This window comes from Anomaloglossus baeobatrachus, chromosome 2 (assembly GCF_048569485.1).
Source record: "Anomaloglossus baeobatrachus isolate aAnoBae1 chromosome 2, aAnoBae1.hap1, whole genome shotgun sequence".
Lineage (NCBI taxonomy): Eukaryota > Metazoa > Chordata > Amphibia > Anura > Aromobatidae > Anomaloglossus > Anomaloglossus baeobatrachus.
Window position 1 is genome coordinate 362135908 of NC_134354.1, and position 144179 is coordinate 362280086.

Below are 144179 nucleotides of genomic sequence, written 5' to 3' on the forward strand. Positions count from 1 at the left end.
CAAGCACATTCAAAAATACGACATAATTAACCGTCCCCAGGATGACACTGGGGTAGGTAGCAAAGTCTTTCCTGATCCCAGCTCTGTTCATCTTGGATTCTTTTAAAAACACAGCAAGCAAGGGTTACTCCAAGCGGAGTCTCCCTTTTTTTCCAAAAATTGTGCCCCACACACACCCACCCATTCAGTGGCAGCACTTGTGCCCTAGTTGTACACTTCACAGCTAGATTTGCATCAAGCACATTAAAAAATACGACATAATTAACCGTCCCCAGGATGACACCGGGGTAGGTAGCAAAGTCTTTCCTGATCCCAGCTCTGTTCATCTTGGCTTCTTTTAAAAACACAGCAAGCAAGGGTTACTCCAAGCGGAGTCTCCCTTTTTTCCAAAAATTGGGCCCCACACACACCCACCCCTTCAGTGGCAGCAGTTGTGCCCCAGTTGTACACTTCACAGCTAGATTTGCATCAAGCACATTCAAAAATACGCCATACTTAACCGTCCCCAGGATGACACCGGGGTAGGTAGCAAAGTCTTTGCTGAACCATGACTTGTTCATCTTGGCTCCTTTTAAAAAACACAGCAAGCAAGGGTTACTCCAAGCGGAGTCTCCCTTTTTTCCAAAAATTGGGCCCCACACACACCCACCCCTTCAGTGGCAGCAGTTGTGCCCCAGTTGTACACTTCACAGCTAGATTTGCATCAAGCACATTCAAAAATACGCCATACTTAACCGTCCCCAGGATGACACCGGGGTAGGTAGCAAAGTCTTTCCTGATCCCAGCTCTGTTCATCTTGGCTTCTTTTAAAAACACAGCAAGCAAGAGTTACTCCAAGCGGAGTCTCCCTTTTTTCCAAAAATTGGGCCCCACACACACCCACCCCTTCAGTGGCAGCAGTTGTGCCCCAGTTGTACACTTCACAGCTAGATTTGCATCAAGCACATTCAAAAATACGCCATACTTAACCGTCCCCAGGATGACACCGGGGTAGGTAGCAAAGTCTTTGCTGAACAATGACTTGTTCATCTTGGCTCCGTTTAAAAAACACAGCAAGCAAGGGTTACTCCAAGCGGAGTCTCCCTTTTTTCCAAAAATTGGGCCCCACACACACCCACCCCTTCAGTGGCAGCAGTTGTGCCCCAGTTGTACACTTCACAGCTAGATTTGCATCAAGCACATTCAAAAATACGCCATAATTAACCGTCCCCAGGATGACACCGGGGTAGGTAGCAAAGTCTTTCCTGATCCCAGCTCTGTTCATCTTGGATTCTTTTAAAAACACAGCAAGCAAGGGTTACTCCAAGCGGAGTCTCCCTTTTTTCCAAAAATTGGGCCCCACACACACCCACCCCTTCAGTGGCAGCAGTTGTGCCCCAGTTGTACACTTCACAGCTAGATTTGCATCAAGCACATTCAAAAATACGCCATAATTAACCGTCCCCAGGATGACACCGGGGTAGGTAGCAAAGTCTTTCCTGATCCCAGCTCTGTTCATCTTGGCTTCTTATAAAAACACAGCAAGCAAGGGTTACTCCAAGCGGAGTCTCCCTTTTTTCCAAAAATTGGGCCCCACACACACCCACCCCTTCAGTGGCAGCAGTTGTGCCCCAGTTGTACACTTCACAGCTAGATTTGCATCAAGCACATTCAAAAATACGCCATACTTAACCGTCCCCAGGATGACACCGGGGTAGGTAGCAAAGTCTTTGCTGAACCATGACTTGTTCATCTTGGCTCCTTTTAAAAAACACAGCAAGCAAGGGTTACTCCAAGCGGAGTCTCCCTTTTTTCCAAAAATTGGGCCCCACACACACCCACCCCTTCAGTGGCAGCAGTTGTGCCCCAGTTGTACACTTCACAGCTAGATTTGCATCAAGCACATTCAAAAATACGACATAATTAACCGTCCCCAGGATGACACCGGGGTAGGTAGCAAAGTCTTTCCTGATCCCAGCTCTGTTCATCTTGGCTTCTTTTAAAAACACAGCAAGCAAGGGTTACTCCAAGCGGAGTCTCCCTTTTTTCCAAAAATTGGGCCCCACACACACCCACCCCTTCAGTGGCAGCAGTTGTGCCCCAGTTGTACACTTCACAGCTAGATTTGCATCGAGCACATTCAAAAATACGCCATAATTAACCGTCCCCAGGATGACACCGGGGTAGGTAGCAAAGTCTTTCCTGATCCCAGCTCTGTTCATCTTGGCTTCTTTTAAAAACACAGCAAGCAAGGGTTACTCCAAGCGGAGTCTCCCATTTTTCCAAAAATTGGGCCACACACACACCCACCCCTTCAGTGGCAGCAGTTGTGCCCCAGTTGTACAATTCACAGCTAGATTTGCATCAAGCACATTCAAAAATACGCCATTCTTATCCGTCCCCAGGATGACACCGGGGTAGGTAGCAAAGTCTTTCCTGATCCCAGCTCTGTTCATCTTGGCTTCTTTTAAAAACACAGCAAGCAAGAGTTACTCCAAGCGGAGTCTCCCTTTTTTCCAAAAATTGGGCCCCACACACACCCACCCCTTCAGTGGCAGCAGTTGTGCCCCAGTTGTACACTTCACAGCTAGATTTGCATCAAGCACATTCAAAAATACGCCATAATTAACCGTCCCCAGGATGACACCGGGGTAGGTAGCAAAGTCTTTCCTGATCCCAGCTCTGTTCATCTTGGCTTCTTTTAAAAACACAGCAAGCAAGGGTTACTCCAAGCGGAGTCTCCCTTTTTTCCAAAAATTGGGCCCCACACACACCCACCCCTTCAGTGGCAGCAGTTGTGCCCCAGTTGTACACTTCACAGCTAGATTTGCATCAAGCACATTCAAAAATACGCCATAATTAACCGTCCCCAGGATGACACCGGGGTAGTTAGCAAAGTCTTTCCTGATCCCAGCTCTGTTCATCTTGGCTTCTTTTAAAAACACAGCAAGCAAGGGTTACTCCAAGTGGAGTCTCCCTTTTTTCCAAAAATAGGGCCCCACACACCCCCACCCCTTCAGTGGCAGCAGTTGTGCCCCAGTTGTACACTTCACAGCTAGATTTGCATCAAGCACATTCCAAATCCACAAGCATTTACTCTCCCGAGGATGACACAGGGGTTGTAAATTCCTTCTGGATCCATGACTTGTTCATTTTGATGAACGTCAGTCTGTCCACATTGTCACTGGACTGACGCGTGCGCTTATCTGTCAGCACACACCCAGCAGCACTGAAGACACGTTCAGAGACAACGCTGGCAGCTGGACACGACAAAATCTCTAAGTTGCGAGCTCTGGCCATTTTTCTAGGTTTGAAGCCCAAAAAAAGCAAGGCTCCAGTTGCACAGTCATGGCATCGATGTTCATTTGGAGATACTCCTGTATCATCCTCTCCAGCCGTTGACTATGTGTCAGACTTGTTGTCTCTGGTGGCCTTGCAAAGGAGGGTCTAAAAAAATTATGAAAAGATTCCATAAAATTGCTGTTACCAGCACCAGATACGGTCCTACTGGTACGTGTAGACTGTTGAAGATGACGAGACCGTCCCATGTTTGTCAAGTTACAACTGGGAAATTCACTCACTGCACCTGCATGGTTGTTTGGTGGAAAAGCGAATCTAAGATCGAGTAACAGCTTCTGCTGATACTCCTGCATACGTGCGTCCCTTTCTATGGCTGGAATTATGTCACAAAATTTGGACTTGTACCGGGGATCTAATAGTGTGGCAAGCCAGTAGTCATCATCACTTCTAATTTTGACAATACGAGGGTCATGTTGGAGGTAGTGCAACAAGAAGGCACTCATGTGTCTTGCGCAGCCATGCGGACCAAGTCCACGCTGTGTTTGTGGCATAGAGGTGCTAACCGTTCTTTCTTCCTCTGACATCTCCCCCCAACCTCTTTCAACTGAAATTTGACCAAGGTCTCCCTCATCTGCTGAGTCTTCCATGTCCATGGACAGTTCGTCCTCCATTTCTTTATGTCCTCCTGCACCTTCCTCAACATCTCGCCTGCTACCATGCGCCCTTGTTGATCCCTGTCCCCCATGCTCCCATGCCTGGCGCCTTGGTGATGATGAACGTCTGGACCTTGGTGATGTTGTTGTGTCTTGCGCATATGAATCCTCCTGTAGTTCATCCACTTCCTGTTGTCCCACCCTCTGACTCCGAATAGTGTTTAGCGTGTGTTCCAGCATGTAAATGACTGGAATCGTCATGCTGATAATGGCATTGTCAGCGCTAAACATATTCGTCGCCATGTCGAAACTGTGCAGAAGGGTGCATAGGTCCTTGATCTGAGACCACTCCATCAGGGTGATCTGCCCCACCTCTGCATCTCGTTGGCCCAGGCTATACGTCATGACGTATTGCACCAGGGCACGGCGGTGCTGCCACAGTCGCTGTAACATGTGGAGAGTTGAATTCCAGCGTGTCGCCACATCGCATTTCAGGCGATGAACCGGCAGGCCGAAAGACTTCTGGAGCGATGCAAGTCGCTCAGCTGCGGCGCTTGAACGGCGGAAGTGAGCAGACAGTTTTCGTGCCCTGTTCAGAAGGCCATCTAGGCCGGGATACTGTGTTAAAAATTGCTGCACGACAAGGTTCAACACGTGAGCCATACAAGGTACGTGTGTCACCTTGCCCAGGCGAAGGGCCGCACCCAGGTTTGCAGCATTGTCGCACACGGCCTTACCAGGCTGCAGGTTGAGTGGAGACAACCATTTATTAAACTCGGACCGCAGAGCTGACCACAACTCCTCAGCTGTGTGACTCTTATTCCCAAGACATGTCAAGCTAAAGACCGCCTGATGCCGTTGCGCTCTGCTGCCAGCATAGTAATGAGGGGTGCATGATTCCTTCTGCGCAGTGAGAACGCTGGTGGCCTGACCAGGCAGGCTTGGGGCGGAGGTGGAGGACCCAGATGAGGTGGATGATGCAGAAGCAGTGGCGGAACTTGGACAGACAGAGGATTGACACACAAGTCGTGGGGACGGCAAGACTTGTGCAGCAGACCCTTCACCATCTATCACCATAGTTACCCAGTGCCCAGTCAGCGACATGTAACGTCCCTGTCCATGCTTACTGGTCCAAGTATCGGTGGTGAAATGCACCCGTTCACACACAGAGTTTCTCAAGGAAGCGGTGATGTTGTGTGCGACATGCTGGTGTAGCGCGGGCACACCTTTCTTAGAGAAGTAGTGGCGACTAGGCATCTGGTACTGGGGCACAGCGACAGACATAAGGTCTCTAAAATCCTGTGTGTCCACTAGGCGGAAAGGCAGCATTTCGGTAGCCAACAGCTTACAGAGGGATAGAGTCAACCTCTTAGCTTTGTCATGGGTCGCAGGAAATGGCCTTTTATTTGTCCACATCTGAGGGACAGAGATCTGGCTGCTGTGTGTAGACGGTGTTGAGTAGGGTGTCCCTGGAAAAATGCAGGTTTGTGAGGAAAGTGCAGGTGGAGACATGATGTTGCCTTCATCCAACGTTGGTGCTATCGATGTCTGAGAGAGCTGTACACACTCACTTGTTTCCCCTTCCAAAACAACTGACGACCTACCAAGCAAACTGCCTGTTGCGGTTACAGTGGTGGAAGTTGTGGGTGGAAAAACAGGTGTGACAGCTGTCCCCACAGTCCTAGAAGATGACGAGCGCGCGGATGCACTGGAAGGGGCAGGCGGTGGATGGTTCGCTCCGCTAGGCCGCATTGCAGCACGGTGAGCTTCCCACCGGGCCATATGATATTTATTCATGTGACGATTCATGGAAGAAGTTGTCAAACTGCTGAGGTTTTGACCTCTACTAAGAGAACCATGACAAATTTTACAGATCACATAATTTGGGCGATCTTTTTGTATGTCAAAAAAGGACCAGGCTAGGCAAGGCTTAGAGGCCATGCGACCTGATGATCCACCCCGAATAATGCTCAGAGGCAGAGTGGTGGCTGAGGATGCAGTTGTAGACGTGCTACCAATACTCCAACTCTGTCCAGGAAGGCGCAAGGTAACCTCGTCATCAGTTGCATCCTCCTCCACCACCTCTGTTGACCTCCTCGAGTGCCTGACTGTGGGTTGACAGTAGGTGGGATCTAGAACTTCATCATCAATTGTTGTGTTTGCACTCCCCTCCCCCTCTGACCGAGCCTCTTCTTGCCCTGACCGAATATTTAAGTTGTCATCCCAATCGGGGATCTGAGTCTCATCTTCATCAGTATGTTCCTCATTGTCTATAACCACAGGTGTTACAGTTTGTGACAAAGGGTCAACATTATGCTCAGAAACTTGGTCCTCACGGCCTGAATCAGAGTCACAAAGGTTCTGTGCATCACTGCAGACCATTTCCTGTTCTGTACTCACTGTAGCTTGGGAGCAGACCTCTGATTCCCAGGCTACAGTGTGACTGAACAGCTCTGCAGACTCAGCCATCTCAGTTCCACCATACTGTGCAGGGCTGATGGAGACTTCAGAGCTGGGAGAAATCAAGTTTGATTGGGATGACAACTCAGAGGACTGGTGTTTTTTGGATGCGGTACTTGAAGTGGCTGAGAGGGCACTTGTTGGACCACTTGAGATCCATTCAAGCATTTTCTTTTTTTGCCCATCATCTACCTTTCTTCCTGTTGTTCGTGTCCGTAAAAAAGGGAGCACATCGGATTGTCCACGGTAAGTAGTAGACATCTTACTTTTGCTGGTAGATGGTCTATCTTCAGCAGATGATAATGGAGCTTTGCCACCTTCCCCACGGACAAACCCTTTTTTTCCTTTTCCACCACGCCTCTTCCGCTTTCCACCAGCATCTGTCATTTTGCCACTCATGTTGATTGCGACAAGATTGTGGACTGAAAATGTGGTAGTAAAAATTGAGAGGTGGTGTAGATTGCAGTGGTGGTCTAGCTTTATTAACAGCAGAATAATAAAGAATAAATATCCCTGACAATGCAACTACGGCCCTTAAACTGGCAGCAAAAATTGCTAGTATAAAGGCTTAGTTATAATGAGTTGGAGTGTGCAATGCAGGCAGACGCGCTCTGCAAATGTCTTTGCACTAGTGGGACTATAGCAAAGTCCAATAGCCACGTATAGGATGCCACTAGGTACACTGAGTGTTTGCTAGTATAATGGCTTAGTTATAAGGAGTTGGCGTGTGCAATGCAGGCAGACGCGCTCTGCAAATGTCTTTGCACTAGTGGGACTATAGCAAAGTCCAATAGCCACGTATAGGATGCCACTAGGTACACTGAGTGTTTGCTAGTATAATGGCTTAGTTATAATGAGTTGGCGTGTGCAATGCAGGCAGACGCGCTCTGCAAATGTCTTTGCACTAGTGGGACTATAGCAAAGTCCAATAGCCACGTTTAGGATGCCACTAGGTACACTGAGTGTTTGCTAGTATAATGGCTTAGTTATAATGAGTTGGAGTGTGCAATGCAGGCAGACGCGCTCTGCAAATGTCTTTGCACTAGTGGGACTATAGCAAAGTCCAATAGCCACGTATAGGATGCCACTAGGTACACTGAGTGTTTGCTAGTATAATGGCTTAGTTATAATGAGTTGGAGTGTGCAATGCAGGCAGACGCGCTCTGCAAATGTCTTTGCACTAGTGGGACTATAGCAAACTCCAATAGCCACGTATAGGATGCCACTAGGTACACTGAGTGTTTGCTAGTATAATGGCTTAGTTATAATGAGTTGGAGTGTGCAATGCAGGCAGACGCGCTCTGCAAATGTCTTTGCACTAGTGGGACTATAGCAAACTCCAATAGCCACGTATAGGATGCCACTAGGTACACTGAGTGTTTGCTAATATAATGGCTTAGTTATAATGAGTTGGAGTGTGCAATGCAGGCAGACGCGCTCTGCAAATGTCTTTGCACTAGTGGGACTATAGCAAAGTCCAATAGCCACGTTTAGGATGCCACTAGGTACACTGGGTGTTTGCTAGTATAATAGCTTAGTTATAATGAGTTGGCGTGTGCAATGCAGGCAGACGCGCTCTGCAAATGCAAATGTCTTTGCAATAGTGAGACTATAGCAAAGTCCAATAGCCACATATAGGATGCCACTAGGTACACTGAGTGTTTGCTAGTATAATGGCTTAGTTATAATGAGTTGGCGTGTGCAATGCAGGCAGACGCGCTCTGCAAATGTCTTTGCACTAGTGGGACTATAGCAAAGTCCAATAGCCACGTATAGGATGCCACTAGGTACACTGAGTGTTTGCTAGTATAATGGCTTAGTTATAATGAGTTGGAGTGTGCAATGCAGGCAGACGCGCTCTGCAAATGTCTTTGCACTAGTGGGACTATAGCAAAGTCCAATAGCCACGTATAGGATGCCACTAGGTACACTGAGTGTTTGCTAGTATAATGGCTTAGTTATAATGAGTTGGAGTGTGCAATGCAGGCAGACGCGCTCTGCAAATGTCTTTGCACTAGTGGGACTATAGCAAAGTCCAATAGCCACGTATAGGATGCCACTAGGTACACTGAGTGTTTGCTAGTATAATGGCTTAGTTATAATGAGTTGGAGTGTGCAATGCAGGCAGACGCGCTCTGCAAATGTCTTTGCACTAGTGGGACTATAGCAAAGTCCAATAGCCACGTATAGGATGCCACTATGTACACTGAGTGTTTGCTAGTATAATGGCTTAGTTATAATGAGTTGGAGTGTGCAATGCAGGCAGAAGCGCTCTGCAAATGTCTTTGCACTAGTGGGACTATAGCAAAGTCCAATAGCCACGTATAGGATGCCACTAGGTACACTGAGTGTTTGCTAGTATAATGGCTTAGTTATAATGAGTTGGCGTGTGCAATGCAGGCAGACGCGCTCTGCAAATGTCTTTGCACTAGTGGGACTATAGCAAAGTCCAATAGCCACGTATAGGATGCCACTAGGTACACTGAGTGTTTGCTAGTATAATGGCTTAGTTATAATGAGTTGGAGTGTGCAATGCAGGCAGACGCGCTCTGCAAATGTCTTTGCACTAGTGGGACTATAGCAAAGTCCAATAGCCACGTATAGGATGCCACTAGGTACACTGAGTGTTTGCTAGTATAATGGCTTAGTTATAATGAGTTGGAGTGTGCAATGCAGGCAGACGCGCTCTGCAAATGTCTTTGCACTAGTGGGACTATAGCAAAGTCCAATAGCCACGTATAGGATGCCACTAGGTACACTGAGTGTTTGATAGTATAATGGCTTAGTTATAATGAGTTGGAGTGTGCAATGCAGGCAGATGCGCTCTGCAAATGTCTTTGCACTAGTGGGACTATAGCAAAGTCCAATAGCCACGTATAGGATGCCACTAGGTACACTGAGTGTTTGCTAGTATAATGGCTTAGTTATAATGAGTTGGAGTGTGCAATGCAGGCAGATGCGCTCTGCAAATGTCTTTGCACTAGTGGGACTATAGCAAAGTCCAATAGCCACGTATAGGATGCCACTAGGTACACTGAGTGTTTGCTAGTATAATGGCTTAGTTATAATGAGTTGGCGTGTGCAATGCAGGCAGACGCGCTCTGCAAATGTTTTTGCACTAGTGGGACTATAGCAAAGTCCAATAGCCACGTATAGGATGCCACTAGGTACACTGAGTGTTTGCTAGTATAATGGCTTAGTTATAATGAGTTGGAGTGTGCAATGCAGGCAGACGCGCTCTGCAAATGTCTTTGCACTAGTGGGACTATAGCAAAGTCCAATAGCCACGTATAGGATGCCACTAGGTACACTGAGTGTTTGCTAGTATAATGGCTTAGTTATAATGAGTTGGCGTGTGCAATGCAGGCAGACGCGCTCTGCAAATGTCTTTGCACTAGTGGGACTATAGCAAAGTCCAATAGCCACGTATAGGATGCCACTAGGTACACTGAGTGTTTGCTAGTATAATGGCTTAGTTATAATGAGTTGGAGTGTGCAATGCAGGCAGACGCGCTCTGCAAATGTCTTTGCACTAGTGGGACTATAGCAAAGTCCAATAGCCACGTATAGGATGCCACTAGGTACACTGAGTGTTTGCTAGTATAATGGCTTAGTTATAATGAGTTGGAGTGTGCAATGCAGGCAGACGCGCTCTGCAAATGTCTTTGCACTAGTGGGACTATAGCAAAGTCCAATAGCCACGTATAGGATGCCACTAGGTACACTGAGTGTTTGCTAGTATAATGGCTTAGTTATAATGAGTTGGAGTGTGCAATGCAGGCAGACGCGCTCTGCAAATGTCTTTGCACTAGTGGGACTATAGCAAAGTCCAATAGCCACGTATAGGATACCACTATGTACACTGAGTGTTTGCTAGTATAATGGCTTAGTTATAATGAGTTGGAGTGTGCAATGCAGGCAGAAGCGCTCTGCAAATGTCTTTGCACTAGTGGGACTATAGCAAAGTCCAATAGCCACGTATAGGATGCCACTAGGTACACTGAGTGTTTGCTAGTATAATGGCTTAGTTATAATGAGTTGGCGTGTGCAATGCAGGCAGACGCGCTCTGCAAATGTCTTTGCACTAGTGGGACTATAGCAAAGTCCAATAGCCACGTATAGGATGCCACTAGGTACACTGAGTGTTTGCTAGTATAATGGCTTAGTTATAATGAGTTGGAGTGTGCAATGCAGGCAGACGCGCTCTGCAAATGTCTTTGCACTAGTGGGACTATAGCAAAGTCCAATAGCCACGTATAGGATGCCACTAGGTACACTGAGTGTTTGCTAGTATAATGGCTTAGTTATAATGAGTTGGAGTGTGCAATGCAGGCAGACGCGCTCTGCAAATGTCTTTGCACTAGTGGGACTATAGCAAAGTCCAATAGCCACGTATAGGATGCCACTAGGTACACTGAGTGTTTGATAGTATAATGGCTTAGTTATAATGAGTTGGAGTGTGCAATGCAGGCAGATGCGCTCTGCAAATGTCTTTGCACTAGTGGGACTATAGCAAAGTCCAATAGCCACGTATAGGATGCCACTAGGTACACTGAGTGTTTGCTAGTATAATGGCTTAGTTATAATGAGTTGGAGTGTGCAATGCAGGCAGATGCGCTCTGCAAATGTCTTTGCACTAGTGGGACTATAGCAAAGTCCAATAGCCACGTATAGGATGCCACTAGGTACACTGAGTGTTTGCTAGTATAATGGCTTAGTTATAATGAGTTGGCGTGTGCAATGCAGGCAGACGCGCTCTGCAAATGTCTTTGCACTAGTGGGACTATAGCAAAGTCCAATAGCCACGTATAGGATGCCACTAGGTACACTGAGTGTTTGCTAGTATAATGGCTTAGTTATAATGAGTTGGAGTGTGCAATGCAGGCAGACGCGCTCTGCAAATGTCTTTGCACTAGTGGGACTATAGCAAAGTCCAATAGCCACGTATAGGATGCCACTAGGTACACTGAGTGTTTGCTAGTATAATGGCTTAGTTATAATGAGTTGGCGTGTGCAATGCAGGCAGACGCGCTCTGCAAATGTCTTTGCACTAGTGGGACTATAGCAAAGTCCAATAGCCACGTATAGGATGCCACTAGGTACACTGAGTGTTTGCTAGTATAATGGCTTAGTTATAATGAGTTGGAGTGTGCAATGCAGGCAGACGCGCTCTGCAAATGTCTTTGCACTAGTGGGACTATAGCAAAGTCCAATAGCCACGTATAGGATGCCACTAGGTACACTGAGTGTTTGCTAGTATAATGGCTTAGTTATAATGAGTTAGAGTGTGCAATGCAGGCAGACGCGCTCTGCAAATGTCTTTGCACTAGTGGGACTATAGCAAAGTCCAATAGCCACGTATAGGATGCCACTAGGTACACTGGGTGTTTGCTAGTACAATGGCTTAGTTATAATGAGTTGGCGTGTGCAATGCAGGCAGACGCCTTCTGCAAATGTCTTTGCACTAGTGGGACTATAGCAAAGTCCAATAGCCACGTATAGGATGCCACTAGGTACACTGAGTGTTTGCTAGTATAATGGCTTAGTTATAATGAGTTGGAGTGTGCAGAGGACAGGAGGGTACAGTGGCAGGATTGTGGGGTCTGGGTAGAGGAATGGAAGCCTGCCTTTCTATTCCCTCCTAATAGGGAAATGCAGGGAGGAAATCCCTGACCTTCGCTACACAGACGCTGTCGCTGTATTCAGGACCTGTCACCTTAACTCTGACCCTGCCGGTTTGAGCCCTTAAAAGGACTGCTAGAAAGTGCTCTCCCTAAGCTGACTAACGCTGTGTATGCAGCGCATACAGCTGTATCGGCGATAGGACTCAGGAGGACGGAGCTGCGACAGTGATGTCTGACACCAAAGACGCAGAAGGCAGATAATGGCGTCCTGGAGGAAAATGTCCGGTTTTATAATGCAGGGACATGTGACATGGACATCCTATCACACATGCCGTTGCTTCTCTGGCTAAAAGTCCACTTAGCTGTGTGTGTGTCTGGGATTGGCTGACATGCTGGCCCGCCCCACTACACGCGCGCGCTTAGGGAAGGAAGACAAGGGAAAAAAAAAAAAAATGGTGATCGCCATTTTAGAAACAGCAGTGATCTGAAGGCGCTGTTCACGGACACTATACACTGAAATGTCATAATAGTGTGATTCACAGAGTGACTTACACTATTACAGCAGAAACCAAGCTAGGATTTAGCTAGTTTTTTGCTGCTAGAACCGTTCTCGAACGTTTCTAGAACTATCGAGCTTTTGCAAAAAGCTCGAGTTCTAGTTCGATCTAGAACAGGCCCCAAAATCACTCGAGCCTAGAACTGGAGAACCACGAACCACGAACCGCGCTCAACTCTAGTCTTCAATGTGAATCTACAATTTTTAGAATCATGAAAATAAAGAAAACTCTTTGAATGAGAAGGTGTGTCCAAACCTTTGGTCTGTACTGTATATATATATAGGGTATTTAATATATTTGTTTCTATAATAAAATGTTCCCCTTTGTGTGGTATCTGTTGAACTTTCTATACGTAGCTGAGTGTATACTGCATAGCGCGAATGCTGACTTTTATTTTAACCATTTAATGTATATAAGCTGTGCATTGGTATGTACCTGATTTCACATAGACAGCTATAATGCCTTTACACTAGTCTACAGTATGGCTGGTTGTAAACATAAATGTGCGGTGCAGGCACTTTCCTCGTGTGATTTCTGATGTTGCACATTTTCATTAGCTGAGAACTGGTTAATCTACTCTGTGCTGATGCGAACATTGAAACTCCTCCCAAAGCTTATACTGTGAATCTTCCATCAATATATACTGGAGACAGCTATAAGCCTCAGTCAGTCAAAGCCTGCCTCTTCCACTTTCCTGGATGGATGTTAGTGCAGCACTCACCAGTTATTGGAGCAATTCAGGGTACAATATACACACAGTTTTCAGGAATTAGGCTAGAGCAGAGGAATAAGGATTCTCAGTTTTTATTGCTAGCTAACGGAACGTGGAGTACAAAATCTGGAATGAAAAAGAAATCTAAGGATTTATGGATTTGTTTCCTAGAAACCCCATGTAATAGTTAGCATATATTTTCTCTTTCTTGGTAATACACTGCAAATATTTTTGGATCACGGCAGAGCTTTGTCCATAGTAATCACCTTATGACGTGGATGGCAGTGCACTTTTGGCTGGCTGAAATCTAGCAGAAAATCACTTTTTTTTCCCATTCATTTTGAATCTGGTAAGTGAATCTGCATTATTCTTCTAATTTAACAATTCTTTACAGCATGTGACATTAAAATGACTGATTTTTGTTCCCTATATTTAAATGCCAGATTTAATGTGCATGAGATCTGCAATATTTTACAAGACAAGTTGATTCTTCATAGAGCCGAGAGTTAACATAACTCATCAGTTATCCCATTCAGCCTGTGTAAAAGCCCCAATTATACATTGAGAGATCACGGTACATGTGCCAAATGGCAATCTCAGCTTTGCTGCAACTAAATGTTCAATGTACTGTTACGCATATTTAATTAACAAAGCCTATAATTGGCACAAAAAATAAGAACTTTTCTTAGGGATTGCTTTCTAGGCAAACCAGTGCTGCAAAGGAAAATACGGTAATACATACATAAGCTCTAATAGAGAATATAACTCTAAAGGAATATAATACATATATAAAGCTCTAATAGAGATATTCTATTCCTTTAGAGCTATATTATCTCTAATAGAGCTTTATATATGTAATATAGCTCGAAAGGAATATAATACATATATAAAGCTCTAATAGAGTTAATATAGCTCGAAAGGAATATAATACATATATATAGCTATAATAGAGCTAATATAGCTTTAAAGGAATATAATACATATATAAAGCTCTAATAGAGATAATATAGCTCTAAAGGAATATAATACATATATAAAGCTCTAATAGAGATAATATAGCTCTAAAAGAAAATAATACATACATATAGCTGTAATAGAGCTAATATAGCCCTAAAGAAATATAATCTAATATATAAAGCTGAATGTGTGTATGTATGTGTGTGTATATGTATGTATGTATGTCCGGGATTGGCATCTGCAACGTCGCAGCTACAGCCACAAAATATTGCACACTCACACTTCTGGACCCCGAGAGCATCATAGGCTATGTTTTGAGGGGAAATTTTAACCCCGTGCTTTACAGTTATTCACCAAAAAACCTGCCTCCATTAAAGCGAATGGAGCTGGGAGCCACAGCGCAGCCAGAACTTCAGAAGAATGTGCAGCCATGCTTTTAAATGGAATGTTGGCGTGTCACAATGCAGCCAGGGAAAGAGACAGACAGGGAAAGAGGCAGACACAGACAGGGTAAGAAACAGACATAGACAGGGTAAGAGACAGACACAAAGAGACAGACAAAGAGACAGACTGACAGGGAAAGAGAGACAGGTTAAGAGACAGACACAGACAGGTAAAGAGACAGACACAGACAAAGAGACAGAGACAGACACAGGGAAACAGACAGACAGGCAGACAGGTAAAGACAAAGACAGGTAAAGAGACAGACAAAGAGACAGACACAGGGAAAGAGACAGAGGGAAAGAGAGGGAAAGAGACAGACAGGGAAAGAGAGGAAAAGAGAGGGAAAGAGACAGACAGGGAAAGAGACGGACAGGGAAAGTGTCAGAGATAGATAGACAAACAGGGAAAGAGATAGACAGACAGGGAAAGAGATAGACAGACAGAGAAAGAGATAGACAGACAGGGAAAGAGATAGACAGACAGGGAAAGAGACAGTCAGAGACAGACAGGGAAAGAGACAGACAGACAAAGAGAGAGAGAGAGAAAGAGAGATATATACAGAGGGGGAGACAGACATTATAATTACATTTATATCTATTTGTTTTGTGTTTTTTGTGTGAAGAATACATTTTTGTTAATACATTCTATTTTGTTAACAGCAGTTATTAACCCGGGCGAAGCCGGGTAGTACAGCTAGTGCATATATAAATTTCTAATAGAGCTAATATAGCTCAAAAGGAAAATAATATATACATAAAGCTCTAATAGAGCTAATATAGCTCTAAAGAAATATAATACATACATAAAGCTCTAATAGACTTAGTATAGCGCTAAAGGACTATAAAACATATATAAATCTCTAATAGAGCTAATATAGCGCTAAAGGAAAACAATATATACATAAAGCTCTAGTAGAGAATATAGCTCTAAAGAAAAATAATATACACATAATGCTCTAATAGAGCTAATATAGCTCTAAAGGAAAATAATATATACATAAAGCCCTAATAGAGCTAATATAGCTCTAAAGGAATATAATACATATATAAGGCTCTAATAGAGCTAATATAACGCTAAAGGAAAATAATATACAAACTTTGAATATATTTAATACAAACCTATACTAACATTTTATGCAGGGAAAGAGGTTACACTTTATGTTTTCAGTTGTACTTTTTAGTAAAGTTGTGTTTTTTGCATACACCACTTCTAGTTTAGAATATCTTGCCTAGGAGATATCATTACTGTTGGTAAGTACAAAATAGAGGTAAAGAGGAACCCTAACTGCACTCGTTGGTTCTTTATTTCAGCCACCAATATCTGGGTTAAGCTAGATTATGTGTCCAAAACAAAATATCTTTCTGTCAAGCTTAATTGATGAATTAACCCACGTGTCAACTCCCCATACGGCTTGCTTTATCAGAGCTGCTAGGACTATTCCAAGGCAACACTTAACCAAGGCTTGTTTGATAATTACAAGCCAGATATATATGGTATGCACTATGAAAGTTCAGCTTTAAATGTCAATATTCTTCCTCAAATACACCAATGCACAATGTTGCCTTCTGAGAATAAAAGAAGAGATGCAATCAGTCATCAAAGGAAAAAAAATGGAAAAACAACTACAAATGAAAGGGGTCAGGAAACTAGGAAAAAGCTTGTCATTCAGCTAGCTTCTTAAAGCAATAGCAATCACAGTCCAATTTTATTTGTTTTTTTGATTTATTCTTTTTTATCTACTACTCAGATCAACACTGTAGAGTGCAGTATATATTTAAGCACCAATCTTAGCATGGTGTACTCTAAATACAGACAACCTAGAAATGACTTTATTTTCATTATTTATTTCATTTTTCATTTTTTTATTTTCTTGCTTTTTATTTCGATTCTCAGCACCTAATTTGAACTTGTAAGTCACATAGTCGCTATATTAACATAGTTACATAGGTTGGAAAAAGACCTAGGTCCATCTAGTTCATCCTTCCTCCACCAATTCTACATTTTGCCATTAAATCATTTATAATCCACAATGTTGTGTGTACTGAGGAAATCATCCAGCCCTTTTATAAAAGCTGTTATAGTGTCTGCCATTACTACTTTTTGTGGTAGGGCATTCCACAGTCGGACTGCTCTAACTGTAAAGAACCCTTTCCTATTTAGCTATCGGAATCGCTTTTCTTCCACTCACAGTGTATGACCCCTGGTCCTTAGTATTGTCTTTGGAAGGAATAAGTCATGTGCCAGTCCTTTATACTGACCACACATGTACTGTATTTATTCATATAAATGAGATCTCCTCTGAGACATCTTTTTTCTAAGCTAAACAAATCTAACTTTTTCAACCTCTCATCATATGGGAGGCCTTCCATTCCTTGTAGTAGTAAAAAGTATTATTACAGTTAACACTTGTTAAACAATTAGTTATCATTACAAATATTTCTGATTGGATTTGAACAAGAAGAGCTAAAGTTAGTTTCAAATGGTGGTATGTAATTGTCTGTACATGGACCACAATGTTTGGACTGACCAAGGGTCACACAACCTAACTTACAGCCTCCTATCTGTTTAGGAAGCTGTAAATTCTGGTCAGGAGAACCATGGTCAGTCATGACATTGTGGTTCATATAAAAACCATGGAATATCCCCCTATAAATATAGTGTAAAACTATAAAAGTCACAATGGTCATTACTCTTTAGGAAATCTGAAAGCATTCTGACAATATTAGAAAATATTATTATTATCAAGGTCTCCAATATGACGAACTACTCTGGTTGCCTCCATAAAAAATGCTATTTTGGCCAGTACAAGCCTATGTAATGTGTGTGGTAAATGGTTTCCTCCACTGTAGGAAGTGACTTGAAAAAATAGATAAAACATGTCCATTAAGTTCAACCTCATGTTATCTAGAGAAAGGCAAAGGGCATCCTTAAAATCCTAGTGCAATTTATTTTAGATAGAGAGAAATTTTTATTGATTGAACAAATCCCTTGATCAAGAGTCTGAACCACAGAGAGCCAACAAAATGCCTTTTGAGAAGCAGTATAATGACTTATTGCTTTCAAGGAATCTTAAAAGGTGGCTGGCAAGAGTAACTTGTTAAAAATTGAACCATAATACTACTACTACTACTACTACTACTATACTACTACTACTACTACTACTACTAATAATAATAATAATCATAATAAAAAATCCTCAGTGTTCTAATATCACTCATGTACAGACCTCACCCTGTTTCTACTTCCTGTACTAGGGACATGTGACCACTGCCATCAATTACTGGCTGTAGTGGATCATCACCATGGCCAGTGATTGGCTGCAGCAGTCACAGGGACATGTTAAGGGACATGTTAAGAACTGTGGTGGATCGGTCTGCATGAGAATGTTAATAGCAGGGGATTGGTGTGATACTTAAAAAAAAATATTCCACAGAGAAGACATTTAAAAATAGAACATTAGCAAATGCAAAAAAACCCCTAAAATCAAATAGTATATACGTGTTAACTTGACTCCTGCACACCTTGTTTTTCTAGCTATACTTCCTATATGAAAATGTAGAACCCCTGCGGTACCAGGGGCCACAAATGTAACCCGTGGAAAACCCAAACCCCGGAATACCCGTGCCAGCAAGTACCCCAGCACCTTCAGGCCACACACAAGACCCCAACACTAGACTTGGCTTGGAGACTGCCTAGCCACCTAACCTGTAGGGAGAGACCCAGCGAGGGGGAGTGGCCAGTGGTTAGTTGGGAAGCTGGCAGGAAGTGAGTTCAGTTGAGGAGTAGTAGTTGTTCTAGTAGAAATCAAGGAAAAAAAAGTGAAGTAGAGGAGTTGTGAGGAAAAAAGAGTGGAAAGTACAGAAATTGACCTGAAGAATCACCAGAGTGCTGTAAAAGGAGTGAGGTACTGTGGAGTACAGAACCAGGACTCCAGGCACTGTGAATTACCTGTGGAAGCGTCAGACTGCAGGAACCACGGGAGGCCTGTGGAAGTCTGGAACCAAGGCTCACATGACTCAGCACAAGGTGGGGTGCAGACCCTAGGTAGGACAGTGGGACACATTATGGTCAGCTGTTAACTCTGCCAGGCGAGAATGTCACGGGGTCCTCCCATATCACACAATCAACAGAACGAGAGATGGCGGTACAATCCAAAGAGCATTTATTCCAAGCAAATCAAAACAGTCCATAAGATAATCCACCATACAGAGGGTAAAATTAGTCCAGTAACACAAATATAGTCTGTTAAGCGATAAAAGTTCAGGTCTCCCTGAGAAGCCACAGCTACCCTCAGAAATTCAATCTTCTTCCTTCTCTATTCAAGTTCCCAACAGACTGACTAATTCTTCAGGTAAGCAAAGAAGTTAGGTGGCTTCCACGCCCCCTCCCCCGATTTGGGAACAAAATCCTGGCAGGGGAGGAATTTAACCTGCAAATGGGACAATGTACACAAAAGGAACACAGAATGGACAGTGAACCACGCCCAAATATTAACCCACACAAAATGGTACACAATTCATAATATTCCACCATCACAAGAAGATCTCCAGGGTCCATCACCAACCAAACAAGCCTGAAGCACAAGCAGCAAAGAGGAGACCAGGGACTGAACCCCTTAAAAGTCCAGGCTGCCTGCAGTAGGACCAAGACCGAAGAGAAGGGATTCCCAAGTAGCTCTAGGCCACGGGAGTCCAACCGCAATGAGTGTGCACAGAGGACAGCCAACCCAGGTCACAGCTGGCATGGAGAACAAGGAGCGTGGGTACACCTGGAATCGGCACCCACAGGTTCAAGTACCAAAGTAAACAAGGCAAGTTGAAACTGCAATACTGGTGTGGACTGTTTCCTTAACGGCATGCACTCACACAGACTGTTCCTGTTACGGTTGCTGCGAGCACTGGAGACTAAGTCCAGATTTCTTGCTACTGCACATGTGCGAGCGCTGGAGACTAAGTCCAGATTTCTTGCTACTGCACATGTGCGAGCGCTGGAGACTAAGTCCAGATTTCTTGCTACTGCACATGTGCGAGCGCTGGAGACTAAGTCCAATCTTGGCGCACATGTGCGGGTGACATCATCGCTGACACGAGGTCACATGTCTCTGACACCTTCTATGCCGATTGGTCGCTGGTCATGTGCTTGTGACGTCTTGCTCGGTGATAGGCCAGCATGACGTCACTCCTGTCGTTCTGGCAGCGGATTGGCTCTGGTGTCCTCCATCTTGGATGAGGCACAGAGTCTATATAAGACCCTGACACACGCCGCATGGTGCTCAGTCCTCTTGGTTCATGCATATGAGTAGACGCTCTGTGCGCGTTCCTCTAGGCATTCCTCTGTCTATGCTAGGTGAGCGCTACCGGCAGGGTAGCGTTCTTATACCTTACAGCTTCGGCTGCTGTCCGTATCCTTACCTCTTAGGGGAGCGGACATAGGCAGGTGCCTGAGGCACATGGTCTGGCTGGGCCTTGTGATTCTACTCGTAGGTGGACGTTGCCGCTAGGGTAACGTTCCTTATACTGCGTCTGGCAGTTGTTCGTATCCTCGCACACTAGGGGAGCGAACAGAGGTAGGAGCTTTGTGCGGCTTACGCTGCTGTTCGTCTCTTTTGCACCACTAGAAGAGCGGACCTAGGCAGGTGCCATATCTAGTGGTTCGTGTCCTCGCACACTAGTGGAGCGAACGCAGGTAGGAGCTTTGTGCGGCTTACGCTGCTGTTCGTCTCTTTTGCACCACTAGAAGAGCGGACCTAGGTAGGTGCCATTTCGCACACATTGCCTTTGTCTCTGTGATTATTAACAGAGATCATTCCACACACCCTCCAAGTAAGGGAGGAATTGCTTTACTTACTTATTATATCCTTCTGTGAGTTAACAGAGGTATTGCACTCTGCCATAGTCTGCAGCAAAGTCTTTGCACGGTGGACCCTGACTGTCTGATACTCCTTTCAGTTATTATCAGACAGCCCCCCGTAACATTAGGACTGAGCCAAGGGTCTGGCAGTTATGGCAGAATATCAGCAGTTACACCGTTACATACAAGTACTTGAGTCACGGCTCAAGAGTATAGAGGATAAACCTCAGACCATGGTGACATCTGCACATGATCCTCGACTTGCTCTGCCAAACAGATATTCTGGCGATGCCAGATCATGTCGTGGTTTCATTAGTCAGTGTCAGATACACCTAGAGGTCAACTCTTCTCGCTTCTCTACGGAGAGGTCCAGAGTAGGCTTTATCATCTCCTTACTTCAGGACAAAGCCTTAGAATGGGCGACTCCCCTATGGGAGCGCTCTGATGTGGTTACTCTGAGACATCAAGACTTTCTTGATGCTCTTAAGGCGGTATTCATGGGTCCGCAGGTTACCCATGATGCGGCCCTGAGACTGTTAGATCTATCTCAGGGTTCGTTATCCACTAGTTCTTATGCCATTGCTTTTAGAACTCTGGTGGCAGAACTAGATTGGCCAGAGAAGGTGTTGATTCCTATCTTCTGGAGAGGGTTGGCAGGCTATGTCAAGGATGCCCTTGCTACTCGTGAGGTCCCTGCTTCTCTGGAGGACTTGATCACAGTAGCAACGAGGATCGATGTACGCCATAAGGAACGTAGACTCGAGGTCTCTTCCTCACGCCCTAAGCATCGGGCTATTCCAGTTGTTGAGGGTCCACTACCATCTTCCTCAGCATCTGAAACATCTCCCACTCCTATGGAGTTAGGTCATACGTCCTCCAGACTACGCAAGTCTGGTCCTCCTATATGTTACGTATGTCGTCAAGCTGGGCACTATGCCAACAAGTGTCCTAGTCGTCAGGGAAACTCCCTGGCCTAGTAACCATTAGAGGGGGGTTACTAGAGACGTCTTCTGCACCCTCTAAGTGTTGTATCCCAGGTCAGCTCTCGTTATCTGAGAATACATGGCCTATTATGGCTTTTGTGGATTCCGGAGCTGACGGGATTTTTGTGTCCTCAGGATTTGTAAAGGGACACAATATTCCCTCTATCATGTTAGAGGCGCCTATTCCTGTCCGTGTTGTTAATGGAACTATGTTGTCTGACTCCATTACATTCAGGACAGTTCCCTTGCGCCTTTCCCTGTCTCAGGGTCACATAGAGGAGATTTCTTTTCTTGTTTTGCCTGAGGGTATAGACGACGTCCTTCTGGGTCTTCCATGGCTTCGGACTCATGCTCCTCACATTGACTGGGAGTCTGACAGCATTATTAGTTGGGGTTCGAAATGTCAGTCCCGATGTCTTCCCTTACCACCTAAGGTCGTTGCGGTTGCATCAACTGATCTCTCTCCCATACCTACACCCTATTTGGATTTCGCTGACGTGTTCTCCAAACAGGGTCCTGAGGTTCTTCCACCCCATAGGCCGTATGACTGTGCCATAGACCTTATCCCAGGTTCGGTTCCACCTAAAGGCAGGGTTTACCCCCTGTCGATACCTGAGGCGGAGGCCATGTCGACCTATATAAGAGAGAGCTTAGAGAAGGGGTTCATTCGTAAGTCTGTCTCTCCCGCGGGAGCTGGGTTTTTCTTTGTTCGGAAGAAAGAGGGTGATTTGCGTCCCTGCATAGATTACAGGGGTCTCAACGCAATCACAATAAAGAACAAATACCCATTACCTTTAATTTCGGAGCTCTTTGACAGACTGAGAGGAGCTCAAGTTTTTACGAAGTTGGATCTGCGGGGTGCGTATAACTTGGTACGAATTCGAAAGGGTGACGAATGGAAGACCGCTTTTAACACCCGAGACGGTCACTATGAATACCTCGTCATGCCTTTTGGGTTATGTAATGCACCCGCAGTATTTCAGGACTTCGTAAACGATGTGTTCAGGGATTTACTGTTATCCTCAGTAGTGGTGTATCTGGACGACATCCTGATTTTTTCTCCTGATCTGGAGACTCATCGTCAGGATGTCGTTCGTGTCCTTTCCCGTTTAAGGGAGCACTCATTGTTTGCTAAACTCGAGAAATGTGTATTCGAGCAGTCCTCATTGCCTTTTTTGGGTTACATTATCTCACAAGAGGGTCTGGCTATGGATCCTGCGAAGCTCTCTGCTGTCCTGCAATGGTCCGAACCTCATTCCTTGAAGGCGGTGCAACGCTTCTTAGGATTCATAAATTATTACAGGCAGTTCATACCCCATTTTTCTACTTTGGTGGCCCCTTTGGTGGCCTTGACTAAGAAAGGTGCTAATCCCAAAGCCTGGTCTACTGAGACATCTCAGGCTTTTGAGGCAGTAAAAAGACACTTTTCAACTGCTCCCGTTCTTCAAAGACCCGATGAGAGTAAGCCCTTCCTCTTAGAGGTTGATGCCTCTTCAGTGGGTGCTGGTGCGGTCTTGTATCAAAAGAACGGTGCAGGTAGAAAAAGGCCGTGTTTCTTCTTTGCTAAAACCTTTTCACCGGCAGAGAGAAACTATACCATTGGGGATAGGGAACTGCTCGCCTTGAGATTAGCCTTGGAGGAGTGGCGTCACTTGCTGGAAGGAGCGAAACATCCTTTCCAGGTCTATACAGACCATAAGAATCTGACGTACTTACAAACCGCTCAGCGTCTGAATCCTCGCCAAGCCCGCTGGTCCTTGTTTTTCTCCCGCTTTCACTTCTCCATCAACTATCTGTCTGGGAGTAAGAATAACAAGGCAGACGCCCTGTCTCGCTCTATGCTTTCTACCCAGGAAGAGATTGACGAACCTCGTCTTATCCTTCCCTCCAGGGTTTTTCATACGCTCTCCCCTGTGACGTTAGACCAAATCCCACCGGGCAAGACCTTTGTTCCGCCTGATCGACAGAATGATATACTGTCATGGGCCCACACCTCAAAGGTGGGTGGGCATTTTGGTATTAGGCGGACACGAGAGTTACTGGAGAGGTGGTATTGGTGGCCACACTTAGCCAGCCACGTCAAGAGATATGTCAGTTCCTGCTACTCGTGTGCTCGCAACCGTCCATTACGGCAGAGACCGGCTGGGCTCTTGCATCCTTTACCAGTGCCAGATAGACCATGGGAGGTGGTAGGCATGGACTTTGTGGGTGATCTTCCATGTTCACAGGGACATAGATTTGTGTGGGTCATTACGGACCATTTCTCCCGGATGGTTCATCTCGTACCGTTATCGAGAATCCCATCTTCCAGGGTACTAGCCAAACTATTCCTCAAGCATGTCTTTAGGCTTCACGGGATGCCAGATCGTATCATTTGTGATAGAGGCCCGCAATTTACTTCCCGTTTCTGGCGAGATCTTTGTAGCCTTCTGCAAATTGAGTTGAATCTCTCTTCGGCATACCATCCGGAGACTAATGGTTTGGTTGAACGTACCAATCAATCTATGATTATATACCTTCGACACTTTGTTGCTGAGAACCACGATAACTGGTCCTCCCTCCTACCCTGGGCAGAATTTGCCCTTAACAATTCGCTGGCTGAGGCCACTGGGCAGACACCGTTCGTACTCAATAATGGGCAACACCCTAGGGTACCAGTACCGTTTCCCGCTGCTGCACCTCCTCCTCTTGTGGCCGACTGGGCAACTAATGCCAGAGAGGTTTGGGATCGGACTCAAGAGTCGATCCAAGCAGCTAAGGACCGTATGAAGACGGTGTCCGATCGGTTTCGTCGCCCGGCTCCTGTCTTTTCTCCAGGGGACTTTGTGTGGCTCTCTGCAAAACACGTGAGACTTAGAGTGAGCTCTGTCAAATTTGCTCCTCGCTTCCTGGGTCCTTATGAGGTTCTTCGACAGGTAAATCCTGTAGTCTATCAATTGAAGTTACCTGTCCATCTTAGGATTCATGACAAATTCCATGTCTCACTGCTAAAGCCGGCTATTTTACCTCACGCTCGTGAAGTGCACTCTCCTGCCTCTGATTCCTCTCGCTCTAGCTATGAGGTACGAGCCATAGTTGGTTCTAAGATGGTTAGAGGGCGCAGGTTCTTCTTGATAGATTGGGAGGGCTATGGTCCGGAACATCGCTCTTGGGAGCCTGAGGAGGCTGTCCATGCTCCCGACTTAGTTGCCGATTACCTGCGTCGCCGGGAGGGGGGCCCTTGAGGGGGAGGTACTGTTACGGTTGCTGCGAGCACTGGAGACTAAGTCCAGATTTCTTGCTACTGCACATGTGCGAGCGCTGGAGACTAAGTCCAGATTTCTTGCTACTGCACATGTGCGAGCGCTGGAGACTAAGTCCAGATTTCTTGCTACTGCACATGTGCGAGCGCTGGAGACTAAGTCCAATCTTGGAGCCATCGCACATGTGCGGGTGACATCATCGCTGACACGAGGTCACATGTCTCTGACACCTTCTATGCCGATTGGTCGCTGGTCATGTGCTTGTGACGTCTTGCTCGGTGATAGGCCAGCATGACGTCACTCCTGTCGTTCTGGCAGCGGATTGGCTCTGGTGTCCTCCATCTTGGATGAGGCACAGAGTCTATATAAGACCCTGACACACGCCGCATGGTGCTCAGTCCTCTTGGTTCATGCATATGAGTAGACGCTCTGTGCGCGTTCCTCTAGGCATTCCTCTGTCTATGCTAGGTGAGCGCTACCGGCAGGGTAGCGTTCTTATACCTTACAGCTTCGGCTGCTGTCCGTATCCTTACCTCTTAGGGGAGCGGACATAGGCAGGTGCCTGAGGCACATGGTCTGGCTGGGCCTTGTGATTCTACTCGTAGGTGGACGTTGCCGCTAGGGTAACGTTCCTTATACTGCGTCTGGCAGTTGTTCGTATCCTCGCACACTAGGGGAGCGAACAGAGGTAGGAGCTTTGTGCGGCTTACGCTGCTGTTCGTCTCTTTTGCACCACTAGAAGAGCGGACCTAGGCAGGTGCCATATCTAGTGGTTCGTGTCCTCGCACACTAGTGGAGCGAACGCAGGTAGGAGCTTTGTGCGGCTTACGCTGCTGTTCGTCTCTTTTGCACCACTAGAAGAGCGGACCTAGGTAGGTGCCATTTCGCACACATTGCCTTTGTCTCTGTGATTATTAACAGAGATCATTCCACACACCCTCCAAGTAAGGGAGGAATTGCTTTACTTACTTATTATATCCTTCTGTGAGTTAACAGAGGTATTGCACTCTGCCATAGTCTGCAGCAAAGTCTTTGCACGGTGGACCCTGACTGTCTGATACTCCTTTCAGTTATTATCAGACAGCCCCCCGTAACAGTTCCCCACTACTATCCTCATCATTGACTGCTGGGGCCTGTTCCTGCTTGCGGAGGGCTCCAAACATCCAGGCTGAACCACTCCATTAGCCCCAGCATAAACCTGCAGTGGCGGCCCCCCTATAACCTGGCTGCACGCTGCTAGTGGCGTAGTCGAGAACTCTTTTATTATTTTCTTTTATTTTTCCCCTTTTCTTTTATTTTAAACAAAACCCACTTCCTTTCCTGAGAGGACGACACCCCAAGGGCCACGGTACCGGGCCGCGACCATGACTGCTCCACTGCGCACCACCAGCCTGGGACTGAGTACCCCACAGCCCTGAAGCATCACAAAAGCTTATTATAATGATACAATAGTAGATAACCAGAAGTCATTTATCAGTTCTTCTTATGCTTGTATGTCTGCAGTGACCTTGGCTGATCATCCATGGGCGACCATATGATCTAATCAGATTGAACCTGATTAGTTATCTGCAGATATCAGCCATTTATTCAATCATTTAATCTTTAAAGACAAGAGCATTTATTACAAAATGTCCAGAAACGTCCTTTCTGGCAATATTAATAGATATGGACAATTTTGGAGACTTTTTTTTTTTTGCTTAAAGACATGTATAGGCAGCTTTAATTAATTAATACAATTGCATTTAATTTAAAGCAAATTAAACCATTTGTCTTCTATAGTGTCTGGGTTGCTATTTCTATTGCTAGCTACAGGAAATCCTATATGATAATTCATGAATTAACTTATTTTGATAGGGACCTTGTTACTGTTATCTGTCTTATTCTGAGCTCCTCTGTGCTGATTTATGACAACATGAAAGTAGAGGCGATCTTTGTGGTCAATCATCAATAAAAAAAAAAAAAAATAAAAGAAACTTAGTTCTGAAGTTGTTACTGTGCTGGAAAAGAAAAGATGCCTGTAAATGCCAAATGGTGCACCATTTTTAATAGACGCCACTTGCAGGAATGAATGAAGGAGCTCCAATCAGATTTAATCTGAGCCATCCAGCTAAAACAAAGCTCCATTCGCTACCATATAACTAGCCAGTCCCTTTTGTGTGCCTTGAGAATCCGTAATATCTAACCCTAGCCCTGCTTCTCTGGCTCCATGCTGTACTGTACATGCTTCAGTGTGAGGCCTACCTGGAAGCCCAAAACATCAGCCTCCTTTTGACATCCCAGGAGTAGACGCTGTCCCCTGCTGTGTAGCGAAGGCAGAAACGTAACTGTGAGGTAAGGAGAGCCAAGAGTGGTGATATCCCAGGCTGAGTTGGTAGAAGGATTTCCTGATGTCACTGACAGCCCTAGAATGTGGAACGGATAGGTGCAATCTTGTGCACAGGAAAAAAAAACCTCACCTGTGTTTGGGATCCGGCAGCTGGTAAGAAACTTGGTGTTTTGTGTGCTCCCCCCATTGACCAGTAGCTTCAATGAAACCAGGAATGAATTGCCCCTCAACCCATAACACTACAGTTATGGATCGCTACCTTCTTGGCTCTGGACAGTCTAGTGTTTGACCCCTCCATATGTCTGCCACAAAGGACATCCTCAAAATGGCTCCATTATCTGTAAAACTGAATTCTGATGTCAGCAAGATCATCATTTTTCCCCCATATCAACCCTGTATTCTACAACCAGGGGTAACAAGTCAATGTTTGATAGTTCCTTCTTAGCAGCGGAAGTTATTGTCATATTATCTTGCAGCCCTTTCAGCGCTGCATTGAGATGCAGAAAGAAAAGGACTTAAAACCTAAAGCTAAACATTTACCAATAAGTCGAGAGAATCTACAGGGTGGGCCAGGCTTTATCATTCTTTGATAAACATTGTCCACGTCAAGTCATCATGAAGTTTCTGGACTTAAATGCTAAATATAAAATTATTCAGGTACAGTTAGGTCCAGAAATATTTGGACAGTGACACAATTTTCGCGAGTTGGGCTCTGCATGCTACCACATTGGATTTGAAATGAAACCTCTACAACAGAATTCAAGTGCAGATTGTAACGTTTAATTTGAAGGTTTGAACAAAAATATCTGATAGAAATTGTAGGAATTGTACACATTTCTTTACAAACACTCCACATTTTAGGAGGTCAAAAGTAATTGGACAAATAAACCAAACCCAAACAAAATATTTTTATTTTCAATATTTTGTTGCGAATCCTTTGGAGGCAATCACTGCCTTAAGTCTGGAACCCATGGACATCACCAAACGCTGGGTTTCCTCCTTCTTAATGCTTTGCCAGGCCTTTACAGCCGCAGCCTTCAGGTCTTGCTTGTTTGTGGGTCTTTCCGTCTTAAGTCTGGATTTGAGCAAGTGAAATGCATGCTCAATTGGGTTAAGATCTGGTGATTGACTTGGCCATTGCAGAATGTTCCACTTTTTTGCACTAATGAACTCCTGGGTAGCTTTGGTTGTATGCTTGGGGTCATTGTCCATCTGTACTATGAAGCGCCGTCCGATCAACTTTGCGGCATTTGGCTGAATCTGGGCTGAAAGTATATCCCGGTACACTTCAGAATTCATCCGGCTACTCTTGTCTGCTGTTATGTCATCAATAAACACAAGTGACCCAGTGCCATTGAAAGCCATGCATGCCCATGCCATCACGTTGCCTCCACCATGTTTTACAGAGGATGTGGTGTGCCTTGGATCATGTGCCGTTCCCTTTCTTCTCCAAACTTTTTTCTTCCCATCATTCTGGTACAGGTTGATCTTTGTCTCATCTGTCCATAGAATACTTTTCCAGAACTGAGCTGGCTTCATGAGGTGTTTTTCAGCAAATTTAACTCTGGCCTGTCTATTTTTGGAATTGATGAATGGTTTGCATCTAGATGTGGACCCTTTGTATTTACTTTCATGGAGTCTTCTCTTTACTGTTGACTTAAGAGACAGATACACCTACTTCACTGAGAGTGTTCTGGACTTCAGTTGATGTTGTGAACGGGTTCTTTTTCACAAAAGAAAGTATGCAGCGATCATCCACCACTGTTGTCATCCGTGGACGCCCAGGCCTTTTTGAGTTCCCAAGCTCACCAGTCAATTCCTTTTTTCTCAGAATGTACCCGACTGTTGATTTTGCTACTCCAAGCATGTCTGCTATCTCTCTGATGGATTTTTTCTTTTTTTTCAGCCTCAGGATGTTCTGCTTCACCTCAATTGAGAGTTCCTTAGACCGCATGTTGTCTGGTCACAACAACAGCTTCCAAATGCAAAACCACACACCTGTAATCAACCCCAGACCTTTTAAGTACTTCATTGATTACAGGTTAACGAGGGAGACGCCTTCAGAGTTAATTGCAGCCCTTAGAGTCCCTTGTCCAATTACTTTTGGTCCCTTGAAAAAGAGGAGGCTATGCATTACAGAGCTATGATTCCTAAACCCTTTCTCCGATTTGGATGTGAAAACTCTCATATTGCAGCTGGGAGTGTGCACTTTCAGCCCATATTATATATATATAATTGTATTTCTGAACATGTTTTTGTAAACAGCTAAAATAACAAAACTTGTGTCACTGTCCAAATATTTCTGGACCTAACTGTATATTAAAGATGGAGTCAACTTATGGTACTGTGTGGCCACAAGGTCCTTCTTTTTGAAGATTTCTCTGCTGAGGTGACCAAAAAACACAAATTCTCCAGTACAATATGTACCAAACTATACAAAGACAATACCCACTTCCAAATGAATTACCTTCTGGTTCTGATGATAAAAGAGAGCAATGGCTCTTTCCACACTGTAATATCTACAGAAATGGCAGTCATATTTGTGAACAAACTCTTACACCCGAGGGATTCGAATAGTGAGATTCATTCTTCCTAGGAAAATAACCTCCATCACCATTCACGGAGTCCAGTAGAACTTTTGAATCAAGGCCCTCCCAAAGAGCAAAGACCTGCTATTCATCATCAAAAAAGGGGTGCTAAGTGACCTTTGTACTTTTATATTTCCATGTACAGTTAACTTACTGATAGTGAACCTATTGTTAAACTTTTTATGCTTTCTTCGGTTAATGAGCGATATATTAGTTAACAGCAAGAGTAAAAAGGGATTATTTCTCACAGGTTGGGTAGAATTGAAGCCCCATGATTCCTTTTTCCTAGTAAGACAAGGTTGGAGTCATCAACTCATGCTAGGTAATTTATCGTTGCTCATTATGTTGAGCGTTTGTCATGTAGATTTCTTATTTCTTGAAAACTTTTCTGTTTTCTTTATAGTCATCTCACTTCCAGTTAGATAAGGTCATTTCAAGAATGCTGTTTACCATCATACTCGATTTTCTTTCTTCAAATTTAATTATTGTTTCATAGAATGTTGCATGCCACCAAAAAACGCATGAAGGTCATTAGACATTTGAAGCATTTAAGCCAGATATTGCCCTTCAACAAGAGAGTCATCTACCTGAGGCTGATTTTGTCAGGATGCATAAATTGTGGGTGGGCAATGTGTATGACTCCCCTTTGGTTCATAGAAAAGCAGGGGTTTTAATCCCAATCAGTAAACTTACACATCATTTAATCTATATATATAATTGCCTTATTCTGTCTGTCTGTCTTGCTCCAAAATTGTGTCACCGTGACATTGTGTCACCGTGACAGTGTCATTACAGTGACAACTGTCGGATTGGCCGCTGGGCTCGGCCTGGCCCCGCCCCCCCACAGATTGGCCGCTCACCTCGGCCTGGCCCCGCCCCCCGCATGGATTAGCCGCTCGCCCCGGCCCTCCGCATGCATCGCCCGCTCCAGCGTACACCGGCTCCCGGTACACATGTGCAGGGAGCCGGCATACGCTGACGGCTCGCCCGCTCGCCCCCGCCACACGTTGGCACACTCGGCCCCGCTCCCGGCGGACATAACCTTGTGATGCTGGGATCGTGACGGAGCCGGTGTACGCTGGTAACCATGATACACATCGCGTAACTATAGGAAGCGCTTCCCTTAGTTACCCAATGTGTATCATGGTTACCAGCGTACACCGGCTCCCGGTACACATGTGCAGAGAGCCGGCATATGCTGACGCCTCACCCGCTCAGCCCCGCCCCCGGCACACGTTGCCACGCTTGGACCCGTTTTCGGCGGCCCCAGCATGGGGGATGGAGCACGATGGGGGGTGTGCAGCATGGAGGATGGAGCACGATAGGGGGTGTGCAGCATGGGAGATGTAGCACGATGGGGAATGCGCAGCATGGGGGATGGAGCACAATGGGGGGTGCGCAGCATGGAGGATGGAGCACAATGGGGGATGTGCAGCATGGAAGATGGAGCACGATAGGGGGTGCGCAGCATGGGGGATGGAGCATGATGGGGTGTGCGCAGCATGTCGGATGGAGCATGATGGGGGTGCGCAGCATGTCGGATGGAGCACGATGGGGGGTGCGCAGCATGGGGGATGGAGCATGATAGGGGGTGTGCAGCATGGGAGTTGGAGTACAATAGGGGGTGCGCAGCATGGGAGATGAAGCACTATGGGGGGTGCGCAGCATGGGGGATGGAGCACGATGAGGGGTGAACAGCATGGGGGATGGAGCACGATGAGGGGTGCACAGCATGGGGGATAGAGCACGATGTGGGGTGCGCAGCATGGGGGATGGAGCACGATGGGGGGTGCGCAGCATGGGGGATGGAGCTCAATGGGGGTGCACAGCATGGAGGATGGAGCACAACAGGGGGGGTGCAGCATGGGGGATGGAGCACGATGGGGGGTGCGCAGCATGGGGGAAGGAGCACGATGGGGGGTGCGCAGCATGGGGGATGGAGACGATGGGGGGTGCGCAGTATGGGGGATGGAGTACAATAGGGGGTGCGCAGCATGGGGGATGGAGCACGATGGGGGGTGCGCAGCATGGAGGATGGAGCACGATGGGGGGTGCGCAACATGGGGGATGGAACACGATGGGAGGTGCGCAGCATGGGGGATGGAGCACAATGAGGGGTGCGCAGCATGGGGGATGAAACACGATGGGGGGTGCGCAGCATGGGGGATGGAGCACGATAGGGGGTGCGCAGCATGGGGGATGGAGCATGATGGGGGGTGCGCAGCATGGGGGATGGAGCACGATGGGGGGTGCGCAGCATGGGGGATGAATCACGATGGGGGGTGCGCAGCATGGGGGATGGAGCACGATGGGGGGTGCGCAGCATAGGGGATGGAACACGATGGGAGGTGCGCAGCATGGGGGATGGAGCATGATGGGGGGTGCGCAGCATGGGGGATGAAGCACAATGGGGGGTGCGCAGCATGGGGGATGGAGCACGATGGGGGGTGCAGCATGGGGATGGAACACGATGGGGGGTGCACACCTCTCCCCAAAACACACACACACCGCCACACGCGCACCGCACAACACACCACACACACACTGGGAACCACAAACACCGCCCTACACAGACACCTACACACACACAGACAACGCCGCACACACACACACAACACCCAACACACAAACACCGCGGCATACATAAATATACGCACATACCGCGCAACACACACTGCACAAAACATACCTCCCCCCAAAACACACACACGCACTCCACACCCACACAAACCGCGCAACACACACAGCACCACACACACAGAACGCTGCAGACACACAGTGCTCCACAAACAATGCAACACACACAACGCATTACACATACAACACCACTCTCACACACCCCCACACCCAGACAACTCCCAGAACCATTTACAGCGCCCTACACAAACACTTGGTAACTACACACAACAACATGTATATATATATATATATATATATATATATATATATATAACAAAAATCATACATTAACTACACAATATGTAAATTCTAGAATACCCGATGCGTTAGAATCGGGCCACCTTCTAGTAAGCCAATAAATGAATAGTGAACTTAGGCTGGCACAACAATGATTATCTACACCGAGTCGGGATATTTCTTTATGTAATATGTACACCCCCTATGGGGGTAATAAATCTTTCTTTAAGCAACTAAAAATTACATTACTTCTAGACCCCACATCTAACATGATAATAAGAAGAGATTTTAATTGTGTTGCTTCTGTCCCTGAGGATAGGAAAGCCATGTCTGTCCATCCTCATTTGATCATGGCACATGACAAGGTCCTTTTCCCTCTATTATGCTTGCTTGGTCTGACCAATTCTGGAGATTTCTTCATACAAGTCATAGGGAATATTTGCATTACTCGCACGCTAATAAATCATTGTCTTGTATTGACTACTTGCTAATGTCCCTGTTTATATTTCCCAAACTAATATGTACTAATATAGACAATAATGCCATCTTGGTCAGTCCCCAATACTAATGGAATTAGCACACTCCCATTCTAAAGGCTCGGATTTCCTTTGGAAATTTCCTAATAATTTCTGTATAGATGATTTATTCAGATTGTCCCTTAATCAATCATGTAAGACATGTATAACTGATAACTAAATACACTAGGATAATCCCTCCTTATTGTGGGAAACAGCTAAAGCAGTTTGAGTGGGAAAATTATGGCATGAATTAACAAGTCGGCCTTTTAATACATCATTCCAGAATACTGTATATAAGAGCCAAGGTCACTCTGTACAATGTAAAAAACACCTTTATTATACTCAGTTGAAGTGTTGCGGTCCTATGGGTGTCACAGCTCGCGGTCTGGTGTCTCCCTGCTGCGATTGCTGTCCTTCTTCCTAGCCCCATATGGATGAAGCATTCTACATCATTCATACAGGATAGTGTGGTGCCTCTGAGGCTTCCATCGCCACAGAGGTGCTGCACCTCATCCAGAGGTGTGGTATCCCATCCCAGGTAAGAATGGGGTCATCTACCGGTTCACAGACAAAACCTGCACACACCGATTGGTAGGTCACTCACCGGGTCAGGGTTTAAGGCAGGCACTCCATTAATGCTGAGAGTAGCGACCAGTATACCTGGTTATGCGTCCTTAAGTCCCATTCACTGGTCCATGAGGGGGTGGAGCCTACCAGGGAAGGGTCTGGGAGGAGTCAGAGAGTAGAAAGGGGAACCAGTAAGTTCAAGTTTAGGCAGTCAGAGAGAGGAGTGAGGATGTGGGCTGTCAGGAGAGGACAGCGGTCAGAAAGACAGAGACAGAAGGAGGTTCCTGGTGGAGATCCTGGCGTCTTGCTAGGTCCAGGTGACACCGATAGAAGAGATTCCAGGGTGCCATGGAAGTACGAACGTCCCATGGCCCTGTTCCACTAGAATACCGGGTGGAGGGATCCGGCTGCAATACAGGGACGGTCTTTAGACTGAAAGAAGAAAGACATTACTTTTAGTGAAACCGAAGGCCTGGGAGATCATTGCAGGCGCCCAAGGCCACAACTTGCCACAGACCACCTGCAAAGGGAAGCAAGATACAACTTAGGTCAGCCACCTTTTGGACAGGCCCTGTGGTGGAGGCGCAGGACAGCCAAGTGCAGTGTTGCGCTAGTGAGAAAGCCAGACAGGACACTTTGAGGGGTGCACCGGTACTGACCCTTGAACTATCCGGGATTGGCGGAGATCCCTGACAGCGGATCCTGGCATTCCGTGGGTAACCGGTCAGCTGCAGCATTGAAACTGAACAGTGAGTAAATATCTTGACTGCAAGCCCTGTGTCATCTGCTTTATCCTGCACCACATGAACAAACACCATAGACTTTACCAATCACCAAAGGTTGCCCCGGGGTACACGCTCTACCTGTAGAGAGCAAAAAACACCTCAGCTGCCATAACATCAGCCCCAGAGGTCTCTTCCAGCAGCTGCAGCTCCATAGCTGCAAATTACCACAGGTGGCATCACGAATCTTATATAAACTCTATTACCATCTCCCCCATACCGCCATTTTAATTGACTCCATCAGGGTCACGGAATCAGGCCCAACCACCACTGACTATCCCGGACTAGTCCGGCCCGACACAGAGTCACCTAAGGCGCTGGGGAGGGCGAGTCAATGGCATTGCGGTCCTGCACAGCTGCATTTTAATCTGCCCTGCTGAGGGTAGATCAAAGTATTGTAATGCGCATGCGTGAGCGGTCTTTCACCTTTCCTCATTTCCTCAAGCTTATAAGGAAAAATCCTGGTGACAGGTTCCCTTTAAATTAAAAAACACAAGTGGGGACATTCATGCAAACCCTTAGATAATTAATAACATCCTGTTTTCATTTTATAGTGAACTTTATAAAGACCAAAAAAAGAAACCACACCTTCTACCACCAATCTGTTAGATAAGATCAACATGTCCATTTTCTCTGAAGAACAAAAAACCCTGTTAAATACGCCCCTATCTCAGGAAGGATTTATTAAAGGCTGATAAGCAACCCTTAATATTAGAAAGGTAATTTTAGTATTAGATAAAACTGGTCTAAAGATTAAATAATGATAAAGAGGCTCCAGCTATATTAAATATTGATGCCGAAAAAGCCTTTGACAATATTAAATGGGATTGGTTATATACAGTGCTGTCTAACATGAAGTTATCAAATTATCAGTTAACTATGCAATTAATATGCCTCCCCAGGACTGAAGTTTATACCCCAGGGTTCTTGTCAAAGCCATTTCCCTTGGAAAAAGGAACATGACAAGGCTGTTTACTATCTCCCCTTCTTTTTAACCTAGCAATAGAACCATTAGTCCCTATTTTAATGAGTCCAAGTACTTTTACAGGTATTAAGATCAATAAGAAAAAAATATAAACAGCTTTCTTTGCTGATATCATTCTGTTTTTAGCTAACCCTAAATCCCACCAACCAATAGTTATTGGCCTCCTAAATGACTTTGGCTTGTACTCTGAATTTAAAACTAATGTTCATAAACGTGAGATACCTTAACTGAAGGAGAAAAAACTCTCCTCCAAAATACCCCTCTCGGGGGTTTAGCCCTTGTGCAGTCATACATAACTTACTTGAGGAAATATCCCAGAATCAGTTTGCCTAAACTCATGGCCTGTAAGGATAATGGTGGTACAAACCTTCTTAGCACTAGAAATCATAATTGAGCTTGTCTTTCATGTTATAGTAGATTGAATCCACAATAGACATACTTGTCATTGTGTGTGACATAAGCTTTAAGACTCTCAATTCTGTCCAACTTGAGGGATGTAACTTTTGAATCTAAATAAAATGACCTTCATCCTATCCTACATTACTCAATGGGTGCCCCTCTATTTTATGATGAAACTTAATCTACTGGGAGTACATCCTGATACTTAATATAAATAATGGATGCTACAAATCAACAATGTTGATATCCCCTCCAAAATTTGAATGGGTTTGTATGCTTTCTGGAAAAATGTCATCAATGAATCCTTGAGGGAAATTCAGTTTAACCCCTTCAGCCCCCGGCAATTTTCAGTTTTTTGTTTTTTCTTTCAAGAGGCATAACTTTTTTTTCTATCAAGATAGCCATATGATCAATTTTTTTTTGTTGGGTGAGTTGTACTTTTGAATGACATCATTGATTCTGCCCCACATTGTATTGGAAAAGGGTAAAAAAAAATTCAAGTGTGGTGAAATTGCAAAAAAATGCAATTGCACAATTGTTTTTGGGGTTTTTAAATTACCATGTTCACTATATGGTAAAACTGACCTGACATTATGATTTCCCAGTTCAATATGAGTTTGTTTATACCAAACATGTATAGTTTTACTTTTATCTAAGTGGTGGAAAAAAAATCAGAAGTTTGACCCGAAAAAATTGTGCTTCTGTCACCATTTTCTGAGACCTGTACAGTTCTCAATTTTTGGAATCTGGGTCTTAGTGATGGCTTATTTTTTGTGTCTTGAGCTGACTTTATTAATCATACCCTTTTGGGTAGGTGCAATGTTTTGATTGCCTGTTGTGGCGACCAAAAAACGTAATTCTGGAGTTTTGATTTTGTTATCACTACGCCCTTTACCAATCTGATTATTTGATTTTATATTTTGATAGATCAGGTATTTCTGAATGCGGTGATGTCAAATAAGTGGGTTGGGGTTTCTTTTTGCTTTTTTTTGTTTTTCAATGGGTCAAAAGAGGAGTGATACAAACTTTGTTTTTTAATTTTTCATATTTTTTTTACATTTTTTAATTGATTTTACTAGTCCACTCGGGGGGGGGGGGCTTTAGGACTTTCACTTTCCAATTGCTTCTGTTGATCAGAGCGGTGATTCAGCATCCTTCTGAACAGCATAAATGCTGATCTCATGTGAATGCCAGTGCTCTGCCATCATTCACAAGAAGTGAGTCATGACAGCGGTCATTAGTTGACCCCACGCTTTCATGACAACCCATTGGTGCCCCATGATCACATCACGTAGCCATTGATTGGTGGGATTGCGCAGTTCTTCACCGCAGAGTGTGTTAGATTGCACTGTCACAGCTTGACAATGTGATCTAAGGGGTTAGCAGTCACAAGTTGATCTCTGATCCACCTGCGCCTGTTAGCTGCACATGTCAGCTGCTCTGATCAGCCAAGATGTGTGGGGAAAGATGTGGGCTTGTTGTGGGAGCCCACATGAAAGGGAGGTAAGCAACCTAGGAAGTATGTATACGTCCTAGGTCAATATGGGATTAAACTTATGCATGGGGCTATTTACATTTTCAATTGTCCCAAAATGGTCCCAACAGTTGATAGCTTAACTGTGTGTTCCAAATGCCAACTACTCAACACTGATCTTTACCATGGTCTATGGCTTTGACCTGATCCTGCCTCTTTCAGGAAATTGGTTTCAGGTTCAACAAGTACACTTGGAGCTCTGTGCATCCCTTGTAACACTTACTATTGGGAATATCCAGATGTCGTCATTAACACTTTAAAAGGCCCTCCAAAACTACTACATGATATTATTATCTAAAAATGAATTCTCAATCACTAGTTAAAACCTTCTTTCCCCTCTTTAGCTCTTTAGCAGAGCTAACAGTTATCCCACTTAAGCATAATATAGAGCTAGAGCAGGGAGATGCCATTACAAGTAAAGAATCACAAGCAGGTAAAATTCCATTAACGTTAAACAGTCTATATTGAAATCCTGCAATACAGAGGAAAATAAGAGAATTATATAACCTATCATATCAACTGCATGGTATATACTGGAAGACCTAAAAAAATAATCTGTGTTAGCTCCACATTGGTAGTAAAGAGGAGAAAGAGTATGACTGAATAAAAAATATTAGAAATCACACTTTTAAGATGGCTTTTATGTTGATTTATTTTATTATTTAATCCTCTATTTATTTCCTCTGGATTTATCCAACTAAAACGTCTGATATCAGTTGATAAGGAAATTCTGAGTAAATATTTTGACAAACATGCTATAGATCAATATCTCTGTTTAATGACAGATTTTTCATCCATTTGAAGACTGCATATAGTATGTTGGAGATGTTGTTGGTAATGTTATTATTATTTAAGAAAAATTTTAATACAAAATATATACATTGAACAAAAACATAAATATAATTATGCTGTCAAATCACCATCTCGATATGCCCCACCTATGAGGTGGATATATCTTGGCAAAGGAGAAGAGCTCACTAATACAGATTTAAACAAGTTTGTAATCAATATTTGAGATAAAAAGGCCTTATGTACATAGAAAAAGTCTTACATCTTTGAGTTCGGCATGAAAAATGGGAGCAAGGACAAAAGTACTGTGTTTATATTTTTGTTCAGTGTATAATAAAATACATTTTATTGGACATAATATGGACATAACGTTTTTATGATTGCATATAAAGTTAGTGTTACAAGAATATCAAAGGGTGAAGACTCAAGTATGTAAGGACCGTCAGCCTGCTGGACATAGATGAAATATCATGTATATACTGACCGAGTGTGGTTCTTCTTATTTTGAAACACAGCCAAGATAAGCACATGGCTGGAGACTACAGCCTTTAGCCGTATGCTTTATGTGTGCTGGATATCATCATACGAGGAACCCTACATCAATTTTTTTGTTTATTGGTTGCAGTCAAATACGCTGTGAAACAGCCTGGGGGCACTGTCTAAATAAAACCATTCAGAGATGCTAGGATTACCAGTGGGGAAACAGTGCATATGCATGAAGCACAATGAGCATCCCTGGAAGTAGCGTGAGTGGCCTGGAAGCAGTGTACAGCCACGCAGAGACCGGTAAGAAAAAAGCGCTCTAATCTCTTCTATCCTTTCTACCACCATTTTTAAGTGCCTGATTCAGGTCCCCATATATTCATATGGGAACCTGCATCCTGCCAGATATCCAGGACCATTTCCAGCCCAAACTTTTTTTTTACCCAGACTGGACCCGCCAGTCATGGGTATCTGCGAGTCCGCTTATCACTAATCATAAGAGCTTGCACACTACAAGACAGACATAAGAGAGGGACAAGGAAAATTACATGCAAACTGTGCTTTAGTGGGAACTGCTGATCTGTGATGTCCCAGGTAATGACCACCACTGAGCAGGGCAGGGGTCTCCAATCTTTGGCTCATGGGCCTTTGATGTGTGGCTTGCGGCTGTCTTCAAGCTCGGTAGATTAGCTCCAGGTCTAGCAAATAGCTGTGGAAAGCAGGTTTCAACATGGGGACTTTTGTGAGTAGTCCCACACAGAAGTGTAGATTTGAATGGGGTAGAGTTGGAACCCCTGGATTTCGGTAAATTGCCTCGGTGTGATTTATGTGGAAAACATTTGGCTGTCATTGTACTAATAAGGTGAACTTTGAAAGCCACTACTGTCATGGGTGAGGGAGCTAGATGTCGCTCGTGAGCCTCTCTCAGAGCTGAATGTGGCTATCAAGGTCAAAAAGGTTGCGGACCACTGGTGCAAGGTATAATAATATGTAAGATATCATAGCTGCAGGGCATTATGGGGAGGTCTGTGCAGCAATGCAAAATGGCATTTGTCTGCTCTCTGATTATTCAGCAGTGTGGGAAATTTATTTTCTTTTTATTGTAAACCCCTAATCAAATCTTAAAATGTTCGAATTTGCATGAAGCCACACATTTCAGGACATTCAACTCGATCCTCTTTGATCCTCTCATCTCTATACATGACATATTACACCAAAGAGTATATTTAAATTGATTACTTCATAACATCACCAATAGAAAATCAGCCAAAGTCACACAACAAGGTCAGTATGGCTTTAGTCCATGATTTAGCATCTTAATTTATATAGTTCAATATGGATATTGCCTTTCAGAAAGGAAGAGTACTTGAACTGTAGTGACTTTTACTGGAAGTAGCAATCCTAAAAATCAATATCGATCTTTTAACTAGTCTTGACATATGACTTAGGATATAAACCAAACCAAAATCTCAATTTGCAGACATGATGTTTAGGGGGATAGCCCCTCATCAGTGCAAAGCATGACATGTAATTTGGCTATATGAGACGCTTCTTCCTGGGGTAGTTCAAAATATCCTACCATATTTACTGTGATAAATTTCTCAGAAAATAATAATTTGAGATACCAAGATTATGAACTGCTTAAAAAGGTTGCTTGTTTTTTAAAACACCTTTTAAGACACCGTTATGGAGTCCTGAATTAATATTAGGATGTTCTTTGCTCGGGGTTTTAATTTTTGTTCAAAAGTGAAGATTAGAGTCAAAGAGTTTTTATTTACAAAGGTAGCAGACCTGTCTTGTCCTGCATTATGCCTAATTACCCCAAAATTTAGTACTTACTTCCAGGTTTCCATACAAATTAAACCTGTTCCCTCAAAGATACGCTTTATAATAAGCATATAGTGAAGGAAACATTCTAGCAAGGACAACGTATACCATACAAGTGGACAATGAAACAGTGATAGAAATCCAAAACTGTAAAGGTGGTGTCACACACAGCGACGACGACAATGACGTCGCTGCTACGTCACCATTTTCTGTGACGTTGCAGCGACGTCCCGTCGCTGTCGCTGTGTGTGACATCCAGCAACGAGCTGGCCCCTGCTGTGAGGTCGTTGCTCGTTGCTGAATGTCCTGCTTCATTTTTTCGTCGTCGCTCTCCCGCTGTGAAGCACACATCGCTGTGTGTGACAGTGAGAGAGCGACGAAATGAAGCGAGCAGGGAGCAGGAGCCGGCGTCTGGCAGCTGCGGAAAGCTGTAACCACTGTAAACATCGGGTAACCAAGGGAAGACCTTTCCCTGGTTACCCGATATTTACCTTCGTTACCAGCGTCCGCCGCTCTTGCTGCTAGTGCCGGCTCCTGCTCTGTGCACATGTAGCTGCAGTACGCATTGGGTAATTAACCCTATGTGTACTGTAGCTAGGAGAGCAAGGAGCCAGCGCTAAGCAGTGTGTGCGGCTCCCTGCTCTCTGCACTGTGACATGTAGCTGCAGTACACATCGGGTTAATTAACCCGATGTGTACTGTAGCTAGGAGAGCAAGGAGCCAGTGCTAAGCAGTGTGCGCTGCTCCCTGCTCTCTGCACATGTAGCGACGTTATGATCGCTGTGTTTGACAGCTAAGCAGCGATCATAACAGCGACTTACAAGGTCGTTGTTACGTCACAGAAAATGGTGACGTAACAGCGATGTCGTTGTCGCTGTCGCTATGTGTGAACCCAGCTTAAGAACTGAGTTGGATAATCAAGAATCACAAGAAAGAGGATAAGATGCTGAAAATTGTAGCTGATCTGTACTGTTATTAAAGAGAACCTGTCAGGTCCAATATGGACCCAGAACCACAAGCAGTTCTGGGTGTATATTGCTAATCAATGCCTAACTGTCCATTTATACACTAGCATAGATAAAGGGATCTTTAGAAAAAGTATTTCTAAAGATCTTTTACCGTATGCTACTGAGTGAAGGCACAAGTCACTTGGGCGTTAGTTCCCCAGCTAGTCACCCCCATTAGCATGTTAGTATGCCCCTGTGGGCCCCTGTGGGCAAGCTAACATGCTAAGGAATGCGCAGCATCAGAGGATGATCTCACTCACCTCGCCGCTGCCATCACATCCAACGGGGGAGATTTCAGCTCAGTGCGCATGACCCCAGAGTTTGGGTCATGTGCACTATGAAGCCGGGTGTACGCGTCCTGGCTTCAAACTGAAGTAGTACGCATGACCCAAACTCTGGGTTCATGCGCACTGAGCTGAAATCTCCCGTTGGATGCAATGGCGGTGGAGAGGTGAGTAAGATCATCCTCTGATGCTCCGTATTCATTAGCATGTTAGCACGCCCACAGGGACATACTAACATGCTAATGGGGCGACTGGCTAGGGAACTAACGCCCTGAGGACTAGTTCCTTCGCTCATTAGCATACGATAAAAGATCTTTAGAAACATTTTTTTCTAAAGATCTCTTTATTTATGCTAGTGTATACAGGGACGGTTAGGCAGGGATTAGCATTATACAGAACTGCTCGTGGTTCTGGGTGCATATTGGACCTGACAGGTTCCCTTTAACGGTGACCATGGACTGTATTATGGCCTCTGTCCTCTAAAAAACATTGGTTCTTTTTGTTGATCCATGAATATTTTTAACAAGAAACTATTCCTAATACCTGTGATTGCATGTTTTGTAACACTTTTTGCATTTTGAAATAATAGCCCTGCTTCATCATTTCTAGTTTTTTTGCTTTTAGTTTTTGGTATTTATTGATGTTTCTTGAATTTTGCTCAAAATAATTATCAGCTTTATTTTTGTATTAAACTTGTATTTAGTATTTTGCAACTTTTCAGCACAAAAAGTAGCACATTCCTCTAAAATGTTGAAAAATTTGAACTAAAATATATACTGTACATAAAATCACTTAAGGGGGGGTTACATTACAACTGAGCATATGCAATTTTTTAAAAATATCAAAATTCATGATTCAGATGAAAACATCTGGAAACCCCCAGTCCACAATGATGAACAAAAAAAGTCAAATTTTTTTTTGGTGGGGGTTTAAATACAAGGACAGAAATATATTAATAACACTCAAGGGATACATATTTTATGTTTTATGCTTTACTTCATATTGATTATTTGGCGTCAGATGTGTTCAGGTTCATTGTTTAGTAATTGGACATATTTTAGATGGATCCCTGTTGCTTTAGTCCATGTGATCTATTATAAATGAGTAAAATTTGTATTTAAAAAACATGTCTATTTTTGTTCAAGTAGAGTATTGATTATTTAAAATCAAAGGTTCGAGTTCTAGAAAATCCAATAACAGTAAGAATAACTGATAACTGAGAACTTTTGTTTGGAATTAGTAAATTCCCTCTCATGTTTCTGGCAGATATCCTCTTTAAGGCATTGGACTTCCTGGAGTTTCAGCTAAATACAAAGGTTAAATGTCATGTTTTATTGATTTAGAAGTGAAAAGCAGTTAATAACACTGTGTTGGTATAAATCACAGTTTGTAAACATTTTTTTTTCTTCACATTTTTCCAGCAAGCTTCAGGTTCAGCAATATTCTTATGTCATCTTGCATTTACAACATGTTTCAGATCCAAACATTGTTTAGAATCAATCTCCTTACTGGCTTTTGGATATTAACTTCCAAATTCATCAATAAATTCAAGATTTCCTTGCTCCAAAATAACATTGTAGTAAAATAGTTTAATTTGTGTTCACGACCAAGAGAATATACAATAGGTAGTTAAGAAATACCAATTTATCGGAGCGTACATGTTAATTGCCAAACATAATCCCACTGCAAGACACTTATGCTGCTGCTTGTGTCTCAAGTCGCTAGGATGGCTCAAAGAGCAAGTACTTGGCACTCAAATAGTTGAATAAACTGGTATTTTATGGAGTAAGCTTGACCAGATAGAGCATAGTTGTTTCAGTCTAACATAGACCTTCAAGTAAAGAGAATGGTTCTGCACTCAGAAGGAGTTGAGGTGCACGTGAAATGGGGTAGCCCAAAAATCACAACTTAATAATTCACTGCACTCTCTAAAGGTTCATGCAATAATAGAATTTATTTGTGGTATATACAAAAAATATTTTTGATAGTGATAAGTGATTTGTCACTGGGGACAAAAAGCGACTTTTTGAAAAAGACCCGGAAGGGTCTTCTCGGTCTTTTTCAAAAAGTCGCTTTTTCAAAAGACCTGGATGGGTCGAAATGTCTCCAGTGACAAGTCACTAATCACTATCAAAAACATTTTTTGTATATACCACAAATAAATTCTACTATTGCATGAACTTTTATAGAGTGCAGTGAATTATTAAGTTGTAACATAGACCTTCATCAGTGTACAGTGTAGATGGTCTGCTCAGCGTGTGAGTGAAAGTAGTGCTGGTGTAGCTCACTGTGTCTACCGCTGTGTGGCAAATGTATCTGGTCAAGCTTGCTCAATAAAATACTAGTTTCTTCAACTATTTGTGTGCCAAATATTTGCTCTTTGCTACATACGGGACTGGATCCTACTTGAGCACATATAGAAGTGCCATGTTTATCCACAACATTGCTAGAATGGCTCAGTTATAAATTCTACGTGATCTAGTACGGTACCAAACCCAATGTAACATATCTAATGTTAGTTTCTTCTAAGACCAGAAGTCATTAGAAAATGGGCTTGACCCCACACAGTTTTGATTCTTGATGGATGCTTCAAATATCATCAGCATTCTCAATCAGTTTTATAGCCATTTTTATCATTTTTTAAGAAGTGACAGTCCATATGGTTTACAGCTTGCTATATGATGGTAAATTTCTGGAAACTGTTGGTCAGAATCTGAGGACAAACTGACATAATTCAATCAGATGTATCATTCCATAATTTATCTCAACATAAATCTAGTTGTGTGATGAATTGTGCCAAACTAGCATGGCAAACATATACATTGAAAAAAATGTCTCAATAGACAACAGCTGTTGACCATCCATCTCACATAGGCTCACCTGTTAAATGTATATGTTTAATTTATACATTTATCAACTGGATGGCTGTTGAGAATCCCTCTACTAAATGTCATCCATCACTGGTCCATTATTCACAGACTCCCATGTATGAAAGAGAGAGGTGTGGGAGAAAGACAGAAACAAATGAGGGGGAGAGGGGAGCACAATAAAGAGGAAACAGAAGATTGAACAGGTAACAGTAAAAATATATTGTGATATATAGTCAATGTCGCTAGATGGATGTCACAATGTGACTGCAGGATAGTGAGGGACAGGGGGCTCCTATATTGTCCCTCATGCTAGGGGACTCTAGGTTATCGCTCACCTCCAGATTCCACCTGAAGGGTGAGATGCCAGAGTCCCATGCCTTACTGTTCTACAGACTAGATATAATCTGTTATATATACTCCCCAACTCAGGAAAGGAAAGGGCAGAGTGTGATAGAAACGCAGATTATGACAGCAAGGTGAAAACCAAACCTCAGAAACATTGCAAACTCATAGGAACAAACAGTTAGAGACTAAGGAGAAAATCAAGAGCAGAAGGCAGCAACAAAAAGACAAGAATTAGCACCACAGCCACTCATAGCAATAATGCACAACAACCACCATCAAGTTTGGATCTCAACACCTAACTAGACCAGTGTAGGTAAGCTCTAACTGGCATTAATGGAATAGTCCAGCCAGCACATATAGGAGGGAAGCGAGTGTGACTCACTATCTCACATCTTGTGATCAAAGAGACTAACAAGCAGCCCAACAGAGATTAACTCTTGCTAGCCTGCCTAAGTCTGTGAGTCAATGCCTGTGTCTCCCTGCGCTGATCACAGACATCAGAGAAGTTACTAAGCAAAGTTCCAGAATCTTTAGTTTTTACAGATCCTGATACGGCAAGGACAGTTGGCGATGCCTGCAAAAATCTACTTGTGACAATGGGTAAGGACTAGGAGTCAGGACTTACCCTTACTGCAATGATTATTCAGAATTCCACAACTTCTTCTTTCCAATATTGAGGAGTGTATGTTTTAAATATCACACCCCTTTGACCTTCCACTTACCAAAACCTTCCAGACTAGCCAATTCTGGCAGCCAGTGTATAAATTAAAAAGTCACAGAAGAGTATTCTGTGCAACATATACTGTATAACATGGAAAACTGTGTGTCATGAGCTTTGAATGCATGCCTGTCTAATTCTCACAGTGAAATTCTATTTGCAAAAATATGTGACTTAATGTCTTATTTGAGTCTGGTCTTGGCAGTCCCAAACCTTTAAAATTCTGTATCTGTGCAGCTAGAAAGTACAGACATGGATTAGGTATAGCTAACCTCCAGTCATATTTGTGATAATGGAGCATCTCTAATTTAACTATACCATGACCCCTATGCCAAATCAAATCATGAAACAAGCTACTAACTTTCCAAAGACATCACTGAGCAATCAAATCAAGGGTATTATGCAGCAAGTATAAAAGGGTGTGGCAATTTATAGCAAATGTCTAATTTTTGCTTGAATTCTTTAAGTATTGATTCTAACATAGACATGAATACATCTATTCCTAAGCATTTTGTGGCAAATTGAGAGTCAAGTATTATTTGCAGTTAAATGTCCTTGATTAGCTATCTATTGGCAACAATTTCCGTTCTTGTCCAAGTGATACTTAACCCCAAATACAGCCTATATACTTTATTTGCGATATAACAGACTTCATGGAATCCTTATGAGAAACAAAAGCTTATAAAGGGCTGTCTTTTCATCTGACACCTCACTTTGAAAGCCCATGATTTCCAAATGTGAGATAATACAAGCAGCCAAAGAGTTGATGGATATTATGAACAGCAGAGAAGACGGGACAACAATACCAAGTAGTCCAATGTAAATGCCTTTGTAAGCATGTTACTTATATGGATACTGGCATTTGACACTGCATACAACAATGTGACTGATCTAATGAAGACAACCCTATTTTTCTAAACACCTCTCATTGAAAACCCACTCTTGAAATGGCTTGATGGCATCCAAGAACATAGAACAGTTTGATCTAAGTGGATGAGTGTCATTACCCTAGAAAGATGAAGAGTGAAGGACTTCGACATTTCCTTAATATCCACCTTAAACAGGAATACTGTACAGTATGAATTAGATATAACCTCAAGATAACCACTATTATGCTTCCGTTCATAGAGTGCTGAAGCTGTCTTCACTCCATCGCATCTTAAAATATCCAGAGAAGTTCTGGTTGCAAGACTTCAACAAACTGTTAATATAGGTATCTAGTAAAACCCATCAATCCCAGGGGCCTTATGCACTGAAGGAAATCCACAGTACTCACTTCCAGTGAAGAAAATCTTCTTTTGTTGCGACATATTAAAATTCACCTCTCAATAGAGGCTGAGGCAAGAGTGGGGGGAGGGGTGGAAAAAGGCAGACAAGTGCAGAATCGGTCAGATGACAAACTGTTTGACAGGACTGCGCTTCTACAGACTTGTAGAAGCGCAGTCGCTTGAAACGGTCTGTTGTCTGAGTGAATCTGCACTTTGTCCACCCCTCCCCCCACTCTTGCCTCAGCCTCCATTAAGAGGTCAATTTTAATATGTCGCAATAAAAGATTTTATTCACTGGAAGTAAGTGCCGTGGATTTTCTTCTGTGCTGAAATACTTTTCTTTTCCCGCACCTGGAGGCATTTTTCGCCGAGCACTACTGGGATTCTGGCTGGTTTTGTGCTGGGTCTCCTGCTTGGGGCCTGCTGTCCACATGTGAATAGTGCCAGTTGAGCATTTGTTTCTTTTTTCGTTATACCAGGGGCCTAACAATGCAGTTGATTGCTGCAATTTCTAAAGTGTGAGCGGGGACTACAAGACTGTTCTGTCCTCCTCTGCCAACAGCGGCAAAGTAATGGACTTAGATAAGATCTAATCTGTCTACTACAACTGCAGTCCCGATTCTAAAAATCAATATAGTATGCAAGGAATGCCATCAGGATGTTTTTCATGTCCATTATCACCGACTTTATCTGAGACTTTATCACTGCCAGCTTAAATGGGCCACTTTTGAGACCTAGCTATCATTTCCATCATGTGTACTCTTCTCTCACCTTCCTCATAACAGAATTTTTTTCATTAAAAATTATTTTATTCTCTGTAATATCCAACACGTGCTCCTGTAGCCTTACGCTTACCTCCTCTTCCATCTCAGATGAACATCTGCGTAACTCTTCACCAATTTGTCTAGTTGTGAATTTCTTTTGATTGATATGTTTAATAAGACTGCCTTGTAACAATTTCTTCATTGCATATTACACTATCCCAAAGCTCTCTGTTCCTTTATTGAGAGAAAAGTGTTCAATAATATGTGTGGAGATAGATGCGTCATTCAACAAAGGAGGCCACAATCAATGGTTAACTTGAATGAAGACTGGTCAAAGAATGTATTTAACAGATATTATATTCCAGTCACTTTTGCAAGTAACAGCTTAATAATTAATAAATGGTCTCCATGGGATATACAGTTATGAGACCTAGAAAAACAAGAGAACATCCTTTTTCTCGGGTCTAATCCTGCACATAACCAATAGAAATACCTTCTTTAACATAAGTCCAAAGTTAATAGGCTGAACATCATCTTTATATTGAATATTGCATAGTTTTTCCGATCTAAGAGTGAACTGTTCGTAGAAACCTTGCAGCTCTAAATAGGGATTTAAGAATGGTTATTGTGTGAGCTACTCCATCCAGCAGGTCCCTGAGTTCCTTTGGCCTTTGCCCTTTACCCTTTACCCTTATGCAGGGATCTAGACTTACAAAACTGTCCCCTAGGTTGCATCCTTCTAGTAGCTGCTGACCAAGGTTAAAATAGCTGGATCAAAATGAGAAACAGCAAAAAGCAGACAAAATCAGAAGGCAAGGACGAGGTTAGGGGGATAAAAATAATCACAATAAGGAGGACAAAATAAAACAAAGAGTAAAAATGTGTATCAAATAAGCCAGATCAGGTACCAGGTATCAAAGGGGAAACAAACTAAGGTCAGTTTACAGTTACAATTGGTAACTGCCCCATAGGCCATGGCAAGGTAATAATTACTCCGGCTGAGCTGTTGGAAAGTATTCTTAGGTCCTAATCACACCAGCATCCCTTGATAGACTGTGCTCCATCCAGAGCTATTAGCGATGTTTCCTCCATCCCTAGCGCTGTCACTTGAGACACAAAAGTAGAGATGTGGGGCATAAATGGAAATTAGAATACATTTGACTTCATGTATTTTACCATGTAAACAGTCATAACTACTTTCAGCATCAACTTTTGATAGTTCTATTTTTCTTGCCTGATTCCAGTGAAATAGGATCTTCACACATGTTGAGCACCCCTTTGCGAAGTTTGATACAAGCATTGAACTCTTAGTATTGTCAATGTAGTATTATATTCCTTGTAAGGTACTTTACTTACAAAATATGGCAGTAGCATGCAGCGGGATATACAGTATGTACAGTCAAGATCAAAAGTTTAGTCTGACAAGTTTGGTTTTTCACAAAGCTGGACAGTAACCTGGACAATGATCAACAAACTATAAGCTAAAAATTCCTTCAGTCTTGAATATGAAGATGATTTTCAATGACAGCAAAATGCAAAGTTCAGTTATGATGCTGATTAATGAGCATGAGACAATCCTACACTCTAAGATTACTTCATTTACTAGATATTTTCCTCATAGCCATAACAGAATAATAATACATGGGCTTATAACAGTGATTTGATTTTTAGACAAAACAGCAGTCCAAATCTCTATGGACCCAAAAAGCTAAATTGCAAATTCAGAACAAGAGATGAACATCTGTTATGGGCCATTATTGAAGAACCACTGCAACTTTGCTTTATTGCAGAACCAGAGTGGTGCTACTAACATAAGGTCTCTGCGCATAGTATCATACTTACTGTCTTCAGCTCTTCCCAGCGTCGCTCCGATCCCGAGCTGCCATCCTGTGATTGTAACTTCTGACTGACAAGAAGTCAGAGGTAATAGTCACAAGCTCTCATTGCAAGTCTACAAGAGCCTTGTTCACATTGAGTTGTGACTTTTGGATCGCCCAGAAACCACAGGAATTATCCAGGAGGTCAAAAACTATTGGAGACTGTACGGAATGGTGAAACAAGCAGCTGTTAAGTATGAGACTAAGTTCAGGGAACTTAGATTAGTAGCAACACTTCACCGGTAAAATATGACAAAAAAAATGCTGGAGTGGTGCTTTAACCGCTTGACAACCAAGAACTTACTGATACATTCTATTTTTTTGCATTCTTCCCGACCAAAGATGTACCACTGCATCCTAACAATTGTGGGGGCACAGGACGCTGTACCCCTGTGATAGCTGCTGTGGACTCTGATTACCCTACAGCTGAGCCCCGGCCCTCAGCCAGAGATGGCCTCTATGCCGTCCCTGGCTGTTTAACCCCTGCAATGCCACAATCGATATTGATCATAGAACGTATTGGATTGGGAGAGGGATTGCACTCTCTCTCCCCTCCGATCAGGACACATGCAATGTAATAAAGAGGGCCAGATCATTGTTATGGTTACCCGAGGTCAAGATGACAACCATCAAACTATTTTGTGAAAATGTGTGGTCCAAAAATCAAACGGTGCTCCTTCCCACCCGAGCCCTCTGGTGTGGCCAAACAGTACTTTACAGTCAAATGTGGGGTTTTGCTATGTTGAGCAGAAATTATGTAACACATTATGAGGCCTTTTTTTTAACCTATTCCCGTTGTGAAAATAGAAAATCTGGGGTTAAAACAACATTTTAGTAATAAAAAATGTATTACTTTTTGTTCACAGCTGAATCAGGTAAAGTTTTGTGAAACACCTGTAGTGTCAATATGCTCACTGCACCGCTGGATGAATTTATTGATGAGTTTACTTTGTATAATGCTTCACTAGTGGAGGGTTTCTGCTGTTCTAGCACCTCATGGGCTCTGCTGATCTGACATGGCATCAGCAAACCATTCCAACTAAATCTGAACTCCAAAATGGCACTCCTTCCCTGTTTCACTTTGTATTATGCCTCAAAAGTAGTTTTTGACCACATATGGGTTTTGTCATACTTAGGAGAAATTGCATAACAAATTATATGGTGCATTATGTCATGTGACCCTTTTGAAAATGAATGCTTTGGTGCTAATACAACATTTTGTTGTAAAAATTAATTTTTCATTTTCACGGTTCAACGTTATAAAAGTCTGTGAAGCATCCTGGGGATTCAGGTTGCTCAACAAGCATCAAGTTAAATTCCATGACAGGTCTAATTTCCAAAATTGGATCACTTGTTGGGGAGCTCCATTGTTTAGGCACATCAGGGGCTCTCTAAATGCCCTGCCATGCTCCCAAACAGTTGACTTCCACCACATGAGGCATCAGTGTACTCAGAAGAAATTGCACAATAAACTGTATAGTGCATTTTCTCCTGTTACTCTTGTGTTGTGAGAAAAAGCTATCTGGTTGAAGTAACAATTTTGTGGTAAAAATTTATTTTTTATTTTGCATGGTTGAAAGATGCAAATTTCTATGAAGCACCTGAAGGTTCAAGATGATCAACAAACATATTGTCATGTCACCACCGGAGTCCGCTCCTGCGACTTCTGTTCCGGTCGCCAGGCTCTGTTTATCCACTAGGCTGGGTTTCCCTGGAACTTGCAGTACCATTGGCTGACTGTAGGTGGCGTGTGTCTTCCAGCTGAAGTTGCCATCATTCACCTGCAGCCAATGGGAAGACACCACACCCTTCTTATTCCCCCTCCTGTCATGTGACCACTGCCAGAGATAGTTTTGTACTCCTGGCTCCTGTGCGATTTGTATTTTGATTCCTGTGCGCTGACCTTGCTTGTGTTCTGACTACCCTTCTGCCTGTCGTTTTTGTACCTCGCTGCCCAATCCGGATTTGACCTCTGCTTCGTTTGCTAATTATGTCCTTGCCTGCCGATTCTGTCCCTGTTTTGCAATTCCTGGTTTGACCCTGCCTGACGATTACTCTCAGGACTGCAGCCTTCTACAGGTAGTGATCTCCAGGGCCCCGTGTAATTCCAAATCCCTGTATAGGGGTTAAAGGGTTTCAGGGTTCTGGGGGTCCTGCTTGGTGAGTGGCTTCCCTCTAGCCTGTCCATTACAGCCTGTCTTAGTCTGGGGATCCAGGAAGGTGTTACACATATAGATAAATTCCTTGAGGAATCTAATTTTAAAAACTTAGTTTCTTGTAGGGGTGCTCCATTGATTTGGCACCTCAGGTGCTTTCCAAACATGGTGTCTGTTAATTATTCCAGCTAATTTTGCGTTTAAAATTTCAAATGGTGCTGCTTCTTTTTGGAGCCCTGCTGTGCGTCTAAACAGTAGATTTACACCACATGTGAGGTATCATCATACTCAAAAAAAAATTGCACAATAAATTTTATGGTGCATTTTCTCCTGATACTGTTGTGAAAATGCAAAACTTTATGTCTAATGTAACATTTTTGTGGGGAAAAAGTATTATTTGCTTCCACATTGTTTTAGTTCCTGTCAAGCACTTAAAAGGGTTAAACTCATTGATTACGGTTTTGAGCTGTTTCAGAGGTGCAGTTTTTAGAATGGTGTCACTTTTGGGTATTTTCTGTCACTTAGGTCCCCCAAAGACACTTCAAATGTGATGCGGTCCCTAAAAAAATGATTTTGTAAATTTTGTTGGAAAAATTAGAAATTACTGATAAGCTTTGATCTCTTCGAACTACCTAACCCCAAAAAATGATGATTCAAAGATGGCACTGATGTAAAGCAGACATGTGGGAAATGTTACTTATTAACTATTTTGTGTGACCTAACTTTCTGGTTTAAGGGCGTAAAAAATTCAATGTTTCAAAATTGCAAAATTTTCAAAATTTCAGTCAAATCTCCGATATTTTAAAAAATAAATGCAAAAAATATTGGCATACCGTATATTTACAACTATTATGAAGTACAATATGTTACAAACAGTCTCAAAATCACTGAGATCCATTGAAGTGTTTCAAAGTTATAACCTTTCAAAGTGACACTGGACAGAATTGCAAAAAATGGCCTGAACATTAGGGTGAAAATGGGCTCGGGAGTAAAGGGGTTAAATATTTATTTGTACTTACACTTATAAGTAGAGTTGAGAGATGTTTGAAATTGGCGAAACATTCGACTCGAATTCGAGTGATTTTGGGCGACGTTCGAGTCATTCAACAAACTCGAACGATTTGCTTCAAGTTCAGCAGTTCGAGTTATCTTCGATAACGGTTCGGTCACCAAAAGCGTGGCTTTTCGCAGTAAGGCTATGTGCGTCCTGCATCTCCAGCACAATCCCTCTCTCTTTCCTACTCACCAATCACGGGTGCGGCACTGCATGGCTGTCACAAAGCTCCGGCGGCTTTTCTTCTTTTGAAAATGGCTGCCGCTTCATTATTCAATCAAGTATTCCCTGCCTTCCCCGCCCACCGGCGCTCATGATTGGTTGCAGTCAGACATGCCCCCACGATGAGTGACAACTGTCTCACTGCAACCAATCACAGCCGCCGGCGGGCGGGTCTATATCGTGCAGTAAAATAAATAAATAACTTAAAAAAAAACATCAAAATTGGGATGCACCGCAGTTTTTTTACCAGCCAGGATAAAGCCACATGGCTGGAGGCTGGTATTGTCAGGATGGGGAGCACCACGTTATGAGGAGCCCACCATCCTAACAATATCAGATGCGGCAATTCCGGGCGGCTGCTGGCTATTAGATGTGACAGTCCCGGGACTCTACCTATCTAATCCCGAATTGCCCTGGTGCGGTGGCAATCAGGGTAATAAGGGGTTAATTATGACAGGCGTCTCCCTGAGATACCTTCCATGATTAACGTGTAAGTGAAAGTAAATGAACACACACACCAAAAAATCCTTTATTTGGAATATAAAACAAAAAAACACCCTTTTTCACCATTTTCTTAAAATCGCCAAATACCCCTACAGGTCCGACGTAATCCACAGAGGTCCCACGACGCATCCAGCTCTACTACAAGAAGCTGACAGGAGCACCGTAGAACACTAGCGCTCTTTGTCAGATCCCCGGAGCAATGAAGTGAGCCGCGCTGTCAGCGGGGAGGTCACTGAGGTAATGCCTGCGTGTGCGGTGATGATGGGGGTTGTAGTGCCTGCATGTGTGCGAGGATGAGTGCGGTACTGCCGGTGTTTGCCTGCTCATCCGCCCATCCATCCGCCCATCCAACCATCCATCCATCCGCCCATCCAACCATCCATCCATCCGCCCATCCATCCATCCATCCGCCCATCCATCCATTTGCCCATCCATCCGTCCGCCCATCCGTCCGCCCATCCGTCCGCCCATCCATCCGCCAATCCCTCCATCCGCCCATCCATCCATCCGCCAATCCCTCCATCCACCCATCCATCCATCCGCCCATCCATCCATCCAGTCCATGGGAAAAGAGATGGAAGGCACTCATCAAATATTCGGTAAAAAAAGCTGTTTAATTCGACCATCAAGTTAGGGGGAAAGGCGAGGCCTTTCATTGGAATGAGCACCGTGGCTAGAATGCAAGGAAATTTACAAGCCATATAATGGCGTGTATAACCCTGAAATAGGAAGATTGAAATTCTAGCTCGCTGAATGGTGCCAGTGTTTCCTCCTTTCACCATCGATCTATCCATCCTTGCAGCTGAACAATCTGCTGCTGGATTCTCTACTGCAGTATAGAGGTCAGGATTACCAAATCTTCATATGCTTTTCATTAGAGGCAGTGGCTCAATGGAAAGAGCTACTGCCTAAGGAGAGTTAGTTCACGAGTTTGAGTCCCGACCGTCCCGGTAAAGAACTTAATTTATTTTAAATTATTATTATTATTTATTTATAACTATAATTTAATTTAATTATGCAGGGGAGGAGCTGGACATCAGCTGTGAGCCGTGGGACACACTTCTAAAATTGGAGCAATTCACGGAATGAAGCTGCATTGCTCTCTCTTCTCTCTCCTCTCTCTTCTCTCTCTCCTCTATTCTCTCTCTCCTCTCTCTCTTCTCTCTCTTCTCTCTCTCTGCTACCTCTCTCTCTCCCCCTTCTCTCTCTCTTCTCTCCTCTTCTCTCTATAAAAGCCGTTTATACAATCAGCTGCTGTGTCATGTGATTCAGGCCCTTGAACCTGACACATCATCTGATCGCTTTGTCTTCCAGCAAACCAATCAGATGATATTGGATCCGGATTGGACGGCGCGGGACCCTTGACCCAGGATTACTGCAGAGGGGGGTTCTTTATTTCAATAAAGATGGGGTCGCTAATTGTGTTGAGTTTTATTTCTACTAAAAATATTTTTTTGTGTGTTGTGTTTTTTTTTATCTGTACTACAAATTCATGGTGGCCATGTCTAATATTGGCGTGACACCATGAATTTCGGGCTTAGGGCCAGTTGATAATATACAGCTAGCCCCAACCCCATTATTACCCAGTGAGCCACCCGTCACCAGGGCAGCTGGAAGAGCCATGAAAGCGCCATTTTCTGGGGCGGCTGCAGACTGCAATTCGCAGCAGGGGTGCCCAGAAAGCTTACTCCATCCAGGACTGTATGCAGGAGTTTTTTGCCCACCAAAAAAATGCTGTGGGCTTTGCCATATTTTTGTATGCTAGCAAGGTACAGCAGGCACCTACGGGCTGCCCCCAAAACCCAGCTGCCTATTTGTACTTGGCTAGGAACCAAAAATATAGGGAAGCCCTTTTTTTTAATTATTTCACAAATTTCATGAAATAATTTAAAAAAAAAAGACGTAGGCTTCGCCCAATTTTTGTGTCCAGCCAGGTACAACTAGGCAGCTGGGGATTGGAATCCGCAGCACAGGTTGACCTGAGCTTTCTGGGCCCCTCTGCTGTGAATTGCAGTCCACAGCCGCCCCAGAAAATGGCGCTTTTACAGAAGCGCCATCATCTGGCGCTGTATCTAACTCTTCCAGCAGCCCTGAAGCCGGCTGGTTTGCTGGGTAATAAGGGTTAATACTAGCTTTGTTTTACTAGCTAGTAATAAGCCAGAGATTCTTAATGTCAAGCAAGTTTGACCCAGCCATTAAGAATCACCAATAGAGGGTTAAAAAAAGACACCACACAGAGAAAAAATACTTTCACAGAAATAAATACACAGACACACTTAGAAGACCAGGATCGTGGAGGGTTGAGAGGGGGTAATAAACATGGAGTCTCTGTCTTCTTTTTCCTTCAACCCATGCAGCTCAGCTACATCAGACAGCACTGCATGGGAGGAAGACGCTGCTGCTCCCTTGCAGTCTAATCACTCAGTGAGTGAGTAGAGGCTGCGGGTTGTAAGCGGTGATGTCACCGCTGGTATAGTAATCTGACAGGTGGGTTACTATAACAACGGTGCTCCGATCACGTGATTCCCGGTGCCGCAATTCACCGGCTGTGCCAGCCAGTTCCTGCATGTGTATATGGAGATAAGGTATGCACACCAGTGACTATGCAAGGGGAATACATGTAATGGCAGAAACTGCTGTGTGAATACTGACATGAAAAATCCAATAGCTATATGTAAGAATGAAAATGTGAAAAATGGAACCTGCATTACTGCTATGAACATATGAATAAAGAGAAATTTAGCTACTGAATTGATCAATGCAATAGAGCCCCAACACTACGCCAAAGTATTTCTCTACGTTGGGGTCCCTAGCTAGTGTGTGTCCTCTCATGCAGTTAAAAAACCGTGTTGGGAAGCTGAGACCCAGGCTATATATACGTATTATGTGGATTGGCAATAGGTGTGAGTGGGGTGGGTTCACAAATGGAAAACTACTAACAAATAAGGAATAACGTTTGGAACACCATTCTAAGTCTGAACTGGGTGCAAAAACCTAAAAAACATCACTATATGGAGATAAGGTATGCACACCAGTGACTATGCAAGGGGAATACATGTAATGGCAGAAACTGCTGTGTGAATACTGACATGAAAAATCCTATAGCTATATGTAAGAATGAAAATGTGAAAAATGGAACCTGCATTACTGCCATGAATATATGAATAAAGAGCTAGGGACCCCAACGTAGAGAAATACTTTGGCGTAGTGTTGGGGCTCTATTGCATTGATCAATTCAGTAGCTAAATTTCTCTTTATTCATATGTTCATAGCAGTAATGCAGGTTCCATTTTTCACATTCATTCTTACATATAACTATTGGATTTTTCATGTCAGTATTTATGCAAGTGGAATACATGTAATGGCAGAAACTGCTGTGTGAATACTGACATGAAAAATCCAATAGTTATATGTAAGAATGAATGTGAAAAATGGAACCTGCATTACTGCTATGAACATATGAATAAAGAGAAATTTAGCTACTGAATTGATCAATGCAATAGAGCCCCAACACTATGCCAAAGTATTTCTCTACGTTGGGGTCCCTAGCTCTTTATTCATATATTCATAGCAGTAATGCAGGTTCCATTTTTCACATTTTCATTCTTACATATAGCTATTGGATTTTTTATGTCAGTATTCACACAGCAGTTTCTGCCATTACATCTATTCGCCTTGCATAGTCACTGGTGTGCATACCTTATCTCCATATAGTGATTTTTTTTAGGTTTTTGCACCCAGTTCAGACTTAGAATGGTGTTCCAAACGTTATTCCTTATTAGTTCCTGCATGTGGGCTGACTCTGTAAAGAGCGCCGACATGTAGGAACGGGGAAGCCGACCATGTGCCCAAGCATCTCGCCGGTACACAGAGATGCTCAAACGAGCACCGCGTACCGGAGAGATGCACTGACTGGTCACATGGATAGACGTCATGCTAGGTCCTGTCTGTAACCAATGAGATAATAGACGCGTGACTGGTCACATGCTATGGTTGACGACGTCACGGAAAGTCCTATCATCAGTGCTGATTACCAGGAGGATGCAGTGATTATCGGAATGAAAAGCGGCAGGTGACAGAGTGCAGGACGTGTCGCGGGGACCTTTAAGTGTAATGGTAATGTTTATTAACTGTATGTGTATATCTATAATGTGTTTTTATGTGTTTGTGTTTGCCTGCTATTGTTTTCAATGGGGTTCGAAGGTGTTCGTCGAACATTCGCCGAACTGAGCCGCCGTTCGACGAACCAAATCAAACTTGAACGCTAGGGGGGTGGCTCAACACTACTTATAAACAGGTAGAAGAGATCGCCATGTAAAACATCACAAAATAGCAAATGAAGGTTAAAGCTAAAGCTTTTGAACTGGTAATGGTTTGAGATGAAAACAGTGTAAATGTCTTCTTGTGGCATTCGTCACCCATTTTATCCATTTTGCTAATGCTAACATAAGTTAAATGATTTCTTCAATTTACAATAATGTTACATTCCCTCCTTAAAGATGCCCTTTTTAATGTATATTTGTCATACTGATTAATATCTGAACAAAATGTAATATGGAACCAGAGCAAACACATAACAGCTTGTGAACTGAGGCATTAATTAGCACAAATATATTCATCCAATAACAACATACTAGCACAATTATGACATTTTAGCCAACACTGTTTTGCATCTCTGATTTAATTCATACACGTTTATGGGTGTTTGTAATAAGCTTCACATTTCTAGCTCGGAAGTATTGAGAAAAACACTTAGTGGAATAAGTCAGCTTGGAAAGTGTTAAGCTATTTCATGAAGTGAAGTTTTAATTCACATCTGAATATTGAAACAAATTGGATCGGTGGTAACGTTTTCTATCATGGCCATCTTCTCCACACTTCAATACAGAGATTTGTCTTAACCAAAATGTTGCTATACTCTTCCCTAATTATGCAGAAAAGAATCCTTTCAAGTGAACCAACCACCAGTATCTTCCTATATAACCTAAATCCAGTGCTATACTGGCGCTCTCATGCTGATTCTATATATACGTTTAGTTGTCAGATCAGATGTATAGTTTTTTAAATACAGGCAAGTAAAGTTACAGAAATGTACAGCTTTTTGATTGGCAGCAGCTGCCGAATGTCTAATATATGGGTTGGGCATTGCTATCTATTCCCGCCCCTGTCTGTTGCCTTGTCTCTGTAGATGCTAGACTGTATGGGCTCCTTCCAGTTATGGGTAATTTCTGTCACGTGTTAGAAATGCAGCCCATACAGTGTAGCATCTACAGAGGCCAGGCAGCAGACAGGGTCAGGAATAGATAGCAATACCCAACCCATATATTAGCTATTCAGCAGCTGCTGCCAATCAAAAGCTGTGCATTTCTGTAACTTTACTTGCCTGAATTTCAGAAATTTACATCTGATCTGAAAACTAAAGGTATGTACAGAATCAGAATGATAGTGTCAGTATAGCACTGGCTTTAGGTTATATAGGAAAATCCTGGTGATTAGTACTCTTTAAACAGCTCCTGTTTTATCATATTGCTGAATAAAATATAACATTTCTATGTTACTAATAGCAGACACGACTATCGCATTGCAATGAAAAAATGTACTCATCCATTAATGTTATTAATGGTAAATTTTTCAGGTGATTTGGCAGCATAATTACCAACACATATATGGTGTACAAAAGAATGAAAATGAGTCATACAATATACAAATAATCAATGCAATATTCAATCTTTATTCTCAATAAATTAAAATCATTAAAATCAAACAAAGTAATGAAAATAAAAAAGACCAAAATATCCTCCAAATTTTGGATTTTCCTGTGATAAATATTACATTGGAAATATATTGAATCAATTACAATTTAGCACAGTCACAAATAATAAATATCATAAGTAAGAGATATCAAAACTAACAAGGCATTTATCTGAGAAATATAATATATAGGAAGTATTATTTTAGGATCTTATTTTCCACTCACCAATGTGTATTATGTGTGTTTGTTTTTGTATGGGCTCTTATTATTTCAATAGTGAGCTACAGATTAGCAAATAAATTCAAGCGTCATTAAATTCTACTCAAATTTCACAAAAAAAATTGCCTGGATGATCCCTGGATAGTTTTGTGCATGCGTATACAAGGTTATAGCACATGTCATGACATCATGACAATGTGACTGTGAAAAGACACATGGTGCGGTTAGTAACTAAACCACCAGGTGCCGCTAAAGTATAACCAAACAGGATATACTAGTAAAAACCCTAGGAGGAGAATAATCCAGGGGAGAGTAATCAAAACAAGCCAAGGTTGATGAACACAGAGGTAATGACAGGAAAAAAGGGGAAAACCGAGACAGTGTCAGAACAAGCAGAGATCAGTAAACCGAGGAAGTCAGTCAGAGGGTAGGGAAGAGAATGGACAACAGAGATGGGAAGGAAAGGAGAAGGAGGGTAAGACAGCAGGAGGGTCTATGGAGGGAGTTGGACAATACACCGGGATGGGCAGAGACAAGGAGGTGAGACTGAGGGGGTCACCAAACATGGGTGGAGGAAGGCAGTCAGGAAAGCTGGAGAAAGGGAGCAATAGGGGGACAGGATCAGGGAAGACCCAAGCAAAGCACTAGCCGAGCACTAACCGAAGCCAGAAATATCACTGGAAGTGTGACAGCAGGGTCAGCTCAGCTATAAAGTGGAGGAAGGTCCAAATCAGGGTTAGAAGGACCGCTCCCCGATGGTCGGGGAGAGGCTGAAAACCCGGAGGGGATCGCATGGGGTAAGCCAGCTCTTCAGGGGGCCTGCAGAGCATGGTCATGACAGTGACATTTCGCTCACTTTGAAGAACCCTTCCAGGTCACATGAGAGACGGAAGACCCGATTCAGTGTGAGAGGACGGGAATTTCAGTATGAGCAGGAAGGATCAGAAGATGTGATGAGTATTGGAGAGGAGCGGAGGGGCTGGAGAGTTTAGTGGTAAGATAAGGATGAGAAAAGAAAGTTACAAATCCCCAAGCTTTTATACTATGGCTAAGATCATTTTTGTATTAGACACACATCAGCTAGTGTGATATTTTTTATTGGATTATTGAAGGTTTGGATTTTGTTCTTTGGGATCACCTTTATTTGCTGGTGCTGATTTTTTATACATGCTTTCTAAGTTTCTGGATACGTTCATTTTAGACCCTCTCTGCCATTTTGTGCCATTTGGTGGCTGTGCTATTATTGTATCTCGTGATAGTACAAAACAATGCCAACATTTTTTATCATCCTTTTGGGACTTCAAATGAACAGCAAAGGCATGAAAACCTAGCAAGCATTTGTTAGAAATCCAAAACAGCTTATTTGCACTTATTGATGCTAAATTTGGCACAGGCATTTAAGTTAAATGAGATTGCTAGAATAAAAATCACCATATAATACTCAAATAATTCTAAGATACAGAATCTTATGGTTTAATTGATGCTTTGATTTTGAATTTAATATTTTTTTAGTACACTTTTATGGTATTTGTAGGATACAGAACATTGGATACATAACAAGTAACTTTTAAGGACTTTTAATTGAAAAATATACCTTAGGAAGTTTTATTTCGTATCACACTTATTAAACCATTATTCTGCTGTTTGCTATAAAGACCCATTAACTGCTTCAATAAAGCTCAACTGAACCTACAATGTTTTATTTACCAATGTATATAAAATATTTAACATCCCACATAAGTAGATGAACAGTTTTTAAGATATTGTATTTTAAGTGGGATGGATAGATATCGTTTTAGCTTTTGATGGCAGCACTGCCTCCTTCTGTCTTACTTTTTACAGCTGTAAAGTAACAAATCATTATTTCTTTATTTGCTCATTTAGAAGATATATTTCAGTATCAGTGATTTTTTTGCGGCGGTACGTGCCGGTACGGTGTACCGGAAAATCTGAAGAGCACCTCTGGCTCTGTCCACATGGCTAATTTGTAAACTATACATATTAGCCATGTGTGGAGCAGAGGCACAAGCCAGAGGCGTATCTAGGGGGGAGCTGGCGGGGCACTGTCGGGCTGCCTGATGCGGCGGTCTGGAAGTCTACCGGGGTGGGAGCCGGCTATTCTTTGAGCGTGGCTGTCACGCTGACATCCGCACTCATAGAAAGTGCAGCGCGGCTCCCACTGCTCAATTGTCCTTGTATCTTTCAGACGCGAGGACAATTGAAGCGGTGATCCCTGGCGCTGACTTCCGGATCAGCGCGACGGCTTTCTTGTGATCAGGTCAGCTGATCACGCTGCTGACCCGGAAGCCAGCGCCGCAGCACGGAGGCGGCAGAGAAACGCTGATAAGTGCTCCACTGTGGAGCTGAAGACACAGAGGAGGAACTTTATGGGGTGAAAGGGGAGTATTTATGAAACAATATGGGGGAGAGAGGGTGGGGGAGGGAACTATCTGTGGACACACTATGGGGGGGACAGAGGGTGGGGAATAGGAACCATCTGGGGACACACTTTGGGGGGACAAAGGGTGCGGATGTGGTAATATCTATATACACAGTATGGGGGAGAGGGTGGGGGAGGTAACTATCTGTGGACAGAGTATGGTGGGAAGAGAGGATCTTTGGACACAGTATGGGGAGGGAGAGGATGAGGTTTGATGCTTGGGGACAGAGAGGATGACGGGTAATGGATGGGGACAGAGAGGATGAGGGGTGATGCATGGGGACAGAGAGGATGAGAGGTGATGCATGGGGACAAAGAGGATGAGGGGTGATGCATGGGGACAGAGAGGATGAGGGGTGATGCATGGTGGCACAGAGGATGTGGAGCGAACTGGAAAGAAATTTTGAGGACACAGAATAAAGAGTGACCTGGTATGAGGAGCAAGTAGGCAGGATAGGGAGTTAGGGGAAAAAGTATATGGACACACAGGAGGTAGTGAGGAGACAGTAAAAGATGAGAAGAATGTGAGGGGAACAGAATAAAGACTGGTTAGTGGAGGGGGGTGGTATGGAGAGGGGGCAGAATGGGAGGACAGTGTAAGGTTATAGCAAGGAGGGAGAGTGTGATGAAGGCACAAAATAAAGACTGAGCAGTATATGGGGACACAGGGTAAAGGACACTGTAAACAGTAGGCTCAGTTTGGAAAGAGAGGGAATATGGAGGGCATGTACCATAAGAAGGACAGTGTGGGTCATATTTTGTGCATACTTGAGAATACTGTGAGGGGCCATTCTTTATTCTGGGGCACAGTGTAGGGCAGATATTTCTAAGTAGAAGTATTATAATCATTCTGCTACTTTTAGGGGCATCGTGTCAGGATGTGTTACAGAAGACCGGAGAAGATGGAAATCTGCAGAGACGAGATGTGAATGTGAAAAGTCATCATTGCGTCAGGACAAGATGAAGAATAGAAACAAATGACTAGAGACAACATCATCTATAAGGTACCTGAATGTAAATATTTATTTGTGATATTGACAATGTCTTATCGTTAGGCCTTGGTCCCAATTGCGCATTGCTTCTGATGTGAGCGCAATGAGACCCCCACTGATCAGCTGATTATGGTGCAGGTGGCCAGAAATGCTTATTTCTGGATCTGCTACGTCCTCTGATGGTGTCCGCGACCGAGTACTGCACATCCACCTCATTGATTTTAATAGGAGACTGCTGCCACTATCAGAAGACGGAGCAGATCCAGAACGGAGCACTTCCGGCCACCTGCCACCACCGAGACCTAGAGTAGGGAATTGGCGGGGTTGCCAGGTGCCGGACCCTGAACAATCAGACATTGGTGACCTATCCTAAGGAATGGTCATTAATGATAAAGTAGTGGAAAATCTCTTTAATAAAGTCTTGTGCTGTCTGACAAGTTAAGGGTTGCTATGTTTTTATTTGTTATTAGGAGCATTAAAGGGGTTGTCCAAATTTGTGATGAGTCTGCAGTCACTCCTTGTGTCACTCTGTGACTGCAGCCTTCTGAATTCTCACAGTGTGCACACTGCACGCTGTCAGGATTCTCTGGTGTCGGCATTGAGAGTGGGAGGTTATGAATAGAGATGAGCGAACTGGTCGCAGTTCGGCTCAAGCTTGGTTCGCCGAACGGAGGTCGCGTTCAAGTTCAGTTCGGCGAACCGGTTCGGCGAACAGCTCGAATCCCCATAGGAAACAATGGGAGGCAATCACAAACACATAAAAACACCTGGAAAACACCCTCTAAGGTGTCCAAAAGTTGACAAGCAACGCACAACACAAGCCAAACACATGGGAAAGTGACAAGAACAAATTTTCATGCGAAAACAAAACAGCGTTATGAGGAAAAATAGGACGAGACACAGATATACAGTTAGGTCCAGAAATATTTGGACAGTGACACAATTTTCGCGAGTTGGCCTCTGCATGCCACCACATTGGATTTGAAATGAAACCTCTACAACAGAATTCAAGTGCAGATTGTAACGTTTAATTTGAAGGTTTGAACAAAAATATCTGATAGAAATTGTAGGAATTGTACACATTTCTTTACAAACACTCCACATTTTAGGAGGTCAAAAGTAATTGGACAAATAAACCAAACCCAAACAAAATATTTTTATTTTCAATATTTTGTTGCGATTCCTTTGGAGGCAATCACTGCCTTACGTCTGGAACCCATGGACATCACCAAACGCTGGGTTTCCTCCTTCTTAATGCTTTGCCAGGCCTTTACAGCCGCAGCCTTCAGGTCTTGCTTGTTTGTGGGGTCTTTCCGTCTTAAGTCTGGATTTGAGCAAGTGAAATGCATGCTCAATTGGGTTAAGATCTGGTGATTGACTTGGCCATTGCAGAATGTTCCACTTTTTTGCACTCATGAACTCCTGGGTAGCTTTGGCTGTATGCTTGGGGTCATTGTCCATCTGTACTATGAAGCGCCGTCCGATCAACTTTGCGGCATTTGGCTGAATCTGGGCTGAAAGTATATCCCGGTACACTTCAGAATTCATCCGGCTACTCTCGTCTGCTGTTATGTCATCAATAAACACAAGTGACCCAGTGCCATTGAAAGCCATGCATGCCCATGCCATCACGTTGCCTCCACCATGTTTTACAGAGGATGTGGTGTGCCTTGGATCATGTGCCGTTCCCTTTCTTCTCCAAACTTTTTTCTTCCCATCATTCTGGTACAGGTTGATCTTTGTCTCATCTGTCCATAGAATACTTTTCCAGAACTGAGCTGGCTTCATGAGGTGTTTTTCAGCAAATTTAACTCTGGCCTGTCTATTTTTGGAATTGATGAATGGTTTGCATCTAGATGTGAACCCTTTGTATTTACTTTCATGGAGTCTTCTCTTTACTGTTGACTTAGAGACAGATACACCTACTTCACTGAGAGTGTTCTGGACTTCAGTTGATGTTGTGAATGGGTTCTTCTTCACCAAAGAAAGTATGCGGCGATCATCCACCACTGTTGTCATCCGTGGACGCCCAGGCCTTTTTGAGTTCCCAAGCTCACCAGTCAATTCCTTTTTTCTCAGAATGTACCCGACTGTTGATTTTGCTACTCCAAGCATGTCTGCTATCTCTCTGATGGATTTTTTCTTTTTTTTCAGCCTCAGGATGTTCTGCTTCACCTCAATTAAGAGTTCCTTAGACCGCATGTTGTCTGGTCACAGCAACAGCTTTCAAATGCAAAACCACACACCTGTAATCAACCCCAGACCTTTTAACTACTTCATTGATTACAGATTAACGAGGGAGACACCTTCAGAGTTAATTGCAGCCCTTAGAGTCCCTTGTCCAATTACTTTTGGTCCCTTTAAAAAGAGGAGGCTATGCATTACAGAGCTATGATTCCTAAACCCTTTCTCCGATTTGGATGTGAAAACTCTCATATTGCAGCTGGGAGTGTGCACTTTCAGCCCATATTATATATATAATTGTATTTCTGAACATGTTTTTGTAAACAGCTAAAATAACAAAACTTGTGTCACTGTCCAAATATTTCTGGACCTAACTGTAGGCATTATATAATATATACGGATAAGGCTGCACATCAAACTTAGATAATAGTATAATGCCTCAAGCATATGGACAAATATTGGAAATACAATGAAAAATGCTACTTGCTAACTTGAACATGTGAATAATGAATTGCATACCTGCCATGAATATTAGGAAAAGGAGATATTTAGCAATCGCATTGATCAATGTAACTGAGCCCCAAAACCTCGTCAAGGTATATCTCTATATAGGGGTCCCTAGCTCTGTGACCCTAACTGTGTGTCATCTCATATAATATATATATTAGTGCTCACTTCAGTTATCCTATTCAGTTACAGATATAGGCATGGCACGCCCTTCTAAAATCATGTAAAACACCGCAAGGTGACTCCAAGCGGAGTCTCCCTTTTTTCCAAAAATTGGGCCACACAGACACCTCCTTCAGTGGCAGCACTTGTGCCCCATTTGTACACTTCGCAGGTAGATTTGCATCAAGCACATTCAAAAATACGCCATACTTAACCGTCCCCAGGATGACACCGGGGTAGGTAGCAAAGTCTTTGCTGATCCCAGATCTGTTCATCTTGCATCATTTTTAGAAACACTGCAAGCAAGGGTTACTCCAAGCGGAGTCTCCCTTTTTTCCAAAAATTGGGCCACACAGACACCTCCTTCAGTGGCAGCACTTGTGCCCCATTTGTACACTTCGCAGGTAGATTTGCATCAAGCACATTCAAAAATACACAAGCATTTACTCTCCCTAGGATGACACCGGGGTAGGTAGCAAAGTCTTTGCTGATCCCAGATCTGTTCATCTTGGATCATTTTTACAAAACACTGCAAGCAAGGGTTACTCCAAGCGGAGTCTCCCTTTTTTCCAAAAATTGGGCCACACAGACACCTCCTTCAGTGGCAGCACTTGTGCCCCAGTTGTACACTTCGCAGGTAGATTTGCATCAAGCACATTCAAAAATACGCCATACTTAACCGTCCCCAGGATGACACCGGGGTAGGTAGCAAAGTCTTTGCTGATCCCAGATCTGTTCATCTTGCATCATTTTTAGAAACACTGCAAGCAAGGGTTACTCCAAGCGGAGTCTCCCTTTTTTTCCAAACATTCGGCCACACAGACACCCCTTCAGTGGCAGGACTTGTGCCCCAGTTATACATTTGACAGGTAGATTTGCATCAAGCACATTCAAAATACACAAGCATTTACTCTCCCCAGGATGACACAGGGGTAATAAATTCCTTAAGGATCCATGACTTGTTCTTTTTGATGAACGTTAGTCCGTCCACATTGTCACTGGACAGACGCGTGCGCTTATCTGTCAGCACACACCCAGCAGCACTGAAGACACGTTCTGAGACAACGCTGGCAGCTGGACACGACAAGATCTCCAAGGCGTACGTGGAGAGCTCTGGCCATTTTTCAAGATTTGAAGCCCAAAATGAGCAAGGCTCCATTTGCAAAGTCATGGCATCAATGTTCATTTGGAGATACTCCTGTATCATCCTCTCCAGCCGTTGACTATGTGTCAGCCTTGTTGTCTCTGGTGGCCATTCAAAGGATGGTCAAAAAAAATTATGAAATGATTCCATAAAATTGCTGTTACTGTAACGGGGGCAGGGGGCGCCTCAGGGGGTGTAGTGGTGGTCTCCCGCCCAGGGGGCGGCAGGCTGACCCCTGGCCCGGCCGTCACTATTAAAATAGGAATGTTGTTTGTGGGGCAGAGTGTGGGTGGCAGGGGCACGTGCAAGTCGGTACCTTGGTTCCCGGTAGCATCTTTTTCCTTACGTTCGCCGGCCTCTTCATCACTCCCAGTAAAGAGCCACAGACAGGCAGTTGGTGAACTAAGAAACATTTTATTGAACACGGCTTCCATTCTTCATTACACCTTTCAGCAGACAGTCACTTCAGTTTACAGGTTACGCTTCTTACTGACGGTTTCCTCTTTCCCCGGTAACTTTCCCTCGCCTGCAGCTACACTCTGAACCCGGATTTACTGTAGGGCAGATCTAGCACAGACTACCAGCTCCGGATAAGTTCTCACCTCTCCACTTCTTTGCCGGGGCACTACTTCTCTTCCTTTCTACGGGCGTTCCGGTTTACCTCCTCTTTTTTATCTGGGCACTCACTCTGGCTGCCTGCCATGTTTTACTTCCCACACTCTGTCCCGTCACCTCATACTCCGCTCACTCCTAAGTCACATCTGACTGTACACAGCACTGCATTCAGAGCCCTTACTTCCCCACCTAGGCTGCCCTGTCCCTCTTTCCTTGTCACTGTTACCAGGGGAAACACTGCTCTACACTGGCACCTAGTGGGGAAAACGTTTATTAGCTAAAATGACAGGTAACATTTTACCAGTACCATTTGCCACCACACTGTGTGACGTCTTCAGGGGGGGGAGAAAACGTTCCTTCACTATCAGGGGTTTGACTACCCCTTACATTACCAGCACCAGATACAGTGCTGCTGGTACGGTTAGACTGTTGATGATGACAAGACCGTCCCATGTTTGTCAAGTTACAACTGGGAGATTCACTCCGTGCACTACGGTTGTTTGGTGGAAAAGCCAAGCTAAGATCGAGTAACAGCTTCTGCTGATACTCCTGCATATGTGCGTCCCTTTCTATGGCTGGAATTATTTCACAAAATTTGGACTTGTACCGGGGATCTAATAGTGTGGCAAGCCAGTAGTCATCATCACTTCTAATTTTGACAATACGAGGGTCATGTTGGAGGTAATGCAGCAAGAAGGTGCTCATGTGTCTTGCGCAGCCATGCGGACCAAGTCCACGCTGTGTTTGTGGCATAGAGGTGCTAACCGTTCTTTCTTCCTCTGACATCTCCCCCCAACCTCTTTCAACTGAAATTTGACCAAGGTCTCCCTCATCCACCGATTCTTCCATGTTCATGGACAGTTCGTCATCCATTTCTTCATGTTCTCCTGCACCTTCCTCAACATTTCACCTGCTACCATGTGCCCTTGTTGATCCCTGTCCCCCATGGTCCCATGCCTGCCGCCTTGGTGATGATGAACGTCTGGACCTTGGTGATGTTGTTGTCCCTTGCGTATATGAATCCTCCTGTACTTCCTCCCCTTCCTGTTGTCCCACTCCCTGACTCCGAATAGTGTTTAGCATGTGCTCCAGCATGTAAATGACTGGAATTGTCATGCTGATAATGGCATTGTCAGCGCTAAACATATTCGTCGCCATGTCGAAACTCTGCAAAAGGGTGCATAGGTCCTTGATCTGAGACCACTCCATCAGCGTGATCTGCCCCACCTCTGCATCTCGTTGGCCCAGGCTATACTGTATGTCATGACGTATTGCACCAGTGCTCGGCGGTGCTGCCACAGTCGCTGTAACATGTGGAGAGTCGAATTCCAGCGTGTCGGCACATCGCATTTCAGGCGATGAACCGGCAGGCCGAAAGACTTCTGGAGCGATGCAAGTCGCTCAGCTGCGGCGGTTGAACGGCGGAAGTGAGCAGACAGTTTTCGTGCCCTGTTCAGAAGGCCATCTAGGCCGGGATAGTGTGTTAAAAATTGCTGGACAACAAGGTTCAACACGTGAGCCATACAAGGCACGTGTGTCACCTTGCCCATGCGAAGGGCCGCACCCAGGTTTGCATCATTGTCACACATGGCCTTACCAGGCTGCAGGTTAAGTGGAGACAACAATTTACCAAACTCAGTCTCCCACAACTCAGCCGCTGTGTGACTCTTATTTGCAAGACATTTCAAGATAAAGACCGCCTGATGCCGTTGCGCTCTGCTGCCAGCATAGTAATGAGGGGTGCGTGATTCCTTCTGCGCAGTTACAACTCTGGTGACCTAACCAGGCAGGCTTGGGGCGGAGGTGGAGGACCCAGATGAGGTTGAGGAGCCAGAAGCAGTGGAGGAACTTGGACAGACAGAGGATTGACGCACAAGTCGTGGGGATGGCAAGACTTGTGCAGCAGACCCTTCACCATCTATCACCATAGTTACCCAGTGCCCAGTCAGCAACATGTAACGTCCCTGTCCATGCTTACTGGTCCAAGTATCGGTGGTGAAATGCACCCATTCACACACAGAGCTTCTCAAGGAAGCGGTGATGTTGTGTGCAAAATGCTGGTGTAGCGCAGGCACACCTTTCTTAGAGAAGTAGTGGCGACTGGGCATCTGGTACTGGGGCACAGTGACGGACATAAGGTCTCGAAAATCCTGTGTGTCCACCAGGTGGAAAGGCAGCATTTCGGTAGCCAAGAGATTACAGAGGGATAAAGTCAACCTCTTAGCTTTGTCAGGGGTCGCAGGAAAATGCCTTTTATTTGTCCACATCTGAGGAACAGAGATTTGGCTGCTGTGTGTAGACGGTGGTGAGTAGGGTGTCCCTGGAAAAATGCAGGTTTGTGAGGAAATTGCAGGCGTAGACATGATGTTGCCTTCATCCAACGTTGGTGCTATCGATGTCTGAGAGAGCTGTACACACGCACTTGCTTTCCCTTCCAAGCCAACTGACGACCTACCAAGTAAACTGCCTATTGCGGTTACAGTGGTGGAAGGTGTGCGTGGAAAACCAGGTGTGACAGCTGTCCCCACAGTCCTAGAAGATGAAGAGCGCGCGGATGCACTGGAACAGGCAGGTGATGGATGATCCGCTCCGCTAGGCCACATTGCAGCACGGTGAGCTTCCCACTGGGACATATGATATTTATTCATGTGACGATTCATGGAAGAAGTTGTCAAACTGCTGATGTTTTTGCCTCTACTAACAGATTCCCGACAAATTTTACAGATCACATGATTTGGGCGATCCTTTGCAAGGTCAAAAAAGGACCAGGGCTAGGCAAGGCTTAGAGGACATGCGACCTGCTGAGCCACCCCGACTAGTACTCAGAGGCAGAGTGGTGGCTGAGGATGCAGTTGTAGACGTGCTACCAGTACTCCGACTCTGTCCAGGAAGGCACAAGGTAACTTCGTCGTCAGTTGCATCCTCCTCCACCGCCTCTGTTGACCTCCTCAAGTGCCTGACTGTGGGTTGACAGTAGGTGGGATCTAGAACTTCCTCATCAAGCATTGTGTTTGCACTCCCCTCACCCTCAGACCTAACCTCTTCCTGCCCTGACTGAATAGTTAAGTTGTCATCCCAATCTGGTATCTGCGTCTCATCATCATCAGTATGTTCCTCATTGTCTCTAACAACAGGTGTTACAGTTTGTGAATAAGGGTCAACATTATGCTCAGAAACTTGGTTATCACGGCCTGAATCTGAGTCACAAAGGTTCTGGGCATCACTGCAGACCATTTCCTGGTCTGTACTCACTGTAGCTTGGGAGCATACCTCTGATTCCAAGTTTATAGTGTGACTGAACAGCTCTGCAGACTCAGCCATCTCTGTTCCTCCATACTGTGCAAGGCGGATGGAGACCTGAGAGCTGGGAGAAAGCAAGTGTGATTGGAATGACAACTCAAAGGACTGTTTTTTTTTGGATGCAGTAGTTGAGGTGGAGGAGAGGGCACTTGTTGGAGCACTTGAGATCCATTCAAGCATGTTCTTTTTTGTGCATCATCTACCTTTCTTACAGTTAATTGGGTCCGTAAAGAAGGGAGCACATCGGATTGTCCACGGAAAGTAGTAGACATCTTACTTTTGCTGGAAGATGGCCTATCTTCAGCAGATGTTAATGTAGCTTTGGCACCTTCCCCACGGACACAAACTTTTTTTCCTTTTCCAACACGCCTGTTCCCCTTTCCACCAGCATCTGTCATTTTGCCACTCATTTTGATAGAGACAAGATTGTCAACTTAAAATGTAGTAGTAAAAATTGAGAGGTGGTGTAGATTGCAGAGGTGGTCTAGCTTTATTGAAAGCAGAAGAAAAAACACTGACTATCCATGACAATGCAACTATGGCCCATAAACTGGCAGCACAGTTTGCTATTATAATAGCTTAGTAAAAAATGAGCAGGAGAATGCAATGCAGAGGTGCTGGAAATTGCTTGGCATCAGTGGGACACTAATGGAGTCTAACAGCCACTTTTTGGATGTCACTAAGTTTCCTCAGTGTTTTCTATTATAATGGCTTAGTAAAAATGAGCTTGAGGGTGCAATTCAGAGGTGCTGTAAATTGCTTGGCACCAGAAGGACACTAATGAGTCCAACAGCCACTTTTTGGATGCCACTAAGTTTCCTCAGTGTTTGCTATTATAATGGCTTAGTAAAAATGAGCTTGACGGTGCAATGCAGAGGTGCAGGAAATTGCTTGGCACCAGAAGGACACTAATGAGTCCAACAGCCACTTTTTGGATGCCACTAAGTTTCCTCAGTGTTTGCTATTACAATGGCTTAGTAAAAATGAGCTTGACGGTGCAATGCAGAGGTGCAGGAAATTGCTTGGCACCAGAAGGACACTAATGAGTCCAACAGCCACTTTTTGGATGCCACTAAGTTTCCTCAGTGTTTGCTATTATAATGGCTTAGTAAAAATGAGCTTGAGGGTGCAATGCAGAGGTGCTGGAAATTGCTTGGCACCAGTGGGACACTAATGAAGTCCAACAGCCACTATAAGGATACCACTAAGTTTCCTCAGTGTTTGTAATTATAGTGGCTTAGAAAAAAGGAGCAGGAGGGTGCAATGTATAGGTGCTGGAAATTGCTTGGCACCAGTGGGACACTAATGGAGTCTAACAGCCCCTTTTTGGATGCCATAAGTTTCCTCAGTGTTTGCTATTATAATGGCTTAGTAAAAATGAGCTTGAGGGTGCAATGCAGAGGTGATGGAAATTGCTTGGCACCAGTGGGACACTAATGAAGTCCAACAGCCACTTTTAAGATGCAACTAAGTTTCCTCAGTGTTTGCTATTATAGTAGCTTAGTAAAAATGAGCAGGAGGGTGCAATGCAAAGGTACTGGAAATTGCTTGGCACTAGTGGGACACTAATGAAGTCCAACAGCCACTTTTTAGATGCCACTAAGTTTCCTCAGTGTTTGCTTTTATAATGGCTTAGTAAGAATGAGCTTGAAGGTGCAATGCAGAGGTGATGGAAATTGCTTGGCACCAGTGGGACACTAATGAAGTCCAACAGCCCCTTTTTGGATGCCACTAAGTTTCCTCAGTGTTTGCTATTATAATGGCTTAGTAAAAATGAGCTTGAGGGTGCAATGCAGAGGTGCTGGAAATTGCTTGGCGCCAGTGGGACACTAATGAAGTCCAACAGCCACTTTTAGGATGCCACTAAGTTTCCTCAGTGTTTGCTTTTATAATGGCTTAGTAAAAATGAGCTTGAGGGTGCAATGCAGAGGTGCTGGAAATAGCTTGGCATCAGTGGACACTAATGACGTACAACAGGCACTTTTAGATTGCCACTAAGTTTCTTCAGTGTTTGCTATTATAATAGCTTGGTCAAAATGAGCTTGAGGGTGCAATGCAGAGGTGCTGGAAATAGCTTGGCACCAGTGGGACACTAATGGAGTCCAACAACCACTTTTTGGATGACACTAAATTTCCTCAGTGTTTGCTTTTTATAATGGCTTAGTAAAAATGAGCTTGAGGGTGCAATGCAAATGTGCTGGAAATTGCTTGGCACCAGTGGGACACTAATGGAGTCCAACAACCACTTTTTGGATGACACTAAGTTTCCTCAGTGTTTGCTTTTTATAATGGCTTAGTAAAAATGAGCTTGAGGGTGCAATGCAAATGTGCTGGAAATTGCTTGGCACCAGTGGGACACTAATGGAGTCCAACAGCCACTTTTTGGATGCCACTAAGTTTCCTCAGTGTTTGCTTTTATAATGGCTTAGTAAAAATGAGCTTGAGGGTGCAATGCAGAGGTGCTGGAAATAGCTTGGCACCATTGGGACACTAATGGAGTCCAACAACCACTTTTATGATGCCACTAAGTTTCCTCAGTGTTTGCTATTATAATAGCTTAGTCAAAATGAGCTATAGGGTGCAATGCAGAGGTGCTGGAAATTGCTTGGCACCAGTGGGACACTAATGAATTCCAACAGCCACTTTTAGGATGTCACTAAGTTTCCTCAGTGTTTGCTATTATAATAGCTTATTAAAAATGAGCTTGAGGGTGCAATGCAGAGATGCTGGAAATTGCTTGGCACCAGTGGGAAACTAGTGAAGTCCAACAGCCACTTTTTGGACGCCACTAAGTTTCCTCAGTGTTTGCTATTATAATGGCTTATTAAAAATGAGCTTGAGGGTGCAATGCAGAGGTGCTGTAAATTGCTTGGCACCAGTGAGACACTAATGGAGTCGAACAGCCACTTTTTGGATGCCACTAAGTTTCCTCAGTGTTTGCTTTTATAATGGCTTAGTAAAAATGAGCTTGAGGGTGCAATGCAGAGGTGCTGGAAATTTCTTGGCACCAGTGTACACTAATTAATTCCAACAGCCACTTTTAGGATGCCACTAAGTTTCCTCAGTGTTAGCTAATATAATAGATTAGTAAAAATGAGCTTGAGGGTGCAATGCAGAGGTGCTTGAAATTGCTTGGCATCAGTGGGGCACTAATGAAGTACAACAGGCACTTTTAGGATGCCACTAAGTTCCTTCAGTGTTTGCTATTATAATAGCTTGGTCAGAATGAGCTTTAGGGTGCAATGCAGAGGTGCTGGAAATTGCTTGGTACCAGTGAGACACTAATGAATTCCAACAGCCACTTTTAGGATGCCACTAAGTTTCCTCAGTGTTTGCTATTATAATAGCTTAGTAAAGATGAGCTTGAGGGTGCAATGCAGAGGTGCTGGAAATTGCTTGGCACCAGTGTACACTAATGAATTCCAACAGCCACTTTTAGGATGCCACTAAGTTTCTTCAGTGTTTGCTATTATAATAGCTTAGCAAAAATGAGCTTGAGGGTGCAATGCAGAGGTGCTGGAAATTGCTTGGCACCAGTGGGACACTAATGAATTCCAACAGCCACTTTTAGGATGCCACTAAGTTTCCTCAGTGTTTGCTATTATAATAGCTTAGTAAAAATGAGCTTGAGGGTGCAATGCAGAGGTGCTGGAAATTGCTTGGCACCAGTGGGACATTAATGGAGTTCAACAGCCACTTTTTGGATGCCACTAAGTTTTCTCAGTGTTTGCTTTTTATAATGGCTTAGTAAAAATGACCTTGAGGGTGCAATGCAAATGTGCTGGAAATTGCTTGGCACCAATGGGACACTAATGAAGTCCAACAGCCACTTTTAGGATGCCACTAAGTTTCCTCAGTGTTTGCTATTATAATAGCTTAGTAAAAATGAGCTTGAGGGTGCAATGCAGAGGTGCTGGAAATTGCTTGGCACCAGTGGGACACTAATGAAGTTCAACAGCCACTTTTTGGATGCCACTAAGTTTCCTCAGTGTTTGCTATTATAATGGCTTAGTAAAAATGAGCTTGAGGGTGTAATGCAGAGGTGCTGGAAATTGCTTGGCACCAGTGGGTCACTAATGAAGTCCAACAGCCACTTTTAGGATGCCACTAATTTTCTTCAGTGTTTGCTATTATAGTAGCTTATTAAAAATGAGCAGGAGGGTGCTATGCAGGGGTGCTGGAAATTGCTTGGCACCAGTGGGACTTTAATGGAGTCCAACAGCCACATTTTGGATGCCACTAAGTTTCCTCAGTGTTTGCTATTATAATGGCTTAGTAAAAATGAGCTTGACGGTGCAATGCAGAGGTGCTGGAAATTGCTTGGCACCAGTGGGACTTTAATGGAGTCCAACAGCCACATTTTGGATGCCACTAAGTTTCCTCAGTGTTTGCTATTATAATGGCTTAGTAAAAATGAGCTTGACGGTGCAATGCAGAGGTGCTGGAAATTGCTTGGCACCAGTGGGACACTAATGGAGTCCAACAGACACTTTTTGGATGCCACTAAGTTTCCTCAGTGTTTGCTATTATAATGGCTTAGTAAAAATGAGCTTGAGGGTGTAATGCAGAGGTGCTGGAAATTGCTTGGCACCAGTGGGTCACTAATGAAGTCCAACAGCCAGTTTTAGGATGCCACTAATTTTCTTCATTGTTTGCTATTATAGTAGCTTATTAAAAATGAGCAGGAGGGTGCTATGCAGGGGTGCTGGAAATTGCTTGGCACCAGTGGGACACTAATGGAGTCCAACAGCCATTTTTTGGATGCCACTAAGTTTCCTCAGTGTTAGCTTCTATAATTTCTTAGTAAAAATGAGCTTCAGGGTGCAATGCAGAGGTGCTGGAAATTTCTTGGCACCAGTGGGACACTAATGAATTCCAACAGCCACTTTTAGGATGCCACTAAGTTTCCTCAGTGTTTGCTATTATTATAGCTTAGTAAAAATGAGCTTGAGGGTGCAATGCAGAGGTGCTGTAAATTGCTTGGCACCAGTGGGACACTAATGGAGTCCAACAGCCACTTTTTGGATGCCACTAAGTTTCCTCAGTGTTTGCTTCTATAATTTCTTAGTAAAAATGAACTTGAGGGTGCAATGCAGAGGTGCTGGAAATTTCTTGGCACCAGTGGGACACTAATGGAGTCCAACAGCCACTTTTAGGATGCCACTAAGTTTCCTCAGTGTTTGCTATTATATTAGCTTAGTAAAAGTGAGCTTGAGCATGCAATGCAGAGGTGCTGGAAATTGCTTGGCGCCAGTGGAACACTAATGAAGTCCAACAGCCACTTTTAGGATGCCACTAAGTTTTTTCAGTGTTTGCTATTATAATATCTTAGTAAAAATGAGCTTTAGGGTGCAATGCAGAGGTGCTTGAAATTGCTTGGCATCAGTGGGACACTAATGAATTCCAACAGCCACTTTTAGGATGCCACTAAGTTTCCTCAGTGTTTGCTATTATAATAGCTTAGTAAAAATGAGCTTTAGGGTGCAATGCAGAGGTGCTTGAAATTGCTTGGCATCAGTGGGACACTAATGAATTCCAACAGCCACTTTTAGGATGCCACTAAGTTCCTTCAGTGTTTGCTATTATAATAGCTTGGTCAGAATGAGCTTTAGGGTGCAATGCAGAGGTGCTGGAAATTGCTTGGCACCAGTGGGACACTAATGAATTCCAACAGCCACTTTTAGGATGCCACTAAGTTTCTTCAGTGTTTGCTATTATAATAGCTTAGCAAAAATGAGCTTGAGGGTGCAATGCAAAGGTGCCGAAAATTGCTTGGCACCAGTGGGACACTAATGAATTCCAACAGCCACTTTTAGGATGCCACTAAGTTTCCTCAGTGTTTGCTTTTATAATAGCTTAGTCAAAATGAGCTTGAGGGTGCAATGCAGAGGTGCTGTAAATTGCGTGGCACCAGTGGGACACTAGTGGAGTCCAACAGCCACTTTTTGGATGCCACTAAGTTTCCTCAGTGTTTGCTATTATAATGGCTTAGGAAAAATGAGCTTGAGGGTGCAATGCAGAGGTGCTGTAAATTGCTTGGCACCAGTGAGACACTAATGGAGTCAAACAGCCACTTTTTGGATGCCACTAAGTTTCCTCAGTGTTTGCTTTTATAATGGCTTAGTAAAAATGAGCTTGAGGGTGCAATGCAGAGGTGCTGAAAATTGCTTGGCACCAGTGGGACAATAATGAAGTCCAACAGGCACTTTTTGGATGCCACTAAGTTTCCTCAGTGTTTGCTATTATAATGGCTTAGTAAAAATGAGCTTGAGGGTGCAATGCAGAGGTGCTGGAAATTTCTTGGCACCAGTGGGACACTAATGAATTCCAACAGCCACTTTTAGGATGCCACTAAGTTTCTTCAGTGTTTGCTAATATAATAGCTTAGTAAAAATGAGCTTGAGGGTGCAATGCAGAGGTGCTGGAAATTGCTTGGCACCAGTGGGACACTATTGAATTCCAACAGCCACTTTTAGGATGCCACTAAGTTTCCTCAGTGTTTGCTATTATAATAGCTTAGTAAAAATGAGCTTTAGGGTGAAATGCAGAGGTGCTTGAAATTGCTTGGCATCAGTGGGACACTAATGAATTCCAACAGCCACTTTTAGGATGCCACTAAGTTCCTTCAGTGTTTGCTATTATAATAGCTTGGTCAGAATGAGCTTTAGGGTGCAATGCAGAGGTGCTGGAAATTGCTTGGCACCAGTGGGACACTAATGAATTCCAACAGCCACTTTTAGGATGCCACTAAGTTTCTTCAGTGTTTGCTATTATAATAGCTTAGCAAAAATGAGCTTGAGGGTGCAATGCAGAGGTGCTGGAAATTGCTTGGCACCAGTGGGACACTAATGAATTCCAACAGCCACTTTTAGGATGCCACTAAGTTTCCTCAGTGTTTTCTATTATAATAGCTTAGTAAAAATGAGCTTGAGGGTGCAATGCAGAGGTGCTGGAAATTGCTTGGCACCAGTGTACACTAATGAAGTCCAACAGCCACTTTTAGGATGCCACTAAGTTTCCTCAGTGTTTGCTATTATAATAGCTTAGTAAAAATGAGCTTTAGGGTGCAATGCAGAGGTGCTTGAAATTGCTTGGCATCAGTGGGACACTAATGAATTCCAACAGCCACTTTTAGGATGCCACTAAGTTCCTTCAGTGTTTGCTATTATAATAGCTTGGTCAGAATGAGCTTTAGGGTGTAATGCAGAGGTGCTGGAAATTGCTTGGCACCAGTGGGACACTAATGAATTCCAACAGCCACTTTTAGGATGCCACTAAGTTTCCTCAGTGTTTGCTATTATAATAGCTTAGCAAAAATGAGCTTGAGGGTGCAATGCAGAGGTGCTGGAAATTGCTTGGCACCAATGGGACACTAATGAAGTCCAACAGCCACTTTTAGGATGCCACTAAGTTTCCTCAGTGTTTGCTATTATAATAGCTTAGTAAAAATGAGCTTGAGTGTGTCATGCAGAGGTGCTGGAAATTGCTTGGCACCAGTGGGACACTAATGAAGTTCAACAGCCACTTTTAGGATGCCACTAAGTTTCCTCAGTGTTTGCTATTATAATGGCTTAGTAACAATGAGCTTGAGGTTGCAATGCAGAGGTGCTGGAAATTGCTTGGTACCAGTGGGACACTAATGGAGTCCAACAGCCACTTTTTGGATGCCACTAACTGGCAGCACTCTTTTAAATTAAAATGGCTTTACAAAAATGTGGAGGAGGGGAGAATGCAGAGGTGATGGGACTTGCTTGGCACAAGTGGCACAATAATGGAGTACAACAGACACTTTTTGGATGCCACTAACTGGCAGCACTCTGCAATTAAAATGACTTTGCAAAAAAGGGCAGGAGGGTACAGTGGCCAGGTTGTGGGTCAGTGTAGAGGAAAGGAAGCCTCACTTTCTATTCCTCCTAATGGTGAAATGCAGCATGGAATTTCCTGAGCTTAGCTACACAGATGCTGTTATCTGAAGCTGTATACAGCATTTTCACGGACCTGACTGTCACCTATGGCTCTGAGCCAGCTGTAATTAGCCCTGAAAAGGACTGAAATAAACTTCTGTCCCTAATCAGGAGAGCGCTGTGTGTATAGTGTATACAGCAGGACTGGCGACAGGAGCTGCGTGAGCGGTGACTGACACCCAGACGCAGAAGGCAGATAATGGCGTCCTGAGGGAAAATGTCCGTTTTTATAATGCAAGGACATGTGACATGGACAGCCTATGACACATGCCCTTGACACATGCTGACATGCTGGCCCACCCCACTACACGCGCGCTTGTAAAAAAAAAATAAAATGGCGATCGCCATTATCCCAGCAGCAGTGATCTAAACGCACAGCCCCCGCACACTATACGCTGAACTTTGATAATCATGTGAATCAGAGAGTGACTCACACTATCACAGTGAAAAGCCAGCTAGTAATTAGCTATGCTTTTTGCTGATAGAAACGTTTTAACTAGAGATAATGAATTTTTAGCAAAAAGCTCGAGTTCTAGTTCTATCTAGAACACCCCCCAAAATTACTCGAACCGCGAACTGGAGAACCACGAACCGCGCTCAACTCTAGTTATGAAGCTGCAAGTATGCGATTTACATAGATGTGGTCACGTGCTGAACAGACATGCTCAATGAAAATGAATTGACTGAGGCTGGACACATCAAATCAGAATGTGGCCAGAAGTATTCAAATCTCATACTTGTGCTCACATGATCGTCCACTCTCTCCACTGGCACCGGCAGCCCCCCACCCCCCTGCTCCTCCACCTCGGTCGACTGTGCCTGACAGGTCATCCCTGCTCCTCACCTCAGAGATGCGTACCAGCAAATATTTTTTTAGAAAAAAGCAGTGTTCAGAATTATCAATATGCCTGCCACAATGGGTTTTATGATACAATAGGGAAAAAATGGAGGTATAAAAGACAGAGTTGCTTTCCTGATGCAGATCAACAAGGCAAAGATGAATAAACAGGTGATTAATGGAAAGGCTCACCTGGGATGGTTGTGTACATCCAGGCACAAATCAGTTATGGGCATGAATGAGACTGCAGCACAACGCCGATCCCAATCCAGGGATAAGAGATGAAGAGAAGAAATAAAAAACTTCAGTGATGGAGAGGTGCAGTCACGAACTGGATCAAAGTGAATTTTTTTATTCTAAACGCGTTTCGGGAGCGACCTGCTTACTTCATCAGGTTAACCTAAAAATAGCAGCCTGCAGCTTCCCAGAACCATTAAATACAACAATTCCGGCACTTTTCATGGCTCATTCCAATTGCTCTGGTGAGGTGGCAATCAGGTAACATAAAGGAGCTGTGACATCACTAAGTTTATCTGCAGTCACAGCTGGAGGTTCCCATGGTACCCCACCTTTCACCGCATATAAACTCAGTGATGTCACAATTCACAGCTGTGTCTCAGCCCTCTGAGGCTTTAGGCATAGACTGACTGTCATCTTTTGCAATGTGCTTGTGAGCTGTGATGTCAGGTTATAGCAGAGTCGGGTTGTGGAACCTTGTGTGGATTACATCAGTGTTTGTGTTTATTTCTTCTCACTTACAGATTTGTAATGGAGGATCTCATAGATCTTATTGATTACTAATCTAGGGCTTAGTGACAACTGTGAGCTCTCAATAACCTCTTATATTACTCCAATTGCTACCGCACCAGGGCGATTGGGATGAGATGGGTAAAATGCAAGGATTGTTGCTCTAGTGAATGTGACAATTTTGTGCGGTTGCAGGGTGCTATTTTTAGGATGGAGGGGCCCATTAACCATGGCCTTCCCAAGCCTTATAATACCAGCCGCCAGCTGTCAGCTTTATCAATTGAGGCAATCACATGCTGTTTTTTTTAAAAAAAACTATTTAAATAAATAATTAAAAAATAAATGCATAGGGTCCTTCTTATTTTGATACAGTCAAGATAATCACATGACTGTGAAATGCAACCTGCAGCCATCTGCTTTATCTGCGTTGGGTATCACAATATGGGGGACCCTATGCCATTTTATATTTATGTTTACACCACTATAGGGACGCAGACAGCGTCTGTGAGGTCAAACAATTAGAGATGCTGACACACAGAGTGGTGGTGCGGTCTGACTGCAACCAATCACAGATGCCAGAACTGAGGTGGGAGGGGGAAGCAGTGAATATGTATGAGAGTTAATTATGAGACCGAGAAGCAGTGTGATAGCCACAAGGGAGACTCGGTAAGTATAACGATCTTGCTTTGCAGACCCCTAACCCTTTCTACCATCATTTTACAGCCAATGTTCAGGTCCCCATAGACTTATATGGAGTTCGGCATTCGAGCAGATATTCAGTTTCAAGTCTGATCCCAAACCAGACTTTTTTTTAGTCTGGACGGACCTGCCAAACCCAAACATATGAGGGTTCATCCATCTCTAGCCATAATACATTTAATATATTTTGAGATATTTGATTTAACATTTCTAACTATTGCAAAGAAAGTTTCTTGGTTTATGTTCCTAGAATGATCTATTTTTGTTGTTCATACAGATTCTATTAACTTCTTTCTGACCTATTATGTACTATTATGTCATATGTCAGATCCCATGTTTGATGCAGGCTCAGGAGCACGTTCCCAGAATCATATATTCCCTGAAGTAGAAAATATATCATAAGGTAAATTGAAGAAAGTTATCCACTCTGACCAGTAATTACTGTGCTATCACTGGTGGTGAGTTATGGAGTAACCCTACAGGGGTAAAAAAGATGGAATTGGTGTTAAATTTGTTATTAGGTCTCAAACTACCAAGGCTTGGGAGAAGTAGTAAGTGGCTGAATAAAGACGTTCGTGTGAATGAAAACAAGGAAAACTAGCATCAGAAAAACAATTAGAAATACAATGAATGTAAGGGGTACTTTGCACACAGAGATAAATCTGCGGCAGATCTGTGGTTGCAGTGAAATTGTGGACAATCAGTGCCAGGTTTGTGGCTGTGTACAAATGGAACAATATGTCCATGATTTCACTGCAACCACAGATCTGCCAAAGATTTATCTCTGTGTGCAAAGTACCCCTAAGTTGAGGGATATGTAATACAATAGGATATTGGTTGCATGATATCTAGTCTCCCAACAGACTACGTATTAGCATGTGATTGGAGAATTCAGGCACCATGGAGTCTTATTTAACACCATAAATAACTCTCTGAATACTAATAATTTAGAATGTTACTTGCAGTCCTATTTGACATGACTATCACCACCATAGGGTGACCATATAGTGGTGGATACCAATGGTTTAGTATAAGAGGGACAGTATAAGGGAAGACAGTGTGAGGTCTCAACCTTTTCTCTGAACCAGCAGATATTTTATCATAGCTTTTAACAACTGATACATGAGCTCAGTAAGAACAGGACAGATTTCAACAATTTTGGCTTTTTTATTGTATTGCCAATATAAATATTTGTTAATAGAAAGGTTTTTTTGCCATTTGTTTGCATACTTAAGTTGTATTCGCTCTTGCTTTGTAAACTAATTGTTTTAGGTAATAAGATTAAACTCCTTGCTTTGCTAATGTAGTGCTGTGCATATAATGGTACAGTAGTAAGATGCTATTAGGCTTTGTGCGCACGTTGCGTAATTACATGCTTTTACACTGCGTTCTGCACCGAAGCGTAAAAGCTTGCGTCCTGCGTCCCCAGCACAATCTATGTAGATTGTGCAAATTCCATCCGCAAGTTGCGTTTTAGAACGCAGCGTTTTGCATGCTGCCAAAACGCTGCATTCTAAAAAGCAACATGTCACTTCTTTCGTGCGCTTTGGATGCTGCTCCCACTCTGTCTATGGGAGAGGCAGCATCCAGAGTGCATGAAATCGGCATCCGTTCTGCAGACACACTGCATCCATTATGCAGTGTTTCTGCAGCGATTTGAAGCGCACATGCACTGCCAAATCGCTGCATAATTTTCAGCATGGACACTATGCAACGTGCGCACATAGCCTTAAGGCGGCGTTACACGCTACGATTTATCTGACGATATGTCGATAAGGTCACGGTTTCCGTGACGCACATCTGGCATTGTTAGCGATGTCGTTGCGTGTGACACCTACGTGCGACTATGAACGATTGCAAATAGGTTGAAAATCGTTGATCGTTAACACGCTGTTCATTTTCAAAATATTGATCGTCGTTTGGATCGCAGCAGACATATTGGTACGTTTGACACCCTGCAAACGACGAACGACATCCACACGACCGCCTTGGTCAAACAATATATCGCTGAATGATTTGGCGTCGCTTGTGAGATCGTTACGTTACGTGTGATCGCTAATAAACGACCTATGTGCGATCCCAACAAATCGTAACTACAATCTGGGCGTGTCACATCACTAATGAGATCGTCAGATAAATCATAGCGTGTAAAGCGGCCTTTAGAGTTCTTGGTAGTGTTGGTTAGTGTACTTGATGTAATGTTCCTCTAAATTGGCCCCTATATTGGCATATGTGTTCCCTATGGTAAATATTAATAAATGCCCAGCGGCACATTTTGTTTGACGTCCGATTTCCTTGCACATTTTTGTCCGTATCGGTCAATCTATTTTTTGATGGTCAGTGTATATTACACTAACAGGATGCAGAGCATCTTATATGAAGACTCCCCTGATGAATATTATATATGAAACGCGTTGGGCAGATGCGGTTTCTTCTGCAGTTATTTAACAAGCCGGATCTAAGGCTACAATTGGTATCTACAACTTCCACTTGATGGTCACCAATATGAAGCTTTGGCTTGCATGGTATAGGTATGCCAATGTTTTTATGATAAGACCATTCCTTTCTTAGAATGGGACCCATCAAGGATGGTAAAGGGTGGGATCCTGGTTGTTTAAAAGGTTTGGCATTATATGTACACAGTCCCATTACATTAAACCCATATACCACACTTGAAGGCGGTTCCTTCCCTGTGGGTATTTTGGGGTCTTTCTAACCATTTTTTGGTTGAGTGTGTTTTGCATGGGATGGTTTGGTCTGATGTGCCTCATGTGCTACTTTGGCCCAATTTGAGCTTGGCGGCCTAGTAGTTCATTGGTCAGTTTTTAGTTCATGTTTTTGTGGCGCCCTGGACTAGCCAGGTCGTCACAGGTACTACAACACCCCCCCCCACCCTGAGACAGGCACATCAGCCAGACACAAAATCCTTGTTGCCTCCCTTCAGGGGGCTGATATCCACACCAGGTGGGGTGGAGCCAGGTGGTTGGCCCCACCCAGTGAGGAGTTAACAGTCCTGGAGGCGGGAAAAAGAAGTCAGTTCAGTTCTGAGTAGGAAAGTGAGGAGTGAAGTAGAAGTGGAGGAGCAAACTGACCGTGTCCAGGTGTGTGGCCCGGGCACCAAGAGCAAGGTTGGCAGACGGTGGTGGCCGTCTGCAGGAGAGGCAGATCAACGTGGAACCGTAGGACCGGGGATGGGCGGTGGCCCGCCGGTACCGAACCGGGGAGCGAAGTGAAGCAAGCACACACAGGCAGGGCCTACAGACCCCGACCAGGCTTGGAGCCGCCATTAGAGGTCAAATCCGTCAGTGACCGGAACCCCAGGCGTTTCCAAACAGCCAAGACCCGATTGAAGGCAACCGTCCAACCAGCAAAAGGAAATACAGCTACCACCACAGCTAGAGTTCCAAGGGCCAGAGCCTGCGGGCAAAAGGGCTCCTCCAGCACATATATACGCTGGGGAGCGGGTTACCGGTGGGAATACATCGGGACCAAACATACACAAAGGTGCAGGGAAAGGCAGCCACCACTAACCGTCCAGGAGAAGCCACAGCAGCCGGCTGTGGGACCCGTCCATCCAGCCATTTGGATTATCGGAGACTTTGCGTACCCTTGTGGCTGAGTGAGTACTACCGTGCCGTCTGGCATCGCGCTGCGCAGTCCAAGCGGCCCTGCACCCATCCAACCCTGCCTCCCCGTCATCTCACCGGGCCCCGGGACCACCAACACCTACCCACGGAGGGGGAAAACAACATCCCAGCTGCTCCCTGCCATCGCTCCCGGGATCCCCGTCACCAGCAGCGGTGGTGTCCAACCTCACCACAACCCGTGGGTGGCGTCACGGACCAAATCCCCAAACCAAACTACCCCCCTTTCACTTACGGGCGAGGAGCGCCGCTCGAGTCCCCGGATCCGGCCCACCGCTCGAGCCACCGAGCAGCCATGGCAGCAGTGCTGGACCCTAGCGTTAGCGAGCGCAGCGGCGTCCTTTCCCGCCCGCGACAACTTGGCGTCACGAACAGGATCTTACCGTCCTGCCGGCTGGTAGAAGTGCGCCTTGTGTCCCGCCGGCGGTGTCCGGCCAAAAAATTTCAGAATCTGCCATCTTGGGCGCGAAGATTTTCCCGCTCGAGCATCTTCTCGAACAGCGGAGGCGCGAAAGCCGAAGCCCCGCCCCTGAAGAGGAGGTGCCGAGAAAAGACGGATGGCGTCCGGCCGCATGTAAGCTGAGGCCATAAAAGCAGGGACGCCAGTTTTCTGCCGCCATTTGGTTCCTGGAAGATATCGCTGCCAGCATGCACCGTCTGTCCGGTAGCCCCGCAGTCCCCGAGCCCGGGCCCGGCACCGCAGCGTGGGTGGAGGCCCGGACCGTCCAACTGAGCAGCCGTCTGCAGGTACAAGTGCAGCTCCTCCTGGAGGAGTGGGAGGCCGACTTGGCGGATGTGGTGGCGGCCATACGGAGTTGCGAGGTGGAGGAAGAGGTGGAGGAGCGGGTAAGCGACCCACGCCCCTGTGTCCCTACAGGATCGGTCGATGCGGCTGAGGGGCCCGGTCTGCGCCCGTTCACCCTGCTGCCTCCCCCGCTACCCGTGTTGGCTGCTGCCACCCCGCTACTAGGCCCGCTACCCTTACAACTGGTAGCGGAACCCTGCCTGTCCGCCCGAGCGGACCAGCCTGCAGCGAGGTCCGCAGATGACCCGCACCGCTTCCGTGGAAGCTCCCGAGGGCAATGTCAGTCTGCAAAAATGTACCGGTGGCACCGGAAGTGACCGCACCCAGTAGCGTCCCGGCTCCGGTGATCCATCCCATCCAGGAGGAGGCTCAGCAGGTGAGGACCCCTGTACCCATACCCCACGCCTCGGCTGAGGCTGCGCCGGGTCGTCGCTGTGAGGCTGCACCCCAGGCCATAACACCGCAGGACCTTCCACAGAGGACGCCAGTAGTGGGCAGTGTGAAGGAGATCCTGCGGGGCCCGACCCGCACGCAGGGGCAAGCAGACTCCCCTTACTGGGACAGGGAGCCGAGCCAGCTGGGCCGGAAAATTGCGGAGAGGGAGAAGCAGAAGGCTGAGCTGATAGCTTGCATGATTCAGGAGAAGGAGAAACTCCGCAGAGCCACCTTTCGGGTACGGGGCCCGATATACGAGGGTCAGGTGCGAAGATTCGACCCCCGCCGGGGGTATGGATTTATTTTCGAGCCGGGCCTGGAAGCCGAGGTGTTTGTGGCCCGTCGGGATGTCAATGCCCACCTACCAGAGGGCCACTCGGGCCGCAACTTGTTCCCAGGCGATTTAGTGACATACACGCGGCACTGTGGAGAGAGGGGCTGGTTTGCCCTTGATGCCAAGCTGAGAGGAGGCCAGGAGGCCCAAGAACCGGCCCAGTCCCCTCCTCCGGCCTGCGGTGTGGACTTGAAATAAAAGGAGAGTAACTCCGGCACACTGTAATGCCTCCCAATGGAAAGTCAAGAAGTAAAACGTCTGTATTTGTCTCAGATTATTTATTGAGGAAAAAAAGTACAATTGCAGAAGGTCCGCCTTAAAACGTTTCGGCCTTCGTTTCGGCCTTCATCTGGTCGGACAGACTGACTGTGTTTATTCACAAAGTTGACATGAGAACATAAGAAGAAATAAATAAATCGATACACGAACAATCATTTTGTATGCATCAGTTATCATGTACATTAGAAAATGATACAGAATATTCACTAGACAATACAAAAAAGGAAGAAATTAAAATGTTGGTTAGTCACTGGATAGACAGAGCTGCTGTAGAGTAACAGGGTATCGAATAAAAGGGGTAAAGACGAAGGCGCTGAGGTGAACAATCCTGTAATGTTAATTTAAATAATATGAAGTAATGAGGCTCACCTAAATGTATAGTAGTCCTGATATATATGAAAGGACGGGGCTGGTGTGCGCAATCATACGTCTTAATTCTTCTATTACCTAAATAATGATGCGTATGAGGGAAAGATGATTAGGGTAAGAGAAAAAAGGAAGTATGTTTGTTAGGTAAAGGTGCGACATACCTACTGAAAGGGATGCGGGGTATCCGATGTGAATCAATGATGTGATCTCATGTATGCTTATGGTTTCGTCTGAAGGGGTTCTTTGCTTATATGTCCGTAATGCACAGCTCAATCAGAGCTGAAAGACCAATCTAATGGACATCTATCAAAGTTAGTCAATAATAGTAGCATATGTAACAGAGCGTGTCTCTGTGAGGTAAGACATGAGTTTGATATAAATAAATGCAAATGTACCCATATATATGTGGCAAGTTGACGAAAACCGTTTAGGTGAGGGTACTGTGAGACTGAAAATAGTGCGCTTAGCGCAAAATGGGAATTCCTGGAAAAAGAATAAGAAAGGGGGATTTTATAAAAAGTGTCATCACCGCATATTAGTAATGGACAAAAATGTGGGGACATGAAAGAGGAGAGAAGACCTCTTACCTTGAAATACTTGTATATGGCTGGGTAATATGTTATATTCTGGTCATTGTCCAAAACAATTTTTTGAAGAAAAAATGCTTGTTTTTTTCATAGAGTCAGAGGCTCTGTATAGCAAAAGTGAGGAATATATTGGTATCAGATTCCAAAGTCTCGAAGTGTGAGTGAATAATAGATAAAATGGTAGTGACCTCTTTCAATGGTGGCTGAAAGCATACCTAAATGTTCAGGAACATGGGCTATGCAGGGAACTGTGGGTATAGCGGTTGCTGGGTAACATAACCTAGGTGTAGGGAGACTGAAAAATAGGAATAATTAGCATAGTGCAACGTGCTGCAGTAAGTATATAGGGGAATCACTTACCCTGAGGAGGTGAACCGCGTGTGTGCCCCGTGCGTCCAGCAAGGTGAAAGGCTGTGCAGGAGATCAGTGTTAAAAGCGCTGTGGTGTGTGACGATACTTCCGGTCCGTGACACGCGGAAGTAAGTGGAGGGTCTCATGGAGCGCACGCTACGCATGCGCTCTGTGTATCCGGAGGGGGGCGGTGTCAAGGTGAACACTTCCTTTAGGTGGAACGCGGAAGTGGGTGCACACTAAATGGAGCGCATAGCGCGCATGGGCATTAGAGGCCAGATACGGTAACGTGAGAGCGGTGCCCAAATGCTAATTAGGAAGAGTGAGTCCAGTGTTTCGTCTGGATGACGGTGAATGGCAGTTAATCGGTGATGACAGGCTGTGCTGATCTAAATGTGGAATTAGATCTGTAAGAAGAGGGAGAAGAATTAGACATAAATTCATGACAGTATCAATATACAATATGCAAATAGTATAGGATTCAGTAAATTCTTACATATGAATTAGCTGATATAGTGTTGGAATAATTAAATCATAACGAGAACATGATAAATTTGCAGCAGCGCCGGACCCGAGCATTAGCGAGCGCAGCGGCGTCCTTCCCCGCCCGCGACATTTTTAGTCAGTGAGTTATCACTTATTAATGAGCACACTATTAAAAGTTATGTTTTTAGTCTCTTTTTTTTATGATTACCCCTCTGCTATTTGGGTCCCTACTCCTTTGTTAGGGTCTTATAAGGTATTATTGCTACTTTTTGTTTTAAATATTAATAACTGGCACAACCTTGAATACATTGTTGAGTATGGTTTTTAACCTATATTATCTGTGTTAGGAAACACAGCACTCTTAAAGATTTCTGGTGCTCAGATAGGGTTCATCCCATGCATATCAAAGTAAATGAGAATCTGGCACATTTGGATGAATAAAGATAGTGTGTAATCATGTAACATTTTTGTGTAATTGACCTTCATCAGACACACAAGTGGTAAAAGAATAGTACGTATACATTTTCAATACAAGCACTATATATTCATCCACTAATGCAGGTTTCGTCTCTATTTTAGCCCATATAAAAAAACAAGCCTAGGCACTGTGCTATGAGAAAGATGGCAGCTGGTTTGGTACAGGGTTAGGTGAAAGCATGATAGCAGAGGAACACTACATCACTGACATGAACCTTTGATAGAACGTGGGTAGGAAGTGGATTGGCAAAAGTTTATTATCTGTCAGGAAGCTTGAGTCTAGGAGCTGTGTAGCCCTTCATCATAAACTGCATCAAATGAGTTAGCAGAGAGATCTGTAGTGGTGATGTCGCGGGCGGCGGGGCGCTGCGCTCGCGTCCGGCACTGCTGCTGCTGCTGCTCGGTGGCTTGAGCGGTGGGCCGGATCCGGGGACTCGAGCGGCGCTCCTCGCCCGTGAGTGAAAAGGGGGTTGGTTTGTTTTGGGGGGTTTAGTCCGTGACGCCACCCACGGGTTGTGGTGAAGATGGGCACCACCGCTGCTGGTGACGGGGATCCCGGGAGCGATGGTAGGGAGCAGCTGGGATGTTGTTTTCCCCCTCCGTGGGTAGGGGTTGGTGGTCCCGGGGCCCGGTGGTGTGACGGGGCAGCTGGATGGCTGGGGTGCAGGGTTGCAGGGACAGCACGGCGCGGTGCCGGATGGCACGGGTGTACTCACTCAGCAAGAGATGAACAAAGTCTCCGGTAAACCAAACGGCTGGATGGATGGGTCCCATAGCCGGCTGCTGTGTCCCTCCCCGGACAGGTGATGGCGGCTGTCTTTCTCTGCACCTTTGTGTACTGTCTTGACTACGATGGGTCCCCAACAGTAGTCCGCTCCCCGGTGTATGGATGCCGGAGGAGCCCGTTTTGCCCGCAGGCGCTGGCCCTTGGGTCTCTAGCCGTTGGCGGTGGCTGTATACCCTCACGGTGTGGACGGTTTCCTTCTATCGGGTCTTGGGTAGTTAGGAAACCCCTGGGGTTCCTGTCACACTCGGATTTGACTGTTGATGGTGGCTCCAAGCCTAGTCGGGGTCCGATGGCCCTGCCTGTGTGTGCTAGCTTCACTTCGCTCCCCGGTCGGTACCGGCGGGCCACCGCCCGACCCCGGTCCTACGGTTCCGCGTTGATCCACCACTCCTGCAGATGGCCACCACCGTCTGCCAACCTTGTTGTCAGTGCCTGGGCCACCAACCCAGACACTCTCCACTTTACTCCTCTCACTTCAACCTCCTGAACTCAACCCCCACTTTTCCCGCCTCCAGGCCTGTGAACTCCTCGGTGGGCGGGGCCAACTGCCTGTCTCCGCCCCACCTGGTGTGGACATCAGACCCTGGAGGGAGGCAACAATGGTTTTGTGTTTGGCAAATGTAACTGTCTGGGGGGTGTGGGGGTGTGTGTGTTACCTGTGACGACCTGGCTAGTCCAGGGTGCCACATTGACCACAACAGGAGAAGACATGAGACTTTGCTTGGAGATAAGGATTTTCATTGTAGACTGCCAGGTTTACCTTTTACTGAAGTTATGCAGAAAACAGTCCGGAACCTTACATACAGCATACACTATCATGGTGGTCTGACCTGCCCCAATAAGAGCTCAGTTTCTCTGCTGTGTGGTAGTGTAATCCTCCTGCTACTACTTCCCTTCCTGGGAAAAGGTATCTTGAAATCCTGGGATTTTCAATACAGAAAAACTCTGGATCCTTGATTGATTGATTGATTGATGTAGTGTCTTCTAGATGTAATGCATTGTTGATAATGTCCAAGGCAATAGCGGTCTCTAGACCTGCCTATTAATTTTGGGATGTGTAGAGTATGGCCTACGCTTTAGCTCCACATTAGTATGTGGTGCAGAATGACAAATTTATTATGAATGTGAGGGCGTGTGTCTCTGCCCACAGGGTATATGGCTACACTCTGAGAGGACATATACCCGCCTATTTACTATCAAGCTGGACCATGGAGTATGGCTTGCGCTTTAGTTGCACATTAGTATGCGGTGCAGCGCGACAAAGTTGTGAATGTGAGCGTGCGTAGCTTCGCCTATTCGGCGTATGATTACTCTTTGATGGGACACAGACCCGCCTATCTACTATCAAGCTGGACCATGGTTGCGTTTCATCTATGCAGCATTATTATGCGTTCCAGCATAGCGGAAGTGATGCACACGGGGTCCTAATTTGGCTCCCCCCACCTTCAAGGTCACTTCCTGGTAATATGGAAACACCTGAGTCGGCGTGTGTTCCATCAGAACATGTGAGTTAACTGGTCACAAAATATGAGGTCAGTTCGAACTTCTGAATATGCGCATTAAAGGGACCATTTATAATAAGGACACTACATGACTTGGTTAAAAAACCTGCTACATTGATTGTTCTCATTTGGAGATGCCCCTGACGAACCCCTGGCTACTATTGAGAAAGGGTTCTCTCTACTGATAATCTAAGTGTCTGACATTGGACACATGGTTTTTGTTTCTTTGTTTAGCCTATCTACTATTAATGTATACAATGTGGATGTATGTGGATGCATTTTTAAAAATGTCTGATGACCGACGGCATGTAAATTTAGGCATTATGTGATGTTTGCACATCAATACAGCTCAGTATCACTATGGATGGGCTAAATAGATGAAGGGATCTATCCCTGTTTTGGATTAATGCATCTGGGTTACAATACAGTCAGGGCCAGAAATATTTGGACAGTGACACGAGTTTTGTTATTTTAGCTGTTTACAAAAACAAGTTCAGAAATACAATTATATATAAAATATGGGCTGAAAGTGCACACTCCCAGCTGCAATATGAGAGTTTTCACATCCAAATCGGAGAAAGGGTTTAGGAATCATAGCTCTGTAATGCATAGCCTCCTCTTTTTCAAGGGACCAAAAGTAATTGGACAAGGGACTCTAAGGGCTGCAATTAACTCTGAAGGCGTCTCCCTCGTTAACCTGTAATCAATGAAGTAGTTAAAAGGTCTGGGGTTGATTACAGGTGTGTGGTTTTGCATTTGGAAGCTGTTGCTGTGACCAGACAACATGCGGTCTAAGGAACTCTAAATTGAGGTGAAGCAGAACATCCTGAGGCTGAAAAAAAAAGAAAAAATCCATCAGAGAGATAGCAGACATGCTTGGAGTAGCAAAATCAACAGTCGGGTACATTCTGAGAAAAAAGGAATTGACTGGGGAGCTTGGGAACTCAAAAAGGCCTGGGCGTCCACGGATGACAACAGTGGTGGATGATCGCCGCATACTTTCTTTGGTGAAGAAGAACCCGTTCACAACATCAACTGAAGTCCAGAACACTCTCAGTGAAGTAGGTGTATCTGTCTCTAAGTCAACAGTAAAGAGAAGACTCCATGAAAGTAAATACAAAGGGTTCACATCTAGATGCAAACCATTCATCAATTCCAAAAATAGACAGGCCAGAGTTAAATTTGCTGAAAAACACCTCATGAAGCCAGCTCAGTTCTGGAAAAGTATTCTATGGACAGATGAGACAAAGATCAACCTGTACCAGAATGATGGGAAGAAAAAAGTTTGGAGAAGAAAGGGAACGGCACATGATCCAAGGCACACCACATCCTCTGTAAAACATGGTGGAGGCAACTTGATGGCATGGGCATGCATGGCTTTCAATGGCACTGGGTCACTTGTGTTTATTGATGACATAACAGCAGACAAGAGTAGCCGGATGAATTCTGAAGTGTACCGGGATATAATTTCAGCCCAGATTCAGCCAAATGCCGCAAAGTTGATCGGACGGCGCTTCATAGTACAGATGGACAATGACCCCAAGCATACAGCCAAAGCTACCCAGGAGTTCATGAGTGCAAAAAAGTGGAACATTCTGCAATGGCCAAGTCAATCACCAGATCTTAACTCAATTGAGCATGCATTTCACTTGCTCAAATCCAGACTTAAGACGGAAAGACCCACAAACAAGCAAGACCTGAAGGCTGCGGCTGTAAAGGCCTGGCAAAGCATTAAGAAGGAGGAAACCCAGCGTTTGGTGATGTCCATGGGTTCCAGACTTAAGGCAGTGATTGCCTCCAAAGGATTCGCAACAAAATATTGAAAATAAAAATATTTTGTTTGGGTTTGGTTTATTTGTCCAATTGCTTTTGACCTCCTAAAATGTGGAGTGTTTGTAAAGAAATGTGTACAATTCCTACAATTTCTATCAGATATTTTTGTTTAAACCTTCAAATTAAACGTTACAATCTGCACTTGAATTCTGTTGTAGAGGTTTCATTTCAAATCCAATGTGGTGGCATGCAGAGCCCAACTCGCGAAAATTGTGTCACTGTCCAAATATTTCTGGACCTAACTGTAGGTATATTACTATAACCCTGTTTGAGATTGCTTTTATTTAATGCAGTTCAGCTACTGTTCTTGGAGTTTATCTGTGCTGATGGAATCTGTTTGATATTCGGTTTTAGTCCAAAAGGAAGATTATTTGGGAGGAATCCATTCCTATATCTGATTTGCATGTGTGAATTATTACATCTCACTTTGTATTTTTTGCTTCTACACTTAGGACAGCAGCACGTATAAGTCTGCCACTGTAAGGAAAGGAGGGTCAGCCTTCGGTGAGCGGGGCGCCAGATTGTATTATCTAGGGTGCCAACCTCCGTGGCTAGGAAGAGAAACACTAGGGGATTTGCCCTGGGCTCCTCCCCCTCTTTTCATTTGTATGATATTATATATGAATTTGAAATCTGAAATGACTGCATCCGGACAAATAAAGCACTGGGGAGTTGAGGAGGTCCAAGGTGCTGACCAAAAGCCATATTTTCATATTTTGCCTGGAATATTGCAGAGACAGCCCCATTCCCCAATTAGCCAGATTAGTTGGGAATATGTGCTGTGCTATTTTGGCTAATAAGAGAATTGATGTGTCCTGGTAGTATGCTGCCCTTACATACAGCAGAATATTCAGGTGACGGACTTTAACTAGAGTTAAATACCGCTATATAACAAATGTGTTTCATATGCGTTAATTGGAATTGTATCGATAAACTACCTTTTCTATATAAACAGCTAATGAGCTGCAAATGTAATGCATGAAATCCTCTGACTAAAAGCAAAAGGATATCCTGTAGGCATCAAAGTATATTATGTTCCAATACAAAAATGATGTAAGTTATTAATTAAAACTGGATTTGCTCTCATTGATTTTAGGAACATATTGCATTTTAAAATAGGTTTTTAAAAGTCATGATCCCTCTAAACAACATCCTTTATGGAAATATGCCTGAAGACCTAGCAGAAAGGGATATCATTACAATGCTGTATGATAATTATGTAGCGCCCCGGGGCTCGGACGGCCGCCGAGCCGCTCTGATCCGTGCTCGTCGGTGGGTGGCTCGAGCTCTTCATGGACTCGAAGGTCACGTCGCTCTGAAAGGGGGTTGGCGCTACACGTAGGGACTTCGGTGGGGAGGTCCACGACCGGAGCCGCGGTTGTTTGTAGGGGATTTAAGTTCGTAATGTCACCCACGGGTTGTGGTGAATGGATGGACACCACCGCTGCCGTTGACTAGGCTCCCGGGGATGGTGTTGCGCAGCTTGTTGTTGACCCCCTCCGTGGGTAGGGGGATGATGGTCCCGGGGGCCCGAGGGAGGTGCTGAGGCGAGGGGATGGATGCGTGCTGGGGTGTCGGCGCGGTGCGCGGCCCACTGCACTGTTGTACTCACTATGACAAACACGCTGAAGTCTCTGGTAAACCAAATAAGATGGTGAATGGTGCCTGCAGCCGGCTGCAGTTTTCCCCTTAACAGGTTGGTGGTTTCCGCCTTTCTTCTCCACCTCACTATTGTAGAAATCATGACTTCTATGCCTGAGCAACGGTTGTCTGCTCCGCGGTTTGATATGTGTTGAGAGAGCCCTCTTTGCCTGCAGATGCTGGCCCCTTGGGTCTCTATGCCTTGGCGGTGGCTTTACCCCTATGGTTGGTCTGTTGTCTTCAGTCGGGTCTTATGTGGGAAAGGTCCCAAAGTCCAGTCCTCAATCAGTTGATTTGGCTCAGCGCGGTTGTTTCTGGGCCTCGTACTGGGTCTGAGTACCCCTCCTGGTGCTCCGGTTTCCAATCGGTTCCCCGGTTCGGTACCAGTGGGCCACCGCCCGTCCCCGGTCCCTACGGCTCCACCGGCTGTAATCCCAGCTCCTGCAGGCGGCCACCACCGTCTGCCTCCTTGCCAGGGGTGACTGGGCTCCAACCCAGACACCTGTGTAGACTATGGCAGACCTAGGCACAGGTCTGCCCTTGAACTACACTCCACTACACTTCACTGTCAAAGCTAAACTTGACTACTGTTTTTCCCGCCTCCGAGCCTGTGAACTTCTCAGTGGGTGGAGCCAACCGCCTGGCTCCACCCCCTTGGTGTGAACATCAAACCTGGAGGGTGGTGACAAGGGCTTTGTAGTTTGGCTGCTGTCAGATAAACCTAAGAATTTGATCACTACTCAAAAAAAGAGCCAATGTGATCACACATACTCATGTAGTTCACAGTGAATCATACAACCTACAAAGAACTATAACACTTTTACATAGAAAATATCTTTATTAACCCCTTAAGGACGAAGCCAGTTTTGTACTTAATGCCCAGGCCATTTTTTGCAATTCTGAGCAGTGTCACTTTATAAGGTTATAACTCTGGAACACTTCAATGGATCCCGGTGATTCTGAGATTGTTTTTTCGTGACATATTGGGCTTCATGTTAGAGGTAAATTTAGGATGATATTTTTTTATTTTATTTGTGAAAAAATCTGAAATTTGACAAAAAAATTAAAAATTTTGCAAGTTTCAAACTTTTAATTTTTATGCCCATAAACCGGAGAGTTATGTCACACAAAATAATTAATAAATAACATTTCCCACATGTCTACTTTAGATCAGCGCAATTTTTGAAACAACATTTTTTGGGGTTAGGAAGTTAGAAGGGGTCAAAGTTCATCAGCAATTTCCCATTTTTTCAACAAAATTTACAAAACCATTTTTTTAGGGACCACATCCCATTTGATGTGACTTTGGGAGGCCTGGGTGACAGAAAATACCCAAAAGTGACACCATTCTAAAACCTGCACCCCTCAAGGTACTCAAAACCACATTCAAGAAGTTTATTAACCCTTCAGGTGCTTCACAGGAACTAAAGTAATGTGGAATGAAAAAAAATAAAAATTAACATTTTACCTAAAAATGTTACTTTAGCACTAATTTTCTTACTTTTTCAAGAGGTAACACCAAAAATTGGACCTCACACTTTGTTACCCACTTTCTTATGAGTGCGCCAATACCCCACATGTGGTCAGAAACCTTTGTTTGGGTAAATGGGAGAGCTCGGAATGAAAGGAGCAATATTTGAATTTTGGAAAGCAAAGTTGGCTGAAACAGATTGCGGGCACCATGTTGCTTTTACAGATCCCCTAAGGTACCTAAACAGCAGGAACCCCCCTCAAGTGACCCCATTTTGGAAACTAGACCCCTTAAGGCTTCTATCGAGGGGTATACTGAGCATTTTGGACCCACAGGTACTTCACAGATTTTGATAACGTTACTTTGTCATATTGAAAATTGTAATTTTTTTCTCAAAAATGTTGCTTTAGCATCAATTCTCTCACTTTTTCAAGAGGTAATTCCAAAAATTTGACCCAAATGTTTGTTACCCACTTTTTTATGAGCGCGGTGATACCTCACATGTGGTCTGAAACCTTTGTTTGGACAAATGGGAGGGCTTGGAACGAAAGGAGCAATATTTGAATTTTGGAAAGGAAATTTGGCTGAAAAAGATTGCGGGCACCATGTTGCATTTGGAGGACCCCTAAGGTACGTAAACAGCAAAAAACCACCACAAGTGACCCCATATTGGAAACTAGGCCTCTCAAGGAATTTATCTAGATGTTTGGTGAGTACCCTGAACCCCCAGATGCTTCACAGAAGTTTATAACGTTGAGCCATGAAAATAAAAAAATGAAATTTTACCACAAAATTGTTACTTCAACCAAGTAGCTTTTTTTTTCACAAGGGTAACAGGAAAAAATCACCATGAAATGTATTCTGCAATTTCTCCTGAGTTTGGTGATATCTTATATGTGGTGGAAATCAACTTTTTGGGCACACGGCAGGTCTTGGAAGGGAAGGAGTGCAATTTGACTGAACATTTGGCTGGAATAATTAGTGGACGCTATGTCGCATTTGGAAAGCCCCTAAAGTGCCTAAACAGTGGAGGCCCCCCACAAGTGACCCCATTCTGGAATCAAGAAACCTCAAGGCTTTTATCTAGGTGTATATTGAGCATTTTGAATCCACGAATACTTCACAGAATTTGATAAGCTTAGGTTGCCATATTGAAAATTTTCATTTTTTTCACAAAAATGTTTCTTTAGCATCACATTTCTCACTTTTTCAAGAGGCCACAACAAAACGTGGACCCCACAGGTTGTTATCAAATTTCTTGTGAGCGCAGGGATACCCCATATGTGGCCAAAAAACTCTGTTTGGATATATGGGAGGGCTTGGAATGGAAGGAGCACCATTTGAATTTTGGAAAAGTTGAAATAAATTGCGCGCACCATGTCACATTAGCAGGGCCTCTTGGTTACCTATACATTAGAAACCCCCCACAAGTGACTCCATTTTGGAAACTGGACCCCTCAAGGATTTTATTCAGGAGTATAGTAAGCATTTTGAATCCACAGGTACTTCACAAAAATGTTGCTGTAGCAACAAATGTCTCACTTTTAGGCTATGTGGCCATGATCCAGCGACACGGCGTCTAGTACACAGTGTCAGCCTTCCTGCAGAGATGTGAGTGTTGTCCACGGGAGAACGCAGCTGCCCATGCCCACGATTTGGGTTCAGGCTGCTGTGGAGCTCTATGCTACCTGCAGAGAACACTCATCTCCGCAGCATAAATTGACATGCTGAGGCTCGGGAAGCTGCGCCACAGGTCGGTTTATGCTGCGGAGAAAAGAAGCACAGTGGGCACGGGATTTCTAAAAATCCTTCCACTGTGCTTCTACTGCACAACGCAGCGTTATGGACGCAGGGAAAACACTCTGCGCCCAAAACGCTGCAAACCCTGATTGTGGGCACACAGCCTAAAATGCTACAATGGATGAATGGATAGATGTCAAACATATATAACGTCCCACCCCCTGCATATTCTAAGCTGGCGCCCTTTAGTGCCTTTCATGTGGCACTAAAGGGTGCCTAGCCTTGTATTTAGCCCAAAAAGAAAAAAAATAATTAAAATAAATGACGTGGGGTCTCCCCTATTTTTGATAGCCATCTAGGGTAAAGCAGACAGCTGTAGCCTGCAAACCACAGCTGACAGCTTCACCTTGGCTGGTGATCAATTTGGAGGGCTCCCCAAGCTGTTTTTTTTTTTTTTAATTATTTATAAATAAATAATTAAAAAAAAAAACAAACGTAGGGTCCCCCCAAATTAGATCACCAGTCAAGGTGAAGCTGACAGCTGGGGTCTGGTATTCTCAGGGTGGGAAGAGCCATGGTTATTGGACTCTTCCCAGCCTAAAAATAGCAGGCCGCAGCCGCCCGAGAAGTGGCGCATCCATCAGATGTGCCAATCCTGGCGCTTCGCCCCAACTCATCCCGCGCCCTGGTGCGGTGGCTAACGGGGTAATAAATGGGGTTGATACCAGATGTGTAATGTCACCTGGCATCAAGCCCAGCAATTAGTTATGTCACAGCGTCTATTTGATACCAGACATAACTAATTGACAGTAATAATAAAAAAAAATTGACAACAAAAAAAAATTTTATTTGAAAAAACACTCCCCAAAAACATTCCCTCTTTGGCCAATTTATTGAAAAGAAAAAAAAAAAAATCAAGTCCCTGCTGTAATCCATTTGGACGTCCCGCGGCGATTCTGGACCTTCTAGAATATGGGGGGCACGTTCAGGGAACGTATCCCCCATTTTCTAGGAGGGCAGACCCTCCATTTGAGGAGAGTGGGTGCAAAGAATTTGCACCCACCCTCCCCGGGTCACAGCTGCAGACTCTGTGCAAGCAGCAGCAGCAGCCAGCGTCTGAGTCACAGACACAGGAAGCTGACAGCCGCGCTCTGCAGGTGTGTCCGGCGTCTGCTGAGAAGGAGCCGGAGGAGGGGGCCGCGGGGGATCAGAGCTGACAGGTATGTATGACACCGGGGAACACCGGAGGGGATAGGGGGGGACTTGGCAGGGCCTGGGGAGCAGGTTTCTGTCGTATGTGTCATAGCACATGCGACAGAAACCATGGGAAAGGGGGAAATGCGGCCGGCGCGCTGCTGTGCGCGCCGGTATGTGCGGCGCCATGTTAGATTTTCGGGAGGAAGGGGGGGTGGGGGGGACACTTTAGCGACACCGGGGGACTGGAGAGGACCGGGGGAGGAGATTTATCTCCCATCTGACATGTTTGTTTATGCCAGATGGGAGATAAATGATTTTTTACCGGCGCGGTCATTTACTGTAACCTGATCATCGGTATACGGTGTATACCGGTCATCAGGTGAGCGGGGACCGGAAAAACCAGCCAGAATCATGATCTCCAGGGTCTCAGCTACCCCCGGCAGCTGAGACCCCGGAAATTTTCTGACTCTGGGGGGCGCTAGACCCTTTTTTCCGACCGCCGTTAAAAAGCGGCGGATCGGAAAAAGTACCCTAATTTGCCGCCGTTAAAAGGCGTATCGGCGGTCGTTAAGGGGTTAAGAGAATATGTATATAAAACAAGATAAAAATGCACAGCAATACAATGACATGAGGATAGGAGACAGCTTTTTCTCTGATTGAAATCACATGGTGGCCAGCAATAATAAATATATATCTCCTAGTCAGATGAAGTGTAAACAAAATCCCCTCTGAAAATTACTTTCAGGAATTTATTTCAAAAATTCATCCGACTGAATAAAATTGAATACTTTGGCCAAATATACAATGAAAAAGTCTCAAAAGCTGAACCCAAAGTCTGTACACCCTGTACAGCAAATGGTTGGCAAGAAGAAATCAGGACAGTATGTCTATAGCAAGAGTGACAGATGTGACACTGAAATAAATTCCTGAAAGTAATTTTCAGAGGGGATTTTGTTTACACTTCATCTGACTAGGAGATATATATTTATTTTATATACATATTCTCTTAATAAAGATATTTTCTATGTAAAAGTGTTGTAGTTCTTTGTAGGTTGTCTGCTGTCACCTTACTAAGGGGGGGGGCGTGTGTGTGTATGGGACTACCTGTGACAACCTGGCTAGTCCAGGGCGTCACACTTACACTACATATTGGACCTTGCGCTATAGTAACAGTGGATGTCTGTGTCCTGAATATATAAAATCTGCTCTGTTCTTCATGTAATAGAATTCCTAAGTCACTGGAAATGTTATCATTGATAATATAGAAAATATGCATCTTTGATTTAGAATATTTGACAACTATGCCATGTTAAGTAAAGATATTGAACACCTAATCCTATGGGGTTATGAAAAGCTGAGCTTGATGTGCCTTATTGAAGCTGCTTTGCTTGCAGAATAATTGTTCGAGTGGAGCTTTCCTTGACTAAAAAGTAAAAAGACGCACCAAGCCAAAATATATTAAAAGATACACCATATAAATATATTAAAAAGATCAAAATATAACATATGAGCAATGTGGTAGGTTAATAGCTAATGTGGGTTTTGCTCATCTTTTATGGTTTGGCAAATAGCAAATGAACATCAAAGTATCTCCAGAAGCCATTCCATTAAGGGATGGTAGGACGGTTTGGAATATCTGATGATGCTATAGGATAGTAAAAGGATTGTCTCAACTTCTTAAATTGGTAAAACTGCAAGACTGATTTTTAATTCTGTTGTGCACAACTTGATTTCTACATGGTACAGTAGTGTTCAAAATAATAGCAGTCCAATATGATTAACGAGATTAACCACTGTTTTTGATATAAATTATATTACCATATGTTAAACAATTTACCAGTTGGTGCAGTAGAGTCTTAGAAAACCACCGCAGACTCAAAATTCATGATCTGTATTTGAATAGTTAATTGAAGGGAGGGGGGGTGTCAAAATAATAGTGTGGAGTTAAATGAGTGTGGGCAACCATTCTGTGAAGAAAAAGGTGGGAATCATGTGGCCCTTATTTAAGGGTGAAGCCAGCACATGTTATATGTGAATTTTTCCTTGAAAACCTGAGAAATATGGGTCATTTGAGACATTGTTCAGAAGAACAGTGTACTTTGATTAAAAAGTTGATTGGAGGGGGTAAAACTTATAAAGAAGTGCAGAGAAGGATCAGCTGTTCAGCTAAAATGATCTCCAATGCTTTACAATGGAAAGTAAAAACACAGATGTGGAAGAAAATGGAAGACAACCATTTGAATGGATGGAAGAAAAGCCAGAAAGATAAAGGATCAGCCAATGATCAGCTCCAGGATGATCAAAGACCTATGAATGCTGTGACAGTTAGAAGACAGCTGTGTGAAGCTAATCCACAAAGTTTCACTGTTAAAAAACAGACATATACTGAAGAGGATACAATTTGCCAAAGAACACATCAACTGGCCTAAAGAGAAATGGAGATTTTGTGGACTGATGAAAATAAAATTGTTCTTTTTGGGTCCAAAGCCCACAGACAATTTGTCAGATGACCGCCAAACTCTGAATTCAAGCCACAGCCACTCTGAAGACCGTGAAACATGGCGGTGCAATCATCATGGTATGGGCATGTTTCTCTTACTATGATGCGGGATCATGGACAACTTCGCATGTATCAAAATACTTGAAGAGGTCATGTTGCCTTAAGGTGAAGAGGAAATGCCCTTGAAATGCGTGTTTTAACCCTAAACACACTAGTAAACCAGCAAAATCTTGCTTCGAGACCAACAAAATTAAGGTTATAGACTGGCCACCCCAATCCCTGGACCTTAATCCAATAGAACAGTTGTGGGGTGACATAAAAAATGCTGTTTCTGAGGCAAAGCCAACAAATGCAAATAAATTGTGAGATGTAGTCAAAGCAATATGGGCTGGAATAAGAGTTGACAGGTGCCAGAAGTTGGTTGACTCTATGCAACATACCGTAGATGAGAAACACTTCTAAAAAAAACCTGTGGTTATACAACTAAATATTAGGCTAGTGATTCACTGGAATGCTAAATCCTAAATAAAAAAGAGTATATATTTTGAGTATGTAAAGACAAATGCAGAATTGCTATTTTTTTAAACTGCCCAATGTTGATTTTTTATATTTTCTATAAAGAAGTTAAGAATTATATACATTTCACTGCATGTTTTGATTTAGAAAACAGTATGCAACGTTCCCAATGCAGGAAATAAAAACTATTATAAAGATTTTGGGTTTAACTCATGTTTTTGTACACACTGCTATTATATGTAACACAACTGTACATAAAGATAATAATTTTATTTATATAGCGCCAAACATATTCCGCAGCACTTTACAATTCAGAGGGGACACAAACAGACAATATCAGACATTACAGAATAACACAATTTAAAAGATACCAAGAGGAGTGAGGACCCTGCTCACAAGCTACAATCTGAGGAAATAGGGGAGGCACAAAAGTTAAATGGTAAAAAACAAAACAAAAAAAAAACCATAATATACAAACATGAATAAAATACACAAATTATTAAAAACCTTGAATGTTGTGACATAATAAGAACGATCTGGACTACAACATAATGTTAAGAGTGCAATAATTAACAAAAAAATACTGATACAGAATTGTTTCTAAAGGCCCATTTACACGCAACAACATCGCTAACGAGATGTCGTTGGGGTCACGGAATTTGTGACGCACATCCTGCCTTGTTAGCGACGTCGTTGTGTGTAACACCTACGAGCGAGTGTTAATGATCAAAAATACTCACCTAATCGTTGATCGTTGACACGTCATTCATTTTCATAAATTTCATAATATCATTGCTCATTATGAACGCAGGTTGTTCGTTGTTCCTGAGGCAGCACACATCGCTACATGTGACACCCAAGGAACGACGAACAACACCGTACCTGCGTCCTCCAGCAACCAGGTGGGCATGTCTTTCCTTCGGCTGCTCTCCGCCCCTCCGCCTCTATTGGCCGCCTACCGTGTGACGTCACTGTGATGCCGTACGAACCGCCCCGTGAGAAAAGAGGCAGTTTGCCGGCCACAGCGTCGTCGCTAGGCAGGTAAGTTTGTGTGACGGGGACTAACAATATTGTGCGCCACGGGCAGCGATTTCCCCGTAATGCACAAACGACGGGGGCGGGTGCGATCGGCAGCGAGATCGCTAGCAATGTCCCTGTGTGTAAAGCAGCCTTTAGTGTCCCATGGATAACTCAACAACCTCCTATAAGGATTAAAGAAAGTTTTATTGTAGCTATAGGCGCTCTGATGACTGGCAGAACAGAACTTATAGTAAAATTACAGCAGGATGTAATAATAACAAGTAGGAGGGACATAGGAAGATAATTACATAGCCTTTCATAATGAGCGATGAGTGAGCACTGCCATGCTCGAGTGCTTGGTACTCATAACAAGCCATTGAATGCTCAGATGTGTCCTACTCGATTACCCAAATATAATGGAGGTCAGTGAGGGACATTTTTCCAGGCAATCTTGCAGAAAAATGCTCAAGTCTCCCATAGGCTTCAATTATGGTCCGGTACTTAAGTCACGCCGATCTCAGTGTCCAACTGCTTGTTATGAGTACAGAGCACCCAAGCATGGTAGTGCTCGCTCATCACTATTTACAATACAAAATGATATCTATCAACCAATCATTATTAATGAGGTGGTTATACATCATAGTTACAGCCTATTATGATAACTAGGGGATGCTCTATATAATGATGTAGTTCAAAGTTTGTACCTGAGACCACAATGACCCTAAAGGTTAGGGTGACCATGATAATCAGCTTATGTTAATGTCACATTTTTACTTAGTAATTACTTTTAATCCTTTGAGATTCATGTTGTAGAATATTGTGCTTTTTATTCTGATTTTACTTTGTAGCTATATTTTAAAGGAATATTTAAAGGAATGAGCAACGAAGATTATGTAGGTATTATTTATATATACTAGATTTCTTATCAGTACCATAGTGATAAAATATTCAGTAATCTATAGAATAATAAGTATGATAAATAAATCCAAGTGTCACTCATAAAAATAAGAACGACGAGTAAAGTGAACAGTAGCACCCTTCCTATCGGGATCCCAATCCTCATAATACAAGAAATAAGAGAAGTAGAATTTCTTAAAGGGAACCTGTCACTGGATATTTATAATACTTACCTAACAGTCAGAGCAGAGCAGACTGGTTGGAATGGCGTCTCCGTTCTCTGGGTCCCGCGCCTCCTCTTTCTGCCATCTTTGTCCTCCTTCTGACACTAGTGTGCATGATGTGTTCTACACCATCTACACTAGCCAACAGTGAGGTCCTGTCCAGCCGCACTTTGATCTAACCTGCTCAATAGATCAAGTTCGCCTGCACAGGACCTCACTGTCGGCTAGAGTAAATGATGTAGAACGCGTCATCCACACTAGCGTCAGAAGGAGGACAAAGATGGCCGAAAGAGGAGGTGCAGGACCTGGAGAACAGAGACGCCCATCCAACCAGTATGCTCTGCACCCGCCGTTAGGTAGATATTATAAACATCTGTTGACAGGTTCCCTTTAACGTATAAACAAAATACCAGTACACCAAGAAAAACTGAAAAAAATGGGCACAATCAGTTATCTAGAAGGATAGAAGAAGATGCCAGCACGGAGAATAAAACTGCATTTTCTCCCTATACCCACAGCTCCAGTAAACTGGCTATACAGGATTTAAATGCTATTTACCTGCACACTAACCCTATATTTGCAGGTATATTGCTTTTCTGCACATGACAGGTTCCGTTTAAGTGGCTTTATGTGAGGTTTGTCTGCTGTAATGTTCAAGCGACTGAATCTCTCCATTGAAGACGTTTCCCTGTGGTGCTCCCTTCTGGCTGATGTTTCTATTTGGAGGTGATCTGAAGTAAAGAATTGACCCTGATGTTATCTTGCTGAGCCTGTGCGTACAACATTACATTGTGTTTTGGGGTTGATCCAAGTTCTTTCAGTAACAGAATGTGAATGCAAATTTGCCAGCCATTATAATATACAAGTGTGAACATGTCTTTAGCTAGAGAATGTTGCTCTTTGCTAGCCACTATATCAGCTGTAGGGTTATATAACAGAGAGAGCTCCTGTAAAAATGGAACTATAGGGCAAAAGTGTTTGTCGTGAGGAGGGAGTTGTAAATTTGATTTTACTTCACCAAAAAACTGATTTAACAGACTTTCACTTGAGTTAATCGATATTTTACATGCCATGTAATAGAATATTGGAAACCACTTTTGACATCATTTTATATAGTTCTTGTTTTCATACTCTATGCAGGTCTTTTTTAGAGGCTTAAGTGTTACTCAGTGAAAACAAGTTATCACCTATACACAGATGATGGATCAGTGTGGATTGCGACCTTTATTCCCGTTAGCATGCCTGACCCCTGCTCGATTCATTCTCTATGAGGCTGCTTGAAAAAGATGAGCAGCCTCATAAGGAGTGATTGGAATAGCGGTCAATCATGTGCACTGCCATTGCATTCTACCATCAATAAGATCAGTGCACGTCCCAGTTGATTAGTAAGTTATCACCTATCCAGTGGATTGGTGAAAAGGGGTTGTCCAGTGAAAATAAGTTAAAGGGAATCTGTCACCAGGTTTTTGCTACTCCCCCTGAAAGCAGCATAATAGGCAGAGATCCTTTTTACAGCAATGTGTCACTTACTGAGCTGTTTGCTGTCATTTTCAGAAAATCAATATTTTCTCTGTTGCAGATCTAGCAGTTCTACAGACCTGAAGAATATGCCGGACTACCTGTAGCATGCCAAGTAGTCCTCTAATGATAATCTCCTGCTGATTAAACAGTGATTTTATCAAAACTACACTAAGCAGCCCAGTAAGTGACACAATGCTGGAATCAGGATCTCTGCCCCTGCATTCTGCTTCTCTCAAATTAGGTGGCAAAATCCTGATGACAAATACCCTTTAAGAGGAACCACTTTTTACAATTTAGTCTCCATCTCCCTAGAGTTTCACTGATCATGGGGGATCCAGCGGATAAAATTTAATATTAGCTATTATAGTAGCATTAGATGAGGCACATTGATATGAATACTGCATGTAATTGTAATAAATGATCATTCCAAGACTTCCTCTATAAAGTATTTTATACATACATGTGAATAATGTTATTGGGGCTGCCTGTGTCTGCCTTATATTGCTTTCTAATCCACAAATGCCTAGTAAAAGCATCCCACATTAATAGAGCTTCTCTCTCCCCGCACTGAGACCCTGTGCTTTTCATTCTAAATACAAAAGCACCCTCAAGTGGTCAAGTATGAAAATGACACATTGCTTTTCTCAATGCATTGTCCATTACTGTAGGATTAGTCTATCTTATTTATTATACTAATGCATTTTAATATTAAAGGGATTGTAGTTGAATTCTAGCTCGTCCCAATAACAAGATACTTCTGTTATCCTGGCAATTATGTAATTAGTTACTAGACCAACAGAACCAACAGAGGCAGAATTGTGTATGAAATCATATAAGCAATAAAAAATGTTTTCTCTTTCCTCCTAAATGCCTTGCAATCCAACCCCAGATATTAGATATTTGGCTGTCTGATCAATCAGGCCCAACTGAAATACGCTCATGTACTGTCACACTTTTATAGCCCCTTAAAGGGGTATTCTCAAGTTGTCTTTTCAGCAATTTACAGCTCTGCAGTTTCCTTACTTCACGTATGCTTGGGGGAAAGGGACTCCTCTTTGAATTACAGTTCTTATCCAGGAGGTTCCTCCTATCCCCACACATTAACAGTCTGTCAGTGTTTGTTCTGAGTCTTTTTGCATCTGAAACCTTTATTAAAATGATGCAAACAGCTCTAATCATAGCCATAATTAGGAGAACTGCTCTCAATGCTGCTGATGGCAGGAACTGGGGATTTTACAGGCCTGTCAAGAGCTAAAAGAGAGAGAGAAGGAGCTGAGCAACTAACTTAGGCATTGAAATCAAGGGACTTGAATGTTAGTAGTTAACTCCTCTTCTGGAATGTAACCATGCATTCTTGGCCAGGCTATAGTAATTGATCTGCCTGAAAGCAAGCTGTACGCTATGTAAGATAAAAGCTCTCACAACAGAAGAAGGGAAGTAGACAGAACAAAGAAATCAATTGCACACGTGCATATTTTCATGCTGTGTAAATAACTAAAGCAATTTAATAACATGAAAATATACCTTCGAGCATTTATCTATCGGTGCATATTCAAATTGTATGCTCTTATTGCAATTAATTATTGGAATAACACAATAATACAATTTCAGTATTAGTTGGTAAAAATCATGTGCTTGACCATCTGCTTTTGCAATAATAGCTCTCTAAATGAAAAAAAAAACAGCATTGTTACTGGTTAGTTCTTTCATTTTTCTAATGTTATCATTGACTTGGCATCCTCCATTCAAAAATTACAGGACTTTTCCTCGACTTTGATACTGATAGTCTAGGCTTAGTATATGAAATCAATATCAAATCACTGGGATCTGTCTCGCCTTTTCTCTGCTGATCAACTTACAGAAGAGGCTGGTGCACTGGAATGAACCTTGATTAGAGATGAGCAGATCCATGGAGGTTCAGGCTCAAAAGGTTCAGCTAGACTTTAGTTAAGTTGACACAAACTTGACCCTGGACCCTTAACCCCATATGAGTCAATGGGTACCCGAACTTTGGTGTTGTAAAATGATTGTGAAATTGTCCTAGTAAGGGCTAGAAGTCTACAGAAGGAAGCAGAATAGGGGCAACTGCCCTGCAAACATTATAATATGGAACAAATTACCAGTGCAGGTAAATCCTTGCACTTTACTTGGCTCTTCACCCTTGCCCTGGTGTGGTGGCAATCAAGGTAATAAGATTAATGGGGTTGATGTCAGCTGTGAATTGACAGCTGCCTTCAAGCCCAGGGATTAGTAATGGATAAGGACCTATCAGACAACCCCATTACTCAAGTATAAAGCAAAAAAGACAGACACATGTAAAAAAAGTTTGAGTAAAGCCTCTTCCACACTCCCTCCTTCACCAATTTATTAAATCAAAATAAATCCTGAAAGTACCAACGTAATCCTAAGAGTAATATCGATCAATTCCTATGGTGCATCGTTCTGAGAACTTTCTGAGAATGGTGCTCCATCGGTCACTGCTGCTCAGCACAGCCTGGAATTTCTCACTCTCAGAATTGATGGATGTCATGAGACATTACTGTTTGGATTATGTTGGAACTTCCAGGATTTATTTTGAAGTAATACTTTGGTTAATGAGAGCATGGGAGGGAGTTTTTATTCAAATAAATGTTATGTTTTTTTCTGTGTCATTTTTAACTTTTATATATGCCTTCCCATTACTAACCACTGGACTTGATGCCAGTTGTCATTTCACAGCTGATATCATCCTTAAAAGTATTGCCCTGAATACCACCACACTAGAGCAATGCGGAAGAGCCAGGTAAAGTGCAAGAACTGGCATATCTAATGGATTCACCGCTGTTGGGGCAGCTGCAAGCTGCTATTTTTAGACTGGGAAGGGTCAAATAACCATGGGCCTTCCCAGTCGGATAATATCAGCCCCCAGCTGTCTGCTTTACCTTGGCTGGTTATCAAAAATAGGGTAGAGCCCTCGTCATTTTTTAAACTGATTAATTTAAATAATTTAAAAAAATGGAGTGTGATTCTAATTTTGATAACCAGCCAAGAGAAAGCTGATAGCTGAGTATTGCAGCCAATTGCTGTCTGTTTTACCTGCACTCGTTTTCAAAAATAGCAGAGAGCTCACAAGTCATATTTTTTTAATCTTTATTGTTCACAACAGCGTAAAATCATCTTCCACATGCAATAAAGCTTGTTGATTAGCTACACTGCAGCCTTTCAACAAACTTTATTAACATATGAATAGTACCCAAACACTGAACTCAGACACAGACTTTTCTCAAAAGTCTGTGTTTGAGTCTGAGCCCCGGACACAACTGATATCCAGTATGAACCCCAAACTTTTCAATTCCAGTTTGCTCATCCCTAACCTTGATACCTTTTTTACTCTTTTTTTTAAACCAGCACTTTGCAGTTTATATAAACTGTGGCAAGTATTGCAGAATATTTTAATTTATGTAATCATTAAGTACCACAACAAAATGTAGGACACAGTGCCTAGAAACAGGTTGTTACTGTCTAAGTCCCAATTCTTTTATATACAGTGCTGTTTAAATCAAATAACATTTACCTTTATTTGTTTCACTCTTAAATGTATTCTTCTTTTTTAGGATGCAGAGCCAGACTTTCTTCAAGACTGTTTAAAACCACGCAAGCTTTCATTGAAATCGCTTTCAAATATTCATGGATTCTAATTAAATTAAATCTGCAAAATCATCAATGATGGCGTGCTTTGAAGTCACCTTGGATGAACATGAACCAAATGAGAAGGTTGTTAAATTAGGCCAAATAGCATTTGAAGAGGAAGTATTTCAAAGACAAATTTTCGAAAAGCACTATCGTTTAACATCAGGCAATTCTCTGATGGGTTATTTGTACATAATACATGTTAAATGAAAATTATAAACCTAACAAAGTTTTCAGATGTCATATAATTTAAAAGGGTAATATGTATTCACAAATAGGACTTCAATGTGTAACCTATGCCATATGATAATTTTAAATAACTCAATGAACACCACATTTAAACTATTTAATGAAGCCAAATAAAATTTAATATTTTTAAAACTTTTTAATTAAAAATACATAGTATATAAGTAAACAGGTAAAGAGTATACTGTATAACGAGATAGAGATACTAAAAAGTGAATTCAAATGACTTGAATTGTACATTAAAAATGGATTTTGATAACCAAACTTTAATCCTAAAACTTGACCTCCTGTCAGGTCACTTAAATTCCTCTGATACTGAGATGGAATTTGATGAAGTCACAGTATTGGGATTAAAGGTTACCGTAGCCATCTTTTTAGCATTATTAACTTTAGCTACTCTCCTTTCCAATATTTTTGTAATTATTACAATATATATGAGCCGGAAACTTCATACTCCTGCAAACTATTTAATTGGTTCATTGGCATTTACAGATTTATTGGTATCAATATTAGTAATGCCTATTAGTATTGTGTACACTGTAAATCACTCATGGACATTTGGACAGATCGTTTGTGATATTTGGCTGTTATCAGATATTACATGTTGTACAGCTTCAATACTTCATCTCTGTGTCATCGCCTTGGATAGATATTGGGCGATTACAGATGCGCTGGAGTACTCCAAACATCGCACCGCAGGAAGAGCCGCTGCTATGATATCTGTTGTATGGGTAATAGCTATTTGCATTTCAATCCCACCACTCTTTTGGAGACAAGCCAAAGCTCAAGAAGAACTTACCGACTGTTCTATAAATACAGATCAAATCTCCTATACGATATACTCTACCTGTGGAGCATTCTATATACCAACAATATTGCTGATTATACTATATGGGAGAATATATATAGCAGCACGGACAAGAATTCTTAGACCACCATCTATTTATGGAAAGAGGTTCACTACTGCTCAGTTAATCACTGGATCAACCGGGTCTTCTTTTTGCGCAGTCAATGCTGCTCATCCTCATACGGGGGGAACTCCAGTTTGTATAAATCACATTAAAATAAAACTTGCAGACAGTGTCCTAGAAAGAAAAAGATTATCAGTAGCCAGGGAAAGAAAAGCCACGAAAACCTTAGGAATTATTCTTGGAGCATTCATAATATGTTGGTTACCTTTCTTCGTAGTGTCTCTAGTCTTGCCTATCTGCAGAGATGCTTGCTGGTTTCATCCTTTATTGTTTGACTTTTTTACTTGGCTAGGATATTTTAACTCACTTATCAACCCTGTGATATATACCGCTTTTAATGAGGATTTCAAACAAGCATTCCAAAAGCTAATAAGATTAAAAAAAATCACCTAAAAACTACTCTAAATGTAGTTCGGTCTAATACTCAAGTGGAGCTGAGCAAATAGACAAAGACTCTACATTTTGGACAGCAAATAGTTATCACTCTGATTGGAATGTTATGACTCAAATTATAAGATACTATTGCGGAAAAAGTGTAATGAATGTATACTGCTGTCTGTAAGTAATGATCCTAACATAAATATACATTTATTTTTATCATAAACAACAAAAACAGTATTCAATACTTCAAGAAACAGATCTTTGTATGAAAATGTTATGGTGAAAACATGGAATGTGTGGCATGTCTACAATCTACAAAGGATAACTTAAACAACTATTAATCAGCATTAGGGTTAGATTACAATGGCGTATAAAAAAGCAGTCCCATTCTTATCCATAAAAGTTGGACAAGTGAAATCCATATAGTATTCTGTTTGTAATGTGATTGCAATCCGAGTGTGCAATTTTTTTCTTCAATGCCATCCATATGCAATGCGTTTTTTTTCACAGCAGTTATTCAGCAATTATTTACAGGACCATTTACAGAATGGTGATGTATCCAGATATGACTTGGATGGTCTATTTGTCATCTGATAGTTTACTTCCACCCATAGACACTTTGTGTTGGTTTGATGTCACTAAGTGCCAGCTCCCTTCTGTGCATGATGGTAGCTTGTACAAAAATGAGGCCCTCTGGCAATTTCTGAATGGTTCTCAATGGGGGTAAAATGAGGATGTTTTACTGAAACTCAATCAAAGATTCTAAAACTCCACCCACCAAGGTCTTTCATTGGATGGCTGTAAGTGGGGGTGTGGCTTTACCTTTAATATCTGCTCTTCTGATGGGTGAAAACAGTTAATAGAGCTGATGCTTTTGAATCTCAAATGAATAACTAGGTAAACCCAAATGACCCATATCAGCAAAAAGAGTCAAACTGCTCATCATTACTCTGTTTCTTGCTTGGCCTTATTAGTCTACAAAGGAATGATGTCATGGAAAAGGAATGGAGCCTCCATGTTACAGTGGAGGCACATAGACAACAAAAAGGTAAGCAGTAGAAATTAATGAGGGTATGATGTATTATTGTATATGATTATTCAAAATAAAAACTGGTGCTTGGTGTAGGCGGAAATACACGTTTCCCAAATTCTGAAGAATTTTGCTTGAGTGTCCCTTAAGACACTAGTGAGTTTCTCATTGGTAATAAAAGTATCTATTTCAGATTTAAATTGCAGGTATAGTATCTTTCTCTTTATCCAAGCGTAAGCAATTGTCTGTTTTGCTGCTAAGTAACTGAGAAGTTTGTACTGTGGTTGGATGAGTTTGGATCATTTGTGGTGTAATAGAGATTCCCAGGGATCTCTAGTTAAGGCCACATCTCACTAAGCAACATCGCTAGCAACATCGCTGCTGAGGCACGACTTTTGTGACGCAGCAGCGATGTTGCTAGCGATGTTGCTGTGTGTGACATCCAGCAACAACCTGGCCCCTGCTGTGAGGTCGCCGGTTGTTGCTGAATGTCCTGGACCATTTTTTAGTAGTTGCTCTCCTGCTGTGAAGCACACATCGCTGTGTGTGACAGCGAGAGAGCAACAACTGAATGTGCAGTGAGCAGGGCGCCGGCTTCTCCAGACGCTGGTAACCAATGTAAATATCAGGTAGCCAAGAATCCCTTTCCTTGGTTACCCGATATTTACCTTCGTTACCAGCGTCCGCCGCTCTCATGCTGTCAGTGCCGGCTCCTTGCTCTCTGCACACATAGCCAGACTACACATCGGGTAATTAACCCGATGTGTACTCTGGCTAGGAGTGCAGGGAGCCAGCGCTAAGCGGTGTGCGCTGGTAACCAAGGTAAATATCGGGTTGGTTACCCGATATTTACCTTAGTTACCAAGTGCAGCGTCGCTGCTGGCTGGGGCTGCTCACTGGTTGCTGGTGAGATCTGCCTGTTTGACAGCTCACCAGCAATCCGTGTAGCAGCTCCCATGCAGCGGTGGATACCGCGCTACTCACAGGCACCCTCAAGTCTTCTAATGTGCAACTGATGAAGGTCTACTGGAGACCGAAAATGTTCTTATACACATTTATTCTCTAGGAAAAAATCATAGCATCAATTCAGGAGTGCCTTGTGTCAATATTAATTCATATACACGTGACCAAAAAAGAGAAATCTGGGTACAAGTCCACCACCCATGAAACCTAAGACCTTTAGAAGCACATTTCAGCAAGCAATTAGTGAGGCATATGCAGGGACCATATGCTACAAGCACAGGGACCACATATCAGCATATGAGGACTTTGTAAGTAGACTCCATCACGCTAAAGGTTATAGAACAAAAAGAAATCAGAAGCATTATTCCAGGAAGCTCTATCACGTCTGCCCATTAAGTCCACCTCCTGATAAGTAGCATACTTATGTATCATTTGGTAAGAAATTAAAAATATGTAGCAGATATTAAGCCTCTGCAAAGTGAAGATGATTTGCAGAGACGTTAAAATTATTGTGAGTATATGTAACAAGTCAAGATCACGCAGATAAACTGGTCAAATTCTCTTTGTGAATCTTCTTTTGTCAGATTGCAGTGTTGAAGGAAAGTGCCAGATCTTGGTCGCAAGGGCAATACACTCCTTTGCAAAGGAGACTCTGTGTGCGGATGGCACTTTGGGTGGGGTGCATGGTTTGTTCAGTCGGGTGTCCATCTCTCCACTGGCAGTCACCATCATGGAGAGTCAGTAAAACATGCAGCACCAGAGTTTGCTTAGTCAACCAGAATCGTTCACTCTTTTTCTTCACACCGTTATGACAGACATGGCCTTCCTTTCCTTCCTTCCTCTCTATGTGGGGTACTGCTATCTTAGACTTCAGAGCTTGAGAACGAGATTCATGTCTTCTACCTCCTAACTCCTTTCACCTTCATCCGATTCTTAGCCCAGATGGCTCTTCAGCCGGATGATTCTCTAAAGTCATAAGGGTGAGCCATACCCTGTGAGACCATGTCTTCTCACACTAGAACCCTATTTTCTCCTAGTCCACTCTCAAGTCATCCTTTCTGTTATCTTTCCCCACCATCTGCCACTCCTCCCTTCCACTACTTTAACCCTATCTTATCTAACATCTAATCTATAATTGACTTGCTGCTAGATGGCACAAACAGGTTGGTACAAAAATACACATCTTATAATATTTAACAGTCTATAAAACAAAGCACATGTATACAGTGGGGCGCAGCCACTCCTATACACAAATTCAAAGTTATTCTTTTGTTATAGTGCCATGCTTTCATTGAGAGATACTTGTGTGAGCTTAAAGTGTGATGCCCTGGCAAAACCAGGTTGTCACAGAGACTGCACAAATCCTTCTGGTGCAGGATTCCATCCTCCTTGGCCTACCAACACTACACCGCACATAGGTAACACCAGCCACAAAAGCCTAGTCACCCCCTGAGACAATAGGGACACACCAGTGGGCGGGACAAGGTGGATGGGAACGCCCACATAGGGGTCCTGAGGGGAGGGAACACAGCAGTTGGTGTTGGAGTTAGAGTTGAGTACTGACAGTGGAAGTGAGAGGAGTTGTAACAGAGTTTCCCTCCCCCGCCTGTGCTCATGTTGTAATAGTCTGTCTCTCCTTGAGTGTCCTGTATGTACTACTGGTGGGGGATTGTTTGTTCTTCTCAGCATGGGACTTCTCCAATCTACAACTTGGTAAACAGAACAGAGCCAGGAGTCTAAAGTCAGTTCATGTATCAAGTGTCCAGGCGGAGTTGGACTCTTCTGCCCACCTAAGGGGCTGATCCCAGGAGGAGAGCACAATGACACCCATGTTAGGTCAGTTAGTTGGATCTCGGCTGGAGAATGACTAGGATCTATAGCTGAGGCTGGATCCTAGAGCCTGTGTATGGACTGTTACAGATTGGAGATCAGTGGCCACGTGGGATTGTGTTTTGTTGTTCACCCTGTTGGACTCAAGGAACTCATATAAGGACCATTGCCATATTTTCCCTGGCATCGGAATACTAGGAGGCGCCGCTGGATCTTTTGTTTTGTTGTGGACTCCTTGCAGACTTTAAGGATCTATATTTATGTTTGGTGCTTTATCTTTGTGGTTCTAATAAAGCACTTTGGATTGTTCCTTGGCCCAGCGTCCCTTACTGCTCTGCCGCATTCCCCGTCACAAACTGGTTGGCAGCGGCGGGATCAGAGCAGAAACAATGGAGGACAACGGCCCATTAACATCTGGAATCAGAACCTCAGGATACAGGAACTGGACTGTGGTGAGCCTACAAACAAAGGCTTGTGAATTAGGAGTCGGCTACAAATGACTCTCTAAGGAGCAACTAATTGAGGCATTGGAAAATGCTTGCCTGCAAGATGGCACCGAGGAACAATTTCCACAGCAAGGGGAGGAAAGACTGGAGCTGGAGGTAAATACCCAAAAAAGTCAATGGGTTGTGTGGTATGAGGAGGAGATGGCACTGCTTGGAGATGAGGCCACCATAGAAGATAAGAGGGATGCCATTCGCAGAGCTCAAGAGAGGGCAGCATTGCTGGAAAGGAGATTTGCTGTGGAAGCAGCTTGAGGCTCCAGACAAACTGTAACCACAGCACCAACTATGAGGGAATTCTCCAGAGTGTCCAGCAAGGACTTTAAGCCGCTTAATGAAGCTGCAGGTGACATTGAGGGCTTCTTCCAGGACTTTGAGCATCAGTGCCGATTAATGGAAGAAAAAGATCGAGTCAGACACCTGGTGGGCCTCTTGGAGGGTGGAGCTGCCGACGCCTATAGAGCTATGGACCCTCAGTGGAATTGTGAGTATGGGGAGATAAAACAGACAATTCTAGAACATTATGCCATGACCCCAGATACTTATAGGACTCAGTTCCGTACGTTAGCCTGTGATGGGGAAGTGTCTTTCAAGATGTATGCACACAGACTGAAACAAGTATGCCATCGCTGGCTGGAGGGAGAGGGGTCCTTAACTTGGGAGACATTCGTCCAGGTCATCCTAAAAGAACAGTTTTATGCCAAGTGCCCTACTGAGATCCGGGAATGGGTGCGCGAGAAGAGACCCGAGACAGTGGAACAAGCTGCTGCTCTAGCTGATGAGGTGCTCACTATCAAACCTCAGTGGAAGAAGCTGCTAGTGGAGGGAGAAAAAATGACCAGCTCCCCAACACCAGAGGTTCCTTGTCCTTCAGTGCCCAATGTTCCTCGACCTCCTAGATCACCACCTCATGTGGATACCAGTACGAATGTGCCTCTTGTTGTTTCTACCACATTTTCTGGAATGCAACGAGGAGAGAAAGTAGAAGAGCGAAGATGTTATAGCTGTGGGCATCCCAGGCATCTGCGGGCCACATGCCCATCTATCCAGTGGAGTCATCCTTCAAATCGACAACCACCTCCAGCACCTGCACCTCAATATCAGTCACCAAGGTCTCCTACCTACTTCTCCAGAAGGCAAACTGGAAGGAGTGAGACGCAGCGCAGATGTTATCGATGTGGGCAGTCTGGTCATCTGCAAGCTCACTGTCCAGGTGTTCGGAGGCAGAACAGCTGCAGACCACCTTTGCCTGTCCATTATCTACAGACACACTCAGTAGGAGAAGAGCTGGATTCAGGCCCTGATGATTTACCAAGTGACTCTGATATGTTGACTTCCCTACCAGGAGTCTATGGGGTGCGAGCCACAGCCGCCCGTTCTTCTGATCTTCAGCATAAACATCTACAGGAGGTCATGCTGGATGGCCAAAAAGTTGTTGGCTTTCGTGACACTGGGGCTTTTCTCACCATAGCAGATCTCCGAGTAATTCAACCAGAAGCAATGCAAAAGGGACCAGGAATTGCCATTGAATTGGCTGGTGGTACTCAAAGATACATTCCAAGAGCGAGTGTAACCCTGGATTATGGCTTTGGGGCAAAACAATGCATGATTGGTGTTATAAGCGGCCTTCCTGCAGACATTCTTCTAGGGAATGATGTGGGTAATCTTCAATGCCACTTTGTTGTTGCGATAACCAGAAGTCAAGCAAAGAGAGCATCAGATGTGGACGTGTTCAACCCATCAATGGAAATGAGGCCACCTGAACCACCTTCACAGCCGGTGTGTTACGGGGGGCTGTCTGATAATAACCGAAAGGAGTATCAGACAGTCAGGGTCCACCGTGCAAAAACTTTGCTGCAGACTATGGCAGAGTGCAATACCTCTGTTAACTCACAGAAGGATATAATAAGTAAGTAAAGCAATTCCTCCCTTACTTGGAGGGTGTGTGGAATGATCTCTGTTAATAATCACAGAGACAAAGGCAATGTGTGGGAAATGGCACCTACCTAGGTCCGCTCTTCTAGTGGTGCAAAAGAGACGAACAGCAGCGTAAGCCGCACAAAGCTCCTACCTGCGTTCGCTCCACTAGTGTGCGAGGACACGAACCACTAGATATGGCACCTGCCTAGGTCCGCTCTTCTAGTGGTGCAAAAGAGACGAACAGCAGCGTAAGCCGCACAAAGCTCCTACCTCTGTTCGCTCCCCTAGTGTGCGAGGATACGAACAACTGCCAGACGCAGTATAAGGAACGTTACCCTAGCGGCAACGTCCACCTACGAGTAGAATCACAAGGCCCAGCCAGACCATGTGCCTCAGGCACCTGCCTATGTCCGCTCCCCTAAGAGGTAAGGATACGGACAGCAGCCGAAGCTGTAAGGTATAAGAACGCTACCCTGCCGGTAGCGCTCACCTAGCATAGACAGAGGAATGCCTAGAGGAACGCGCACAGAGCGTCTACTCATATGCATGAACCAAGAGGACTGAGCACCATGCGGCGTGTGTCAGGGTCTTATATAGACTCTGTGCCTCATCCAAGATGGAGGACACCAGAGCCAATCCGCTGCCAGAACGACAGGAGTGACGTCATGCTGGCCTATCACCGAGCAAGACGTCACAAGCACATGACCAGCGACCAATCGGCATAGAAGGTGTCAGAGACATGTGACCTCGTGTCAGCGATGATGTCACCCGCACATGTGCAATGGCTCCAAGATTGGACTTAGTCTCCGGCGCTCGCACATGTGCAGTAGCAAGAAATCTGGACTTAGTCTCCAGCGCTCGCACATGTGCAATAGCAAGAAATCTGGACATAGTCTCCAGTGCTCGCAGCAACCGTAACACGGTGAGTGATTCTTGTGGGTCTCATCTGAATGTCACTTGGGATAAAGTTCAGTTTAGACAAGAGATAGAGACCGACCCCACGCTGGCTAGCTTTAGAGCTCGGGCTGAAGTAGGGCAGTTAGGAGAAAATGGGGAAAAAATTATCAGAGAAAATGGACTTCTATATCGGGTTACCAACGCTGACTCCTTAGATAAGCCCTGGACTTATAGCAAACAGCTGATTGTTCCTCAGAAATACAGAATTTCCCTATTACACCTTGCTCATGACATTCCTACTGCTGGCCATTAAAGGAAAACCCGCACCGAGAGACGATTGACTCAAATTTTCTATTGGCCTGGAATTTCTCAAGCAGTGGCGCATTTCTGCCGAACTTGCGACATATGTCAGCGTAGAGGGCGACCCGAAGATCACCCAAAGGCACCCTTGCAACCACTCCCTATAATAGAAAAACCCTTTCAAAGAGTAGCTGTTGATATCATTGGACCACTGGCTAAACCAAGTAAATCCGGAAAGCAGTATATTCTCACTGTTGTGGACTACGCCACCTGATATCCAGAAGCTGTGGCCTTGTCAAGTATTTCTGCAGCCAAGGTGGCCGAGTCCCTTGTTACTATTTTCACCCGAGTAGGATTCCCAAGTGAGATCTTATCAGACCAAGGCTCCCAGTTCATGTCAGAGTTGGTGCAGTGTCTGTGCTGCACCTGTGGAGTACGAGCAATTCGAACTACAGCATACCATCCTCAAACCAATGGACTTTGTGAATGGTTTAATCAAGCACTGAAAAATATACTAAGGGCCTTCACTGACAGGGATTCCGACTGGGAGAAGTACCTACCCCATCTCCTGTTTGCCTATCGGGAAGTTCCCCAGGAGTCCACTGGGTTTTCCCCCTTTGAACTACTCTATGGAAGAAAGGTCAGAGGACCCTTAACTCTGCTAAAGGAATATTGGGAGGGGCAAGTTGAAGATACAGGAACCCCTGTTGTTCCATATGTTCTCAAGCTTCGAGAAACCCTGGCTCAACTAGTTTGGCTTAGGATCATGTGTGGATGGCTCAAACCAGACAGAAGACATGTTATGACCACAAAGCACGCTATCGAGAATTTGTAGAGGGACAACAAGTCTTAATGATTGTTCCCCATCGGCAAAATAAACTCCAGACAACATAGGAGGGTCCCTTCCGCGTTCTCAGAAAACTAAACGACACAAATTACCTTCTTGCTCTAGATGATCAGGGTCTAAGACAAAGGACTGTCCATGTGAATATGATTAAGGAGTACCATGATCGGACATTACCTATGATAGCAAGCTGTCAGCTGGCTTCAGAAGATGGTCAGGAGGATGAGGACCCATTACCTGATCTTGTTGAAGCAGCCAGAGCCCCATCCACTGTGGAACAGGTTTCTCTGAGAGATCACTTAGATTCCTTACAGAAAAAACAAATGCTGAGAGTGCTCTATCAGAGACAGGCTATTTTCTAATCCAGACCAGGTCAAACCACAGTAACCCAGCATCATGTGGACACTCAGGGCATCCATCCCATACAACAGGCTCCCTACCGGGTACCAGAATCAGTTAGAAACACCATGCAGCATGAGCTGGAGGAGATGTTACAGCTGGGGGTGATTCAGGCCTCCCATAGTCCTTGGGCCTCTCCTGTTGTGTTAGTACCCAAGAAAGATGGTAGTTCTCAATTTTGTGTGGACTACAGACGACTAAATTACCATACCATCAGTGTTGCTTACCCAATGCCCCGCATTGATGAACTTCTAGACCGGCTAGCTGGGGCACGATACGTCACCACCTTGGATCTCAGTAAGGGATACTGGCAAATTCCCCTGACAGAGGAAGGTAGAGAAAGGTCGGCTTGTATAACCCCCTTTGGCCTGTATGAATTTCTAAACATGCCTTTTGGAATGAAAAACGCCCCTTCAACCTTTCAGAGAATGGTGGACCAGATCCTCCGGAGATGTGGCGATGTCGCTTGTGCCTACCTGGATGATATCGCCATCTTGAGCCACACATGGGAGGAACATCTGAATCAAGTAGCTCTTGTTCTTGACCGGATTCTCGCAGCAGGCCTAACCATTCGACCTGATAAATGCCAATTAGGGATGGGTGAAGTCCAATAGCTAGGGCATCGAGTAGGAGGAGAGAAGTTACGTCCTGAACCTGCCAAAATCCAGGCTATTAGAGACTGGCCTGTACCTCAACCAAGAAACAAGTTATGGCTTTCTTTGGCACTGCCAGTTATTACCGAAAATTTGTTCCTCATTTCAGCAGTGTGGCCAAGCCCCTTACAGACCTCACGAAGAAAACGATGCCCCGGCTGGTGATCTGGACTCCAGCCTGTGATGAGGCTTTTAACCGGCTGAAGGACACCCTGGTCTGCGACCCTGTTCTGGCTGGTCCAGACTACAAGCGTAGATTTATTGTGCAGACGGATGCCTCTTGTTATGGATTGGGAGCTATACTCAGCCAGGTGAATGCAGCCGGGGAGGAGCACCCCATTGCCTACCTCAGCAGGAAACTGCTGGACCGAGAAGTGGCCTATGCAACTTTTGAGAAGGAATGCCTGGCTATAGTATAGGCCCTTAGGAAACTAAGGCCGTATCTGTATGGACGAGAATTCACTGTGGTTACTGATCACAATCCCCTCACCTGGCTGAACAGAGTCTCTGGGGACAATGGACGCTTACTACGATGGAGCCTGGCTCTTCAACCCTATAACTTTACAATACAATATAGAAGGGGCAGCCAACACCAAAATGCAGACGGATTGTTCAGGCAAGAGGAGCCCTGAGTCAGGTCCACCATGTTTATGTGTACTTGACAAGGTCCTATTGAGGTCACTAGTCTGTACACAAATTGAGGGGGGAAGGGGTTGTAACAGAGTGTCCCTCCCCCGCCTGTGCTCATGTTGTAATAGTCTGTCTCTCCTTGAGTGTCCTGTATGTACTATTGGTGGGGGATTGCTTGATCTTCTCAGCATGGGACTTCTCCAATCCATAACTTGGTAAACAGAACAAAGCCAGGAGTCTAAAGTCAATTCATGTATCAAGTGTCCAGGCGGAGTTGGACTCTTCTGCCCACAGAAGGGGCTGATCCCAATAGGAGAGAACAATGAGACCCATGTTAGGTAAGTTGGTTGGATCTCGGCTGGAGAAGGACTAGGATCTATAGCTGAGGCTGGATCCTAGAGCCTGTGTATGGACTGTTACAGATTAGAGATCAGTGGTCACGTAGGATTGTGTTTTGTTGTTCACCCTGTTGGACTCAAGGAACTCATATAAGGACCATTGCCATATTTTCCCTGGCTTCAGAACACCGGGAGGCGCCCCTGGATCTTTTGTTTTGTTTTGGACTCCTTGCAGACTTTAAGGATCTAAATTTATGTTTGGTGCTTTATCTTTGTGGTTCCAATAAAGCTCTTTGGATTGTTCCTTGGCCTGGCGTCCCTTACTGCTCTGTCGCATACCCCATCACAGGAGTGGAGTGGTGGTCAGGGGTTGGAGCTCCTGGACTACCGGAGCTGACTAGGTGGCAGACGGAAGAGCAGAGCCACAGGTGACGGAGATCCGGTCGCGGGAGACCTAAAGTGGACTGGGGTAGGGTTGTAGCCCGCCGGTGCCGACAGCGGGAATCCGGTCCGGAGGCCGTGCACAGTCAGGGTACCTGGAACCCAGGGCAAGGACCGCTTCAAGCACCTTACCGATTAGCCAGCAGGGGACAAGGTTCCAGACTTTGTCCCACGGGTAAATTATTACAAAATTTTTCCAGAATTCTATTCATAAGCATCACTCAGAGGCAATTACATTCAACACTGAATCATAGGATAATATGAGTGAAAAAAATGCAGTCATGTTACAAAGTAGGAAAAACTAATAAGCATTTTTAGGATAAAACCCAAAACTTGATTAGATAAATTTATTACAAAGTAGGTTAAAATAAACAAGGGAACACACCACAGAGGGACGGAACATTTGCCTAATATATAAAGCTCAGGTATATTATGCAATACTGATCTATACATTTTTAGTCCTCAAATGTATCTGATCATGTAGAAACTACATCAAGGATAGCTAGTTGATGAGAAAAACATTATTACCCTACTGATGTGTAGCGGGATACACGAAGGGGTATAAAGACAACGCAGATATCCATTTAATTAGAATTAAAGTGCTTAGTGCCTATATATTCTACTCATCCATATAAACATTTATTTAGTTCTTAGTAAAATTATTTCCCCTAATATATCCCCCACCACACCAGTTTAAGGGAACACAATCTAGTAGAGCAAGAACTCTCCTCAAAAAAGTGTATGCCTAGATAGACCGAAATTAATCCAGATTCAAAACAGACGTCTCCAGTTAAATTCAAAGCAGCAATATATCAGCTGTAAATACTACAGGGACGCACTGTCTCAGATCTAAAATAAGATCTTTATTTTGCATATAAATATGTAGTACAGAAGACTCACCATGTGCAGAACACATGAAACAACAAGCCCGTCAATTATGAATTGATATATAAAAAGGGATCTGTATAAGCGCAATACCGCCTGTACCATGCAGATAATCAGCATAAATGTTATAGCAAGTGCCTGGTTTTAGCCTAATTACATAAATAAACGATGTCAACTAAGTATCATTAACATTATATATTAATCTGCATGAATAATTCTAGTGACAGGCAAGTCATTCAATACGCAATGCACATGGGGATCACATACACACAATATCACCTATATATTCCAAATGTCGGCATGTGAAGACATTCATTACACCGTGCACATGAATCTGTTAGGTACATTGGAAGTATTTCACTGTGCTAAAGTCTATCCAGAACCCAGCCTGTAAACAATCTAGTCTATCAATCAGCCGCATCAAGTACCACTGTAATTACAATCATACACATTTACATGAGAGGACAAGTAAAAAGTTTAAACTATACCTTAGCGTGGGGCAAGCCATCCCTCCACCTCAACTTACGTTTCGCAGACGCTTCTTCAAAAAAAGGCGTGTGTCGGGGTGGGAGGACGTTGCAGGTAATATACGATCCCGCTGCCAATCAAAACCGTCTATTCGTGAAATGAACCAATGAATGTGTGGTGAGTGCATAAGGCTTATAACTAGCGCATGAAGTAGTCGATGCTTACCTCATTAAAGGGACTTTACGGCTGCGCACGCTGGACAGCATACATGGAACGCATGCAGACCCATCATGCACGCAGTCAAAAAATCAAGGAGCATTGATCAACGTATGCGCAAAGCCTGTTGAAATATATATGTATTTATCAGTGCGTAAACTGTCACTATTCAGTGAGCCCCGTACATTTCCAACCACCACATCACTACAATAAATATATCACACTATATATCCCAGATGGAAACAGGAATGCAACATTAAATTAGATATACTGAACACCTTCATATCTATAAAAAAGGTAACACTGGACAATAACAGTAAATCGCACCGCATAATATTTCACCCTGAGAAAATACAACTATTCAAATCCATTCCGCCATTAATTATACATATCCAAGAATAGACCCAAAAAAATGAAAAAATGAAAGAAACAATGAAATGCATTTGATCAGAAGTAATGATGTTTAAGATCTATTTTCTCCATATAATTATCCGAAATCCAAAATATAGAAGGTATCCCAAAGACATCATCATTTGCATCATAACGAGTTTATAGGAATGTAATGTTCTGTTCAATGGTCCAAAAGGCAGCAGAAAAACGCATATAAGAAATCTGAAATCCCTCTCTCAGCTTATGTCCAGCAGTTGATGTCTTTACTAAATTGGTTACCAGGGATATTGAACCTCTCAAATTGAATAGTTCTTTGGGAAGATCTAATCTTGATTCCAAAGAGAGACTAGCCCTTCAACAATTGAAGGCATTACAAGACGTTCAATTTAAACCAGCCGACAAAGGTGGGAATCTTGTGGTGTGGCCGTGTAGCTCATACGAGAAACAGGCCTATGAATTATTGGATGACACCAAGTGTTATAAGCAATTGACTAATAACCCCACTGTATTATTCCAAACTAAATTGGTCAAACTTTTGGAGAAAGATTTTGATGATGGTTCAATTCCAAAAGCATCGCTGGATTACGTTAAAAAATTGCAACCCCGCATGCCGACTTTGTATTTAATTCCCAAAATACATAAGGATCCCTTGGACCCCCCTGGAAGACCAATCATCTCGGGAAACGGCAGCCTTTGCGAGGTTGTCTCTGTCACCATAGACCATTTTCTCAAGCTTCTGGTAAATACTCTACCATAATTTATTAAATATATCACGTCAGCTCTCCAGAGGCTTAATCATATTCATATTGATGAGGGAATGGTCATGGTGACAGCAGACGTGGAGTCGCTCTACACTTCAATTAGGCATGAAGATGGCCTGCGGGCGACAGCATGGTTCCTGAACACCAGCAATATTGATGCGTCCACTGATGAACTCCTCATGACATTGCTTGAGTACGTCTTACATCATAATTTCTTTACTTTTAAAGGTAAGATATATCTCCAAAAACAGGGCACTGTAATGGGGGCATCTTGTGCCCCCTCGTATGCCAACCTGTTTTTGGGATATTGGGAGCGCCACATTTTTTTGGGGGACAATATACCAGCGATGTCGGGAGCTCAGGAGTGGATGTGCTACATAGATGATGTCTGTTTTTTGTGGCAAGGGTCTGAGAATGAACTGAAGACTAGAGATGAGCGAACCGGTCGTGGCTCGGCTCGAGTTCAGTTTGCCGAACCGAGGTCTGGTTCGCGTTCGGTTCGGCGAACCGGTTCGGCGAACCACTCGAACCGCATAGGAAACAATGGGAGGCAATCACCAACACATAAAAACGCATTATAAATGTACACATACAGTTAATAAACATTGCCATAACACTTAATGGTCCCCGGGATGCATCCTGCACTCTGTCTCCTGCCGCTATTCCTCCCGATAATCGCTGCGTCCTCCTGTTAACCATCAGTGATGCAGGACCTACGTGACGTCATCAAAATAGCATGTGACCAGTCACGTGTCTGTTATCTCATTGGCTACAGACTGGTCACATGACTATAACGCATCATGTAGGACCTGTCATTGCATCTCTCTGTTACACGGTGCATGTTTGTGTATCGCCGTGTAACGGCAACATGCTCTAGCACACGGTCAGCTCCCCGCTCTGCTTCCCCCTTCCCTTAAGGTACCGTCACACTAAGCGACGCTCCAGTGATCCCACCAGCAACCTGACCTGGCAGGGATCGCTGGAGCGTTACTACATGGGTTGCTGGTGAGCTGTCACACAGGCAGATCTCACCAGCAACCAGTGACCAGCCCCCAGCCAGCAGCGCCGCGTGGAAGCGATGCTGTGCTTGGTAACTAAGGTAAATATCGGGTAACCAACCCGATATTTACCTTGGTTACCAGCGCACACTGCTTAGCGCTGGCTCCCTTCACTCCTAGCCAGAGTACACATCGGGTTAATTTAACACGATGTGTAGTCTGGCTATGTGAGCAGGGAGCTGGCATGGGCGTCATGAGAGCAGCGGACGCTGGTAACTACGGTAAACATCGGGTAGCCAAGGAAAGGGTTTCTTAGTTACCCGATGTTTACCATAGTTACCAGCGTCCGCAGAAGCCGGCTCTTGACCGGCTGACACAGCCGGTCAATAACGGAGATCACTGTTGCCATAGCAACTCGCTTGGTAGCGGTGATGGGGACGTCCCTCTACCAGCACGCAATCGGAGCAGCGTTGCCATGGCAACTCGTGCCACCGCTTATAGCCGGGAGCCTGTGGTCACTCTCGCAGAGTGATTTCTGCATGGAGCACAGCGTCTTCCCCCATGCAGTGCTGTCTGATGGAGCAGACAGCACTGCATGTGTTGAAGGAGAAAGAAGACAGAAGACCATGGATCGTGGAGGGCTGAGAGGGGGTAATAAAGATGGAGTCTCTAAGTGTGTCTGTGTATTTATTTCTATTAAAGTATTTTTTTTCTGTGTGGTTTTTTTTTAACCCTTTATTGGAGATTCTTAATGGCCGGGTCAAACGTGCCTGTCATTAAGAATCTCTGACTTAATACTAGCTAGTAAAACAAAGCCAGTATTAACTCATGATTACCCAACAAGCCACCCGGCTTCAGGGCTGTTGGAAGAGTTGGATACAGCGCCAGATGATGGCGCTTCTATGAGAGCGCCATTTTCGGTGTGGCTGCAGGCTGCAATTCGCAGCAGAGGGGCCCAGAAACCTCGGGCTAACCTGTGCTGTAGATTCCAATCCCCAGCTGCCTAGTTGTACCCGGCTGGACACAAAAATGGGGTGAAGCCCACGTTGTTTTTTTTTTTTTTAATTATTTCATAAAATTCATGAATGAAGTAAGAAAAGGGCTTCCCTATATTTGTAGTTCCCAGCCAGGTACAAATAGGCAGCTGGGGATTGGGAGCAGTCCGTAGCTGCCTGCTGTACCTGGCTAGCATACAAAAATATGGCGAAGCGCACGTCATTTTTTTTTGTAGTTTTTTGGCAAAAAAAATAAAAAATGCTTCCGTGGATTTTCCATTGCCAGTGAAGGTAACACCAAGCAGGGGGGGTTAGCAGACACAACCATTTTCAAAGACAGTGAGGGCATTCTATCCACAGATCTATTCACATTGCCTCTGTTAACCCCTTACATTTCACTGGTGCTCCTTTCATGTCTCTGCTACATCTCAACCCCTTCCATCCCCTCTATACATCTCAAATGCCTCTAAGTTAACCTTATCTATACTTTACTGGTGCTCCTCTCATGTCCCTTCTGCATCTCAACCCCTTCCACCTTCTCTATACATCTCATGTCATGTCATCTCCCCTCCTTTCATTCTTCATCTTCTTAACCCCTTCATACCCAATCTGTCTTTACACCACACTTACAACTGATATCTTCATCTTGCCAGCACATCCAGCAATATGTCTAGATCTTCATACATAACTCCCATCTAATCTTTACCCTGCATTCTACATGTGCTATACTCCTTTTGCCCAGCATTCTAAAGTTTTTCTTAGTAGCCACTTATTCTTCATTTCTCAACATTTATTATGCCGTTTAACCCTCTCATACCCCACTTCCTTCTCCAATTTTTGTTTCATCCTCTACCCTGGTATAACATCCTTTTTTTTAGTTACTAATATCTTCTCCCCATCACACCATCTCAAGCTTGTCTGGACACCATCCTCTCCATCTTACTCTTCCATCTTGCAAACACCCCCCTGTTACACGTCGTGGCTCTCTTGTTGCAAGGAATGAGGTGGTCCCCCATTCCTTGTCAGCCACGAGCCCTACTGCTCAGCAGCACCAAAGGTCTGGGAGACTGTGCAGTCTGCAGGAGTTGCCTTCTCTGAGACACAGCAGAAGGGTGACACCTAGTGGTTCTCCCCTTGCAGGGAATGGAGCAGTCTCCCATCCCTTGCCTGCCACGAGCTCTCCTGCTCAGCATCATGGAGGCTCTGGGAAGTTGCGCAGTGTGCAAAGAATAGATACTCAGGGAAGCAGCAAGACTTCCCATGTCTCTGCACATTGTGAAACCGGGGATCCCGCCTTTATGACCCAGAGGCAGGAGGATGAGCATGTGCTCCACGTGACGTCTTCTGATTCGCTCACTGATATCACACGGCCCCATGACGAGGCTGGTGATGTGCTGAATCCTGACTGGCTGGGCCAGGACGTCACGAACCCTGATTGAGTCACGCCCGTCTCGCGCCCGCCCTTGGGTGGAGCTACACCTCCTTAAAAGCTCCCCCTGCCATCATGGCGGTGCGCGACCGTCCTTCTATGTTTGGATGTCTGGCAGCGTGCTGCCACGCCACTGTACAGACGTCATTGTCTTTCGTGGGCTTTGCCCTTGCTGCTCAGGCAGCACCTGGTTTGCAGGCCGTGTTCCTGCCTTGCTGCTCTGGCAGTATCTCCTTCAACAGGCCGTGTTCCTGTCCCAGGTGAGCTCCTCGAGTCTCCACCGGACTCACCTGGTTATTGAAAGCACACGTGCGTGGGCACCTCTGTGCTACCCTCGTGCCATATCCTGTGACTCCCGCTGGCACACGAGCGTAGGCACCTCTGTGCGTCCCCGTGCAACAGGTACACCGTACGAGAAGCCCCGAGCCATACAACCCTCACGGGTTAGGGCGGACCGGTGTACATAGATCGTCTGTGACGTTCCAGACGATCACTAGTAGCAACCCGCTCACTCTTTCCTGACCATAGCAGCGGTCCCTTACACCGCACAGTGGACCTTGACCGGCGGAAGCTGTCCATTTCCCATCTTGGCACGCTTCCCCGGGTCCCCCTCGTAACACCCCCCCCCCCCTTTTTTTTTCACACTGCCCATCTCCAAAATATCACACACATACAAACATTCCTTCCTCTGTCTCATCTCTTATATCATATATCTGATTTATCAAAAATTCCTCTCTTCTACTCATCATTTTCCCCCCTTTTTTTCATCTTTATCTCTTTCTCACCCCCCCCCCTTCTTTGTTACTTCTTCCTCTTTTGCTTCTTCTCCCTCTTCTCCCCCCTCCTCGCTCCCCCTTCCTCCCTCCCCTTTCCTCCTTTTTCCCTCCGGCTCCCAGCCTCTAAATAAATGTCTTTGTAGACCCATATAAACTTGTTTCACCATGTGAACCCCATCATAATAATTGTCTACATCCAAAATATAGAGACGATTTTTACATATGTACAACTAAATATATGCTTTTCCTTTGTATTGTATACATGAATCTTTTTCAAATTTTGTATATATAACAATGAATTTGTTTTTGCTTGTGCAACTGAGGAAGGTCCATAGTGGACCGAAAATGTTTTTTCATGCACATTAAATAAACTTACATCACTTTCAAGTTCGGGAGTGCCTTGTTTAATTACATGCTTTACCTTATCTGGCTACCAAAAATCAGGGGGATACCACAATGTTTTTTTTTATTTATTCAATTATTTATTAGGTTAAACAAGGCTAAAAACACCCTGTTGTTCCATATGAAAGACACTAAAGGGTGCAAATGTCCAAACCCTGCTCTAATCTAAACTCTCCCTCCTACATCAACTCTGTCCTTTAGCAGCAGCACAGTGAGTGTGCCGAGCATTGCATCCCTTGGACTTATATAAGACCCGATGACGTGATGGGCCAGCCAATCACAGTAATGTCAGTAGCCAACATGGCTACAGCATTACCATGTATGGAAGGCAATTCCCACATGTTGCTGTCTAACACCCACAAAACTAGTGGGGTGGAGACTCAAGCATGCTGCTCAAGCACCCAATCAAGTAACAAGTGTGTAGGAGCACCCCAATGCACAATCAAGTATTGACCATGCTCTTCACTAATCATTTTAAATCTTTCTCCTGTTTGGTGATATACCAGCTCTCTCAAAAATTAAGAGACCACTTCCAAATTTTCATTTTTTCTGATTTTTCTCTTTAGAGGTATATTTTTTAATAAAATGTAAATTTTTCTTTTATTCTATAAACTACTGACAACATGTCTCCGAATTTCCAAGCAATAAATTTTGTATTTATTTTCTGAAATTGAGAAATGGTCAAAATAACAAAACAATGCATTGCTTTCAGACCTCAAATAATGCAAAGAAAACAAGTTCATAATCATTTAGAAACAACAATACTAATGTTTTAACTCAGGAAGAGTTCAGAATTCAATATTTTGTGGAATAACTATGATTTTTAATCACAGCTTTCATGCGTCTTGGCATGCTTTCCACCAGTCTTTTACACTGCTTTTAGCTGACCTTATGCCACTCCTGGTGCAAAAAAGTAAGCAGTTCTTTGTTTGATGGCTTGTGATTATCCATCTTCCTCTTTGTTACATTCCAGAGGTTTTCAATGAGGTTTAGGTCTGGAGATTGGGCTGGCCATGACAGCGTTTTGACGTGGTGGTCCTTCATTCACACATTGATTGACCTAGCTGTGTGGCATGGCGCATTGTCCTGCTGGAAAAAACAGTCCTCAGAGTTGGGGAACATTGCCTGAGCAGAAGGAAGCAACTGTTTTTCCAGGATAACTTTGCAAAGGATGTATGAATCAAGCCGCATACAAAGTTTAATCTGCCCAATTCCAGCCTTGCTGAAGCATCCCCAGATCATCACCGATCCTCCACCAAATTTCACAGTGGGTGCAAGACACTGTGGCTTGTACCCCTCTCCAGGTCTCCATCTAACCATTAGATAACCAGGTGTTGGGCAAAACTGAAAATTAGACTCAACAGGAAGATTACCTTACTCTAAAAATTGGGCAGATTAAACTTTGAGATGTCCAAAAGAAAAAAAAGAAAGAAGCGACCAGACATCCTAATGAAAAAGTAATTCTTTATTATTAAAGAATTACTTTTGCATTAGGATGTCTGGTCGCTTCTTTCTTCTTTTTCTTTTGGGTTGTTCTAACTGCGATCGATCCGGTGTCCTTATATTACACACACTTGATTCTCTATAAACATAGATGTCAAATAATTGAACAACATGAATGTGTGTTTGTTGAATTCTCACTCATGAGATATGTATATACTTTTTTGCATTTGGTTGCTTGAGCTACATCATAATGTCATATATATGTGTGTTCAATTTTCTGTTTTGGGGTCTTTCAAAATCAGTGTATTAGCAGTGGACAAATAGTGCTGTAATCGTTCTCTTGTGGTACTCTTCTTTGCTGGACCTATTTGGAAGTGTCGTAGTTCATCTAAATATAGTTTTGTTTATCTGTCTGACAGGCTGGCATACAGAGCCTGCCTTCTACTAGCAGCTCCATTTATTCTCATTGTTGCTTCTAAATAATTATAAACTTGTTTTCTTTGTATTATTTGAGGTCTGAAGGCAATGCCTTCTTTTTGTTATAGTGACCATTTCTAATTTTCAGAAAATAAAAAATATACAAAATTTATTCTTTGGAAATTCGGATACATGTTGTCAGTAGTTTATAGAGTAAGAGAACAATATATATATATATATATCTTCTGGTTTCTACGTCCACACCCTGGGTAGGGTATCCTCGCTGTAATTGCAGTTCCATGGCTTCAACATCGTTTTGCCCTTTATTTGGCGATTTTTTTTCATTGTTTTACTTGTTTTTTTGTATTTGAAAAACATTCTCTTTTATATCTAGTTGGTGTCATCATATCCATGCTTAGCCTTTTTTTCTAGTTCACTTATGTCTTTAATAATGAAAGAGGGTGCTCCATGCTAGTAACTATAGCTGTGCACCTCTAATATTAAGCTTCAATGGAAACCAAGAGGATGCATACTAAGTGGCATGTGACATCACAGATGGCTAGTTACTGAGCCCTGATGAGATCAAAAACTTTTGAATGGATCTCCAGGCCTTCTTCACCAGGGTGTAGTAAATGGAACCATGAATTCTGCTGTCTACCAAAAAAATCATGAAGGAGAATATCAGCCATCTGCTTGTGACCTCAAGCTGATGCTTACTTGGCTTATGCAGCAGGACAATGATCCAAAACACACCAGCAAGTCCACCTCTGAATGGCTTAAAACAAACAAAATTAAGACTTTGGCATGGCCTTATCAAAGTCCTGACCTGAATCCAATTGAGATGATGTGGCATGACCTTAAAAAGGCAGTTCATACTCGGAAACCCTCCAATGTGGCTGAATTACAACAATTCTGCAAATATGAGTAGGCAAAAATTCCTCAAGACCATCGTAAAAGACGCATTGCCAGTTATCGCAAACGCTTGATTGCAGCTGTTGCTGCTAAGGGTGGCCCAACCAGTTATTAGGTTTAGGGGGAAATCACTTATTTTCACACAGGGCCCTGTAGGTTTGGATTTCTTTTTATAAACTGCATTTTGTGGTTACTTGTGTTATTTGTGTCTAATATTTAAATTTGTTTGGTGATCTATCACATTTAAGCGTGACAAACATCCAAAAGAATAAGAAATTAGGAAGAGGGCAAAAACTTTTTCGCACCACACTTATGACATGATTAGAGATGAGCGAGGTTCGAGGTTCGGCAATTTCATGTTCGACTGATCTTGGGGGGTGTTCGATCTCGAGCTCGAACTCGAACTTTTTGCTAAAAGCTAGACACTTCGAGTTACGTTTGAGAACGGTTCGATCACCAAAAAGCCTAGCTGTTACTAGTTACTAGCTGGCTTTTCACTGTAATAGTGTGAGTCACTGTGAATCACGCTATTATCAAATTTCAGCGTATAGTGTGCGGGGGGGAACGGGGTTTAGATCTGTGGTGCTGCTGAGTGCTGAGAAAATGCCGATCACCATTTTTTTTTCACTAACCGCGCATACAGTGGGGCGGGCCAGGCTGCCAGCTAATCACTGACACATACAGCTAAGTGGATTTTTGCCAGACAAGCAAGGGCATGTGTCATAGGCTGTGCATGTCACATGTCCTTGCCTTATAAGATACGGCCATTTTCCCCTTCGCGCCATTATTTGTCTTCTGCGTGTGGGTGACAGTCACCGCTCACGCTGCCGCTGCTGCTCCAGCTGTGTGCGCTATAGACCTAGTGCAATCTACACAGCACTTTAGGGATTAGGGACTGCTGGTTATTTCAGGCCTTTTCAGGGCTGATTTACAAGCGTTCATAGCCATAGCTGCTAGGCAGGTCCGTGCAAACGCTGTGTAGGGCTTTAGATAACAGCGTCTGGCTACCTCAGCTCAGGAAATTCCTTACTGCATTTCTTCATTAGCAGGGATAGAAAGTGAGGCTTCCTTTCCTGTACTGCTACACCGGGCACTCTACCCACCTGCCCATTTTTTCCATGCTATTTTATTTGCCCAAAGAGCTGACACTTTTTGTGACATCCTAAAAGTGTCTGGAATACTAAGTTAGTGTTCCTTTCCTGTCCTGGTACCCACAGAACCCGGGCACTCTACCCACCTGCCCATTTTTGCCACACTATTTTATTTGCCCAAAGAGCCGACACTTTTTGTGCCATCCTAAAAGTGTCTGGAATACTAAGTTAGTGTTCTTTTCCTGTCCTGCTACACACAGAACCCGGGCACTCTACCCACCTGCCCATTTTTGCCATGCTATTCTAATTGCAAACTGTGCTGCCACTGTTAGGGCCATACTAAAATTGTCTGGAATAGTCAGTGTTGTTTCTTCAGCTGTCAATAAAGCTAGACCACCTCTGCAATCTACACCACCTCTCAAATTTTGCTTCCACATTTTAAGTGTCCAAGCTTGTCGCTAACAAAATGAGTGGCAAAAGGACATATGCTGGTGGAAAGGGGAACAGGCGTGTTGGAAAAGGAAAAAAAGTTTGTGTCCGTGGGGAAGGTGGGAAAGCTACATTAACATCTGCTGAAGATAGGCCATCTTCCAGCAAAAGTAAGATGTCTACTACTTTCCATGGACAATCCGATGTGCTCCCTTTTTTATGGAACCGAACAACTGTAACAAAGGTAGATGATGCACAAAAAAAGTACATGCTTGAATGGATCGCAAGTGCTCCAACAAGTGCCCTCTCCTCCACCTCAACTTCAACATCCAAAAAACAACAGTCCTCTGAGTTGTCATCCCAATCGCACTTGCTTTCTCCCAGCTCTCAAGTCTCCACCTGTCCTGCAGAGTATGGTGTAACAGAGATGGCTGAGTCTGCAGAGCTGTTCAGTCACACTATAGCCTGGGAATCAGAGGTCTGCTCCCAAGCTACAGTGAGTACAGACCAGAGAATGGTCTGCAGTGATGCACAGAAGCTTTGTGAGTCAGATTCAGGCCCTGATGACCAAGTTTCTGAGCATAATGTAGACCCTCATTCCCAAACTGTAACACCTGTTGGTGGAGACAATGAGGAACATACTGATGACGATGAGACGCAGATATCAGATTGGGATGACAACTTAACTATTCAGTCAGTGCAGGAAAAGGTTAGGTCTGAGGGTGAGGGAAGTGCAAACACAACGCTTGATGATGAAGTTCTAGATCCCACTTACTATCAACCCACAGTCAGGCACTCGAGGAGGTTACCAGAGGCGGGGGAGGAAGATGCGACTAACGATGAAGTTATCTTTCGCCTTCCTGGACAGAGTCGGAGTACTGGAAGCACGTCAACAACTGCATCCTTAGCCACAACTCTGCCCCTGAACACAAGTCGGGGTGGCTCTGCAGGTTGCATGGGCTCTAAGTCTTGCCTAGCCTGGTCTTTTTTTGACCTTGTAAAGAATCTCCCAAATCATGTGATCTGTAAAATTTCTCGACAATCTATAAGTAGAGGAACTTCTTCCATGAATCGTCACATTTATAAGAAGCATAAGTCCCAGTGGGAAGCTCACTGTGCTGCAATGCAGCCTAGCGGAGCGGGCCAAACACCGTCTGCCCCTTCAAGTTCCTCCGCGCGCTCTTCATCTTCTATGACTATGGGGACAGCTGTCACACATATTTTTCCACGCAGACCTTCCACCACTTTAACCGCAACAGGCAGTTTGCTTGGCAGGTCGTCAGTTGTTTTGGAAGGGGAAACAGGTGCTGGTGTAGAGCTCTCTCAGACATCGAGAGCACCAACTTTGGATGAAGGCAACATCATGTTTCCGCCTGCACTTTCCTCACAGACCTGCAGTTTTCCAGGGATACCCTACTCACCACCGTCTCCACACAGCAGCCAGATCTTGGTCTCTCAGATGAGGACAAATAAAAGGCTATTTCCTCCGAGCCATGACAAAGCAAAGAGGTTGACTTTATCCCTCGGTAACCTCTTGGTTACCGAAATACTGCCTTTCCACCTGGTGCACACAGAGGATTTTCGAGACCTTATGTCCGTTACAGTGCCCCAGTACCAGATGCCCAGTCTCCACTTCTTCTCCAAGAAAGGTGTGCCTGCGCTACACCCGCATGTCGCACACAACATCACCGCTTCCTTGGGAAACTCTGTGTGTGACAGGGTGCATTTCACCACCGATACTTGGACCAGTAAGCATGGACAGGGACGTTACATGTCGCTGACTGGGCACTGGGTAACTATGGTGATAGATGGAGAAGGGTCTGCTGAACAAGTATTGCCGTCCCCACGACTTGTGCATCAATCCTCTGTATGTCAAAGTTCCTCCACTGCTTCTGCCTCCTCAACCTCGTCTGGGTCCTCCACCTCCGCCCCAAGTCTGCCTGGTTAGGCCACACGCGTTGTAACTGTGCACAAGGAATTCTACACACCTCCTTACTATGCTGGCAGCAGAGCTGAACGGCATCAGGCCGTCTTTACCTTGAAATGTCTTGGAAATAAGAGTCACACAGCGGAGGAGTTGTGGTCAGCTCTTGCAAGAGAGTTTCGTAAATGGTTGTCTCCACTCAACCTGCAGCCAGGGAAGGCCGTGTGCGACAATGCTGCAAACCTAGGTGCGGCCCTACGCCGGGGCAAGGTGACACACGTGCCTTGTATGGCTCACGTGTTGAAACTTGTTGTCCAGCAATTTTTAACCCACTATCCCGCCCTAGATGGGCTTCTGCACAGGGCACGGTCACTCTCTGCTCACTTCCGCCGTTCAACCGCCGCAGCTGACCGACTTGCATCGCTACAGACGTCTTTTGGCCTGCCGGTTCATCGCCTGAAATGCAATGTGCCGACATGCTGGAATTCGACTCTCCACATGTTATAGCGACTGTGGCACCACCGCCGAGCCCTGGTGCAATACGTTATGACGTATAGCCTGGGCCAATGAGATGCAGAGGTGGGGCAGATCACGCTGCTGGAGTGGTCTCAGATAAAGGACCTATGCACCCTTATGCACAGTTTCGACATGTCGACGAATATGTTTAGCGCTGACAATGCCCTTATCTGTATGACAATTCCAGTCATTTACATGCTGGGGCACAGGATAAACACTATTCGGAGTCAGGGGGTGGGACAAGAGGAAGGGGAGGAAGTACAGGAGGATTCATATGCACAAGGGATACCAACATCTACAAGGTCCAGACATTCAGCATCACCAAGGCAGCATCCATAGGACAGTGGGGGAGAGGGATTAACAAGGGTGCATGGTAGCAGCCAAAATGTTGAGGAAGGTGCAGGAGACCAGGAAGAAATGGAGAACGAACTCTCGATGGGCATGGAAGACTCAGCAGATGAGGGAGAACTTGGTCAAATTTTGGTTGAATGAGGTTGGGGGAGATGTCAGAGGAAGAAAGCACGGTTATCACCTCGCCGCCACAAACACAGCGAGGACTTGGTCCGCATGGATACGCAAGACACATGAGCGCCTTCTTGCTGCACTACCTACAACATGACCCTCGGATTGTCCGAATTAGAAGTAAAGATGACTAATGGGTTGCCACACTATTAGATCCCCGGTACAAGTTAAAATTTGGCAAAATAATTCCAATCATAGAAAGGGACGCACGTATGCAGGAGTATCAGCCGAATCTGTTACTCAATCTTAGCTCGGGTTTTCCACCAAACACCAGTGGTGCACGGAGTGAATCTCCCAGTTGTAATTTGTCAAGTATGGGACTGTCTCGTCATTATCAGTCAAACCGTACCAGTAACACCGTATCTGGTGCTGGTAACAGCAATTTTATGGAATCGTTTCATAATTTTTTTGGACCATCCAATGCAAGGCCACAAGAGACAAGAAGTCTGACACATACAGTGCTGGCCAAAAGTATTGGCACCCCTGCAATTCTGTCAGATAATACTCAGTTTCTTCTTGAAAATGATTGCAATCACAAATTCTTTGGTATTATTATCTTCATTTAATTTGTCTTCAATGAAAAAAAATAAAAAAAATTGTCATAAAGCCAAATTGGATGTAATTCCACACCAAACATAAAAAAGGGGGTGGACAAAAGTATTGCCACTGTTTGAAACATCATGTGATGCTTCTCTAATGTGTGTAATTAACAGCACCTGTAACTTACCTGTGGCACCTAACAGGTGTTGGCAATAACTAAATCACACTTGCAGCCAGTTGACAAGGATTAAAGTTGACTCAACCTCTGTCCTGTGTCCTTGTATGTACCACATTGAGCATGGAGAAAAAAAAGAAGACCAAAGAACTGTCTGAGGACTTGAGAATCCAAATTGTGAGGAAGCATGAGCAATCTCAAGACTACAAGTCCATCTCCAAAGACCTGAAAGTTCCTGTGTCTACGGTGCGCAGTGTCATCAAGATGTTTAAAGCCCATGGCACTGTGGCTAACCTCCCTAGATGTGGAAGGAAAAGAAAAATTGACGAGAGATTTCAACACAAGATTGTGCGGATGGTGGATAAAGAACCTCGACTAACATCCAAACACGTTCAAGCTGCCTTGCAGTCTGAATGTACAACAGTGTTAACCCGTACCATCCGTCGGCGTCTGAATGAAAAGGGACTGTATGGTAGGTTACCCAGGAAGACCCCACTTCTTACCCCGAGACATAAAAAAGCCAGGCTGCAGTTTGCCAAAACTTACCTGAGAAAGCCTAAAATGTTTTGGAAGAATGTTCTCTGGTTAGATGAGACAAAAGTAGAGCTTTATGGGAAAAGCCATCAACATAGAGTTTGCAGGAAAAAAAAAGAGGCATTCAAAGAAAAGAACACGGTCCCTACAGTCAAACATGGCGGAGGTTCCCTGATGTTTTGGGGTTGCTTTGCTGCCTCTGGCACTGGACTGCTTGACCGTGTGCATGGCATTATGAAGTCTGAAGACTACAAACAAATTTTGCAGCATAATGTAAGGCCCAGTGTGAGAAAGCTGGATCTCCCTCAGAGGTCATGGGTCTTCCAGCAGGACAATGACCCAAAACACACTTCAAAAAGCACTAGAAAATGGTTTGAGAGAAAGCACTGGAGACTACTAAAGTGGCCAGCAATGAGTCCAGACCTGAATCCCATAGAACATCTGTGGAGAGATCTCAAAATGGCAGTTTGGAGAAGGCACCCTTCAAATCTCAGGGACCTGGAGCAGTTTGCCAAAAAAGAATGGTCTAAAACTCCAGGAGAGCATTGTAAGAAACTCATTGATGGTTACCGGAAATGGTTTTTCACAGTTTTATTGGCTAAAGGTTGTGCAACCAAGTATTATTGCCACTTTACACACAGAGATAAATCTGTGGCAGATCTGTGGTTGCAGTGAAATTGTGGACAATCAGTGCCAGATTTGTGGATGTGTACAAATGGAACAATATGTCCATGATTTCACTACAACCACAGATCTGCCAAAGATTTATCTCTGCGTGTAAAGTGGCCTTTAGGCTAAGGGTGTCAATAATTTTGTCTGGCCCATATTTGGAGTTTTGTGTGAAATGATCAATGATTTGATTTTTGTTTCATTCTCTTTTGTGTTTTTTCATTGCAAGCAAAATAAATGAAGTTAATAATACCAAAGAATTTGTGTTTGCAATAATTTTCAAGAAGAAACTGAGTATTATCTGACAGAATTGCAGGGGTGCCAATACTTTTGGCCAGCACTGTAGTCAATGGCTGGAGAGGATGATACAGGAGTATCTCCAAATGAACATCGATGCCATGACTTTGCAACAGGAGCCTTGCTCATTTTGGACTTAAAATCTTGAAAAATGGATTGAGCTCTCCACTTACGCCTTGGAGACCTTGTCGTGTCCCGCAGCCAGCGTTGTCTCTGAACGTGTCTTCAGTGCTGCTGGGTGTGTGCTGACAGATAAGCGCACGCGTCTGTCCAGTGACAATGTGGACAGACTAACGTTCATCAAGATGAACAAGTCATGGATCCGCAAGGACTTTACTCTCCCCAGGATGACACAGGGGTAGTAAAGGCTGGCGTATTTTGGAATGTGCTTGATGCAAATCAAAACATCCAGTTTGCAACTAGGGCACAAGTGATGCCACTGAAGTGGTGTCTGTGGGGCCCAATGTTTGGAAAAAAGGGAGACTCTGCTTGGAGTAACCTTTGCTGTGTTTTTAAAAATGATCCAAGATGAACAAATCATGGATTAGCAAGGACTTTTGTACCCCGGTGTCATCCCAGGGACAGTTAAGGCTGGCATATTTTTGAATGTGCTTGATGCAAAACTACCTGTGAAGTTTGCAACTGGGGCACAAGTGATGCCACTGAAGGGGTATCTGTGGGGCCCAATTTTTGGAAAAAAGGGAGAGTCTGCTTGGAGTCCGCTTGCTTGCTGTGTTTTTAAATATGATCAAAGATGAACAAGTCTTGGTTCAGCAAGGACTTTGCTACCCACCCCGGTGTCATCCCGGGGACAGTTAAGGCTGGCCTATTTTGGAATGTGCTTGATGCAAATCTACCTGTCAAGTTTGCAACTGGGACACAAGTGATGCCATTGAAGTGGTGTCTGTGGGGCCCAATTTTTGGAAAAAGGGAGACTTTGCTTGGAGTCCCCTTGCAGTGTTGTTAAAAATTAGCCAAAATGAACAAGTCATGGATCAGCAAGGACTATCTTACCTACCCCGGTGTCATCCTAGGGACAGTTAAGGCAGGCGTATTTTGGAATGTGCTTGATGCAAATCAAAACATCCAGTTTGCAACTAGGGCACAAGTGATGCCACTGAAGTGGTGTCTGTGGGGCCCAATGTTTGGAAAAAAGGGAGACTCTGCTTGGAGTCCCCTTGCAGTGTTATTAAAAATCATCCAAGATGAACAAATCATGGATCAGCAAAGACTTTGCTACCTTCTCCGGAGTCATCCCGGGGACAGTTAAGGCTGGCGTATTTTGGAATGTGCTTGATGCAAATCTACCTGTAAAGTTTGCAACTGGGGCACAAGTGATGCCACTGAAGTGGTGTCTGTGGGGCTCAATTTTGGGAAAAAAGGGAGACTTACTGTGTTTTACATGATTTTAGAAGGGCATGCCATGCCTATATCTGTGTCTCCTCCTCTTTTTTCCTCATCCAGCTGTTTTGTTTTCGCATGAGTATATGTCCTTGTCACTTTCCCATGTGTTTGTGGTGTCTTGGGAGTTGTTTATCACCTTTTGATTCCAATTAAAATTGACTAACTTTATTGATATATATATTAAAAATGAAAAAACACCCCGTGATATTTACACACAAAGGGTAACATGAGGGGAGGAGCTGAAATATATGGGGTCCCTACAACTCCCTGAGGGGACCTTGCTCCTACCTGCCAACGGAGGGTTTGACACCGTAACTGTTTTGGGCGCCCCCGTTCCACGTCGGCTGACCCTCACTAAACCCTAATTAATTAGTGAATTAAAATAAAATACACTATTTGTGGCCACACAATGGTAGTCATGCATACATGATATTAATCAGTTTCAATATATCTCATACCTTATTATGCTTTCAAAGTATTGAGAAAAAAATATTTTCTATATATGTCAGACTACAAAATTGCTTTCCAGGTTCCTGAAAACAATTATACAGGACCAGAAAGAGGGGAATCACAGCTAGACACAGATAAGCATTTAATATGCCAGGCATATGCAGGTGAACAGATTACACCTAAGGAGAAAGAGTTTACTTCCCTTTAATTGCATGCTCTCATGTCGCCTCGACGCGTTTCCCCTTCCAAGATGCAAGGATCATCAGGAGGCTAAGGATCAAGAATATCATATGTAGATGGAGAGGTGATCCATGGCTGTGCGCCTGGCATATTAAATGCTTATCTGTTCACCTGCATATGCCTGGCATATTAAATGCGTATCTGAATTTCCTTGGACACTGCACTGATCATATTTTGCCTGATAGGGATTGTGTAGTGTCTATCAAGAGAATAGATTAATATTTTTTGATGAGTGTTTCCATGTATTACGGCCACAGCACATCAGGACAGGGGAGGAATTACTAGCTGACGGAATAGTGCACATTGTGTCTAGCTGTGATTCCCCTCTTTCTGGTCCTGTATAATTGTTTTCAGGAACCTGGAAAGCAATTTTGTAGTCTGACATATATAGAAAATATTTTTTTCTCAATACTTTGAAAGCATAATAAGGTATGAGATATATTGAAACTGATTAATATCATGTATGCATGACTACCATTGTGTGGCCACAAATAGTGTATTTTATTTTAATTCACTAATTAATTAGGGTTTAGTGAGGGTCAGCCGACGTGGAACGGGGGCGCCCAAAACAGTTACGGTGTCAAACCCTCCGTTGGCAGGTAGGAGCAAGGTCCCCTCAGGGAGTTGTAGGGACCCCATATATTTCAGCTCCTCCCCTCATGTTACCCTTTGTGTGTAAATATCACGGGGTGTTTTTTCATTTTTAATATATATATGAATAAAGTTAGTCAATTTTAATTGGAATTTGAGGTTATTCCGTTGATGTACATTGAACTCAATCCGACCATATTGAATTTTTTATGTTTATCACCTTTTGGACACCTTTGAAGTTGTTTATATGTGTTTATATGTTTTTGTGTTTGCCTGCCATTGTTTTCAATGGGGTTCGAGAGGTTTGTCGAACGGTTCGTCAAACTGAACTCGAACGCGGCCTCCGTTCGACGAACCGAATCGAACTCGAGCCTCTAGAGGCTCGCTCATCTCTACGGTTTTGTCATACCTAAGCGGAGCAGGTTACCCTAAGTCAGCATGGAAAACGTTTCATTTGACAAAATTAATCAGGTATAGAACAATAAGGACTTATATTGACCTATGACTGATGCCAATGATTACAACAGCGAGACGGACCTGACTGCTTGATACTTTTTCTGTCTTCTACACAGTTCTGCTGCCCCAATGTCGATGGCCCACACTCAGCCGGGCATATACAACCTGTCTATTGTGCCATCTATTTTATAGTACTACTTTTGCATTGGCTGCCATAGCCGACACTATTTGCTAAACATGTCTTTGCCTGCCCCATCCTAATTGTCTACTGTAAGGTGTCTGTTGCTACTACACAGGCACACCAGTTATATACCTTGTGCGGACAGTCTTTGTTTTATAGTGACAGACTGTACCATTGATGGGAAACATTATCTTGAGAGGAATGTGTCAAACAAGGAAAACAGATGCGGTACAGAAGCACCAGGTAACCTGATTCAATACTGCGAGGAACAGGAGGAGCAACAATAATCACCAATCCTCTGTACAGTGGTGCTCACCAGAATGGAACCAGTCCAGCAAAGATCATCATAAGGGAAGGTTGAATCATTGCACATGCTCCCAAGATCCGTAGAAGCTCAGCAGCGCAAAACAGCCGTTGTCCTGTGGAGTGCCAACATCTCGTCTCAGACCTGCTCACCTGTTATGCATTTATAATAAAGCAAGGACTTTTACACAACAGCATGTGCCACAATTCTACCTTCGCTGATGATGGTTATCTTGAGAGGACATCAGTACCATGAAGCCAAGAGACTTAAGGTCCAGTCACACTAAGCAACTTACCAGCGATCCCAACAACGATAGGGATCGCTGGTAAGTTGCTAGGAGGTTGCTGGTGAGATGTCACACTGCGACGCTCCAGCGATCCCACCAGCAACCTGACCTGGCAGGGATCGCTGGAGCGTCGCTACACAAGTTGCTGGTGAGCTCACCAGCAACCAGTGACAAGCCCCCAGCGCCGCGTGGAAGATGCTGCGCTTGGTAACTAAGGTAAATATCGGGTAACCAACCCGATATTTACCTTGGTTACCACCGCACGGACCTACACGTGCAGAGAGCAGGGAGCAGCGCACACTGAGCGCTGGCTCCCTGCTCTCCTAGTTACAGCACACATCGGGTTAATTACCCGATGTGTGCTGCAGCTAAATGTGCACAGAGCAGGGAGCAGTGCACAATGCTTAGCGCTGGCTCCCTGCTCTCCTAGCTACAGCACACATCGGGTTAATTAACCCGATGTGTGCTGCAGCTAAATGTGCACAGAGCAGGGAGCAGTGCACAATGCTTAGCGCTGGCTCCTTGCTCTCCTAGTAACAGCACACATCGGGTTAATTAACCCGATGTGTGCTGCAGCTACATATGCACAGAGCAGGAGCCGGCACTGACAGTGAGAGCGGAGGAGGCTGGTAACAAAGGTAAATATCGGGTAACCAAGGACAGGGCTTCTTGGTTACCCGATGTTTACCGTGGTTACCAGCCTCCGCAGAAGCCGGCTCCTGCTGCCTGCACATTTAGTTGTTGCTGTCTCGCTGTCACACACAGCGATCTGTGCTTCACAACAGGACAGCAACAACTAAAAAATGGCCCAGGACATTCAGCAACAACCAACGACCTCACAGCAGGGGCCAGGTTGTTGCTGGATGTCACACACAGCAACATCGCTAGCAACATCGCTGCTACGTCACAAAAGTTGTTCGTTAGCAGCGATGTTGCTAGCGATGTTGCTTAGTGTGACGGGGCCTTTACTCCGGAAAACTACATAAAAGTATGAACAAATCAAGGAAAATTTTGAATGTGCTTACTTTATTTAATGGGATGGATTAGGACATTGTTCCTGGCACTGTATTGTCTAAAACTAGCAGTTTTACATAAACTAATAGGATCACTTTCCATATGTAGTCTTAGTATGTTGTTTACTTGAATCAAATCTTAAACTTTAAGCATTTGTGTTTTATCTTGTTTTGTCCTTCTAGAAACATTGGTAACTATAGCATAACAGCTACATGCATATAGCTTTTATTACACATCTTTCCAACATATTTTTGATTTCTTTATTTCTCAGCGTATAGATGATAGGATTGCACAGAGGTGTTACCACAGTGTATAGAAGGGATAAAAACTTATTTCGGTCTGAATCCTGTTCACTCTTAGGAATGATATAGACAGTTATTAGAGTGAAGTAATAGATACAGACAACAATCAGATGAGAGCTACAAGTGGAAAAGGCTTTTTGTTTCCCAATGGATGATGGAATATGGAGTATTGCAAGAACTATATGAAGATAAGTAACAACAATGAAAACAAATGGAAACATTGCTATAGGAATGAACAACACAAATATCTGAGTTTTTAGTAGGGATACATCAGTGCAAGTCTGTTCTAGAAGAGGAGTCAGATCACAGTAATAATGATCAATCACACCTGAGCCACAAAACTGGGACATACAGAGCTGAATAGTGACAATGCAAGTTGACAAAAGACTTAAAACCCAAGTTGGCATGGTTAGTTTAAGGCACA

The 144179-nt window shown here is 44.0% G+C and overlaps 1 protein-coding gene across 2 annotated transcripts; it reads left to right on the forward strand.

Annotated features, from left to right (window-relative positions):
• The first annotated feature begins 13244 nt into the window (after positions 1-13244).
• HTR1D (5-hydroxytryptamine receptor 1D) lies at positions 13245-111608 on the forward strand. Of its 2 annotated transcripts, XM_075334022.1 has the most exons (3): positions 13245-13634; positions 38791-38951; positions 109317-111608. In XM_075334022.1, the coding sequence occupies exon 3, from the start codon at positions 109884-109886 to the stop codon at positions 111000-111002; it is 1119 nt and encodes a 372-aa protein (XP_075190137.1). In that variant the 5' UTR covers positions 13245-13634; positions 38791-38951; positions 109317-109883; the 3' UTR covers positions 111003-111608. The 2 variants fall into 2 exon arrangements, with proteins under 2 accessions (XP_075190137.1, XP_075190136.1); XM_075334021.1 differs by lacking the exon at positions 38791-38951.
• The last annotated feature ends 32571 nt before the right edge of the window (positions 111609-144179 follow it).

Excerpts from the sequence above, each read along its gene's own strand:
- HTR1D (XM_075334022.1), top strand. The coding sequence starts at position 109,884 with ATGGATTTTGATAACCAAACTTTAATCCTAAAACTTGACCTCCTGTCA.